A 144,179-nucleotide genomic window follows, 5' to 3' on the forward strand; every position below is an offset into this window, starting at 1 on the left:
AGTAATTTCAGTCCAAATAGATGGAGGGGTGAATTTTGGCCATTGAAACAAATCTTCCAATCACGTGGTATTAATCACTAATTCTCTTGTCCATACTCTCATGAGCAAAATAGTATTATTGAATAGCATCACTGTTATATAGTTGAGACTGGGCTATCATTACTAGCTCATGCCTCTATCCAGCAAAAATATTGAACCGAGGCCTTTCAAACGGCTGTTTATTTAATCAACTGTCTCCCAAATCCAGTTCTAAAAAATTATTCTCCCTTTCAGGCTCTTTTTAATAAATCTCTTGATTATAAATTTTTGCGAACCTTTGGTTATCTTTGTTGGCGCAATCTAAGGCCCTTTAATAGACACAAAATGGACCTTAGATCCAAACCATGCGCCTATATGGGCTACAGCCCGATCATAAAGGATATCTGTGTCTTCACGTTCCCATAAGCCGTGTCTATATTTGTCAGGATGTCCAATTTCGTGAAACAACCTTTCTGTTTGCTTCCATTCCTCTAGATTCTTCTCTTAATTCTAACCTCACAGACCCAATTCGCACTCCTCCGTGTCCAAGCTCACCTCCCTCAACCTGGCCCACTCCTTCTATGATACCCTGATTTTACATGTATTTTTAATAAAAGATTATTTAAATTATTATAAATAATAGTTCTCTGGTTTTAAATTTAATGTGTTAATCGTTGGACTTATTTTATGATTTTTAAGATGTGAAAGTTATTTTTATGTACTTAATTGCTATTAATAATTTCTTTGCATTTAAATTACTCTTTAGCTTAAATTATTTTATTGTTGGGTTTTAAATATTTTATTTCATTAATGTTTAGTTGTAGTGTTTTTATTTGGCTTTTATTTATTTCATTGTGCCTTTTTTCTCTTGTTGGACTTCTATTTCAAACTGGGCTCTTTTTATTGTTTTTTTATTCCCTTCATTTTAGACCCAAGCCCATTCAATTTCAGGCCCAGCCTGTTACACTTGAACCTAGCCTTTTCTTTCCCCAAAAACTCTGCCGTTTTGTCCAGCCCTTAGGGCTTTTTCTTCTTCTTTCTTTTCTTCCCAACATTGACTGTGACTTCAACGTATGGACACGTGGAAATCGAGACGTCGGGATGATGAAAACACGGGTCACGCATGTTGAAAATACTGACAGTGCTATATAATATTTTTTGAAAGATCAAGAGGCTGCAAAAGGCAGAGGAAAAGCAACGTAACATAGTAAAAGCATTGTGGCCATGGGTTGTAAAATACCCACTTTTGAATGAGAATAATCTAAGACTTGGGATAGATAAGGAATGACTTAGAGGTGCTAGTGACTCTAGTGGAAGTGGGGGTTGGCCATTGGTGGTGACGAAAACGGCGGTGGAAGTGAAAAAATGCCAAAATAGAGTTGAGCTCGTGGGGGTTGATCCGGCGACGAATCGGAGCTAGAAATGGGTGGGTTAGGCAGGCAAGGGGTCGATGATGAAATGGTGGCTAATGGCGGAGGCACAGCTGTGCGGGGAGCACAAAACTGTGCGGCTTGGGTGGTGCTCATGGTGGTTAACGGCGGCATTTGGGAGGCTGAAAATGGAGGGGTGAGGTCGCTGGCGAGTGGGGAAGAGAATGGAAGCAACGGCGACAACAATGGGCGGCGCACAGCAGAGCTAGAAGGAAAATGGGTCGTGGCTTCTAGCCGTGCGTGGTAGCTAATGGCTGCACAAGGTGGCCTGAAAACGAAGGGAAATGATCATCGGCCGGAGGGGAAGACATTGAGAGGGGTGGTGAGGCACACGGCAGTGCTAGGGGTTGACGAAGGAAACAGGCGGAGAGAGGAAGGTGGACGTTGTGCACGGGAGAGAGAAGCAAGGGAGAAAGAAAAAGAGAAAGAAAAGAAAGAAGAAAAAGAGAAGGAAAATGAGGAGGAAAAGAAAAAGGGAAAAAGAAAAATGAAGGAAAAGAAATGAGGTTCAACCCTCATAATTTGGGTCAAGAAACTGATCCAACGAAAATTATTTCTAAAATAACAAGTTAAATAAAATAATTCAAACACAGTGATTAAATAAAATAAATAATAAAATCTAAAAACACAATAATTCTAAAACTCAAAAATAAACTAATTTAAATTAAAGAACAATTTAAATACAAAATAATAATAAATAACAATAAAGAATATTAAAATAATTTCACAACTTAAAAATTATAAAATAATATTGCAAAAATTACCTTTAATTTAAAATAAGAAAATCACTAATTATAATAATTTAAATAAAATCATTCAATAAAAATACACGTAAAATGGGGATATCACATCCTCCCCTCTTAAAAATAAATTTCGTCCTCAAAATTTGTGAGGTCAAACGTCAGCGCCAAGAATGATATAAAATACAATTAAGAACACATTTGAGAAAAACATACCATCAACTAATCCCATGCAAGCACAAGTAAAGCTCTCTCAAATCTACTCCTATAGGTGATTCCATCATATTCACACTTCTACCCCAATTGCAAATCACGTCTAATACCCGTAAGGTGGCCTTGTAATCTGAAATCACCATTTTCACAAGAACCTTAATACCAAGCTTAAGTAAAATTCCATCAATTACTATCTTTCCACAATAAACTGTGCTACCCCAACTGACTCCTATGCTATAATCTACAAACCTTCATTGTATACTACACCTTGGTAACCTAATAGCCACTTCTCAAGTTAACCATAATTTGCACAATCAAATGATTACTCTTCAATTACAAGCTACCTTTCCAAATTTTCGAGTCACCACTAATTCCTCAAAATCAGTACAAAATTTGAACACTTAATTATTTTCAAGAATCACGCTTTCATGCACACTCTGATAACTCGCCAAAATGCAAAAAAAGACTACATCCTCATAAATTAACATCATTGAGTACAAGCTAGCTCAACACCTAAAAACAAGAAAATCATTTACCACATTTTGATAAGAAATCATGTCTACCAAAATCATGAATTATCACCATCCATTCCTCAGTTGGTTCTCGCTGTCTTAATCAAAATCAATGTTTCACTAAATACATCCATGATCACCACAAGAAAACCAATCTCAAACAACCTCAACATCCCCAAACTAAAAACAAGTAACTTCACCCCAAAATACACCTGTCTCATCTAAGATAAAGAACATCCTTTAAAAAGCTCGAATATATTCCGACCAACCAACAAGAGTGACTATAAACTTCTACCCAACAACCTATACCTAAAAACTCATCACCTAAATTCTGAATACCATCTATTTTGGTGGTGACTAGACCCAAAACAAACCATCATTGAACTCAGCAAAACATTATTGAGACCTTCTTGGTAACTCACCCAACTGCTTGTACTCTCAAAAGCTCTACTATTAAAACTTCTAATTCTTTCAATCGCACATCACAAATAAACCTCAAGGTAGGCCATACTATTTAAATCTTCAATCCACCAAAAACTATTGTATAACACTCATAGATCCTAATTTTTATTACCTCATAAATATGGTTATGCTACCCACTATTGATGCCTAAGTTTCAACTTTCAAGATTTTATCATACACTACACATGGTGACCCAACAATCTCTCTTCAAATTAAATAACAATATCCCTAATTCTCTCAAATGGGCGCTTGATCTCCAAAGAAAAGTATAGCCTCACAAATTTAAATTCTTATATAACTTCAAGTCGCAATTAATTCCTGAAGATAATCATAACAATTATTGCCCACCAACATTCCATTGAGTAACACGTTTCAACTAAACACTCCAATCGACTCACCAATAACTCCAAGTCAAAATCTATTGAATTAAATACTATCATACATAATCCACTTCAACACCTATCAAAGTCATTTCTTCCAAGTCCAAAAATGGGACAAACGCCTATATTCTTCAAATCCATATATACTCACCACTATTACATGTCAATCACATGCATCCTTAGCCAAAACCAATAATCATTCAAACATATAAGTGATCCATTACTACCATTTCTATTATCTGGACTTATATCAATCAACATGAATCATTCATGAATCTACTCATCTTATATCTTTAAAATCAACATACAGCTATTGCTTAAAGTTTTGCACCGAGAATGACCTTAAACCTGCTAAAAATCCATTCCCAAAAGTTTGCGAAACATATAGCCTCAAATCCAATCGCATCCAATACCAAAGTATAGTCTACTATTCCCAACACCTTGATGGACTTATAACCTTTGAATCGATAAAAAATCATTTTCCTAAATATGCACCATCTATTATTCTTAAAATTAACATGGATCAAATTTTAAATCTGCCATTACAACCTCAAGTTAAAATAATAATTTTTCAAAATAGATCGATATTTTCAATCCTCAGAAAAACACACGAACTAGATCAACATTTTCAATCATAAAAAAAATATGCAAACTAGATCATTACCTTTAATCCTCAAAGAAATACTCTCCAAAAAAAATTTTATATCAATAACTCAACTCAGATCAACCTCATCTTAGTTGTTACAAACTAATCACTCTCTAGAGTAGATCAAGCTAGCGCACCAAGTCTGCAAAACTAAGAACTCAAATCTTATTATAAATTAGCCCTTCAAGCCTACAACTCTAAAACCTTAAACTATATAAGGTTCATTTCCCTAAATCCTTAAGATCGATGGCCTCAAATCTAAAACATCACCTTATAAAGCTTGCAAATTCTTAAGCCTCAATTGCTACGAAATTGCTTCTTCGTGTTGGCAAAATCTAAAACCTCCAATTTAATTAATCCCTCAAATGCTTGTTGAACCTACCACCATAAACCCCACAAACTTATTTCATAACATAAATATAGGGCCTCAAACCTTAGATAAAATTCTCATAAACCTATCCTTGAAGTTCGTTGAACCTACACTCTCCTATTCTATAGCCTCATTACATAAATTCTACAGAACCTAAGACCTCAATCATCTTAAGTGACTTAAAGTTAATTTCCCTCCGCATTGCAGCTTGAGTTCATACTTCACAAAGATCGCCTGTGACGCCCCCAAATCCCACGTACGAATACGGGAAAATCGAGACATCGGTATGATGACAACACGGGTCACCACCCTATCGCTAAGTGCCAAGTGTGTGTATAAGCAACAAGTGTGCAAAAGAAAACATGCAGTGGATAAACAGAGTCATATAACTAAGTACCAGAAATTTTTCTTTGTTTAATACAAACCCGTTCAAAACATCCATAATAAAATATTACAAGCTACAAATATTGTTTCAAACCAAACTACAAAGCAAAAACTCCAAATCAATACTCCGATTGAGTCACCTCCTCAAACACAGCCTCCTCCTCTTCCTCGATCTCTGCATCAAAATCTACGGTATCAAAATGGTGCAACAGGTAAGTAAGATCCAAATGCCACTAGATAAAAACATATTAAACTCAAACAATATGCATGAAAGAATGCAAATGCACATAACCCATAAAACCATATTTTTCCACGCACGCCAAAATCCCATTTTGGTCCAAAACGTAACCTTTAAAACCAGTCCTTGATATCATCCCAGATAATGGCCCAAATCAATAAACCACCATTTTTTCCAGAAAATGGATCACATAGCCTCAAACATAACCTCACCATTTTCCCAAAAAATGGCCCGTATCCAAAATCCAAAACAACGATCCAATTATTGCATGCACCATTATCTCCCCTAGGGATCATCCGCACACTCTGGCTCCTGTGTCACACCGCAGGTAACGACTACACGTGTGACACCTAAATGAGCGATGCCTAGTACTCGCACCCGGCGCGTACCTGGACTAGGCCATCCTCTAGTCCCCGCCACTCTAGGGACCACAGAGTCGACACGACAGCGTTACCATATCATGCGATCCGGTCTTTGCCCAGCGACAACTCAGGGGATGCCACTCACTATTATCCACTCTCGAGTGACCAGAGGAGCTCCACCGAGATAATACCCCATCTCAGCTTAGGGTCGTGATACACACACACCCGAAAATCCATTTACGCAAATAAAACATGATTTTCTCAATATAAATAAAATGCACATGAATGCATCATGCAATGCGCGCCTCAAGATGCAAAACATCCAACCAATCACAAAACAACAAAACCAAGCAACTCCGCCCTCAATCCATCCGACTCCTGAACTCCTCAGACTCAGTCCGGAATCAACCAACCAGTCAAATAATTTATTGTAAGAGTAAAAATATATTTAAATCTAAAATAGAGTTTGGAAAATACTTATAGCGCTATAAGATATTTTTTGAAAGATCACGACGTTGCAAACGGTAGAGAAAAAGCAATGTAACAGTATATTTTACATTGTGGCCGTGGGTTGTAAAATACCCACTTTCGAACGAGGACAAACCAAGACACGAAATTGATAGGGAATGGCCTAGAGATGTTTATGAAGCTAATAGAAGTGAGTTTTGGCCGTGGGTGGAGGTGGAAATGGCAGTGGAAGTGAAAAAAAGGGCAGATCAGAGTTGAGCTCGTGGGAGCTGCTCCGGCAACGGATCAGGGCCGAAAATGGGTGGGTTAGGACTACAAGAGGTAGGGAATGAAGTGGTAAAGAGGTGGTGGCAGGAGGTGGAGCGACGGCGCCGAAAATGGCCAAAAGTTATGTAGCTTAGATGGGATGTAGGGGGTTAACGGCGGCACGGATGAGACTGATTTTTGGTGGGGTGGTGCGCCGGCCGGAGGAGAGTTGACCGGTGGGAGCGGGAGAGAGGGAGAGAGAGCAAGTCGCGCACGGGAGAAAGGAGGAAGAAGAAAGAAAAGAAGAAAAAAAAAGAAAAGAAGGAAAAGAAAATGAAAAGAGAAAAAGAAAAAGAGAAAAGAAAATATAAGATAAGAGAAAAGAAATGAGGTCCAATCCTCACCTCTGGAGTCCAAAAACTGATCCGACGAAAACAATTTTAAAAACCATAAAACGACTAAAATAAATTAAACATCACATCAAACTAAAATAAAACCAATTAAAATACAATAATTTAAAATAAAAGAACTATTATATTAATTAAATTAAAATACTCCTTCAGTGAAAATACATGTAAAAACGGGGTATCACATCGCCTAAACCATGACATTCCCTTCAGACCTCGATATCATAAAAGCAAACCACATCGCTAAGAATTCAAGCCTACTACACTAAATACTCATGCCTATTAATGGTATTCTTGACTATACTGCCTTCCTGCCATAACGTATCCTTTAACCCCACTTTCAAGTCTGAACAAAACAAAGCAAAATAAATTAAAACAAAATAACTAAAATTAGAAATAAACCAATTAAATAAAAATAACATACATTGAAATAAATAAAACAACATACGTTCAATTCAAATAAGATCAAATCAAACCAAACCAAACCAAACCAAATCAAATCAAATGGAATTAAATAAAATAAATTCAAATTTAATAAAATAATTTCAAATCAAATAAAATCGAATCAAGTCAAATAAAAACAATTCAAATTAAATAATAATAATAATTTCAACTCAAGCTTTTAAAATTTTCTGGCACTACACCTATGGTACATGTGATTTTGCCCATAGCCGAACTGCTCTAATACCATATGTGATGCCCCCAACTCTCACGTACGGACACTTGAAAATTGAGACATCGAGATGATGACAATACGGGTTTGCATCACATCTCTAAGTACCAAGTGTATGCACAAGCAAGATGTGTAAACAAAAGTCGCAACGGTTAAATTAAAGTCAACCAACTAAGTACCAGAAATTTTAAATACAATTTCACTTCAATAGAAGCATTTCAAAAGTATTACAATTTTCGGTAACATTATAAAATCTAAATATATAATTTAAAGGCATGGAAATAATTTCTGAATAAAACAAGCAAAACTTCATTCAATCCTCTGGCGGAGCTGCCTCCTCCTCCTCATCTGCATCAAAGTCTACGGTACCAAAAATGATACCATAGGTAAGTAATAATCCAAACACCCACAAGATAAAAATACATTAAAGCTCAAAAATATATATGAATAGGATGCCATATGCATGAGATCCAAAAATGATCTTTTCCCAAAATAAACCTAAAATCCCATTTTTGGCCCACAATAAATTTCTTCAAAACAATTCCTCCTCATTATCCCAAATAATGGCCCAAAACAAGAAATTCATCATTTTCACAGAAAATGATTCACGAAAATCCACTTATAAAACCTCGTCATTCTCCCAGAAAATGGCTCACAAATATCCTTTAATCAAATTCGCCATTTTTCCAGAAAATGGCCCATATCCAATATCAAAACCAGTTTCCATTTTATTGTATGCACCATGATCTCCCATAGGGATAATCCGCACACTCTGGCTCCTATGTCACACCGTAGGTAACGGATACGCTTATGACATCTACACAAACGATACCCAACTCTGCGCCCAGCATGTACCATAACTAGGCATCCTTTAGTCCCCGCCAGCCAAGGGACCACGTAGTTGGCCGACAGCGTTACCGTATCATCCAATCCGACTATCACCCAGCGACAACTCAGGGGATATCACTCAGTATTATCCACTCCCGAGTGACCAGAAGAGCTCTACCGAGATAATGTCCCATCTCGACTTGGGGTCATGATACACACACACCCAAAAATCTATTTACGCATGAAAACCCAGTTTTCAATATCCAACACATGTACATGCATGCAACATGTAATGAAAATGACAAGACACAAAGATAACCAACAATCCAACTCATCCAAAAATAAATAATTCCATCCTCAAATCCACCCAACCCCCGACTCCTCGGACTCAGTACAACATAATCAACCAGTCACAATTTATTGTAAAAGTAATAATATATTTAAATCTAAAAGAAAGTTTGAAAATACTTACAGTTCAATATAATATTTTTTAAATGATCAATGGGCTACAAAAGGTGGAGGGAAAGCAACGTAACAGTGTAAAAGCATTGTGGTCGTGGGTTGTAAAATATCCACTTTTGAATGGGGACAAACTAAGACTTGAGATTGATATGGAATAGCTTAGAGGTGCTAATGAAGCTAGTGGAAGTGAGGGTTGGCCATGGGTGGCAGCAAAAATAGCGGTGGAAGTGAAAAAAAGCCAAAACAGAGTTGAGCTCGTGGGGGTTGCTCCTGCGACGGATCGGAGCTAGAAATTGATGGGTTAGGTCGACAAGGGGTCGATGACAAGGTGATGAAGAATGGTGGCCAACGGTGGAGGCACGGCTGCGCGGGGAGTACAAAACCATGCGGTTTGGGTGGTACACATGGCGGTTAACGGCGGCATTTGGGGGGGCTGAAAACAGAGGGGTGAGATCGCCAGTGAGTGGGGAAGAGAATGAAAATAACGGTGACGACAATGGGAAGCGCACGACAGAGCTAAAAGGAAAATGGGTCGTGGCTTCCAACCATGCATGGCAGCTAACAACTGCAAGGGATGGCCTAAAAACGGAGGGGAATGATCACCGGCTGGAGGGGAAGAGAATGGGAGGGGTGGTGAGGCACACAGAGGCACAACGGCGGTGCTTAGGGTTGACAAAGGAAACTGGCAGGGAGAGAAAGGTGGACGTCACGCACAGGAGAGAGAAGCAGGAGAGAAAGAAAAAGAAAAAAATAAGAAAGAAGAAAAAGAGAAGGAAAATGAGGAGAAAAAGAAAAAGGAAGGAAAAGAAATAAGATCCAACCCTCACAACTTGGTTCAAGAAACTGATCCAACGAAAATTATTTCCAAAATAACAAGTTAAATAAAATAATTCAAACACAGTGATTAAATAAAATAAAATAATAAAATCTAAAAACAAAATAATTTTAAAGCCTAAAAATAAACTAATTTAAATTAAAGAACAATTTAAATACAAAATAATAATAAATAACAAGAAAGCATATTAAAATAATTTCACATCTTAAAAATCATAAAATAATATTGCAAAAATTTCCTTTAATTTAAAATAAGAAAATCACTAATTATAATAATTTAAATAAAATCATTCAATAAAAATACACGTAAAATGGGGATATCACACTGACCACTACCCCTTCTTCTCTTTTCCAGTTTCTTTTCCTTCTTTCTCTTCTCTTCATTTTTGTCTTCTCCATTTATTTCTTCTTCTTCTGCCATGCATCATCTCCTTCTTCCTCCATTTTATCTTCTTCGATTCCTCTTCACTTGGCAGTTTATGGTTGTGCCGAAATCATTGGTCTTTTCTTTCAACTAGTAACATCTTCATTTTATCTTCTTTGTCGTAGTTTCTATATTTTTCTACTGAACCGAACTGAGTTTCTTCTCTCTTTGCATTTTATTTCATCTGTTTTTCTCCCTATTTTTGTAGGTGAATCAGTGAGTCATGTTCTGTTTCCTTGGCCATTTTTGTGTTCGGTTTTCCTCCATTTCCTCTAATATTTTCATGGGTTCATGCTTGTGTTTAACCCTTGCATTTTTGGTTGTTTTGGCCTTAACCGTGCCCCTATTTTTGACCCCACACTATGTGCTTTCAACTAGGTTTTTGTGTTGGTTTTTACTCTACCGTAAGTCTTATTTTCCAGCCTTAATCTCCTAACTTTATCCTAGTAAATCAGGCCCTTTGTTTCCCAAAAATACCACTCAAAACCCATTTCTGTCCCAAGAATTGTAAATTAGCTTTTGGCATTAAATCGGGTGTCTGTGCGCTTCTACTTTCAGATTTTACTACCTTTAAAGAGCTGTAAATATTTTTCAAATAAATTTTAAGATTTAAATATATTTTTACATTAGCAAATATTTTGTGAATCGGTTGGTTGTGCGGGACTGAGTCGAGAGTCGGTTGGATTGGAGAACGGAGTTATTTGTGTGATTGGATGATATTAAGATTTATTGGTTATTTTTGTGTTTTATCGTATGCATTGCATGCAGGTGCATGCATGTTCATGTTTGTAAAATGAATACTAGGTTTTTGCATATTGCATGCATGTTCATGTGTTGGAAATGAAAACTGGCTTTCATGTGATAATAAATTTTTTGGTGCGTGTGTACCACGACCCCAAGCCGAGGATGTGATATTATCTCGGTGGAGTTCCTCTGGTAATTCGGAAGGGTAATATACTAAGTGACATTACCTGAGTTGTTGCTGGGTGACAATGGGATCGGATGGGATGGTAATGCTCTCGTGTCGGCTCCGTGGGCCCTATGCTAGCGAGGACTAGAGCATGCTTGGCTACGAATGCGTTGGGCATGAAACTGTACATCGCTTGTTACAAAGTTACACGCATGGTCGTTACCCATAGTATGGCGAAGGGAGCTAGAGTGTGCGGATGATCCCTAGGATAGATCATGGTGCATACGGTAAAATGGATAATAGGTCATTTTCTGAAAAAATGACAATATTTGATTAAAGGATATATGTGGGTCATTTTATGGGAAGATGACGGGATTTGATTAATAGAAATATGTTGGGCCATTTTTTAGAAAAATGACAGATGTTTTAATGGATTGGATTTTTTGGGCCAAATGGGATTTTTGGCATACGTGGAACATTATTCATTTTCAGGGAAATGATGATTTTCGAATCTCATGCATTTGTCGTCATGTTCATGCATATTGTTGTTACTTGAATGTATTTTTATTTTGTGGGCTGTTTGGATTATTACTTACATGCGGTACCGTTTCTTGATACTGTAGATTTTGATGCAGATAATGAGAAGGCTGAGCTGGAGGATGCGGCTCCGCCAAATGAGTGATTTAGTGCCATTTGCTTACTTATTGGGAATTATTTCCCTACTTTGAATTATGTATTTTGGATTATGTTGTTACTAGATAATTGTAATATTTTTTTATATGCTTGTGTTTAAGTAAATTTATATTTAAACAATTCTAGTACATAGTTGACTGATTTTAATTATCCGTTGTGTTGTTTTTTTTCTTACACGTATTACATGTGCACACACTTAGCACTTGTCACGAGGGTGTGTGACCCGTGTTGTCATCATCCCGACGCCTCGATTTCCACTTGTTCATATGTGGGAGTTAGGGGCATCACACCTTCCTCAGACTCTCACACTTAGCCCAACCCCCTTAACCCAGCTCGTAATGCATCTCACGCAATTCTCCTTACTCAGTCTACTAGGTCATCTCCTTCATCTTCCGAAATCGCATTCTCCCCTGAGCCGTTCACGTCTCCTTCATCTTCCTCCTCATCCCCACTTCCTCCACCCCAACCCCACCACTCCATGGTAACTCACTCGAAAGATGATATTCACTGTCCTTTCCAACGTACTGATGGCACAATCACAGAGCCTCCTCCCAAATCATCCTTGCACCTCACTATCATTGAATCTCATTGTGTTCCCAAAGAGCCCTCTTCCTTCACCAAGGCTTCTAAGCATCATCAATGGCGTGAAGCCATGTCCTCCAAATTCCAAGGTTTTCTTTCCAATCACACATGGGATTTGGTTCTGTTTTCTTCCTCCCTCAATGTTCTCGGCTCCAAGTGGGTGTTAAAAACTATAAATAGGGCCAATGGAACCCTTGAGCGTGGCAAGGCATTACTTGTGGCCAAGGGGTTCCATCAACAACCCGGTGTTGATTTCTCTTAAACATATAGTCCAGTGGTCAAGCCAATTATGATTTGTCTCCTTCTCTCCATTGTCATGTCATCTGGATGGCCCCTACATCAGCTGGATGTCCAAAATGTCTTCCTTCAGAGTGATCTAGAAGAAGATGTCTTCACGCAACAACCACCAGGCTTTGTCAATCCTAGTTTTCCACATCACATCTATAAGTTGCAAAAATCTCTCTATGGTCTTAAACAAGCCCCTAGGGCTTGGTTCTCTAAGTTCAGGAATAATCTCCTATCATTAGGGTTTCTCAGTTCCAAGTCAGATTTGTCTTTATTTACTTTTTCAAATGCTAGTGATTTGATTTATTTGTTGATTTACGTCGATGATATTATTGTGACTGGCTCCAATAGTGATCTTATTTATGAATTTATTTCTGAATTACATATCTTGTTTCCAATTAAGGATTTAGGATCTTTTGCATTATTTTTTAGGTATAGAAATTACTAGAACATCTCATGGTTTGTTCATGTTCTAGTCCAAGTTATTTCTGACCTCCTTACCAAATCTAATATGCACAACTCCAAACCTGTGTCCACTCTTATGTCATCCTCTTTGAAACTCATGGCCCTTGATGGATCTTCCTTTGAGGATCCTCAGTTATACCGTAGCATTGTAGGAAGCTTTGCCTTCACACATCCTGACATCTCATTTGTAGTAAATAGTATGTCAATATATGCACTGCCCTCGACTTCCTCACTGGCAAGCTGTTAAACCCATTCTGCATTACTTACGTCTCACCTCACATTTTGGTCTTCATTTATTTAACAAATCTTCCTTTGATTTGTCTGCCTTCTCTAATGCTGACTGGGATGGCTACCCTGATAATCGCAAATCCACCGGAGGTTACTGTGTGTATTTTGGGTCTCATCTTGTTTCTTGGGGTTCCAAAAGGTAACCTACCATTGCATGTTCATCAACCAAAAAAGAGTACAAGTCAGTTGCCAATACCACTTGTGAGATTCTGTAGCTTCAATCGCTTCTTAGTGAGCTGAGTATTTTTCTTCTCGAACCACCCACTCTCTGGTGTGACAACCTAGGGGCTACCTATTTATCTGTGAACCCAGTTCTATACTCTCGCACGAAGCAAGTTGCTCTTGACTATCACTTTGTACGAGACCGAGTTGCTACTAAGACACTTAAAGTTTTGTTTGTATCAAGCAAAGACCAACTTCTTGATATCTGTATAAAGCCACTATCTACAGCCTGGTTCAACTTTCTTCGATTAAGCCTCACCATCTCTCAGATGCCGCTTGAATCAAGAGAGGCTATTGAGGTAAGCATTTCACCAAGGTTGTTAGAGGATGGCTCAATAGAAAAAGATTCTTCTGCAACAGGAGTACATCACGCACAAGAGCAAAAATCAGTCTAGAATATTCCTCCATAACAGAATGTTGTGTTTGTTAATTTCTGATGTACTATTCTCTCTCTCTCTCTTAAAACCTCATATGTGCATATATACGGCAGTAAACAGAGGCTACAAATATGTAATGGAAAATATGAGTTTTGCTACGTATAAACAAAATCGCATACCAATCTGCTACTAATACTGATTCATTCATATTCAAAATTTAAATTAACACTTTTTTTCATAAAAATTACTTTTTAATAAATCACATTAGATTAATGTACATATTAGTGCGCAATTGTGTTTGTAACTAGATTTTTCCGAAAATATTCATATAAAGGAGAATTTTCTAAAGTCAATAGGACTCTCTATGGCATTTTGTCAAATACGGTCTCTGCACTCGTAGGTTGAGACTCTGTTAGTTTTGTTTATCCCCCAACATATTCTGAAAGCTTGTCAGATACTCCTTTATCTTGAAGATCATAGACTTTATGCATGTCACCATTTGTAAAAATGAGCAAACGGCCATTTGCAAAGCACAGTTGTGAGATCTTTCTCTTGCTTGCATATATATATATATGTCCAATGGTGGCCCTATTTGAATATGCCCTTAGCCAACGTATTATTCAGTAATTCTGAGAGAGCTTCCATAGCCAAGAGAAAGCGGTAGGATGATAAGGGATCTCACTCTAGCCTCTTCCCTAGCTGGAAATGGCCATTGAGTTCCTCATGATTGCCATTGATGGATCAGAGCTTTATTGTGGATATACACTCCTCAATCCACTCGATCGCCTTCTTAGGGAAGCAATATACGTACTGTTCTCAGCACTGCAAATAGGAAATGTCAATTCACTGGCAACCTTTATTTCTGCGTTGGAATTCAATCAGTTTTTTTTTTTTTTTTTTGGAAACAGGAATTCAATCAGTTAATTAAAGTATTATTATTGTAAGAAAAACTAATATTTTGTGTACGTAGTGGCGACATGTGCTTAATGATATATTTCATTAGATGGATACTAATTATCTTATTACTCTCATTGCAAGCGAAATTGAGAGTATATTTATCTTTCTTCATGATCATGTCAGTGGTTGCCCGATAAAAAAAATATTATTTATCAAAACAAAACAAAATCTGTATCATTGATCAAAACTTCACCCCTGTCGCTAACCTCTCTCTTGCCGCCGCCGCGTTTGGCCATTTGTGTGCTGCACTTCAAAGAGACCCACAGAATTGCAATTTGGAGAAGCCAGGACCAACTCGTAAACCAAAGTCCATGGTTAATTGCAGCGATCGATCTTCTTCTCCAAAGAAATTTTCTTGAGTTGTACATGGACATGGACACAGCTTCACGTCCTGATAACAAGCTGCCCAAAATTGAGCAAGTGCACTATTTCAAAGTAGTAGGTTTTTATCACCCCACCTTGTCCGTCTCTTAATATATCTGCCTCTATTTTGTTCAGATCCCGGCCAGTTTCGCTTCTCAACCCCTTTTCCTAATTCCTAATATATTCCACTAGTATATATATATATATATATACACACACACATATATATATATGTATGATTTTGCTAATTAAATAGATTCAATCTCCGGCCACCATCATTACCATGGGATTCATACCAATCATTTTGGCTTGGATTCATTTTCAAACTGATGGGTTGGTAGAGAAGTACATGAAAATATATACTTCGGCACAGCCGACGGATTCAATAAACTGATCTCTCAGCTTCCTCCTTGCAGTCATGAAGAACACAAACGGCCAAACGAATGAAACGGCGGCAGCGGACGTGGGATAATGGGGTGAAGTTTTGGTCAATGATCTAGTTTTTGCACATTAATTGGATTCTGGTAAATAATAATTGTTAGTGCATGCATGGATTAATGTTTTTCATGTTTTAATAATAACTTATTAAGGTTAGGTTTGAGTTTTGAGAAATGTTGAGGTATGGTGTAAATAATAGTAAAAAGTAATAATAAAATATTAAATAATAGTAAAAAGTAATAAATAGTATTAAAAAATAATAATAAAATAATAATAAAATAATAAATAAAAATGAAATATGTTGAGAAGTGTTGAGGCCGTATTCTCAACACCCAAACACACCATAAGTGAATGCATGGTTAATTAGTGAATTATTGATCACATCTCCGTCCTCTTAAGTTAATGGTACAGATTTTCGGAAAACTCGAAGGGATCATATATATCGACACATCTTTTTTATCTCCAATAATGGACTGTATAGTTCTTGTCTGGAGTACTGATCTTGGATACTAAATATATGACCAGAAGTGATCATCCATGCCTGTCTTCGATCTCATGCATTTATTCTTACTGATATATATTAATTTGATTATTATTATTGAGAAAGTAATACTTGATCTGGACCCTGTATACTTTCCTTTTTCTAAAATATTATCGCAAATGCTACTTAATTGTTCGGAGAATGGATTTTGATATAATATTTTTTTTATTTAAGGATTAAAAAAGTATTTTTTTTTACTAATGTTAGCAGTTATTTTTTTCTTAAAAGATATTTAAAATTATAAACAAAATTAAAAACAGTAAAAGGCCAATTGACGGACCCGTCCTAGGCCTTCACCGGTAAGACTGTTCAACCGGGTTCCAACCGGGGAACCTGGGTACACCCGGGCCGGGAACCGGGTCTCAAATCCGGGTGTAGCACGACTTAAATTATATTAGGAAGATGTTACGGTCACCGCTTTTAATCAGCTATCATTAGTAGTTTAGTATTTATTTTGTGTTTTTTTTTTTAGATATATTTTTTTACCACTTCTAAATATTTAAAAAAATAATTACAACATCATTAAAAAATAATCCCTTAATCAAAAAATAAAATAAAATTTAAAAAAAATGTCCAGTACTAGCTCCTAACATAATATTTTCTAGGCAAATAATAATTCAGATATAAATTAAGAAGAAAATTAAAGGCCGTGGGAGCTGTGGGTTAATATATAATCCCTTCGGATCGAGTATATGCCCATATATTAATGTTATTTGAGCTCTCCACGTATCGTTGCAAGACGAGTTCGCCACTATGGAATTCTGGAGCTAGAAAAGTGACGAATTAATTAAAAGTGATGGGAATGCAGCTTGCTTTAGATTAATTGAAAGGAGGTGGGCTCGTTGTGCTAGATAAGCATGTGCTGCTTCATTGGCGCCGGTACAGCATGACATATATTGTTGGATTGGATTTGTTGAATGATCGGATCATCAAGCATTTTGTCAATTACAATCGAGAGAGGGAGGTTTTTCCATATTTTACAGATAATCTCCGAGTCGCCATCTATGATTAATTTGTCAAGTCGTGGTTTTTCATGTGCTTGGGATCGAGGTTGCTTATAAATCATAATTAGATGAGGGTTGAAAGCCCTGAAATTCAAAGTTAGTGGGATCGATGGATGCTGTGTAGACTGAGACCATCGATCGGTTGAGAATGGTAGTACCTGCGATCATAGATCGAGCTACAACATATATTATATAGACTAGCTTGATCTTTTCTAATAGAAGTGTCGAAGTGGTGGCCATCTTCAGGTGGTGGGGTTCAGCTAGCTATGCTCAATTATAGGTATGGAGGGATGCCAGGTGGGTTGGTGTTCATCATATCTATTAACTTTAACCATAACCAATATTAGAATATCAGCTCATATCTATTCAGGTCAACTAATCAACGAGTACTTTTAATTATTTAGCGATAAACAAAATGTGCTCATAATTACTCATAATTATACGTATACATGATCATGATACGTATCACACAATGAAAGCATGATCCATCACGAATTATTAAACCATGGAATACTGACAATAAAATGTTAAATTATTAATTTTAACCATAATTACTTCTTTGGTGGCCACAGCAACTCCCCCAAATTGTGTCGCTATTGTGATACCCCCACTGCACCCTAATTTGCTTTTTTAGTGCATGCTTCGATCGATATTTTTCTATCACACAATTATCATCTGGGGCATCGATCAGTTGCCTATATATAACCTTTTCCAGCCCGCAACTCATTCATTACTCCCAAACATCTTCTACCAAGCCAAAAAGCTGCAGGTATGCATGTAAAATTGTAAATATATGTATTTCCGTTCTAATTAGGTTCATGATCATAATTTAGTTTTGTGAGACAATAATGATCTTATTAGAACATGCGCCTGCTTAATTCTTTTTCAGGCGGGTTTGAAAGAGAGATAGATCGATCATGAAGACCAGCTTACTCGTTCTGATCTTTGTTGCATTCCTCTTGATCTTACCAACTCTGCAAGAAGCCAGTGCAGAAAGCAGGATCCCATTGGTGGATAAAAAGCGTACGTCGAAGGCCAACCCTCAGTTCCTAACAAATCGAAAGGCCGGTAAGGCTGGTTCTAGTGGCACGAAATTACCGCAAGCTGCCTTCAAGGAAGGCGCGGCAAGCTTTGAAACTAAGGCAGTCGTGGACAGTACTACTGACGATAATGAAGACGATGAACCAAACACAGCAGGGCATTCAGTTCCATCATCAAATGGCCAGAATCACCATCTCTTTCTTTGTGATATTAAAAGAAACTGCTGAAATACTAGATCATACTGATCAGTACGTACTCTTTTAAGGCCGGCAAACCAAGAATTATATACGAAATACAGTACCGAATATGGTGTAGTACTATATATGGCTTGCAATAAAGTGAAACTAAACATGGTAGTAGCCAAATTAAGCATATATATATATATATGCATGGCATGCACATGTTTAATTATTACTTTAAGTATGCATCATGTATATCCGTTTTGTGCGACAGGCTCGATCTGGCTTGTACACAGACTAAATATGTTGTGAATTATAGCTGTTTTCAAAATAAAAGGAGTTAAAGGGCCTTGCATGCATGGCATGATTATGCATTTGCTGCTTATATATCTAACTGTTTTGGACCTAAATTGAATAGTGATCTATATCATTATTATTTGGAAGCCATGAGTGAAGAAAATTTATATATCGGTCATTATAATTAAATTACTAAAAACTAGCTCTAGCTAGGTTTCCATCTCAAAGAGATCTAAATTGCCGTACTTTTTTCGCTGAGGATCGATGTGTGTGTGTGTCAGTGTGTGTGTGTGTTTCTGGTAATAAACAGAGGGGTTTGCTGAATAGAAAGTAACATTATTAATTCATCATAGAAACGGGTTGGCGAGCCCGGGGAGGGGAAGGGAGGGTGCCCGAGCGGAATTCATGAGAACTATAAACAAAGTAATGAGTATAAATGAATCCAAGAGGATGAAAGCTATTGCCCAAAAAAGGAAGAAAACAAAGAACTATTATAATCTGAAAAATAGTTTAATAAATATCTGAACTCGAGCTCAGAATTAATTAATGTTGGTTCAGACCGTTAATCTGGAACTGAATGCTTAATTTGGTAATTTAGCCGAATATGCATGAGGTTCATAATTAACATGCTAGCTAGTTATAATAGCATGGACTATAGTCTCCGTGGCACTGCTCCAGTTACAGCTCCCAACACAAGATCCAAGATTATATATAATATATTGTAATGAAAATTTGCCATAGACATCGGCAATATTACGTATCACTACAGTAGCCAGCTCAGAACTTAGCAGTAACGAGAAAAGAAAGCAAGACGATATCTGTAAAGAATAATGCTACTCCCAGATAGTCATGCTCACCAAGAATGACTGCCAATTTTTCTTTAATGGTTAAGAAAATAGTTTTTAATGAATTTTTAGTTTTTTAAATGTTTAAAAGGATTTAAAAAATATTTTTCAAAAACTTAAAAAAAAAAAATACTAAGAACCTGGCCACTCTCGCTTGATGTAGTAGAATAATCGTCCTTACGTAAAATTGCTTAGCAATACGAGAGCAGCTAAACTGTAAAAATGGAATTGTGGGAGAGCAATATTATACATGATGAAGCCGCGTGTGCTGCTAGGCAAATCATGAAGTGCTGCATGCACTGGCCAGAAAGACCCGTGCCACCGAAAAAGAAAATAACAAAAAGTAAAAAACACATAAATTTAAGGAAAACTCTTAACTCGACGAATAACCTGGAATTAAAGATAATTAACTAATATTTGGGGAGAAAAAAAAAACAACTAATATTTGAAAAAGACACTTCAAAATTCTTTTAAAAAACGAAACCTTAAAAATGTAAAGTTAAAATAATAATTTTAAAAAATAAACTAAAATAAGAATTTTGAAAAAGAAACCTTCTCCGCCATTTGTGAAGAAAGTTAGTTAGAAAAGCATATTCTCCTCACACCACTTCTTAGGGTTGTAAATGAATCAGTCTGTTTGATAACCCGCTCAGTATTCGCTCAGTTAAACTCGAATCGAACTCGACTCGTGAAAAAGAAAAAAAAAAAAAAAACTTGTTCGTGAAAGTAGATACCCACTCGATTTGTAAATAACACATACCTGACAAAACTCGATTCGACTCGGCTAAAGCTCGTTTATGCTCGAATCGACTCGTTAGCTCAACTCGATTAAAACTCATTTATATATTAATAAATATATACATACACATATGCATATATATATATATGTATTAGCTAATAATATAAATATACCACTTTTATAATTAAATATATAATATGTATTCTAATTACTTATGTCTATATAGTGAATATACTTCATAGGTATATTTTATAATTTATATAATAAGTAGTCAATAAAATTTAATAATTTCATATACTAATACGTGGGGATCATATATGAAATAGATATATGCTATCATATTAAGTGAATATATTAATAATATATGTAAGCATATAATTTATTATTATTTTGGATAAATATCAATTAGTTAGATATTAATTATTTAATTTTTTTAAAATTTTATAATTTAATAGAGGTTATACTTGTTAGTTGTATAAATTCAATATTAGTTCTTTTTTTATTTATTTAATTTATTAATTATTAAATCTTATTCAAAAAAAATTTCAAGCTTGAGCTCGAGCTTGGCTCAGCTCGACCCGAACTCGTTTGTGGGACGAGCTCGAGCTCAAGTTGAGATTTCAACTTATCGAGTCAAGCTTGAACAAAGATTTAAAAAAAATCTCGAACTCGAGCTCAAATATTTTGAATCGAGCCGAGCTCGGCAAGTCAAAAACTGGCTCGGCTCGGCTCGATTACAATCCTACCACCTCTATTTCCTCAGAGAAAAAAAAATAGTGTGGTATATCACTTACCATAGTTAAAGTTGAGAAGAAATTTATCATTCTTGACCATAGTTATGAAATTGAAAATACATGTATAAAGTTGGCTTCTTTAGTTTTATTTTGAGTTATCTTTCAAAAGTTGGCTTATTTAGTTTTATTTTGTATAGAACCACAAATAATAAAAGGCTGTATTTTTTTTTTCCCCATTATGAATCTGATTTTGGCCCCAATTGCTTTAGCCTTTCTCTGTGATGTGGTGGAACATACATCATCCTAATAGCTTATGTTGTGCCCACATTCTATACATCCTAAATCTGTTTAAGATTTCTTGTTTTTACATGCATAACAGCTTATGTTTGATTCTGAGTTGTGAAAATATAATGTATTGAATCATTGATTACCTCTTGTTTTTTTTAGGTAAATCGCTTATGTTTAAGACTTCAAGTGATGGGGACCTGGAGTATGTTGGGATTGTGCAGCTGTGCTCTGCAGTGATGGAGTAGGGCTGCAGACTGCATTGCATTAATAATTTAATATGGCTAATGTTTAACTAATGTTTTTTTATATTTGTATTAATATGACTTTTCGGTTTATATATATTTGTGTTTTGGATTGATATAAATATGAGAGGCTGAGACAGTGAGAGGTGTGTTTTCGTTCACAAGTTGACACTAAGACCTGAGTTAATTAAGAATAATTGTATTGATAATCATGTAAATACGCCTTTAATTTTCTTTTTCTTTTTTATTCAAATTTTGAAATTTGGATAAATAGGATGATTATTTATTATTTATTACTTACTAGAGATTTTGCTGATTAGGGATTTTTTTAAATTTCTTTATCTCTATTTTTTAAAATTTTATTACTATGATCGATAATCTTGTTTCAATTGTTTGGATGGATATACAAAATTTATATTCTTTTATTGTAAATCCTTTTATTCAAATTTATTGTATATAGACAATTTTCTTTTTATAAATATTTTTATTTTCCTTTCAAGTTCTTTTTTAGTATTTTTGGACTTAAAATTGGATAAAATGTTAGTTGGCCGAAAAGTTAAAATGACTGTTCAGCCGAAAATTGTAAGATTAGGATTGGGCTATTAGCCCATTTGGTACTGTTAGGGATTGATCGAGACTGGACCAGACCAGACTGGTCTCAATGTTTGCTCGATCTGGTTTAGGGTGGAAAAATCCTGAACTGAATAGGTCCGGTCCAATCTGTAAAACCTCCTATAGACTGATTGGACTGGACCGAATTCACCCCTAGACAACCTATTTGAGAAGTACCTAAAAGAGCCACATTCATGGTTGGTCTTCTGATCTTAAACTCGTTAGTCCTAATTTCCTCTCCTATAATTTATTTATTTTTACGTTTTTGACCATTTAGCACCTAGATTTGTAAATTTTAAAGTGATTGTAGGGATTCCCAATATACTCTATTTTATTATTATAATAAATCATTTGCTTATTAAAAAAATTGGTTAAGTGGCCCTTAAATGTAAACCTTAACCAGTACTTTTGGTGTGTGCTATTTATGTCGGAGGAGGTAAGTTCATAATCAAGGTAATGCCTAGAGAGTTATATATACATATGTTTGATGCAAAGAATGTTGAATAGGACTATAAATGAACCAATTGGTTTGATAGCCCATTTGTTACATGCTCGGTTAAACTCACATCGAAATCGACTCGTAAAAAAAATAGCTCGCCTATAAAAAAAGATACCTACTCGATTAGTAAATAACACATATTCAACTTGGCTAAAACTCGTTTATACTCGAGTCGACTCATTAGCTCCACTCAATTAAAACTCCTTCATATATTGATAAATATATACATACACTTGTGCATATATACATACATATATATACATAAGCTAATAACATAAGCATAACATTTTTATTATTAAATATATAATATGTAACCTAATTACTTATTTCTATGTATTGAATATATTTCATAACTATATTTTATAATTTGTACAATAATTAGTCGATAAGATTTAATAATTTTCATATACCTGTATGTGGAACAATATATGAAATAGATATATGCTATCATATTATGTGTATATATTAATATATATGTAGGCATATAATATATTATTATTATGGATAAATATCAACTAGTTAGATATTAATTATTTATAAATTCTTAAAATTTTATAATTCAATATAGGTTCGACATATTAGTTGTACAAATTCATTATTAGATTATTTTATTTTATTTATTTATTTTATTAATTATTGAATCTTATTCAAAAAATAAACAATTCGAGTCGAGCTCGTTTGTGGGACAAGTTTAAGCTTGAGCTCAAGTTGAAAATTTAACTTACTAAATTGAGCTCAAACAAAGAATAAATAAAAATTTTAAATTCGAATTCGAGTATTTTGAATCGAGCCAAACTCTGTAAATCAAAAACCGGCTTGACTTAACTCGACTGCAGGGAAAATTAAAGGAATAGTTGGGTGAAATTTGAGTGAACAAAACATCTTAATTTATTCGCACTGAAATATAGAATATTCTCAACTTGATTTAAATCAATGATGATGATCCATGGCACATATGATGCTCACAGGTGTTCCACATATGGAGTCCACTTGTTCCACCAACAAAAAGCTTTGCAGACCTCCCACCCAAAACATTAAATCATAATTGAATTTTATATAAATAAAATAATAATAATTGAAATACTAAAATTAGTTTGTAATGTGGGATGGTTTGAACTCCAAGAAATATAATAAATGGACGGGGTAATTGGCCGGTCTATTCTACTCCCTCTCTATAAAACGCAAATCCACCCAAAAGCCATTCATATCCTGAAGCCTTGCCTTTCCTGCATCTCTCTCTCTCTCTCAACTTTTATTTTAATTTTTTAAAGTTTGTTTTGGGTTTGATGATGGGACATATTCCAAGTTTGTGCGTGAATCGGACCCTATAGGAACCATCGATTTTTCTTAATCGTCCGCATCCGACGGTGTTAGATTCACGCACAAACTCGGGATCTGTCTCCTCCGTAGCGCTTCTCTGTTCTCTTCGCTGAAGGTTTTGATTTTTTTTGGCGCCAATTCAAATTCTATTTCTCTTGTTTATTTTTTAAAGTAAAGAAAAATACGGAACCCATGAAAAAATAAGTAATCAGATCGGATGGTTTCGGCTTCGGCTTCGGCTTCGGAGTCTGTTGATGGATCAACGGCTGGGATCTACGGAGATTACGTGGCTTTGATTTCGACGACCGACCGATGTGGAGCTCCTCAAGAGAGCGCAGAAGACCGCCCCGGAGATTCTTCACTTCGAGACCGGTCTCGTTCAGTGTATCGGAGGGCAGATCCAGCTCGTGGTTTATTCCTCGACCCTAACACTCGCCCCCCCCCCCCCCCCCTCTCACCCGCCCTTTGTTCGGATCCATAAGAAATTGAGTTTCGATCCTTTTTGTTTTATAAGAATTTCTGACTATCGATTTTGTTTTTATTTCTAATGTTTCGATTGCTTTAGTTCTTCCTTTTGTTATTTTCTTAATTGGTCTAAGCTTGAAGTTTGATTGGCTAGCTTTACTTGTACGTTTCTTTTTATTTATGGCTAATTATTCTGATTTATGCTTCATTCATCTGTTTAGTTAGGTCCGTTTATGAGAATTCCTGAATTTCCTAAAAGGCTATTTGAATCATTGATGCAGTAACGGGTTATGAAAGTGTTGTTTCTTCTGTTTAATCAATGCTTCGTATGAACTTTTGCGGTAAATATCTGCGATTACATATTGTTTTCTTCCATTGAGGGTTTAATTTCTGAAACATGTCTTAATTCTCTCGATGCATCCCATTTTGGGCTTCATGATCCATGGTTGAATCAATAATGACGAAGAATTATAGTTTCTAAGTAGCCTGGATACTTTTGAGGGTTCTTTTATTGAAAAATAGAACGCTATTTTATATGTAGCCGTTGCTCTGGGAGCTACTTTCGATGCTCTGTTTATCTTATTTGTGGAATTTTTGCAAAATTAGGCATACACACTGCCATGACGTAATTATGGCACTTCTGCATTCCTGTACAGTGTTCGTAGCATCCTTTCAAATATGACGAAATGCTTATTCCATGTGGACTCGGTGCTACTTTTTTTTTAAATCTTGTTGGGACCAAACTTTCGTTGCGTATTTACAGGAAGAAACCATTGAAGACCTTTCAAGTAGTCTCATTGATCCTCTCACGGTATCACTCTACCAGATGGACTTGGAAAGGATTTGGTATTTATGTAGATCGTATCTTCGGATTCTCCTCCAAAAGGTGGTCATTAATTAGCCCTTCTGTTATATCTGTATTAGCTCGAGTCAGGATGTTCCATGGAAATTGAATCAGTTTTCTGTTTCATTTTCTAGGATTATGGTATAAATGTAGCTGCAACCGAATAAAGATCTCACCAACCAGTAAAAAATGATAAATTTATTTTAGACATCACTAATATGAGTTTGGGGGGGAGAAAAATCAGTCTGTATTGACTTAAGATTCCACGACGTTCTGTCCCTTGATTCCTAAGTTCATTTCTATTGTGCTGATATGAGCTTAGACATCACTAATATCAGTTACAGGTGTGCTGATAATATGAAGAGATATCTTAAAGAGAGTGTTCTGTCAAAATTGACCGATAATTATCGGGACATACAAAAGCAGTCCATAATAAATAAGTGAAGAAAATAATATGGGTAATCAATCATCCTTATTTCTTTCTTAAAATTTTCATTTTAATTCTCTCCCATTCTCCCTCTCTCCCTTCTCCATCCTCCCTCTTTTGTGTCTGCATGTTGAATTTGTGCATGCCTTAATATGACATCAGTAGAACATGGACCTGAAATTTGCTTGAACTTTGTGGTTCGATGAAGCATGCTTAGAATAACTTGGGCACTAGTTTCTGTAGTTTCAGATTGAAATTTGCATGCCTAAATTATATGGTTAAGAAGCATGCATTTTGTAAGTTGTTATATATGGTAATACTACAAACTCTACTCACGTATCATTATATTAAATGTGGCACTTTTATCACTTTTAGATTGTCCTTTATTTATTTAAAAAAAGAATTCAAAAAGTAGTAGGATAAGATGATACGTAGAATTTTTCTATTATCTAGGATGTTCAAATTGTTCATTGTGTCTTGTTGGGGAACATTTGTTATCGTAATGATCCATTTAAACTCCGAATATATTGTTAGGAGAATTTGTAGTGATAAGAACTCTGAATATGTTGCACCTTTCCTTTGGATGCCCAATAGGCAATAGGATTCTGTTATGGCTTTAGTCCATGACTAAAGATGCCGATATTAAGCAAGTGGTTACAAAATGCTTGCTTACGATGTTACTAGTGGCTGCCAATTTTGTCTGATGACCAATCAAATACCGGAAGGCTCAACTCACTTACGCTGACTGTGCATTCAAGAAGTATCTACCTTTGGTGTGCATGACGATCGAAAGGGAGGTACAAATAGGCAACACGATTGGGGAGGTGGAGTAGAGGTACAAGAAGATGGCAACGGTTGGGGGATGTATCTAAGGGTGCAGATCCAGCTGGATCTCACGAAGCCAGTGGCCAGAGGGAGGACTATCACATTCCAAGGAAAGGAACAATGGGTGCCATGTAGGTATGAAAAATTACCCCGCATTTGTTTTTCGTGTGGGAGAATCGTACATAACTCCCAGGGATGTGAAGGGAAGGGGGACAACATGGAGTTTGGAGGGGATGATAATGAGCAATTTGGATCGTGGCTTATGTGATATCCCGTATTTATTTATATTTTAATTAAATAATTATTTTATTTATTAAAATTATGTGTTTTCTTGTTTTAAATTTTATATGATTTACGTGGTATTATTTTACGATTTCTAACTGTGAATTTAATTCAACGTATTTTATTGTTATTAATTATTGTTCATTATTTAAAATGCTCTTTATTTTAAATTATTTTATTGTTGGATTTTATTATTTTATTTTACTTAATCACTGTGTTTAAATTATTTTTAATTAAATTGCCGTTTTAAAATCCTTTTTATTTGATCAATTTTGAGATCTAAGATGACAAGACTATTTCTCATTTCTTTCCATTTTTTTTTCTTTTTTCCCTTTTCTCTTTTTCCTTTTCATTCTTCTCTTTTCCTCCCCTGCTTCCTTCTGCTCGACCCCCCCTCTCCCTTTCTTCCTTTGTGTGTCTCTCCCTCAGCCCAGCGCTGCCGCCACGTGACCAATCCAGCCCTGTCAACCACCTCACCGCCACCCCTTCATGCAGGCGACCACCCTGGTAGGACCCCATGAAGAGAAGGGCCAACCTAGCCCACCCATGGCTCATGCATGACATGGGTCAACTTGACCCATGCCAACTATGTTATTACTTATTGTTTATTTTAATTTAATTAGTTATTTTCTAAGGACCTATTGGGGGGTTTGCAAGTTGTACTTCTTATAAATAGGACTTGCATTTACATTTCTTGACAAATTACCTAGAGGTGGATTATTTTATTTAGGAGATCAACAATCGGTGTTAGGCACTTGGATTTTTTGGGTGCAATTTGTGAATCCCAAAGAGAGGATCACACTTTGTAATTCGTGAATAGGTGTGATTCATTTATCTTAATCTTGCAACTTGGTGCAATTCGTGAATCCAAGTTGTTGTTATCCTTGTTTTTATCAAGTTATCAATTCATGAGATTTATTTCAACTATTGTGCAATCCATGAATCATTAGTTGATTTGTTACATTGTGTTCATTCAAGTTCTTAAGTATTTTACTTTGTTTTTTAGTGTTTATCATTTTGTTCTTGGTGTTCATTCTTTCATTGCTCATTTGATCCTTCCATACCCTCATTCTCAACCACTAAAGTGTTTGCCACTTTCCATAAATTCTTCCCATCATTCCATACACATCTCTTACCTTTGTTGGCAACTCTAGCCACTCTACATCTAGTCTCACAAACCCTAGTCAAAACCACCTAGATTCCGATTCCAACAAGGTAATTCTTACATTTTATGAATCATCATCTCATCTTCCAAATTCCATCATATCCCTTCATCTCCATCTTTGGCCAACCACTTTCCCAAATTCAAACTCAAATTCCAATCCCAACATTTCAGAAAATCCAATCTCTAAACTCACTCAATTCCTAGAATTACTCAAGTCAACCAAGACCCTATTCACTTGCTAAAACCGAAACCCTATCTTTCCTTAATAGATTCCTACAACCTAGGAATTCTCCCTCAATCATCTCCATCTTTTTAAATCCTACCAAAGACCCCCATCCGCTTGCTATATTCAAATCCTATCATCTCCAAATCCCTAAACTCTAGGAATAACCCTAGACTCTTTCAAATACCATCCAATCTCATCCTCTTACCATATCTAAATCCTACCTTCCTTATCTTACCTTAGTCAATCCCTAAAGTCAATGAGCAATCTATCCTACACTCCAACTCTAATCCATCGCTTCCCAATTTCGTAATCCCCCTTAGCCACTATTCAAAACCCTAACTACACTTCACCATACTCACCCTAAGCATCATCCAAGTGGTGCCAACATCAAAGACAACCATCAAGTCATTCCACATTGCAGCAAACGCACCAAATCATCACTTAGATTACCCTACTACTAGATCATCATCATCTTCGTCATTTCATCACCCAAAAACCAATCCTTTGTGGAAGATCAAGCAAGTTGGCAAGATTACTCGGTCATCATCCTCACCAAGGCAAGCTCTAGTCCTTAGTGTTAGGGACAAGATCGGGGTCCCTAACCCTTCCACATCGAGCCCAACCCCATTCAGCTCTCTCTCTCTCTCTCTCTCTCTCTCTCTCTCTCTAGAACCCACAAGTTCTTCTTCATGCGCTGTCGTGGTGTAGTCCAACGCCATCACTCCACCACCAGCAACACCCCTTCCCTCCGACGACTACCCCCTTGGACCCCAGCCACCCCTAGCTTCTCCACCTTCCTCTATGCACTAACCCATCTCCCATGGGTTTCTCCCTCTCACACAGCCTAGCACCACTGTGAGCTAGCCCTACTGCCACATTGGACCACCACGACCTCCCCTAACCTCCTAGCACCTCTCCCTTCTCTAGCGCAGCCCATAGTGGCCTGGAACAACCATCCCAAATCCTTCCTCTACAAGCATGGGATCTTTAGATCCACCACCGTGTGCTGCCATCCACAGCCTCCAGTCGCCACCACCAACTCCCCAACACTCCCTTAATTCATCCATGCCCAGCCTTGACCTCCCGTAGCTTTCCCTCCATTTTCTGTGCTTTGAGACTCACAGCCCACACTTGGAAAACCAATGCCCGCCGCTACTCTGCCACTTTTGGTGTAATCCTTGATATTCCAAAATTTCTTTCCACCATTGTAAATAATTTTCTAAAGAATTTCTTAATATTTAAATATATTTTTACACTAACGTATTTTCTGCAATCTGTTTGGTTTTGTCAGGCCTTGGGTCTGAGGAGTTTGAATTTATGGATTTTTGGTGGTTGTTAGATGTGGGCCTTGAGCCAGTTTGGAGAATGGGCTATTGTGGAGTTAGTTTGTGGATTTGTGCACTTGGGTCTGTGACTAGATATTTTTATCTGTTGTGCATTGTATCATGACATCAAACATATTATTTGCATGCATTTTCATGTATCATATTTGAAAACTAGATTTTTATGTTAAGAAATGATTTTGGGTATGTTGTAATGAATGGATTGTGGTAATAAATAAGAGGAAAAAAACTATAGGGACAGTAGTAGAGTCCCGTATGTGATTCATGCCTACAGTGTACGTGATAGAAATGGTGGTAGTCTTGCCTGCAATTCCCACCTATAGTGCAAGCTATAGATATGGTGGTAAGCAGGGATAATGGTAGTTCCACCTATGATTTTCACCTATAGTGCATGTAGTAGGGATGGTGGTAGTCTCACCAATGATTCTTGCCTACAGTGATTGATATGTTGGGTCATTTTCTGAAAAAATTGTGGTTATTGATTTAATGGATACAATAACTATTTTATGGAAAAATGATGGGATTATGTTTAGGTTATTTTTCTAGAAAATGGCAGATGGTATTTAATGTCGTGTTTTGGATTCAAATGGGATTTTTGGTATGCGTTGAGATAATAGTCATTGTCAAGAAAAATGATGATTTTTGGTCTCATGCATGTTTCAGCATGGGCACACATATATGTTGGTTGTATTAATGTGTTTTTATTATGTGGGTTGTTTGACTAGTTACTTACTAAGATTCACAATCTCATGTGGTATTCAAACCCTACGGTTCCGTTTTATGGAATCGTAAATTTTGATGCATATGAGAATGTTTAGCTTGAGGGATCGGCTCCACAGGACGAGTGACCTAGGGTCACTTTTCGTGTTTTGGTATTTATTTCCCACTTTTGTTATGTATTTTGGGTTTGTATTATATTTTTATCAGATTATTGTATACTTTTATTTTTCTAGAGGAATTTGGTCCTTCTTTTCTCTCTAGAGAAAAAGTAAGGTTGAGTCTTCTTGCTTATGCAAGAATGTAAGTCTCTCATTAACTGAGAGTTTTTGAGAGAGAGTGGAGGTTGATAATGGAGGTGGATGAGTTGACAAAGCGTTGGGAAAAGCTGAACCTGTCTAAGGAAGAGAGTAAGGTGTTCCATGTCCAGAATGAAGGTGCTAATGAGGGGAGTATTCGTGGGAAGCACTGTATCATTGGCAAAGTCTTGTCTGAAAAAGGAGTAAACAATGAAGCCTTCAGGTCCACTATGTCACAAGTATGGAGGTTAGAGGGTTGGGTGAGGTTTAAGGACTTGGGTGATCAAAGCTTTTTAATTGAATTTCAGTGGTTGACTGATAAGGAAAAAGTTCTGAGTGGTCGACTGTGGTTTTTTTATAGACATCTCTTGACTTTGTTAGAAGTTAATGAATCTGTCTCCATAGTAGGTTTACATTTTAAGTTTGAACCTTTTGGGGTTCAACTCCATAACCTACCGTTGGTAGCTATGACAGAAGCAGTGGGAGAGGCTTTTGGGTCCTCAATTGGTCCTGTCATTCGTGTGGAGTCTGAGTCTGATGGCTTGGCATGGGGGAGATGCCTTCGAGTTAGAGTTGCAGTGGACCTACATAAGCCCCTGTTGAGAGGAAAATGGCTGCAATTTGAGGAACATCAATATTGGATTTCCTTCAAATATGAAAGGCTTCAGAACTTTTGTTTCAATTGTGGGGTTTTGTTTCATAAGGGTAGGAGTTGCTCAAGGCAGAGGATGGAACATCAAGGAGATAGTGTAACCTCTCAGCAATATGGTCCCTGGCTTCGTGCACAACCCATGATCACCAACATTTTTTATGGCTGAAAGTATGGGGGGAGAGCTAGTCAGAACCACCACCCAAGGTGGCAGCAAGCTGATGCACAGGGAGGAGTTGGTGGTGCAGCCACATTTGGCAAGGAGGAAAACAAGGAGAATGTTAAGGCTGAGGAGAAGGATTTACCTTATGGTAAGAAGGTGCATAAGGTAGTTGAGCCTGGAATGGAAAGTGACCAACATGAGGGTGCTGAATTTCAGGACATGCTTTTCTGCGACTCTGATACAGCTATGCAGAATAATTGCCTTTTTGGTACTTCTAAGGAGAAGGTCTTGGATAGTAATTCAGATGAGATGGAGGTGCTGACAGTTCAGAATGAGGGCTCTCTTTCTTTTTATGAACCCAAGGCTACAATTAAGGGGGAATTTGATTGCCTAATGAAAGTTGTTAAAGCCAAGCCTGATATGGTAAGTGTCTCTCAACCTGAAGTCTTTTCCAATTCAATCGAGGGTCATAGGAATCCTACTCCTACAACTGATTCTTTGCCACGTGGCTCTACCTCCAGGACCAAGCCAAAAGGAGCCATGTGGAAGAGAAGGGCAAGAGGTGTTAATAGGGACCTGGTAATTGCTGAGGTGGAGCCTAAGTTAGGTCTAAAGAGAAGCAAAGCTGTCTTAACTTCAGAGTCAGGCAGTGTCTTGAAGAAAATCAAGGGTGAAGAAGAAGTGATACTTAATAGCAATGAAGCTAAGTTGGTGGAGGCTGCAATGCAACTCCACCAACAGCAATGATAGGTCTTAGCTGGAACTTTAAAGGGCTTGGGAACCCTCGTATAGTTAGGGAGCTTCACATGTGGGTGAAGACAAAGTGGCCCAAGTTAGTTTTCTTGATGGAAACTAAGTGTGGAAGGGAGAGAGTGGAAGCTGTCAGGAATTCTTTGGATTTTGATTCTAGTTTTGTGGTGGGTAGTAGAGGTCTAAGTGGGGGGCTGGCTCTCTTATGGCATAGCTCTGATGATTTTCTTTTGGAGTCCTTCTCCCAGCATCACATCTCAGCAACTTTGAAGAGGGCAGAAGATAATGAGGTTTTATTATTCACAGGTTTTTATGGGAACCCTTTAACTGCTCAAAGAGAAGGAAGCTGGCAACTGATAAGGATGTTAAAGCCTCCAGAAAATAGAGCATGGCTGTGTTTTGGGGACTTTAATGAGCTTCTGTTTCAACATGAGAAGCAAGGGTCTAATATCAGGCCATACCAACAAATGGAAAAATTTAGAACAGCGGTGGATGATTGTGGGTTGAGTGATCTGGGCTATGAAGGGTCTAAGTTCACATGGTGTAACAATAGAGAGAGGGGCATCATTTTACGAAAGAGAGGCTAGACCGTGCCTTTGGAAACATGGCTTGGACTAGGAAATTCAGTGAGTCTAAGGTCCTTGTATTGACAACACAGTCCTCTGACCATTGCCCTCTTTTATTTTCCATGAGTAGTAGGGCTGAGAGGAAGTTTTTTGAAGGAGGAGGGAGAAGAACACTGTTCAGATATGAAGCTAGCTGGGACCAAAGGGAAGATTGCAAGGGTATCATTCAAAATAGCTGGTTTCACCAGCATAATAGGTAGGGTTCTTACTTGCACAAGATTCAACAGAATTTAAACAGATGTAAGGGTTCTTTGCTGTCATGGAAGAAGAACACGGTCTGCAAGCATAGAAAAGAAGTGAATTCCAAGCTAAAGCAACTTTCTAAGCTCCAAAACCACAATGTTGGAGATCATACAGTGGCTGTGAAGCAAGTTCAAGTAGAGGTTGACAAGTTATTAGAGGAGGAAAACTTGAAGTGGAAGCAAAGGGATAAACAGATATGGCTCAAAGATGGGGATAAAAATACCAAGTTTTTTCATCACAGTGCAAACCAGATGAGAAAAGTCAATGAGATAAGGAGTATTACAAAGGAGGATGGTGGAGTGGTGTGTAGGGATGAAGACATTGCTGAAACTTTCTGCTTGCACTATCAGAAACTATTTTCCTCTTCTAACCCTGTTAATATTGCAGCTTGCTTGAATAAGGTGGAGAACAAGGTAGATGAAGACATGAACTGCATGCTATCGAAAGAGTTTACAAAAGAAGAAGTATATACAGCTTTATTCCAAATGAACCCTCTGGGGTCTCCTGGCCCAGATGGTTTCTCAGTAGTGTTTTACCAGAAACATTGGGATACAGTGGGAGAGGACCTGACCAAAGCAGTGCTTGAGGTCCTTAATTTTTCAAGAGAGGTGGGGAGTATCAATGAGACATATATTGTGCTCATTCCTAAAATAAAAAAGCCACAAACTGTCTCTGATTTCAGACCTATTTCTTTATGCAATGTTCTTTACAAAGTAATCTCAAAGGTTCTTGCCAACAGACTCAAACTTATTCTGTCTCAAATCATCTCCCCTACTCAAAGTGCTTTTGTAACTGGGCAATTGATTATTGATAATGTTATTGTGGCTTTTGAAACCTTGCATTCTATGAACATGAAGGGGAAGGACAATCAGGGATATATGGCTTTGAAATTGGACATGAGCAAGGCCTATGATAGAGTGGAATGGAGGTTCTTGGCTGAAGCTATGAGCAAGTTGGGATTCAATTCAAGATGGATAAGATTGGTGATGCAGTGTGTGGAATCTGTTTCTTACTCTCTCCTTATCAATGGTTCTCCCCAAGGCTGGTTCAATCCTTCAAGGGGCATAAGACAAGGGGACCCTTTATCCCCTTATCTATTCATTATTGTGGCCGAGGTACTTAGCTCTCTTTTGCACCATGCCGAGGCAGTCAAACAGATTCATGGCTTTCCTATAGGCAGGGGTAGTTTTAGCATCAATCATCTCTTTTTTGTTGATGACAGCTTGCTGTTTTGTCGAGCTAATGTCATGGAGTGGGCTAAAATCCTTGAAATACTCAATATTTATGAAAGGGCTTCAAGTTAGAAACTCAACACAGATAAAACCTCTATTTTCTTCAGCAAAAACACTAAGAGGTTGACCAAGGAGTATATTTTAGGGATGGCTGGTCTTAAATCCACCTCTTGTTATGAAAAATATTTAGGTTTGCCTGCCCTTGTTGGCAAGTCAAGGTTCCAAGCTTTTAAAGGGTTATTGGACAGAATAAGGTCTCGGGTTAGTCAATGGAAAACCAAGTTGTTGTCCTTGGCAGGGAAGGAGATCCTATTAAAAGCTGTGATACAAGCTCTTCCTACCTACTGCATAGGGGTTTTTAATATGCCAAAAGTCCTTCTTAAAGAGATCAACAGAGTCATGCATAGGTTTTGGTGGGGCCAACAACAGCAGGAGCATAGAATTCACTGGATTTCTTGGCAACAAATGGGAAAAGCTAAGGCTATTGGAGGCTTAGGTTTCAGGGATCTAGAAAGCTTTAATTTGGCTTTATTGGCCAAACAAGGATGGAGGATCCTACAACACCCTGATTCTCTGGCATCTCAGGTTTTGAAAAGGAAGTATTTTCCATCTTTGGGTTTTCTTGATGCTAAGGTGGGATCGAGGCCTTCTTTCCTATCGAGGAGTATATGTGCTGCTAGGAATTTAGTGGAAAAAGGGTCTTTTTGGAGGATTGATAATGGTGCAGACACATTGATCTGGAAGCATAGGTGGTTTCCAACCCCTACTAGCCATAGGGTTCAGTCTCCTATAAGATGCTTATCAGAATCTGTTAAGGTGGCTGACCTTATAGATGCTGAATCCAAATAATGGAAGAAGGAGCTGGTAGCTGCAGTTTTTAATGAAGATGAAGCTACTGTTGTATCTAAAATTCCTATAAGCTCTGTTGGCTCGAGAGACAGAATGATCTGGTTGGGTACTAAGGATGGAACTTTTTCAGTTAAGAGTGCTTATCACCTACAAATGGAGCTTAATGACAGGCCTAAGGGACAAACTTCCTCAGGGCTCTCTCTGCCTCTAGAGTGGACTTCATGCTGGAAGCTCAGTATTCCCAATGCAACAAAAGTCTTTCTTTGGAGAGCATGCCTCGAATCTTTACCAACCAATCTTAACCTTTTCAAGAAAAAGATCACTGAATCTCCTCTATGTCCTATCTGTTTAAGGGAAGAAGAAACAGTTACTCATGCCCTGTGGGATTGTTCTTCTGCGAGGGATGTATGGAGCCAAGGTCCTAGTGTGATCAGTAAATGTTCTTTTAGGCCTGGTATTTTCAGAGAGTTGTTTCAGTGGGTGGCTTCAACTTGTGACCAGACCACAATGGATCTTTTTGCAGTTACAGCAAGGAATATATGGTACAGGAGAAACAAGTTTATCTTTGAGGGAGGATTTGAGCATCCTTCTGTAATTATAAGCAAGGCTAGGGAATTGATCAATCAGTTCCATTCTATTATTCTTGGCTCTAAATCTTCATCCAGTGATTCAGTTCCACCTAAGGTGAGTTGGATCCCTCCTACTCCTGGTCAAGTCAAGATAAATTGGGATGCTGCATTATCTGAATCTAAGGGAAGAGCAGGTTATGGTCTTGTTGCTAGAAATCATGAGGGTCGGGTTTTAGCCACCAAGAAGTTCTCAAAGCCTAGCTTGTTTGATCCTTTTCTAGCAGAATCTCAGGGAGCTTTATTTGCAGCAGTTTTGGCAATTGAATTGGGAGTGAATTCAGTCATCCTGGAGGGTGATTCACAACAAGTTGTTCTTGGGCTTCAACAGCAAGGGTACAGAGTTGATCGAGTTGGTATGTTACTTAATGATACTAAGACTCTACTGTCAAACATTGGTAATTGGCGGGTTGATTTTGTTAAAAGAGGTGGCAATGTTTTTGCTCATGATCTTGCTAAGGCTTCTTTAGAGTTAGAACCTGATGTGGTGGAATTTTTTATTCATCCTCATTGTAAGTCGTTTTATTTGACAAGTTAATGAAATTTATTCTTTTCTTTCAAAAAAAAAAAAAGATTATTGTATACTTTTAAAGGCATTTTATTTTGAAAAATATGTATTTACTGGTATTTAGTTGACTAACTTTTAATTATCCCCTGCAATTTTTGTTATACACTTTTTGTATGTAAACACACTTAACACTCGTCGTTGGGGTGCATGGCCCATGTTGTCATCATCCTGATGTCACGATTCTCACGTTTCCGTACGTGGGAGTCGAGGGCATCGCAACTTAGAGCCAATGTCACAAAGAGAAGGATTAGAGGGGGGGACATGAAGTGAAGAATAAAAATAATGAGTATAATCTAGTTGAGGAGAGTGAAGGCAGTGTGGGAAAGGAGGTCAACTCAGATCTGGCGAGTGAGAAAGACCATAGGAATATTGTAAAAGGAAAGGGAAATGAATACATAGGAGAAGAAGCAGGGGATGGGGTGAAAGGAATAGAGGGACAGGGTGAAGAAGAGGAGGTGGGAATGGTATTGACAATTGAGATTGTGGAAACAAAAATAAATGAGGATGGGAGAAGGAAGGGAATATAGGAGGGAAAGATTACAAAAGATGAGAAGAGTGTTGAAGTAGGTATGTATAAAAAGGAAGAAAGGAATATAATGGGGCAGAAGAAGGTAGGGGCACATGGAAAATGAGGGAGAGTAGGGAAATGGGTGCAGAAAAGAGAGAGGGGCAATTAGCAAAAGGAAAACTAATAGATGAAGATGAAGGTGAGCCGTTGGTTGGGGAGATGAAAGTTAAAACAAATATTGAGGGAATTGAAGAGAGTGCAACAAAGGATTTGGTGGAGGATGTTAATCAACCCCGCCAATTATAATAAAAATCCTTAGTTGGAACTGTCAAGGGTTTGGGAACCCTCAAACAGTTCGAGACCTTTGCCTCATGGTGAAGGAAAAGTGTTCCAATTTAGTTTTTGTGATGGAAACTAAGCTAAAAACAGGAAAGTTTGAAAGTATAAAAAGAAAAGTTAGTCTGGAGAATTGTTTGGTGGTGGATTCAATAAAAAGGGGAGGAGGTTTAGCCTTGTTTTGGAAAATGGAGTTAAAAGTGGAGCTAATGAATTATTCAAGAAGTCATATAAATGTGGGGATAACTGATGAGGAAATAAAGGGCAAATGGTTGTTAACTTGCTTTTATGGCCAGCCTAATGCCAATAAAAGGAAGGAAGTATGGGACATGCTCTTATCATTCAAAACTGAAAATGCAGTGGGTTGGTGTGTTTTGGGGGATTTCAACTAGATTGTTTCTAACTCAGAAAAAAATGGGAGAAGACTAAGACAAGAGAAACTTATGGCAAATTTCTGAGAGGTACTGGAGAAGGGGGAGTTGTATGATTTAGGATGGAGGGGAGACAAGTTTACTATGCGTAACAGGCATTGTGATGAAAGCTTTACAAAAGAGCACTTGGACAAGGCAGTGGCTAACTCACACTGGCCTGAGTTGTATAGAGACATATGCCTGGAAGTGTTGACAGCAAGGAGCTCAGACGATAGACCAATTTTGTTATCTATGGTTAACCAAAAGAGGGGAAATCAGGCAAGCAAAAAAGAGTTTCAATATGAAGCTGCATGGGATGTTGAGGAGGATTATAAGGGGGTGATAGAGGAAGCATGGAATAAAGGAAGAGGCAGGGGAAGCCAATGTTAGATGTGCAAGACAAGCTCAGTTTGTGCAGTGGGACACTATCAAGGTGAAGCAAAAAACAAAAGGGAAACAAGGAAAAAGAGTTTAGAGAGAAAACTAAACACTTGACCAGGCTACAAATAGAAGAAGTGAGCCATAATATTGAGATGATCAAGAGTTTTCAAAGAGAATTGGGGCAACTGATGGAGATGGAAGATTTGGAGGCAAAGAGCTAAAAAGAACTAGTACCAGGAGGGAGATAGAAATACAAAGTATTTCCATGCATGTGCCAATCAAAAAAGGAGAAGGAACACTATCTTGTAGATATGGAACTTGGAAAAAAGGTGTTGGAGAAGCATGAGGAGATTGAAGTTGCCTTTAAAGATTATTTCAAAGAGCTATTTGCATCAACTGAACCGACAAATGGAGACATAGAACAAGGATTGTTGTACATGGAAGGCAAGATAACAACAGACATGAATGAGAAGATTTCAAAACCTTTTACAAAGTCAGAAGTGGATGAGGCTTTGAAGCACATGGAGCCTCTTAAATCACCAGGACCAGATGGTTTTGGTGCTATGTTTTACCAAAATCATTGAGAGTATAGTGGGAGGGAAGGTATGTCAAGTAGTTCCGAGCTTTATTAATAGTGGTGCAATTTCTAAGAACCTAAATCATACTCATATTTTTTTGATTCCTAAGATAAAGGAGCCTGTTCTTTTTAGTAATTATAGAACAATAAGTCTATGAAACGTCTTGTATAAAATTGTGTCTAAAGTGATTGCTAACAAGATGAAGAAAGTGTTAGATGCTATTATTTCACTAAACCAGAGTGCATTCATTCTCGGGAGGCTGATTTCAGACAACATAATGGTGGCATATGAAGCTCTGCACACCAAGAAGACTAGGCAAAAGGGGAGAATAGGGAACATGGCATTAAAGTTAAACATGTCCAAGGTGTATGATCGATTAGAGTGGGTTTATTTAGAAACTATAATAAAGAGGATTGGATTTACTAAGAAGTGGACAGATCTGGTAATGGGGTGTGTCAAGTCAATCACTTACTCAATTCTAATCAATGGAGGACCTTGTTGCCCAGATGACTAACACAAGAGGGGGGGTGAATTGAGTTGTATTAAAAAAATAACAATTATAAATCAAATATATAATATAAAATATAAACAAAATATGAAATAACAATAAATATAAAGAGTAAGGGTAAGAGAGAAGCAAACTCAGTATGTTAACGAGGTTCGGCCCCACTGCCTACGTCCTCGCCTCAAGCTACCAATTGAGGATTCTCAAATTCACTATTCAACCTCCTTCAGGTGGAGATAGAAACCTATTACACCTTTGAACAACACTGCTACAAAGGATCCATGTAGAACACCCTCTACACTTGCAATTACTTTACACGTGGTAATTCAACTATTCCCCGTGTAGAATACTTTCTACACGTACAAGGGTTATACACACCCTTTTTCTGATACAAGAGCTGATAGTGGGTAGGTTATCAGAAAACACTCATCAATGAGTGAAATAAGAACAATACAGCGCAAACTATATCTCTCAAAATGAACAAGGATTAAGGCTCAATGCTTAGAAAAGAGAGAATAAAAGCTTTGAATGAATGTTGTATGCTCTTGGTGTTGTGAATGTGAAACTCTCAAATGATCTATTTATAGGCATATGAGACTTCATATTCAAATTTAAAAAGATTCACATGTCAAAGACAATATCATTCACTTTTTCAAAAAAATCAAACCTAATCTTTTACTTTTGGCATATGACAAAAGGAGCACACTTTCCTTTTCAAAAAATTCAAACCTAATCTTTTACTTTTTGTATATAACAAAAGGAGCACACTTTACTTTTCAAATTTTTCAAACAAAATCATCTACCTTTTGTATAAGTCTAAAAAAGTATCAATCACTTTTGAAAATATTCAAATAAAACATGCATATGTGAAAGATGACAATCAATCATCTTTAATATTTTCAAAGTTCAACCCTTTAATCAAGGTATGCACATGTGAAAGATGACAATCAATCATCTTTCAAAATTTTCAATTTTAATTTTCAAAAATATTCATGCACATGTAGAAAATGTATTTCAATGCTTTATGATAAAATATTAATTTTGAGCATTAATCCTAATCTCAAATTTTGAAGAGATTTACAACATTACTCTATAATTTTAATGTGAACTTGTTCCCTTCTTGCTCATGCTTGTTTCCTTGATGTGCTTGACTCCATTGTGTAAACAACTTGAACTTGAGACTTCTTTATTCTTTGAATTCATTTATTATCATCAAAATTCATGTGTAGATATATAATTACACAAATCTTGAAATCTTGGGTTCAACAGACCTGGTAATTGTTTTTCACCCACAAGGGGCTTGAGGCAAGGGGACCCATTGTCCCCTTATCTGTTGTGTGCAGAAGGGCTTAATATAATGTTCAACAAAGCTAAAGATAGAGGGGAAATAAGGGGAGTGGCCATGGCTAGCAGAGGGATTAGAATTAATCATATGTTGTTTGCATATAATTGTGTTCTATTTGGAAGAGCAATAAGGGATGAGTGAGATAGATTAAAGGGCATCTTGCATGTTTATGAGAAAGCATCAAGGCAGGTCCTAAATAAGGATGAAACCTCCATCTTTTTCAGCTCAAACACGGGGGAGAACATTAAGAGGGACATACTATGGGAGGCTGGGACAAGAGTATGTGGCAGCTATGAAAAGTATCTAGACCTACCAGCAGTGGTGGGGAAGTCAAGGGTGAATACATTCAGGAACATCAAGGAGAGGATTTGGCAAAAAATCAACAATTGGAAGAAGAAGTTCCTTACACAGGTTGGGAGAGAGGTCTTAATAAAGACAGTATAGCAGTCCATTCCAAGTTACACAAAAGATGGAAATTTCACTGTCAGAAGTTCATATTATGTGGACTTGTTTAGAAAGATGAGAGCTAAGGGAGAACTCTCAACAGAATTGGTACAAGATGAGAGCTGGAAACACATATGGGGAATGAAAGTGCTAAGGGTGATGAAAATGTTTCGACGGAAGGCAGGGAATAACATTTTGCCTACCAAGAAAAACCTCTCAAACAAGGGAATCGTAGATAACCCATGCTATCCTATATGTCTGTCTAAAGAGGAAACAGTTACTCATTTGCTTTGGAATTGCCCTGCTTCAAATGATGTGTTGTTTGTGGACCAAAGCCTAGTGCAAAAATGGAACTCAGAAGAAGCATATTTCATGGAACTTTGGAAGAAGTTGCAGAGTAGACTTGGTCAAGTAGACCAGTAATGGGTGGCAACAATCATGCGTAGCCTTTGGTTAAGAAGGAATAGACTCATATATGAAGAGGTTTTCCAAAGTCTAGGGAAAGTTGCTAAACTAGCTAGAATCAGCATAGAAGAATTTCATGCAGCTAATGATTTGGGAAGAATTTCATGCAGTCCTAAAACTGGTGTGAGGAAGCCAAAGAAATGGAGGAAACCACCAGATGACTATCATGTGAAGATAAATTGGGATGCAGCTTTAAACAAAAATTCAAAGACTTTTGGGATTGGCATCATTCTGAGAGATGGAAGAGGTGAAGTTTTACTCTCTACTTATGAGAATAAAGAAATGGTGGTGGAACTAGTATTGGCAGAATGCTATGCTCTTTGAAAGGCAATAGAAGTTTGTAATGATTTAAACATCAGAAATGTTGTAATGGAAGGGATGCTCTTACAGTTGTTAATGCTGTAAATAGAAACAATGAGGATTTGTCTTGTTTCAAACACATCATACACGATATTAGATAACTATACATAAGGTAGGGAGGAGTGGAAGATAAAACACACCCTCAGAGAGGGGAATACAACGGCACATTCTTTAGCTAAATTGGCTCTAGAGTTAGAAGGGGAGGGACCTAATGTTATTTAGAAAATTGTGTTGAGAGAGAAATGTAATTGAGATATTGTCAAGAATAAAGGAGATGGTTGAATTCAAAAAAAAAAAAAAAAGTATGCGAACTGGAGTGTGTAGTATTAAGAGATAAAATAAATAAAAGATTTTATCTTTTCTCGTGTTTAAATTTTTAGAATAAATGATAATTTCACACGGCATTAGAATAGAGGTCTTGAATTTGAATTATGATTTTGCATTTTATCATATTTAATTAAATATTTTATATGTTGGGTTCACTTATTAAGGAACTTGATCTACAAGTGGGGAAGAGTACTAAATATAAAATAAATAATAAAATCTATCTCTTTCTATCAGTTTAAACTTTTGAGACAAGTGTTAATTTCACAAAGGCACATCGCCTCCTTCACATCAACAAGAGTTCTATGGGATCTCTTTATAGTCTATGGTATATACTTTGCTATATGTATTTGTCATGCATAACTGCATTATAGCCAATTGGTCTGTTAATCTGCACCCTTTTTTTGGTTTGATTTAGGTACAGTTTGGATAGTGAGATGAAATAAAATGATTTTATATGAAAATTAAAATATTGTTTAGAATATTAGTTTTTAATATTATTATTGTTTTGAAATTTGAAAAAATTGAATTGTTTATTATATTTTGTGTAAAAATTTATGATAGTTGTAATGATGAAATGAGATAAAACACTTTCACTATCTAAATGAGACCTTAGAGGCTTTAATAATTCTCATTTTAAAGTCTTGAAGATTCAGCAATATATGTGTTTCTAGGCATAGATGAGTTTTATCTCGTCCAAATTAGTACTGCCCTGGCTATACGCAACTTCTCTGTTCTCTTTTTGTTTCTGTGATCATTACTCTCAAATTTTTCCAAAAATGGAACTGGGTTTTGTTGGGACTGTTTGGATAATGTATATATGGCCAGAAGTAATCCACTTCTGACTTCTCACGTAGTTCGGATTGTAATATTTGATGATGAAGAAACAAGTACATCTAGAGGCTTTTTCCTTTTCCCAAACTTTTCTCCCTTTGCTCTGTGATCTTCTTGATAAAGTTTATGGGCTATTGACTCGGGTTGACTTGGATGGATTCGGCTGGCTTTGGTTGTAACCACTGGGAAGACTAACTACATATTGCACCTGGAATACTTAACGGTTGCTTTATTGCCATTTTTCAGTGCCGGAGCCGCATTTGGACACCTTCGTTGTTTGCAAAAGCAGGAGGTTTTTGGGGCCTTTCCAACTTGACGGCAGGTAATCTGTTATACTTGCAATTTTTATGTAGTGATCTGTTCACTTACCGTAGTAGATCTACTTTTTGGCAGTAATGAACTCCTGGAGATGAACCCCGACGATCTATGTATAATACATTACCGGTCAATAAGGGAGCGAGTACAGGAAGGTAGGAGAGATTGATTTGGTCTGACAATTCAGGTCAAACAAGTGACTGTTCATAAATATCATAATCTTGGCTAATGTATTTTTGGAGCATTTTCGTCGGTGTAACTACGTATATGTGATATACTTTGATTTCGAATTACTTGTGTGGTTAATACCAATAATCGTGTTGTGGTACTTAACAAAACTTGCTAATTTTATTCGGCAAATTCGTAATTAAATTAAATTAAAGAGTAGTACAAATTACGAACAGCAAGAAATCACAACGAACAGTTCAGACAAGTTGCTCAAAAACAACATATGGGAAATAGCTACAAAATAAATTACATTGCCATTAGAATCTCCGTCGGTCGTAGAAGGCTGCACGAATATCTTTCTCTGTCGTTTTTCTAATATTGCCATTATTTTTATTTTTTATAATATTTTATTTTATTTCTACTAAATTAATTTACTTCTTCTACACAACTTTCTTACATAATATACTTACAAAATCAAAAATCAAAATAAGTGTGTAGAGGATGATAGGAGAATTGTTCTTTTTCAAATCTTATGCCTCGTGACGTTCGAATGATAAAAACCCAACCCCACGGTAATGAAGGGGAGAGGAGAGAAGAGATCGAATATAATACGAGAGTTTAAAAATTCAGGAAACACGCTGAAAAATTCAACGACAGCTAGGAAGCTTAGGTGGCACTTGGCAGCGGTGCCTAACCGACAAAATCAATGGCCAATATCTTGAGCAAACCATCGTAGGAAACGCCGTCCTTTTCATCACCGCCACCGCCCAACGCGATCATAGCTCTGATATCTGCGTCGCTGGCAGAGAACCCAGCCCACTGCATATAGCTCTTCAGATCTTCGTGGCTCAGCTTCCCATCCCCATCCTTGTCCATCATCCTAAACACGTCCTCCATAACCCCACCGCCGCGACGACCCGCCGTTGATGACCCTCTCCGAGCCCCCAAAACGCGTTCGAACTCTTCGTACTCCACGAACCCGTCTCTGTTCGAGTCCGCCACCGATATCATCGACTTTATAGCCTCTTCGTCGGCAATTCCGCTCGTAAACCCCGCGTAGAACGTGCGAAGGTCGTCACGGCTGATCTTCCCGTCGCAGTCGGCGTCGAGCACGTCGAAAGCCGACCGCAAGTCCGTGCTCAAACTGGCCACGGCAACGGCGCGTTGGGCCGTACCAGAAGGACACATTGTTTGGTCGCACCGCTCAGAACGAGGAGGAATATGGAATGCAAATGAGAATGGAGAAGCGGCTTCTGAGAATGAGAAAGTAAGAGGTTTTAGGGATCGCGTTGTATATATAATAATGAATATAGAGGAGGTTGTTTCACTTTTGAAGCAGGAAGTTTCAGGGTAAATCATCCAGCGCACACGAACCAAACAAGTCCACAAAAAAAATGAATAAAAAATAGCGGAGAAAAAACGAAGAAAGAGTTGAGGGTGGGGGCCCATGTGTTTGGAAGCATAAATGACTTGGGCTACAAGAGTTGAGGGGAACAGAGTCACTGCCCACGTGGGATTTGCATGACTTTTCACGTATGTGCTGACATCATCATATGTCTTAGCAGTCGGTCTTGGTTTTTTTTGTGCGCTTGTGGACTGTTTGGTTTAGACCACAAGGTTTTATCAACAATGCTACGGACAGTCGGGCAACGCAGTCGCCCTGCAGTTACCAACTCAGCAATCACGTGTTTAGATTGCTCCGAAATTGAAAATCCTATATTGCCCCCAAAATAGAAGCAATATCCCGAATTAGACAACACCACCTGAAATAGAAAGAAAAGCTTAAAAAAAAAAGGTTCCCGCTTCGCCTTTTCATTCTGCAACTGAGCTCGTCACGTTCACAGAAATTATGCTACGGACATGTGCGCTGGAGACGATCTATGTGAGAAAGATTTCGTGTAATTTGGTCTGATAGTTGGAAGTGGTCTGAGATCTGAAAAATTCGTGCTCGTGGTCTGAAGCTTGGGTTTCGTGGTGCTCTGGTGTGGGTGTCGTGTGGGTCATCTTTTGAAAAGGTAAGTTTTGGTCTGTGATTGTTATACTCGGTCACTAAATATAAACATGCATTTTTTATAAGTTTGTGATTTTTATAAACATGCATTTTTTATAAGTTTGTGATTTTTATTACGGCCTTTTAGACAAAGCATTGTTGCGGCCTTTTAGACAAAGCATTGTTGCGGTCTGTGATTGTTATACTCGTTTACTAAATATAAACATGCATTTTTTATAAGTTTGTGATTTTTATTACCACCACTATACACAATAAAGTCACCATTCACCAAGATCCCAGAAAGAATACAATATCGCTTGGGTTTCGTGGTGTTCTGGTGTGGGTGTCGTGTGGGTCATCTTCTGAAAATGTAAGTTTTGGTCTATTTGTTGGTCTGTTTGTGATTGTTATACTCGTTCACTAAATATAAACATGCATTTTTTATTACCACCAGAAAGAATACAATATAACTGCAGCTAAAAAAAAAAAAATTAAAAATGGATCTAATTATAAGTAACAAAAAAGTAACATTTCAATCATACATACTCGATTATTGAATCTAGCATTCATTCTGAGCCATGTATTATGATTTTTGGCATAAAAAATTAATCTAGCATTGATCCTCTTCAGGAAAAGAAGATGCTATTTTGCTTTTTTATTTAAATGTCTTGATTTTCAAAATATAATTTAGGTGGACAGGAGTTCTTCTAGAAGTTATAAAGGTATTAATGTAGCCCCAATAGAAGTTACAAAGACATTGATAGTTACCTGTATGATATTAACAGCTTGCTTGATTGGCCATCCAAATAAACTCAAAGCGAGTAGAAAAGAAAGAATTGGACTCTATCTTGCAGAAGTCATCACTGGTCAGTAATTCAGATTAAATACTGCATATTTGTTATATTAAAATGTTCTGCCCATCCTATGTAATTATTTCAGATCAAATACATCTCAATCCAATGGGGAATAAGACCCTGTCAAGAGAGCAATAACAACAGACCCAAAATGCATAATCTGAAAATTGGATAGGTAATAACAGAAAATTAGCAGCCCCTGCTGCAATCTCTTACATTAACCCCATAGCTTTTACAAGAACAAGATCTTGCATGAAACAAGACCATTTACATGTTTTCTGGAGCTTCCCCAGGTTTCATAATAAAGTTCCACAAGGGGCAGTTTCCCTAGAACTAAAAAAAAAAAAAAAATACAAGAAAGGGGCAGTTTCCCCAAATTTTAAACATCAAATCCAGGCCAAGTTCATATTTACATTGCATTTACATTACAATCTAAACAAACTTCTAATACTTAAACTAGTTACACCAACTACATTTTTACTAAGTCACCAAGAAAAAAAAAACACCAATTACAAAAGCCCAATACACTCGGAGCAGCGTGCGTGACCGTCTTATTCTAGCTTCTTGCTCAAGAAGCACCAACTCCTTCTTCAAAAGTGCCTCATCTCTAGTCGATTGCACCATCTCTTTCTTCTCAATCTCCGTCGCTCTCTTACGGAGCTCAATCTCCATCTTCTCGATATCGCTAAGTCTCTTCTCCACCTCTTTCTCCTTCCTTTCCACTTCATTTAGTCTTGCTTGTAGATCCAACTCCCTGCATTGATCACCATCTGCCCACTTGAAATACTTGCAGTAAGGTAATCCCTATTTATTTTATACATAAGAGTAAAGAATGTTAGATCTACACATATTAATCAATTTAATAAAGTTCTGCCCATAAACAAATGTATTTACCTTTGTATTGTATTTTGGACAGCCAAAAAATGGTCGGTTTGGATTTCTCTTTGTACTTGAGTATCTCAATGTCGCATCAAGCTTGCAGAAGCACAATAGTTGACCCAAATTACATATATCAAATGATGAAGAACACAGTGATGATGACGACGACGACATTCTAACATATGATATAGTCATAATGGAAAGGCAGGCATATCAAAACACACACGTGCTAAAATTCCACATGATAGGGATTTCAAGAGTTCCATCTTTGGTATTTGTTATGTTGCTCAAATTCATTGTTTTTATTTTTTATTTTTGATAAGTGATTCCAAAACTATATAAGTTGAAAGTGACAAATTAAGAGCTACAAGAGATAGAACATGCTAAACTTCCATCTTCAAGGTTATCAACAAGGAGACATTAGGGCATATGAAATCCAATGGCATATACTTAATGGCGACAGAGTGTGATTTTTTCCCAACACAGTGGCATATCATTAGATTTACATATAAGAAAATAACTTCAGTCACACTAAAATTCTCATGAAACTAAGGGAAGGACAAAAAAAAATTTTAATCTAACAAACATATCAGAGACTGAGATATTGTAAAAAAAAAGTTTAGGGCATCATCACAGAAACGGGGTTTGGAAAAATACAAGGGTTTGGAAAAATACAGATTAGCACAAATATGCACCTTGCCAAATTAGGGCATCATCACAGAAACGGGAATGGATATCAACACAGATTTCGTCAAATACCAGATTTCAAACAATATCTATGAAATCAAATAAGTGCTATTATATGTAAAATAACATAGAATGTTTAGAGAAGTGAAACGGTGTAAAACTCCTAAAAATTTTACCTTAAATTAGGGCATCATCACAGTTGAGGGAATGGATATCAACACAGATTTCGTCAAATACCAGATTTCAAAAAATATCTATGAAATCAAATAAGTGCTATGATATGTAAAATAACATAGAATGTTTAGAGAAGTGAAATGGTGTAAAACCCCTAAAAATTTTACCTTGCCAAATTAGGGCATCATCACAGAACCAGAAATTAGGATATCAACACAGATTTCGTCAAATACCAGATTTCAAACAATATCTATGAAATCAAATAAGTGCTATGATATGTAAAATAACATAGAATATTTAGAGAAGTGAGACGGTGTAAAACCCCTAAAAATTTTACCTTCATGCGTTAATATTTTACATATCCCGAAATGGGAGAGATGGTTACGGCTGAGAGACAACCACGAGAGGAAGTGCTGAAAGAAACCAAATAAGGGAGTGCTGAAAGAAACCAAGGCTTCGGGCTGCTGAGGAGATTCAGTCTCCAATGGAGATGGATGGACAGAGGCACGAGAGAATGCGAAGAGATATGGGTGGGAAGTCTGTAACCTAAGGATATGCGAAGGGATATGGGTGGGAGCTCTGTAACGTTTCTCCTATTAATGAAACGATGCCGTGTTGTTTAAAGGGTGCCATTTCAGCGACTTGACTGAGCCGACTGTGCGCCGTTTGAGATCCCCGACTGCATTCAGACTTATTCAGGTTTTATTTTGTTTCCCCTTCTCAAAGGTTCTTCGGATCTCGTGTATACATTCATGGAACCGGACAAAATGAACCCTTTTTTTTTTCTTTTTTCTTTTTTCTTTTTTTTTTTTATGAAAAATGCTTGGCCAACGAGACGTACTCTGAGATATTTTTTCCATTTAATTTTTTTATTTAATAATTAAGAAAATATTTTTGTTTATTATGTTTTTTTTTATTAAATGTCCACTTTCTTTAATGAGTCATGTGTATAATCGGGTATAATGTTTTATAGTTTCTTTGTTCATTTAAGCTTTAGACATTAGTTGAGTTAATCACGAGGTTAATAGCTTTTAATCGTTAAAGAATTAATAAAATACACGATCGGAGTTTGATTTTTCAGTTAAAACAGATAGTTAAAAAATACAAGATCGGAGTTTGATTTTTCAGTTAAAACAGATAGTTAAAAAATAATTATACTCAGAAGTTTTTTAGGGTTATTAACTGAGAGTTTCACTACATATAAATAAATTTGTATACTACCAATATTGTTGCCTTCATATTCAAAATTCAAATTAGTATAATTTTTATTAAAATCTGACTTTCTGATCAATCATATTGGATGAGTATGCATATTGATACGCAAAATCACTTACAAATAAATTTTTCTATTAATAATTATAAATATCCCTCATATCCTTACCAACACACCCACTATCTTCAAGTACCGCTTCACTTTGAGCTATGTGACCTACCAATTTGTTTGGGCATTGGTGTCTCAGTCTATTTGTTTGTTTCTTCTTTAATTTTCGTATGGTTTGGAATCGATAAAATAACTCCGTGGAAGGGAGGGAGGGTCCTAATGGACCACGCATGCATCATGCATGAGAAGCAATTCAATTTGCTGACATCGTGTTTCGTATGTTTTTTGGGCCAATCATTTAGCAGCTTGGGTCTTCAATTTTAAGCCTACAAACATTGAGAAAACACCAAGAGACGACAGCCATGGTGGTATGGTCGAGAGAGCCTCCGATACCAAAATCAGTAAAATACTTTGTAAGAAATATACAAGAGAGCAATAAAAATGCATGTGAGTCATTTTTATACTTAGGTTCTGGTGTGGCTCCATAGGTTTTCCAGCCATACTTATTTAACGCGGCGTGGCCCATTAGGAGGTGCATTTAATACGGCGTGGCCTCTGTCCCGTTTATCTGGCACGAGTGTGATACATTAAATTGCGCCTCCCTCCTTGCTTGTTGTCAGATGATCTCGAGTCTTCCACTTGGAGGGCTACTTGTTGATTCTACCCCCTCGAGGTCTGGTGCCACAGGAGGAGACCCGAGCATCCACTGTTCCTCTTTCTTTGAGACTAAAGTCCCTCCACTGCCCAGGGTTCATCTGGCTAGCTCAAGCCTCTCTGTTTGGGCCAGCCGGGGGGACCTCTTAACAAAATTATTATAAAGAAATTTTATAAAAATAAATTTATAAATTAATATAGTTTTATGTGATATATTTAAATATATTTTTATAATAAAAATAATTTTACAATCTAATATATCACATCTAATTACGTCGATAATTTATAGAATTATTTTTATAAAATTCTTTGATAGCCAAAGTATTTTAAGACTAATATTTATGTAACATAATAACGCCAATATAACATGCATCACATTAATAGTTGAATAAATAAATAAATAAATAAATAAATAAAAAGAGCAGATGTGACTACTATGTATCACGATGTCATGTATCACATTAGCTGAATTGTTCTGTTTTCTGAATATATCTTTATTTTGACAAGCTGGAACTTAATTATATTTTTGTCTAAGATTCATTTAATTTCAATGACGACAAGGAGGGTCTATTAATTAATAGAAATGAAAAAGACTATGGATCGATGAGCAGAGGAGTATCGCTTTCGACCGTGGAATTGGCATAACACAGACCGTGGAATTGTGGTCCATGGCTCATGAGGCTGATATTATGGGCCACTTTTCTAGGAATATGCTTAGGCAATAGGCGCTGTTGACTTGATGACTGGTGTGGTACGTGGTGTGTCTTTGTCCACGTCCACTATTACCTATGCCATGACTTAATAAATTAAAACGACCATCGAATATAAATAGTTCTTTCAATTTTATCCGCTTATTAAAATAAATTAAAGATAGAAACATAAAACTGGTATAGAAAATTTAAGTTTTCAGTTTTAGTTGCTGTTTGATCACATGAAATTCTTATTTTAAATATAAAATTTTCATCTCATCATTATAATTTTTTTAAATCTTCATATAAAATATAATAAACAATTAAACTTTATCCTTATTTTTTCAAATTTTAAAATAATAATAACATTAAAATATAATATTTTAATATTTAATCTTAAAACTCAAAATTCTCATATGAGAATTCTTAGTGGTCAAGCATAACTTTTTTATTCTTTTTGTGTGTTTTGAACACTATTTTATACTGAATATATTTTTTATTTTTTTAATAAATCTCGTGAGTGTCATAGTAATAAGACAGTGAACTGTTTAACTAAAATATTGCTTTCTCTATATGCAAATGCATAATCATATATTTTAAAGATTCTCTTTGCCATTTAAGAAAATCTCTCACATTGAGAGTTTTGTCATGTTTCTTTGTCATGTAAAGATGGAGGTTCTATTGTGTTGTTGAGGGAAAGAGAAGTGGAAAGGATTGCGAGAGAGAAGGAGAGAAGAGAGAAAAAATTTATAAAATAACATTTGATGGGTGAATGGTATATCTCTAAATATGTATTGACAATATTCATAACTATAAAAATATTTTTATATCTATAATTCAATATAATCAATTTAATGATCTAATTATATAAATATTTATTTATATTTATATATAAATAAACCAATACCAATGTTATAAGACGGCATAATAGCAATACTCGTATCAATATTGGGCTAATTGATATTTAAGTTAACAGTTTTGATCGAATTTTGTATTTTTTGCATTCAGTACGAAAAAAAAAAATTGTTTGATAGATTCGGTCAAAAATTAAATAGACGAGATTTGAAAAATAGGACAAATTATAAAAATTTTATTGGATGTAAGTTAAAGTTCGTAAGTTAAACAACCATCATCATGATTAATCATTTGGCCAGTCGCTTTTTGTACAATCTACTTGACTCTTAAAAAAGGAGAATTAATTTAAGTGATCACTGACAGCAATAAGCAACAAGATGTCAGCAATTTACAACTCAGCAATATACAACATTACTTTTCTTGTATATATTTTCTTTACATGTAAATTCAATTATAACTTGTCTATATAATTGAATTATTATCTCCCTCTGTCATCATTGTGTGAGACAAATTCTATCAAAAGATTTCATGTTATCAAGAGTCATAGAGTGACACTCGGAGTGAAATTTTTTTGTCCCTCCTCACCATCTTTCCTTTTCTTTACTTCACCCACTAAATATCCATACCCCGTGACACAAAATGTTATAAACTTTGTCTCTCTTCACCTCACACCCACGAATTTCCTTTTATGAAAAATGCAAATGCTCAACATTCTAGAGAGTTATGATCTCTAGAGTTTTGTAAATGTTGAAATTCAACAACCACCTTCCTCCATTGAAGATGACTCGGTTGAATCCATTCCAAACCTTATCTTTCTATAGTGGCAAAAGACTATTCTGCTTGTTAAAGGCTAGATCACTGCCACCCTTTCAAAAGAAGTTCTTAGCATTGTTGTCGACCTCAACACTGCAATTGAAGTATGGCATGCTCTGTTGCATTCTTTTGCGTGCAACTCCTCTGATCACATCCTAGCTCTCAAGCAACGGCTCACCTGTATTTCTCATGGTACTAATTCTTTATTGGTATAACTACGACATTTTAAGACCATTTGCAATGATCTCTCAGCTATTGGAAAGCTCGTCTCAAATCACAAAAAATCATGATGGCTCCTCAATAGCCTCAGCAAAGAATACCAGGTGGTTACAACTACTATGATGCGTCCACATATGCCCTCTTACTCAGATCGCATTACTATGTTAGAAAGCTACACCAAACGTAACAAGATGGATGCACCTTCTCCTCCCCAAGTGGCATACTTCACTCAAAATACAAAAAGAATGCATAATCATTCAACTTCTTTCATCCTTCTCAGATTGAGAATATCATCTGAGTACTGCATCTCCTTTAATAACTGTACCTCTGTCAGCATATGCTCCACCAACGATGGCTCCTCCAAGCACTTCTGCACCAGCAAATGACTTCATATTTCAGAACCTGCTGTAACTCCAAATGAATCCCATGTCACAGCTCCTGAGTTGAATACTTCACCATAGGCGGTACAATCTCATCCTCGCCAAATGATGACTCAAGCCAAAGCTAGGATTCATAAAACAAATCCAAAAGATCTCAATCTTCATGTTGCACTATCTTTCTCAATTCCAATTGTGCCTTGCACGATTATAGTTGCTCAAGAACACCCTATTGGCTACCAGCTATGCATGAAGAACTTAATGCCCTTGCCAAGAATAAGACTTCGACTCTAGTCTCTCATCAACCCAATATGAATATCGTCAGCTGCAAATGGATTTACAAAGTAAAACTCCAACCAGACAACTCTGCAGAGCTCTTCAAGGCACGGTTAGTTGCCAAAGGTTTCCACCAAGTGGATGGACTTGACTTCCACGAAACCTTTTCCCTTGTGATTAAACCAGCATGCATACATATTGTCCTCACCCTTGTCGTGATCATAGGATGGGTAATCCTTTAGCTTGGCGTCAGAAATGCATTCATGCATGGGTATCTTACAACTCCGGTATACATGCAACAACCATTAGGCTTCGTCAACCCTGATCGCCCCTCACATGTCTACAATTAAAGCACATGCTTGCAAATAAGTGGCCCCCCCCCCCCCCCCCCACCACAATTATATAGCCTCAAACAATCACCTCACGCATGGTTTGATGGTCTTAATACTTTCCTCCTTCAACTTTGATTCCAATGTAGTACCATCAACCCCAGCCTATTTATTTGCCACTCTGATCATGGTCTTCTTGTGTTCATGTTATATGTTGATGACATCATTACTGGTGACAATCTCACTCAGATTTAATGGCTTATTTCCCAACTTGCTATGGAATTTTTTCTTAAAGACTTGGGGTTCACTTCATCATTTCCTCAGCATTAAAGTACATCGCACTACTCAAGGACTCACTCTTTCTCAAGCTTGTTACACTCGAGAGCTACAAGACCATGCTTCTATGGGTGAATGAAAACCCACAGCCACTCCAAATCCAATGCCATCTAAGGGTTGAACAACCTCCTCTACTGAACCATATTGTGATCCAACTCACTACCGACGACTTGTTGGAGGACTTCATTATCTGACTTTCACAAAATGAAATCTCTCATATAGCGTGAACTTTGTGTATCAGTTCATGCATGCACTAACTGTTGCTCATTTCCAACTTGTTAAAAGGATTTTATGTTACGTGCATGGTACTCTCAATTTTAGCTTCCGCACCATTGCCTCAAGCACACTTGATCTCTATGCATTTTTTATGTCGATTGGGCTGGATGTCCGCTTACTCGCCATTCAACCACTGGCTTCTGCACATTTCTAGGCGTGAACTATATCCTGTGGAGTGCCAAAAAGCAGTCCACTATTGCTTGATCTAGTGCTGAAACTGAGTATAGATCCATGGCTTCAACCGCTACCGAACTCACCTAGTTTGTATTTCTTCTATAGGACCTTCACATACCTTTTTCCAACCCACCAATACTTCATTGTGATAACTTGAGCGCACTTCAACTGTCCGTTAACCCAGTACTACACGCTCGAACAAAGCACATTGAACTTGATATTCATTATGTGCCTGAACAAGTTGCAATTGGTGCTCTAGAAACTTGGTTTGTTCCATCTTCACTTCAGCTTGCAAATATTTTCACCAAACCACTTGCAAAAATTCTTTACAACTCATCAACCCATGAATATTTTATATTCCCTTTCTGATATTCTCTATTTTAGACATGTACAATATTACATTTCCTTGTATATATTTTCTTTACATGTACAGAAATGCTAAATCCACCGAAATTGGGTCCTAATAGTTTGTCCAGATGTAATTTTTTTTTTTTTTTTTACTTGGTGATTAAAAAAAGAGATCCGAATTTAGATCTTGACTTGGTGGTTATAACTTTACTCTTACATATAAAGTCAATTGTAACTTTCTATATAATAGAACCATCTCCCTCTGTCATTATTGTGTGAGATAGATTTTATCAAAAAGTCTTGAGCCACAGCATGCATGCAATAAAGTGATCAACGTATTTTTGGGGTTGTGGGAAATTGACTTCCAATGACATTTCCTAAATATTCCTTCAATCCCTATATATTCCTGCAACTATACATATATATATATATATATATATATATATAGATGCCAAAGGCATCTTGTTCCCGGAAACAACATGGATGATTTTTTTTAGTTCGCTAACGAATATAGAATCCTACACGCTACACACACTAATTGAAGCATCATGTAATAATTCGAGGGTTACGAACTAATTAACCCCCACCAATAACGTAAGGAGTAAATTTACCTATCGAGACGTCCCTTAAGATTGATTAAATAACATTCTTAAAATTAGAAAAAGTGAAACCTGCTAAATGATCGATAAATGAAATAAAAACACGCACACGCACACAGAAAACAGTGTCATATATATAAAGACCATGCCTGCCTACCACGCAAAAGATCAGTCGGTTTCTCTAATATATATATATGTAATAAAAAAGCAGATGATTTATTGGATATTATCTAAGAGTTAAAAGAAAAGGAGAGATAGATCAGTTCCTTACAGTCACTTGAAGACAGTCATAATTAACAAAATGTTAAGGTAAAAACTAAAAAACAAAAGGAGAACTCGAAACGTCCCTGATTCACAAATTTATATTTTAACAACTTGTCGGTTTTCAATTTCGAATAGGTTGATAATTTGGTTCATCTGTCCACGAACTTCATAGAAATCTCTCAACACGTATCCTAACAATCAAAACATCATAAAAAGAGACAAAAGACGCCCAATTAAAAAATTATGGAAAATGGTGGACACATAGGGATGAGAGCCTGAGGGAACGATGTACTTGTACAGGAGGAGGAACCTCTACCCCATCATTCGGATCCACCACTGCCCATTCTTGTCATGGCAAATATTTGTTAATGGTTTTTTTATTTTTTATTTTGTATAGATTTCAATTTTCAGATACACACTACAAGAAAAATGGCCTTTTGCGACTAATTTATAACGGCGAAAAGACTATTAGCAACTAAAATTAGTTGCTAATAGTCTTTTCGCCGCTATAAATTAGTCGCAAAAGGCCATTTTTCTTGTAGTGACAGGACATCATTTGAAATCATCTGACTAGTTTGTTGGGACACGTGGCGAGATTTGTATCATGCAAAAAAGTAGGACTAGTTTGATTAAAAAAAAAAAATTGAAAACAAGTGGTTTATATTATTGATATTAATAAAATCTAGAAAGTAAGGAAGAAAGAAAGATAAAAATTTATGAGAAATGATATAGGCACAATATTTTGACAACAATTTACACAATACATATTGTAAAATAAGGGTATTTTTGTAAAATTATGTTAATTTTATAATGTAATTTATAAAAATGCCCATCCTTTAAAATATTTTTGTGTAAAATGTTGCTAAATGTGATGTGTTTGTCATTTTTTAAAATTTATTTACTATTTCAGAGTGGGGCGGTGGGGGGAACAAACAGGCTTGAATTACCTTTGATCAGTATTGTGCTTTGCAATTAAGCCTATAAACTTGTTCAAAGTTACGGATGAGTCCAAAGTCTTTCATAGCGGATGGGGGTGATGCCATGTAATCTTTGAGAGCTGATTGTCCAATCTGATGACAAAAATAAGCATATTTTCTGAGGACGCCTTGATAACCTTCCAATTTGAAGCTGTGAGGGGGGATTTTGCAGCCTAGAAAGCAAAGGTATGTCTGATTTTTCACTTTGGTTTCTCCGAATTTGGTTTTCTTTTTCTTAAAGAGGGAGTACTTGTGTACAACTAACGGTTTACCCATCTTCTGCCGGCAGCTTAATTTTATAAGAGCATTCGTATTAGTTTCCCATAAAATTTTCTATAATTTAATTATAAATGACATTTCCTAAAAATTTTTCCTAAATTCTACTTATCTTTCAAAAACTTCCTACATCTCATTTACTATCATTTCTGTATTCTATTAAAACAATATTTATCTATTTTATTATTTTTTTCTTTCACTTCTATTTACAAATTCAACTATTCAATACTTTTTCTTATGTTTTGAATTATTACTCTAGTGAATATTTTAAACAAAAAATTTAAATTATTTTTTGTGGGTATGATAATATTTTTATAAATAATTTTTTTTTTTCGTAATTATTTAAATTATTTTTAAAATAATTATTTAAAACTATAATAAATATGAGTATGATAAAAAGTGTAAATGATTGGAAGTAAATAAATATAATAGAAAGTGTAAATAATTAAAATAAAATATTGATAAAAAATAATTTAGAGATGTACAGTAGCTCTCCAAATATGAAGAATCACTGTACATCTCACAAACACTTTCTCCAAATAGGAATCCGAATGTAGAGATAATTTTAAACATATCCCTAAAATTTTCATCAAATTATAGGGAAAAGTACCGGTTGGAGATACTCTAAGATGACTATTACAGATCATGAGATACACGAAAGCAATTTTACGTACCTTTATCAATTACAATTGGAGAGACTCTGGCTGGCTGGGTCCCAAGCTCAAACCTTTTTATGTGGCGATTACGATTGATTGAGCAACTCGAGAGTTTGGAAGATAGTGCAAGTCAACATTTTCTTCCTCCTGAATTTTGTCGTTCAATTTATAATCTCCGTGAGATATAATTACTCCACAAAAGGTTATTGGAGAAGATCTCTATTGTAAAATTGTATCCTTCTTTTCCATGGTCAATATATATGACCACGTGAACAAGTTCTGTTCTACAACTTTTAACAGCATAAAGACGGTATGCCTAAGGTTTCTAACAGTCATAAAGATTCTGTCATGTAATGCGTGCCAGTAACTTTTCAAGTCTACATAAAGATTTTCTGTAATTTTCTACCCAAGACACAGTTAATTCAAGGATCCCCCCCAATCTGCCCACAGACAACATAAAACACCCAGAAAGTATTTTGTTTTCTCGATTACTACATTGGCACAAAGCAGAGTCAATTCCACAAACACCCCAAACGACCAAGAACATAATGCCCAATGCAGATCATAAATGCACCAAAAAGAGCACCATCTAGAGTCAGTGCGGACAGCCTTGTTATGACCTGACCTATCTGCTGTAACCCGCCTTTGGATGACTACATATATATAGAATATAAGGTATTGATTCAGAGATACCAAAACTACATAAAGATGGTATGATCAAAATTCTTTTCCAACTTGTTTTGAGTCTAAATATGCGTTTCTTCTACACGAGCATCCGAGCTTTGAAACATGAGTGGTGTATTCCCTATATAGGGCTCAAGGTTTAAAGTTAGCGCACAGGAGATGAAAAGAATATGACAAGAAAGTAAACAAAGAATCCGGCAATAAGAATGCCCCCGTAGATGTAAGTTTGGGAGGATTGCACAGGGTATTTGAACTCAATTTGGCAGCATCTCATCTTTTCCCTTTCACTGACCAACACGTGCTCAACATACCTGCATCTCAAACATGCCCCCAGGAAAATCCAAAGAATTAAAATAAAAATAAAAATAATAAAAAAAGAAGAACCTACACTGCTGGGTATTCTGGATATGTAAACGACTCTAATATTTGTTCAGAAAAGAAAAAAAATAAAAAGAACACTAAAACTGAATGGCAACAGAAACTGATGCCGGATAACTTACTGCTGGGTGAACAAGGAACTCTGTAGCATCTCTGAACTGTTCAAATGAGCATCTTGTAACCGGTGATCATATAACAAGGAAGACAAATCAACAAGCTGTTCCTCAAGGCTCTGTGTATTTAATCATCAAGAAACATTATTTATTTTGAAGCTGTTAGATGAGAACTTGAATTTAGCTCATGAATTACTTACGTCCAAGTATTTCTCTAAATGTTCAACTAATTCATGAGGGAAAGGTTCTGGCAGGTTTGTTGTTTTTCTGTAAAATTTCTCGACCCACAGCTCAGTGGTGGACTTGTTTTTCTTGCCTTTGACTGGTTCTCCAAGAGGGGTTTTGAGATATTCTGAGGCAAAATCTTGGACAGCCTGTGCAGGATAGAGAGGACTCTACATAAGCATCTAATTTATTCAAACAAAAAATGGTTGAATGAAGATTGAATCACCTCTGATGTTTCACGAATTTTGCGAAGTGCAGAATCTACACGTGCATATATTGTGTTCCTCTGCCAACAAGAACATTATAAGTTGAATTCAGAGAGTTATCCCATACAATACGCATTAAGTAAAAGACATCAAATGCCCAGTAATTTTGAGAAAAATGACCAAACTTTCTATTCACAACACCGACAAAGATGACAACAATAATAATCTGAATACCAACTGTGAACCTATGATTATGATGCATGTTAAGTGAAATTCTCATGTTTGATAGTTAGGTATTTTGGAGTAACGAGATGGAACTTACCAATGCAACATCTTGAAGCATTTGACTGATTTGAGAAGTATTTGAGAATGGTCCAAATGGATGACAACCAGTAGCCCAAAGCCAATTCACAACAGGCCTCTCATGTACATGTGAAGCCTTCTCATATGGAGCACTCAGCCCACCCACAACAGAAGCAAGTCCAGCCAATATATGGCGCTGTGCCTGTGATGGGATAGCATGCCTTCTCTGTGTTTCTGAAACATAACTGTCCAACAAGACAGGTAAATATCGTGAAAACACTACTTCTCAAAGGAAAGCCAGACAACAGCTTAGTCAATCTGAGCTCATAATGCAATGCTGACAAGTTGACAAGTTCATTGTAAGGAATGAAAGCCTGCACGTTTTACATTCTTGTGGCCGTGCACCGTCCAATGCACATGTAGAAAGAAAACCTGCAACTTTGATAGTATAGTAGGCACATGGATGATGACGAGTAGCCAAATGTAGCCATTATTCCAATATTAGTTCAGTGACCCATCAAGATGGTGAGATTCATAAGTTGAGACTAAGAGCTTGGGGTGCCGGGTGGGGTACCAGCCCACCTGGCACATCTGACCGCCCTAGGTACTCTGCAGATTTGCGGGCAGGTGAGTGAACTAAAGCTTAAGAAATAAGAAAGCGGGGTACCCCACCTGCATTATTTTACCCTCCCCCCCCCCCCCCCCCCCCTCTTTACCCCTCCTCCTCCTCCCTTCTTCTTCTTCTTCTCCTCCTCCTCCTCCTTTCTTAATCTAATTCTCCTTTCTTCTTACTTGTTTCTCTTCTTCATCTCTCTCACTCTCATCTCCATCGCATCTATGGTGATGATTTGAGACTCTCAGCTGCCAGCTATGATGAGTGCAGCCGTGGGTCATAGAAAAGATGGTTTTGAAGCAGTTTTTTGTTTGATGGATCTGAGAAGATGGATAGGTTGATTGATGCTGATAGATCGAACATGTTGTGGTTTATTGTTTATGATTTCTTGCAAATTTGTGCATTCTTTGTGGTTTTTCTGTCATTGGAAGGTGTGAGCAAGTGGAGGTGGTGCCAATCCGCCTGCCCAGCCAGCGGGTGAAGACGGTAAGTATGGGCAGGGACAAGGTGCTGGGGGCAATATAACCAACTCTCCAAGGAGGGATGGGGTGCAGGAAGGGTGCTACTCGCCCAATGTCACTAAGAGCTAAGGGTGCATAAACAAAAGTAGAACATCTACAAAGTTGGTAAAAGGAGAAAGTATATATAAGCAAATGGCTTGAAAGTCTGCTCATTAAAAAATGAGTTAAAAGTCACTGAAAAAAAGGGGGGTGGGGTTAAAAGTCAAACATGTTTATAGTCCAAGTTTTCAACAACAAATTCGAAGTAAAAAAAGGAAAATGACACTTGGCATACCATTTGACAATATAACTTGACCAAATTGAATTTTTTTTTTTTTTTTTTTTTTTGAACTTTTTTTCAAATTTGTGCATTTTATTAAATAAAATGACTTTTCTATCTCACTTGTCTTCTAAAAGAATTCAAAAACTTGAAAAAAAAATGTTTTTATTGATACAGTCAAGTTGGGTTGTCAAATGGTTGTGCCCCACTAGAGGATACTAAAAAAAGGTTTTCAGCAGCAAATTAGCAAATACTATACCACAAGAAGCGTAGGTCAACTGAGATCTTGAGATTAGTTAGAGGCAAGAAAAAATTGAGGATAGTTAAAATTGGGTGCCCATGTGTATGGTAAACAACAGACTACAGTTACCACCAAAGATGAGGTGAGAGAAACTTGGACTAAAATGGCTTTGCAAAGGCAGCTTTAGGGCTCCTTTGGATACTTGGAGTATCTCATAATTCTGTTAATAGTAATGAAATGGTTTGAATTAAAATGTTTTATTGGGTTTTGGGAAATGAGAGAGAAAGTTGAATAAAATATTATAATGTTAAAAGTTGTTTGAATATTATTTTTTAATATTATTTTTGTTCTAAAGTTTGAAAGTATTGATTTTTGTTTTTTGTTTTGAAGTTTGTAAAGGTTGTAATGATTAAATGAAAAAATTGAAGACTTGAAAATTTTTTTCAATAATTAATAAGAGATTTTATTATAAAAAATAGGCACAACCCAAGTACTAGGGGTGAAAATCGAAGGTCTCAATGCGGTTTTGGTCCAAAACCAAAACCACACCAATTTGCTGAAAATACCAATATCTCGACCAAAACCAACAGGTGAAGGGGAAGAAAACCATCGACATCGGTCTCGGTTTTCTTCCGGTTGGTTCGCTGGCGTCGTCGGTGGCACAATGAGAGAGAGGAATGAGAAACACTAAAAGCTTTAGTGTCTGAAACATAGATTCACATCTCACAAATTCTTGAATGCAATCATCAGTGCATCACATAAAAAACTAGAAAATCTTACAACAAATATCACAAGATTGATTCACAACAAAATCAATCGGCACAGAGAATCTGAGAGAGAGAGAGAGAGAGAGAGAGAGAACGGCATAGAGAATGAGAGAATAAGAGGAAGAGAGAACAACGCCGTTTGCCAGAACTAGGAACAGTGGAGAGGGATGGCTGGAGGCTGGGCTTGCTGCCGTTGGAGGCTAGACTTGGAGAAGATGCGCCGCTGCCATCGCAGAGACAGAGAGAGAGAGAGAGGAAAAAAACTAAAATGAAGAAGAAGAAGAAAATACACCAAACGACGTTGTTTCTTCTTGTTTTTTTTTTTTTTTGACAAGTAAATATATTATATTAATCAAAGAATAGGCAAAAGCCTGGTACAATGTATAGTTGCCCTAACTAAGTAGGAGCAATGGATATGAGAAAATCGTGAAAATCTAAGCCATTGAAGTCAATAGCAAAGAACAAAGAGTTCAAGTAAAGAAAACTTTCAATTCCTCCATCAATAGGTTCTAGTAAAGAAGTCAACAGCAATAGGTTAAATTCTTTTCTAAACGGTTTCTATAAAACGCCGTTTCACTTAGAAACGGCATCGTTTTACTTAAAATATATAAAAATATATATATAAATATTATATTGGTTGGTTCATTGGTTTGAACCAGCTTCAAACCATGACTGAACTGGACCGGTGTCGGTTTCTTCAAATTCCCACTGCATCTTGACCGGTTCTCCACTGGTTCCGGCCACTTCGGCGGCCGGTTCCGGACGGTTCTATTGGTTCCTATTCACCCCTACCAAGTACACAAGAAGTATACCAAGGAAATACCTACTACACTCTAGAAGCAGGAAAAAGACAAAAACAAATTTAGTACATTATCATCATCCCTTATAAAAATCCTAGCCCACAAACACAACGTACAAAAGAAAAAATTCCAAAGTTCTTTGAGAGAACATTCTGTCTTCAAAACATCTCACATTCCTTTCCAACCAAATACCACATTAAACACAAAGGAATCATATTCCATCTGGCAACTACACATTTCCTTCCCTCAAAACCTCTCCAACAAGCAAGAAGATCAACAACTTCCTTTGGCATCACCCAATATAAACCTGTCCGACTCAAAACCTCATACCATAAAGACTTTGCCACCTCACAATGAAGAAAGAGATGATTTACAAATTCACCATCCTTCTCACACATGACACACCAACCGGCAATGCACATACCATGTTTCTAAGGTTATATGTGGTCAAAACTTTCCCTAAAGCAACCACCCAACTGAAAAATGCCACCTTAGAGGAACCTTCACTCTGCAAATGGTTTCCAAGGGAAAGCACAACCAGAATAACAAGTCAGCACCTGATAAAAAGAAATAACAGAAAACCTTGACTTTCTAGCATGGTCCCACAGTAAACTGTCCTCTCTTCCCTGCATCACTCTTGAATTATAAATTCTTCCCAAAAAATCAGAAACATCATTCACTTCCCAGTCAACATTCCACATAATATTATTATCCGAAATAATATCCCACAGCAGCATTTTGATCCCAAAAAGGGATGGAAAATCAGATTTGAGAGCTGATTCCCCACACCAAATATCATGCCAAAAAAGAATCCTCTTCCCTTTCCCCACCTTAAAAGTAACATGTTGTGAAAACTCCCCCCAACCTTTCCTAATGAACTTCCATAAACTCACCCCATATGCTCCTCTAACTTCATTAGCACACCAATCCCCCCACCCACTCTCATATTTTACAGCAACAATATTCTTCCATAAAGCATCTCTCTCTAAATGATATCTCCAAAGCCATTTCCCAAGAAGTGCTTTGTTAAACATCCTCAAATTTCTCACCCCTAATCCTTCACAAGATATTGGTTGACAAACCTTGTTCCAACAAACCAAACGAAACTTTTTCTCCTCTCCTATACCTCCCCATAAGAAATTGCAATAAATTTTCTCAATTCTTTTTGCAACCCCCGCTGGCAAAGGGAAAAGAGAGAGAAAATACGTGGGAAGATTAGACAGCGTACTCTTTATCAAAGTAATTCGTCCCCCTTTTGACAAGTAAAGCTTTTTCCATCCAGCCAACCTTCTCTCAATCTTCTCAATCACCCCTTCCCATATGGAAACAGATTTGTGAGAGGCACCCAACGGAAGACCAAGATACTTCAACAGCAACGAAGAAATCTTACACTCCAAAATATTAGCCAAATCTGAAATATTGACTACTACACCCCCCATTGGAACAATTTCAGACTTGTTAAGATTAATCCTCAGATCCGAGACAGCTTCAAAACATAACAACAATGCTCTCAAAGATCGAAGATGTTCTTGATTAGGCTCACTGAAAATCAAAGTGTCATCGGCAAAGAGAAGATGAGATAATTTAATGCTATTCCGATCCTCATTTCCCACCTCAAAACCTGACAAGAACCTTCCTTCAACTGCCACTTCAATCATTCTACTCAACACATCCATAACAAGAACAAAAAGAAAGAAAGAGGGAAAGCAGATCTCCTTATCTCAAACCATGAGAGCTATTAAAAAATCCAGCACGGGAACCATTCACCGAAATAGAAAATGGCGCCATCAAAATGCAATGCTTGATCCACGAACACCATTTCTCTCCAAACCATACCTCCCAAGTAAGTACAGCAAGAAATCCCAACAAAAATGGTCATATACGTCCCAAGTAAGTACAGCTATTAAAAAGTATTTTGTGTTTGAGTGATATTTGGGAAGGAAATTGTGAGAAGTTTTGAGAATTTCTCATCTCATCTCATTATCCAAAAGTGATGTTTGGGTGATTAGGTAATAGGAAATGATGTTGGGGATTAGGATTCAGCACGAACTGGCAATGCCTATATTATAGGTCCAACAACTAAAGACCATCAAGGACATGGTCGAGCCCCACCAGTAATGGCTTATACCTTCCAGGATACGGTAATTGAGAGTATACAACCAAAAACAAATTCATAATGAATTGGGGTTGACTCCCCATTACCATGTACTGATCCACATGGACCCAAGATGAGATAGAGGCAAAAGTTTAACAAGATAGTTTTTCTCAATGTGCACACTTCATTGAACCTAACACAAACAGGGTATATTCAACAACACAGTAAAGTTTGTAGCCAGAAACAATCTGTAGTCACTTACCTCAGAGGTATCTTTTCACTCTGATGTTCAAGTACAATGACCACATCATTGCTTGTCCATACAAGACTCTCATCTTCCATCATAAGGTGAGCATCCACATCGGCCAGTGATAGTACAAAGCTACAAAAAATATAAAAGAAAAACAAAAATAAAAAAGAGCTCACTGCATTTTAAAATCTCATCAATCTCATACAAAATAAAACAATCTACATCCTTGAAAAGAATTCAAAAATAGCATTGTTTTTATGATTTTAAGCTGATGCACACGTGCTTAGTGCATGAAATCCCAAATCCAAAACATCCATCATCAATTAACAAAACTATCACAGCAATGGATAGTGCCACAGAAAATATATAAAATTCAAAATTAGCGTTCAACACAAATGTTTACTGCAATCACTGCAGATTAGTTCAAAGCAGTCTGATTTATTTTACGTTCTAATATAATTGCAATTGAAAAGGTATCATGAACACCTAGCCTTCACCTTCAAATAATTGAGCTAAATTTCGTTAGTGCTTAGGGATGAGCCTTCAGAAGTCCACAGCAGTAGTAACCATTACTAGAGTTTCAGGTTTTCGGATTTTGTAAATACAATAATTAAAGAGAAACACATGCATTCAGAATTTAACTAAACATCAATAGCCTCTATGGTGTCGGCTCAAAAATAAAAGAAAACACTTCTGATGGCTATGGTACTTGTAAAAAAGCATAGAAATTTTCATTCCAGAAAGAAATAAATATATTGTTGAATTCATAGTCAACAGATAAATTGCAGCAATTAAAAATAAAATTTCCTCAACAAAATTAGGATATGCATAGACAAATGATCTACTATTATGAAAATGGTTAAAAACTATATGACACATTGCAAGTTGAGATGGCATGCTCACACAGGAATTACTCTTGTTCCATAAGTCCGGTAGAGATCCCCCTGTTTCTTTTCTGTTTTCTTTTTCTTCTTGCCATGTTTTGAGTCATAGGTAGCCCAGAGAGGTTTATGCTTTAATATGGAATCACTTGACCCCTCAGATTCATCCATCCAGTTCTGCAGATATAAATTTTAGCACAATCAAGATAAGAAGGAACAAAGGCTCAGCATGTGTAATGGGCTTTTATATAAAGAACGTTGATATAAATGGCCAAAAGTATTTTGCTTCCGACATTCTGTACGGTAATGAAAAATGTAGCAGCTTCCAACTAACCTGACGAAGAAAAAATTTACTTGAAAGAGATGGATCAGCCACCTCAAGCAAACCTGCAGCAAGCACATCAGCTGATCGTTCCATCTCCTGTAATGATAATTCCAAGTAAAAATATGAAATAACGCTTACAATTAATTGTACACTTAATAAAAAAAATGTGAAATAGAATCCATAGAAAAAATAATAATAATAACTCATTCAGAAACATGGCCAAAAGCATCATCACTTGTCAACAGGATAAAATATACTTATAAGTTCATTTTTAATATATATTTTTTCAAAGTATGATATTTTTTGAACTATTAACAAAAGGAAGTAGATCAACAAACAAGATCCAGTTACAGAAAAAGAGGAGAGCAAGAACAGCCTGGAATCTGGGTTCTCTTTTAAGCCATTGGTGACCATCAAACCTTCAAAAAAAAAAACATAGAAATGATATTTGTAGTCCTAGGGTGTGCAAACCCCCTTGCGCTCCCTTTGAAAAAGGTGGGTAAATCTGGGATCCACATTAAAAAATCATATTTTTAGGGAGGTGGCTTTGGAGATATCAATTAGAGAGGAATGTATTATGGAAAAATATTATCGACGCTAAATATGGGAGGGCTTGGGGGAGTTGGTGTTCTAACGAAGATAGAAGTGTGTATGGTGTGGGTTTGTGGAAATACATCTGGAATGGCTGGGGGGAATTTCTTAATCATGTTTCATTTAAGGTTGGAGGAGGAGATAGGATTCATTTTCGGCATGATCTTTGGTGTGGGGACTTGGCTCTTGAATGCTTTTCCTTCCCTTTTTAGGATGGTAAGGGACAAAGACATCACTGTGGCTGATTCTGTAACTTTTTCTAATAATATCCCTCAATGGAATGCGAGATTTATTAGAGATGCTCAATGATTGGGAAGTACCAGTTGTTACTGTTTTTTTTCAGTAGGCTGTATGACATGAAAATGGTGCAGGGAAGAGAGGACAGAATGTTGTGACAACATGCTGGAAATTTTATTTTCTCTGTTAGGTTTATTATAAAGTGCTGGCGTTCCATTGTGTCAACCAATTCCCTTAGAAGTGTATTTGGAGATCCAAGGTACCCAGTAAAGTTTTTTTTCTGCTGGTTGGTGTCCTTTGGGAAGATTCTGACAACGGATAACTTGAGGAAGCATGGTATAATTTGCTTGGACTGGTGTTATTTGTGCAAAAAGGATGGGGAATTGGTTGATCATTTGTTTCTGCATTGTGAGGTGGCAAAGACTTTTTGGGATGAGATTTACAGCAGGTCAGGATATTGCTTTGGAGATGCCCACGACGGTGGTGGATCTCTTGGCTTGTTGGAAAGGATTTATGGGCAGTCATTGCATTGCTGATATTTGGAAGATGATTCCTCTATGCTTAATGTAGTGTCTATGGCTGGAAAGGAATGGGCGCTGTTTTGATGACAGAGAACGCTCGTTGGGAGAACTTAGAGAGTTTTTCTTTCGAACTCTGTCTTTGGGCGAAAGTTCTTGTATTGAATGGGGATAATTTAAATGTTTTTATTTAAGACTTTACTAGTTCCTAATCCCTAGCTTGTATTTAGGTGTTTCCGCTTGTATACTTCCTGTGTACTTGGGCTATGCCTATTTACTTGCATTAATAAAATCTCTCATTACTTATAACAAAAAAATCATATTTTTAACAGTGGACCCCACTTTTTTCGAAGGAAGTGCACGGAACTTGCACACCCTAGGACTGTATCTAGCATTACTCTATAAAGAAAATGGGGGTGTGTTCTAATGAATAAAACTAAAGAAGAAGAAGAATGATATCCCCATCACCCCACAAGTAATAGATAACCACACTAATCAATACTTGGTTATTAAAGAATACGGAGATATATTTAATGACAAAGAAAATACCCACTTCTTTAAGGATTGCACCATCCAGATATGTCTTGGTATGAACACGAAAACGGCCATCAGTCTTTGTTTCTTGCAGGGAATGGCCTCGCATTGCTTTTGAAACAGCAATAGCCAACTTTTCATGGCGATGTAACGAATGCGAACCCCCAACTATAACCACTTCATGTCCATCATGAACAATCTTCTTAACCTAAAAAGAAGAGAATAACAGATAACAAATTTGAGAAATATTTCTCGGTTTACCATCGGTAGTTGTGAATTGCAACATATTAAGGAAAGTGTGAGTTGGAATCATTAAACCTCAACAATCATAAGAGTCAAAGAATTTCTATCATTTTACAGAACATCATCCAAGTTAAAAAAGAATATAGAAAGCTCTACTTTGAAAGGGTGGTGTTGGATCTTATTATGTAGAGGCCAACTTAAAAATGGGGAAAGATCGCTGAATTTGCAACATACCAACTCAAAAAAGGAAAAGAAAAAAAGAAAAAAAAAAAAAAAACACTCTTAATTTGTAATTGTTCATTGGAGCATGACCAGAGGCATTGTCCTACTGAAACCATTTTCGAAATTTCTAGATCAGCCTGCCAAAAAACACGTACCTAGACACAAGCATAGCCAATTATTTGATAATTTTCCCATAAAACTACATTATTGTGCAACACATAACTCATGCGAAAGCATAAAGAAAAGCTAACCTCTGCCTCAATTGCTTCAATATTAATACTGTAATTATGACCTTTCTCCATAATATTGTATCGATTATGGTTATGCAGGACGATGATAGGTATAAGCAACCTCGATGTTATATCGACAGTTTCAAACCTGAATCCACAAGAGGATGAACACATTATCAGATTAGGAAAATGACACTTCACAAAGTACTTAAATATAGTATCAAGGTACTTAATCAACTGAATGCTAGACATTCATAAGTCTGGGTTGGCTGTAATATTCAAATTGATGTGGTGCATGTGTTACATAGCTCATGTGAAAAAATAGAGAAATTTCAGTAAAAGAGTGGCATAATGCAATGCATCAAGATATAGAATAAGTACCTAACATCAGGAGCTATAACTTGTTCAATTGTAGTCGATATCAAAGAGGCAAGTTGTCCAATAAAAAATTCATGGGTAGAATGAGCACTAGCAGGACCAAAACCTCTTGGAAACATCATATGTTGTAACCGTGGCAGTGTTCGAGGACTGACACTTCCCTCTTCTGTCTCAATCTTTCCATACGTGCATGGGCCAGCTGAGAGGTCAATCACAACAAATCTGAACGGGATGGCAAATAGTTAGACCAGAATACACTAGCAGAACCACACACAAACACAGTGTGAGAGAGAAATGGAACTAATTGTCCTTGAATATAGTATTAATTAGAAGATTCGGTGGGCATTACCATAGAATCATGGGATGGTTTCAACTATCAATTACTAAATTTCTCAGGTTATGTGCATAAAGATATAACTATAAGAGGAAAGAAAGTTTCAACAGTATCAGCTATGATGAGTAATCATCCATGGAAACAACTATTGGACATCTCAATAGCATAGGAGATGAATAGTGCCAAAAATAAGTTTATGACTCAACATGATTATGCCATTGCTCTGTACAGCTTGAATTCCTCTGCCTGTCAGGCAAAATAATAACCAACATGTAAACAATAGAAGTTTATAACTCAATATGAAATATGGAGTTGCTTTATGCGCTTGAATTCCTGTGCCTGCCAGACTTGAGCAAAATAATAACCAATATGTCTCTGTAGGTGTTTTTTTTAAGGAATACATCAACATTCTCCAGCATTAAATGTCAGCAGACAGAAGGCATGAAACCTAAATACATTAATTTCAAAGGAAGTGTTTCTTCTGTGCATTTATTCTATGTCATTCTATGTCAACTATACCTGCCAGAACCAAGCCAAACTTGAGATGCTCCTCCTCCGTTATATCGATAACGATATATATATTGACCCTCCTGGTTTTTTATATCTTCCTCTGTTAGTGGGGTAAGCTTTCCATCCATAAAACTATCAAGGTCGAGTTCCTTATTCCTAGGATCCATTCTCACCTGAAAAAAGTATCAGAGACAGCCACAGGGGAGACTACTAAACCATTAGGAAGAATGACCTCATTATCAATTAAAAGACAATAAAATTAATGAATAACAAAAGACTGAACACTGTACCTTATCAAAGTTGACAAGGAATATTGCAATCGGCACAGGTCTGTCCATCTCTGCAGCAGAATATCGAACATTTTCCGTGTCAAATATGTAGGAGTATAGCATCTGGAATACTGGTTCAACAGCTGTTGCATCTACCTCAAACAAAGGGACCTCCCTTCCATAATCACTCTAAAAGTTGAAATACATTTTATAATGTTAAGTTTTTCACAGACAATCAAAACACAAATAACAAATAAAGACACTCGTGGCCACCTCTCTTGCAGTTCCAGAAGGGACCATGGCCTCTTTCAGTGCCTTCTCAAGTGCTATAAGTTCCGGCTGTCCAGCCTGTAGTGCAAAACTCAGAAACAACACAATTAGAAATCTCGAGCCAATGCAAAAGATGATAAAGCATTGACCATGTCAAAGTTTCAAGAAGCTTACAGGAAACACGTTATAAACAAGGAGATGCTCGATATCAAGAGGCTCGCCTGTCTCCATGCACAAGGGCCTGTGGGACGGGAAGCTAGCCCTCAGAAACTCTTCCAATTTGTGCACCTCTACTGTGTACCTGTAACCTCCATCACCATTGAAGCCAACGAGGACTACATTTACTTCAAGCGGAACATGGAGAGGAACCTGCTTGACATTTGATATACGTAAGCACAACATTCAAAAAGCACTGCTGCACTCGCAGTCTCGCACACAATTTTAACTTTCAAACCAAGCACTTTCGTTAAAGCAACAACAATCTCAACTGAACCTTGAGTAAATTGAGCAAGATTACTTTATACGTACATGCATACCGAGACTAAATTTGTGAAAATGTAAGCCTCGGGATGAATTAATTAATTAATTATTCTAATTTTTTGTTGTAAACCTAGAAAAGGAAGCCAAAATCGAAGGCGTGGTGATGAAAATGAGTACCTCGGCTCGAGAATGGAGCATGCTGCGGACATCGGATCGGACGGTATCTCGGACGTCGTGGAAGGCTCCGTGGTGCCACTGAGGGTGTCCAGGATCTCTCCGAAAAGCTTTCTGTGCGGCCGACACGAATTGACTTGCGAGTAGATTCAACGTGAGGAACGAAGCATAGCATAATAATAACAACAGGCTTTTCAGAGCCATTCTTGCTTCGAAGAGAAACAGCTGAAACTAAATTTTTTTTACGCAAACGGATTTATTGAACAGAAATCATGAGTCGGTCGCACTCATCGACATGGCCGAACCGAAGAAAGCGATCGCCCCGTCGAGCACGGTGCTGTCCGTGAAAGGGCTATGTGTATCGAGTTCCAGTAGAGTGATTAATGTCGAAATTGAGGATGCAGTTAACTCCGAAAAGTGCCCCAGCTTTGGTTCATAATTACGGAATCAGATGTTGGGCCATTTTTCTATTCGGCTCAAGATTACCTATTGGGCCGACTCCGATAGAACAATGTAAAAATATAAATAAATAAATAATAAAATTCCTACTTTTAAGTGAAGCCCTCCCATATCTTTTGAAATAAGTTGAAGGGATTTAATATAATACATTAAATTATAAAATTATTTTTATTATAAAAAAAATTTAACAAATTACATAAAAAATTATGTTATTGAAGAATGCATTTTGTTCTGCAGATCTTTAAAACCAACCAAGACATTATTTGTTCTTGAATTAAGTACAAATTTTAAATAGATAAATTTCATATAAAACTATTATATAAAAGTTAAATCCCACTAATAACAAATAGTTATATATATATATATATATATATATTTGAGTATAGTTCATTTTTTTACAAGAACTTGTATCACACTTTCCTATTTAGAGTTGAAAAAATATAATTACAAACACAATTGTGTACTAATCTATGCACCAATATGATGTGATTGGTTAAAAAGTAAATTTTATTAAAAACAATGTTAATTTAAATTTTAAGTATGAATAAATCAATATTGATACACAGATTAATATACAACTGTATTTATATATAGTAAAATTCTTTATAGGATTTGTCCAAATCATTTCTCATACTGTCATTCACTGAATCCTCAGATGATGCCATTCAAACCCTTCGACGGGACAAGACTCTCACTGGCTGACGCAGATGATAGGCGGCACAGAGCCGGACTCAAGGAAGCTCCACATGATTTTTTGGGCCTTTTTTACACCTAATACACCCCTATATATCTTCAGCACATGCAGATATACTTCAACATGTAACGTGATTGGAAATCTAAAAGAAACTAAGTTTAACAAATATATCAGGGTATACCGTGGAATTTGTAGAAATCAAAGTCATTTCTCACAACAACATTATACAAATTATAAGCCTCTTCAGATATATATATATATTAATCTCTATCGGTATCCATGCAGTGCGCCTGCTTAGTCTGTTCTGAAGCCATGCACCATAACATGCCTTGCGGGGCTACTGTGGCTTCATGGATGCGGGCCAAAATCAGAGTACTCGAGGAAACATGCTTGCTTTCCTCAATTATCAGTGTTCAAGAGCACTTCGGATTGAGATCGGCGGTGCTTGCACCATGCCGCTGGATATAAGGTCATGGTTTAAGAACAAAACAATAACTGTTATATCGTCATGAAAATGGCGCCGAACCTTCTTGTCTATTTTACGAAGATCTGAATATCTCATTTCACGTTTCCTTGCTGCTTCTTGTAGGGCAGCATTGACAAGCCTTTTGGCACTTCCCTGCATTTAAGAAGCTGGTTAGCACTATAGGATCCCACACAAGCCTAATGACCACCGCTATATCATAAGAATAAAACAAAAGCAAATCTTTTGACAAGTTAGATAGGGATTTTATTAATGATTAAAGATGATAATACTCCAGCACATAGGATGTACACATGAATAAATTTAACCTGAATTGTGTCACATACAGCTATTTTTATGTACTTTTTGCGCACTCCACTAATGTAATTGGGCAAAGTAATTATTTTAAATTAAAAAAAGGTGACGCAAACCAATCACATTAGTGGAGTGTGCAAAGAATACGCATAAATGACTGCACATAGAATTTTTTTTTAACCCCCTTTAAGACGTGAAAGTAAAAATATACCAATTCAGCTCTGCCCCATATTTTATTTATATGATCTAAGATTCTACTTCTGAGAATGTAAAATTCAACAGCTGCACAGGGCAGCAATTCCACGGCTATTATCAAAGTGCTAAAGCCTACCTGAACCCTCTAAACCAAAAACCCCTTAATAGGCTCTAATGGTGCAAATTGAAAGCTAACTTCAAATAATTATATAAGTGAGGACTAATAACACGATGTAATAACTGCCAAAAGCAGATAACAGCTATAAAAACCAGTTCAACCACCAATGCTCGAGTTATTTAGAAGAAGATTTTTTTATAGTTTTTTTTTTTTTATCGGAGTTATTTAGAAGAAGATAAAAAAACAAAAAACAAAAGAATATTGGTAAAATAACTCTGATGGCATGTAACAATATTTCCAACATCAAATCCAGTACGTGGCTTAATATCATGGAATGTGCTACTCACAATGAGCCTGATTAAGTGAATCGAGATCATAAACAAGCTGACTAGCACCCAATAAAGAATGCAGCAATAAAAAAAGATTATAGAGGACAGAATCTTACTGCTCGTGGATGACTATGAACAATATCCACAGCCTCCTCATTACTCAAGTGTTCCCATAGACCATCAGATGCAAATATAAGGAAAGAATCATTTGGATGAAGATGATGAGAAATAATAGTTGGAACAGCACTCAAGATTGGCATATTCATTGGTTCAGGAAGTCTGAATTTTGCATCAATAGGTTCCCTGTTAAACCGTGCATCTTTCATATATACGTCACCTATGGATCTAGAAACCTGCATCAAATATAATAATGAAATCAATGACAAGATATCCTTTTCCCATGCATTTCATCCAAAAAAATGGGTAGAAATTTATGAAGAAACAGTTATTCATATTTTCCTTTATTTAAAAAAAAAAAAAAAAAACACTTTTCTATAACTGTATCATTTGCGTGCCTGGAAATTTCACCTACTATGGAAAAACGGGATATTACATGGTCACCCAATTCAGTGCAACTCCATATATTTACTCAATGCCCCTATCAAAAAAAAATATTTTTTACTCAATGCTTGCTTATTAACAAGATTGTTGAAAGTTAAAAGGAAAAGCTTAGTTTTGCTATTTACTGATGAATAAGGACGCTCACTGAATTTTTTTAGCTTTGCCCATCATGTTTTTTTATAGGTGACTTCAAACACTTACTAAAGGATCAAGTGTCGTCGCTATGAAACATACAGATGAAAGTTTCACACACACACACACACACTTCAAACACAGCCACCAAAAGGTGTCTTTGCACCATCTTGACAAATGGACTTCTCTCTTTTCTGGATCAAATGTACCATCATACATTACGTAATCACAAGGGTAGAACTAAAGCTCTCTAATTTAACTTGTTTCTGGAATGTAAAACATTAAAGAAACCATATTATATCTGATAAAAGATACGCTGGAGATTTAGCAACAGTAATGAAATATTTTTTTTTTGGTAAGTAGCAACAGTAATGAAATATAAAGCAATAAGTTTCCACACCGAGTAGTCAATACGAAAGATTTTGAAGTAACCTGGATAATGCCTTTAACTCTCCAAACTTCACGCCTGAGAATAACGATTTGAGGATCATTAGGGTGCAACTCCTTAAGCTCCTGCCTGACAGCCTCAAAATTTGCGTTATGTTCTGTCGATAACTGTATGGCGGCTATTCCTCCAGTGTTACCCACTTTCTTACCTAAAACAACACGTGAATCTCCCAGGTTTGCAATGAAGAGAGTCCGCTGAAATATAACTCCAACTAGACAGCATGAACCAACTGTTGCTATGCTGGGCCGAGTACTCCATAACTGGGAAACAAGAGCACTAAACCCTTCCTCTGTTTCACGGAAAGCCCTTTGAATGGTATCAGTTGTCACAACTCCCCCCGCCTCAGCCGATATTGCTGCATAAACACAAAGCCTAAGATAGCCAACATAAGAGACTCTCCTCTATACAACTAAATAAACAAAAAGTACAATAAAAAGAAAGGTAAATTACCGCAGAAGTACTTAATGTCACAGAAGTCATTCGGAATCTGAAGCACTTTTCTTGCCTTTGAAAGCGAAAATTACATTTCTTTAACCTATTAAAAAGCAAGAAAAGTACTAGCAAAACAGATCCACACATTTGTAAAGACTCTTTCAACCGTTCATGATACTTAGCAATCCGAAATCTCAAAACGCCCAATCAAAAACACAACTTTCAAAATGCTCACGAAAAGCACATTTGATCTAAAAAAATCACGGGTATTTATAAACGGTTGCGATCCATGAAACCGGCGCACATCAAAATCGTACGTATTGGTTTGAGGCGTATTTAAGTCATAACACCAACCCAAAAATTACTGAATATAAGAGAGGGGGTTTCGGAATCACGAACCTTGGAAATGCCTGAACAAGTTGTCACAAACGTAGCGAGCTGCGTCGGGGCCACCGTGGCCGTCGTAGATGCCGACGAAGGTCCCGAAGGGTCCAGACTCGATCTGGCTCTGGTCCTCGAGTACCTGGTTGGCCTGGACCACGGCCATGGAGAAATCCCCGGCCGCGAACTTGCCCATGTCGCGGAACCAAAGCAACCCATCCCTGCCTTCTCTTCCTCCGCCGTTACAATGGCTACCGACCACAGCGAAGGAATCGAATTTCTCACCGCCGTCCTGACCGCCGAATGGCTTCCAGCACAGAGAGATAAGATTCATCAATGCCTGAAGCATCCCACATCTCTCAAAAACCCTAACCCTATTACGGACCTTCAAACCCTCCTCTTCTTGGAAGTTTTTTTTTTCCTTTTGTCAAAGTCTTCGCCTGGAAAATGGCCCTCCAAGTTTAAAGGGTGGGAAGAGATAGAAAACCCTAGTCTTATAGATGGGGTGGAGGCGGGGCCAGGGTCGGGGGTGGGAGTCCAGGTTAAAAGGGGGAGGGAGCGTAGGTTAGGGGTGTATGTTGGGTGGTAGAGGAACAGGGAAGGCTCAGTCTATTGTTGGGTGTTATTTTCAACGACCGTTGCCCGTTTTATTCTCTTTTAGATTCTGTTGCCTGTTTTATTCGGAAATCAACCCCCTTTTTTTTTTTTTCCTTTTATAATTTTGTTCCGATGCTAATGTACAATGAATATATTCTATGAAATCATAAAAAAGAGAGAGCCATAACGTATTATAAAACTTTTAAAAGAAGAGAAAAAGAGATAGAGCTCAGAAAGGTTATGAAACTTATGAATTTCTTAAAGAATTCAACGATATATATAGGCGTACAAAGGGAACCATGCTAACTTACTATGCAGTACTATGCTAGCACTATGCACTGTGCATATGTCGACCATTCACTATGCTAGTTACTATGCAGTACTATGCTGGCACTATGCACTGTGCATATGTCGACCATTCACTATGTCAGTTACTATACAGTACTATGCTGGCACTATACACTATGCATTTGACGACTAGATAAATGTGATCATACAATTCAAGATAGTTTATAACACTTCCCCTTTGGATGACCATATTTAAAGAATATGACTCGTTAAAACCTTGCCAAGGAAAAACCCTGTGGGAAAAAACCAATGGCAAAAGAAAAAGAATACAGTATTCATATGTATCGCCGAGTGCTTTAGGATTGCCTCATTAAAACCTTGCAAAGGAAAATCCAGTGGGATAAAACCTTAGCGAAGGAAAAAGAGTACAATCAGCACAAGTCTTCAAGACATTACTTCCCCTGAAAATTACATGATAACAGGTCTTCAAACCTCCGCATTCCAATATTCTGCATAATCTTATTAAATGTTGCAGTTGGTAGTGCATGATAACAGGTCTTCAAACCTTCGCATTCCAATGTTCTGCATAATCTTCTTAAATGTTGCAGTTGGTAGTGCATGATAACAGGTCTTCAAACCTCCGCATTCCAATGTTTTACATAATCTTCTTAAATGTTGCAATTAGTAATGCTTTAGTGAATAAATCTGCCAGATTTTTACTTGATCGCACCTTCTTGATATCAATTTCAACTTTCTTCTCGTGAATTGCAATGATCTTCTTGTGTGTATCTGAAAGATAACTCGCATCTATACATCCAACTAACTGTGGACTTGATCCATATTGATAAAATAATCACAACTGGATCTTTCTACTCATCACTACTCTTCTAGAGTTGTACTCTTCTGGAGTTCTTGTAAATAACACAGTTAGTGGAAAATTCATCAACATTAAACCGCTAACCTCATTTTTTAATAAAAAAACGGTGGCCAGCCTTTTAAGATCAGACAAGCACCGCGGATTTTCAACTCCTCTGTAGGTGTCAGGCGTGCTGTCAGGCACCGCAGCTGTCAGGCACTGCAGAGCTATGAAGCTATATTCCATCTCTTTTCTCTTGCTTCACGAGAGATGCTGTATCATAATTTTCTCTATAAAAGAGATATTCAGTTCATCTTCATTCGCATCTCATCTTCTTCACTTTTCTGTAATCATACTGCATTTTTACTCTATAATCTCTTTCTGCATTCTTATCCTGCAATCTCTCTCTGCAATGGCTCAGCAATCTTCTCAGGGTCAATATATGAGGTATTCTGCACCTCGTTCATCAGCTGTTCCTGCTTCTACCACAGGTGCTATCATGTAATATAATGATCTGACTTGTAGGTCAGATAATGAAGCTATCTATGAGCTTGTGAGTCTCGGTACCCGATACTCATCATCCATTGTCGCATTTTCTCAGCGACTGCAATTCAGAACTTGTGGAGTTGACAATCTCCACGAGAATATTGCTATACTTCAGCGACTTCTTCTGAAATCCAACATGAAGATAGAATCAATAAAGAAAGAGAATAGTAATTTAAAATCCTTGCTTAAATCTTCTTTTCGATTGCCCACCCATTTAGATAGGGATGCTATGCAGATTCTTGAAGAATAAGAGCGTTTGAAGAAAGATGCAAAGTGTCTCAAATTTTTATAATTCTTGCTTCAAGATAATAAAATAATATTTCACAAATATTCATATTTGTGTTTCTATATTTTGGTAGATGTTCTGTGTGTTTCCTTTTATTTCTTCTTTAATAATTCATACTTCATATCAAACCCATAATATGAATCTGAAATACTAATTGTATTAAAAGATGGTATTTCATGACTAATAACATCATCCATCTTCCCATTGAAGCCGCAAGGGTTTCAGATTTATATTTCAAATATGTGCAGTTTTTATAAGCTCTTCTTGAGCCTCAATGACATTTAAATCATATATATAAACTGCAATAATAGCTTGTTTTCATTTGCGTTTGGATTGCTTTAGATCATATAAGAATCTTTGAAACTTGATAGAATACATATTTCCAGATGTATTCATATTAGAAGCTTCAGACATTTTCTATCCTTCAGGGATTTTCATATATATATCATGATCCAATGATCAATATAAATTTGCAGTTAATCATGCATATCCAAACTCTTGGTAACTTTCAAGCTAATAAAAATCTTAATATGATTTCAACCACTTTAAAATCATATCAATATTGTTTGTTCGAGAAACTAACTTGTGATTTCTATATCATATTTTTATATTAAAAGTTTCAGGCTTTTTATATCATATATATAAATATCCACTGATATTTAACAAAAATCACCTTTTTAGGTGTTTGGACTTCAAGTCCATATTTATCACATTTTACTTAGTGATATCAATTCTGCAGGAATTGAGAAACTGACTCGTGATTTATATATCACATTTTTATTTCCTTTACATAAATACCCACTGACATTCAACAAGCATCACCTCTTTAGGTGTTTGGACTTCAAGTCCCGATGCATCATATTTTACTAATGAATCAATTCTGCAGGAATTGTTTCTTTCAAATTTGGCCAATATTTTACGTCGTATTTTTTGATAATTCTTGATTCACTTTCATCATTACTTCTGGTAATGTCAATTGCCATCTCATATGGAAATATATTGTCGACAACAATTTTATTTCTATCCATAATTTCTCAATTATTCATGAAATGTAACGAGATCTCGTTATTTTCAGGTACCTGTCCCTCTTCAAGGGAAGACATTTTCATGAAAAACCTCTTCAAGATGTACTCTTCAAGAGTTTATATAGGAGAATTTTATACAAAGAAATTGGATGAACTTTATTACTTGTTTTGTGGGTATGGCCTCTTCAGGAGTACCAAATTATTTGTGCATTTCTCTTTTGAGATACTCTATCTTTTGTATCGATAAGTCTCACATGCCTTTATACATGTCTTTAGACTGCTGAATTTCTTAATTGTCCTACAGGGACTTCAATCCTCGCTGGGATTTTAGCAGCTAGAATATGAGACATTTTTATCTTATTGTATCCAAAATTTAATTATCATCTGAACTTCTGGTTCACATATGATAATCAAGATAACGTCGAATAATTTCATCTTATTTGCTCCAAGCAAATTTTTTTTTTCATTTCTGGTGGTAAAACTTTATAGTAGAAGAATCTTCTGGTTCTTTTATGGATATCCATATGAAAATCATTCGACTTATCGTAATTGATTTTGGATAATCAAGATAACCATGAAAAGATACAAATATTTTGAATCATATCACCTTTTGATGCATCATAATATTTGATTCAATAATTTGTATAATATCATCTCAAAGAGAAAGCTTACAGTTTTTCCAATATGAGCTTCTGGCCCAAAAAGATATTCATTATTACGTTCAATCTCTTAGTTTTTTTGAATGAAATGTATCATTCTTTTCACTTCAGGGAATAGAATGATATAAATTCATTATCATTCAATTCAGGGAATGATGTAGATCTAGTAAGACGTGAATAATGATTCTTCTCAAAAACTCATTATTTTGCTCAGTCACTGATACAGATTTAGAATATATGGTGAACGTTTGCATTTCATATTGCTACTTCAGGAGCACATTCGAGACATTCATTCAAATATATATTCTTTCCACAATTTCAATTATGCAACTTCAGGTGCATAAATCATAATGAGTTTTTGGTACAAGTATCACTCATATGAGATACTCAATAAAATTATTGATTTAGGGCGATCATTCAGGGATGCTCCATTTCCATTCTCAGATAAATCATATCATCAATAATTTATAATAAGTATAAAAGAATAAATAAAACTTTCATTACTACAAAATATTGCAGAATATAAAAATATTTTATAATAAGATAAAGGAAATACATTAATTAAAAAGGAACACTTTCATGATCAACTCTACCACTAAAATCCTCAAAGAAATCAGAAACATCAAGACTTGTAATATCTTCTCCATCTATAGAATCTAAAGCATATGATGGTTCAGTAAAATTTGTTTCAAATTTCTTTATTTTTTCTTTTATAGAAGATTGATATAAGTCAACCAAGTGCTTATCTGTACGACAGATACGAGCCCAATGTCCAGTCATACCACATCTATGACATCCATCTTCATTTTTCTTTAAAAATTTGTTTTGGGGACCTTTGCCCTTTTCTAAGTTGAACCACTTCTGGTGGTACGGTGTATATCTATTATTATCCTTTTTAGTGTGGTCACTTCTAGAACCTCCACTTTCATAGTTTTTCCTACCACGTCCACGCCCTTGTTTTCTTTGAAAAGATGCACCATTCGCTTCTGAGAATGATGTAAATCTAGTACCATTCACTTCAATGAATGATATAGAACCAGTAGGACGTGACTGATGATTTATTAACAAAAGCTCATTATTTTGCTCAGCTAATAGAAGACAAGATATAAGTTCAGAATATTTTTTGAACTTTCGCTCTCGATACTGCTGCTGCAGGAGCACATTCGAGGTATGAAAAGTAGTATATGTCTTCTCTAACAAGTCATCATCAGTGACTTTTTCACCACATAATTTCAATAGCGAGCTAATTTTAAAGAGTGTAGAGTTATACTCACTAACACTCTTGAAGTCTTGCAACCTCAGGTGCATCCAATCATGACGAGCTTTTGGGAGAATTACAGTTTTCTGGTGTTCATATCTCTCCCTTAAATCATTCCACAAAATAAGTGGATCTTTCGCCGTTAGATACTCAATTTTTAATTCTTCATGAAGATGGTGCCGAAGGAAAATCATTACCTTAGCACGGTCCTGCAGGGACCCTTGATTTCCTTCTTTAATTGTATCTCCCAGGTTCATCGCATCTAGATGGATCTCAGCATCAAGGATCCAAGATAAATAATTTTTTCCAGAAATGTCAAGAGCAACGAATTCCAATTTTATAAGATTTGACATTTTTTACATATATAAATCAGGAATATAAAAATATATTGAAAAACTTACTTGAAGTTGAGAACTACTAGCTTCAAAATCGTCAAAGCTTTCGTGCTGATAACGTGTTATGAAATTATAGAAAAGAGAGAGCCATAACGTATTATAAAACTTTTAAAAGAAGAGAGAAAGAGATAGAGCTCAGAAAGGTTATGAAACTTATGAATTTCTTAAAGAATTCAACGATCGATATATATAGGCGTACAAAGGGAACTATGCTAGCTTACTATGCTGGCACTATGCACTGTGCATATGTCGACCATTCACTATGCCAGTTACTATGCAATACTATGCTGGTACTATGCACTGTGCATATGTCGACCATTCACTATGCTAGTTACTATGCAGTACTATGCTGGCACTATGCACTATGTATTTGACGACTAGATAAATGTGGTCATACAATTCAAGATAGTTTATAACAATTTATGATTTATCTTCAATTATCATATTTATTCAACTTATTTTATAATTATATAAAAAAATGTATTTTCTTCATCGTTTAAAATGTGTTTGGATACTAAGAGTACCTCAACTCTCCTCAATATTTCTCACTACTATTCATTACTTTATTATTAATTTTTACCTACTTTTATTACTATTTATTATTTTTTACCTACTTTTTATTATTATTCACAACTTTCCTCAACATTTCTCAATACCTAAACTCACTCTTAATCGTCATCTTTGTATATGATGGGCGGAAGTGAACGCATTAACTAGGTTTGATCATTGATGGGCCGGCTGGGTTTGGGTTAACTTTGTTTGCTAGCTGCACCATGCACATTGGATGTACAGTTTGCATAAATTAGCTTCATGGGCCAGGCTGCTTAAGATGGATGTTCAACCTGACCTGTCTCTTATGGGATATATTTTTGAAAAATACTTTAAAAATATTTGATATGATATATTAAATTATAAAATTTTATTTATATAAAATAAATCCGACTTATGAAATTAAATCACATTAATTTTTAATTTTTTTAAGATTTATTTATATATCTAATATTTCTATATCGTATTTAAAACTATTTTTGACAAACAAAAGGGCAGGCAAATATCGAGAGCTTGCCATACTCTCATATAAAGCGTGGCTACACTTATCATTTTATTCCCACTTGTTAGGAGGGGCCTCTATGACAGAAGAATAATTTTATGTACATTGCTTCTTTCTTGACATATCAATTAACACATTACTTGCTTGAGTGAAATGATCTTATGGTAAACAGTGTATATGTACACCGGTTTATGAGTGGCGGAACTCTAAGAGATGGATCAGGACTATGCAATTGTTAATGATTAACACTAAATATAATCATGAGTTGTGCAAGTATTATGCACTCATTTTAAAAAAGAGTGAGGTTCACCATTAAAAAAAAAAAAAAATTCATGTGAATCTCATATTTATTCATTTTTTTTCAAAATGATACATACGTTTGCGTACTCTATAACTGTAAATATCATTTCTCATTATTAAAAACTTGAAACATGATATCATAGAATCCTTATCAAAATACTTGTTTAAAGGAAGAGAGAAAATTGGAAAAAAAAAAAATCAATAGAATCCTGAACTAATCCAATCCATAGTCGTTTAGAAATTAACTTATAAGTATGAACCAAAGCAATACAAGTGCACAATCAAAGAGCAATGCAGGTGCACAGCCAAAGAAAATTCACTAAGCCACATCCACCTCAGCTATAGAAGATTTAGGAAATATTCCTTGGTTTGTATTCCGTTAGTAGTGCAACACTACTGTAACCGTTTATTTCTTTTTATATTTTTTTCTCATACTTGTACTGATATCTATATAAAGAGACACACACACTGTTAATGATATGTAGTGGAAATGCACAGTATTACAGAAAAACATTGCCTCTTTCTTTTCTTCATTCTATTATGGTATCAAACCTAATGACTAGCAGTCTCTTGATCCTACTTCTCACCATGGCCATCGAACCAGCCAACGTCAGCACACCTCCTCCCTCCCTTTCATCTTCATTTTCTCATACAGCCACCATCAAACTCAACCCAAATAATTACCTCCTGTGGCGAGTTCAAATCTTTGCATATTTTAGAGGCCAAGATCTGTTTTCTTATGTTGATGTTACTCAAACCACTCCTTCTCCCACTCTCTTAATTACACATAATGCTTCTTCTTCCTCTAATTCCGATTTTGACACTCAACCCAAATCCCTCTTATCTTTCTTGGAGATGGACTAATCAGTTAATTCTCAGTATCCTCTTTTCTTCCCTCACTGAATCAGTCATTGGTCATATTGCCTCTGCCACTACATCTCGTGAGCTTTGGCTAGCTCTTGAATCCATGTTTAGCTCCCACTCGCAAGCTAAAGATTTCCAAATTTGTTTTCAACTTACCAACTTGTCTCGTGGTGAACAAACCATCTCAGACTATTTCAGCAAGGTTTGCATGTTGGCTAACACCCTCTCAGCCACTGGAAATCCATTCCCTGATAAAGATTTCGTGACCTATCTCTTGAATGGTCTTGGACCCTCTTATGAATCTTTTATCACCTCTATAACCACTCGAATCAAGCTCATCACCTCTCATGAATTATATCATCTGCTCTTGATTCAAGAAAGCAGAATGTCTCATTTCTCTCACAGGAACGCTTCTAATCCTTTTGAGTCCTCTGCAAACGTACTGGACACTCTCATGACCAACGTGGAAGACCACTTTACCTAGGTGGTGGATTTAATAGAGGATGAAGCAGGTTATATAATCACCAAGGCCGTAACTCACCTTCTTCCCACCCTACCTCTAATCATCCACCTTAAAACCAACAAAGACCCACTTGTCAGGTTTGGTAATAAACCTGGCCATATTTCCTTTCAATGCCATTACCGATTCAATCATGCCTACCCGTTCGCATCTCCAAACTCCTCTACCCATTACACCTCTCCCCGGCCATACCTAGTCCCTTTTATTTCAACGAATGGATTTCGTTATTATCTTTTTATTGTGGACCATTTTACTAGATTTTCATAGTTTTTAGTTTTTTCTTCTTAAATGTAAATCTGATGTATTGACAGTTTTTATGTATTTCATTGTCTTCCAAAGATTTTTCAATACCAAAGTTATTTCCATACAAACAAATGTTGTAACTGTATTTATCGTGTCATGTTGTTTTCGTGTTAGATTAACGGATCGTGTCATATATTGTCACCCCTAAACAAAACCAAGAAACTAGAGTCTAGAAAATATTTGGTCCATAATATTTTCTCCTCTTATTTTTATTTTTCTTTTAATTGCTGCAAACACAGTAATAAAGTGCTTGCTTGGGACACCCTACCCCCTTCTTTTGTGACTTTGTTTTTAATTTATTTTAATTTGCTAATAAAAAAATAACTTAACCTTTGCCTATGGTGCATATTTATATTAAATCACAGCTCTATGCTTAATTTCTCATTTGGAAAGGGGAGAAAGGACAGGGCCTGGAATCCAGCCGAGAAACGTTAACAAAAGTAACAATAAAATATTGGCTGGAAAAAACAGACCATCCTAATTGGACATAATTATAAAGCTGGTTGACCCAAAACATGATAGTTAACAAACAAATAAACATTCTTAAGTAGAGACAGCTAGAAATGAAATTTCTTCCCAAATAAAGACCGTAGGAACAAAGACCAAATCTTTTTCTACGAAGGAAACAATGATCAATGAAAAGGATCATATAATAAACATTATCTTAATGGAATGGATAATAACGTCATCGACCGACCATCGATCAAACCGACCAAGCCTTGGGAATAACCGCGTTAACCGACATAACTAACTCGACCTTTTGAAGCTTTGACCCAATAGGATAATGCTTTTTAAAGTTAAGCCTTGGACCTTCGTTTTGGGTTTTTTCCCCTCTTGTATATGGTATATTTCTATGCTAAAAGTGATGCAAATAAATACGAATTGAAGTGCCGAAAAAACGGTGAGTATTGAAATCTATTGATATTTCTCCTAATTTATAGTAGATAAAATTAATTGCCAGCTAATTTGATTTAAACTGGTCTCTTTTTAGAGTTACATATGCAACCTGTTAATGTATGAATAATTCGCACAAGAAGAGAAAAAAAAACATTCCTAACCTTTAATGGTGATTCAGACATCGATACAATACTCTTGACGTATATTCATCCATAACAATAAATTATAGTATATAGGCAAATAAAAAATAAAACGATAGAGAAACAGATATTTACATAGTTCAGCATTAAACCTACATTAACAAATTGTTTAGGAGCGAAATACACTATTAAGTAATTTTACAATATCTTATGACCTCACATATATCTCAATACAATAAAAAAATTTAAGATTTCAAAAGGTTGAAGACAATGCTTCCTTTTAGAGAATATCATTTGGAATTACTACGTGTAGTGGAGGTCGTGCCTAGAGAATTCATAGAGAATTTTCCTTTTATAAAGGTTCATTTTTTTCTTTGAAATAGTTTTATCCTACTTGTTTATGTAGCTTTTACGTTTTTATATGTGAGTCAACCTCTTCTGCTTATCTTTTTCTTACATTATTTTTTTACTTATATCTTCTTTTATTATTAGTGATAGGTTTACACGGCTAGACACAATCAACTTTACCATTAATACATTAATCCTTCAAGTCCAATCACAAAACTTGATTCTTCAAGATAATCAAGGCTAGTGATGAGAATTTTATACATATAGCATTTTGTAAAATGAAATATGTAAGAGTGTGGTCACTACAACAAAACTGCCCTGTTTCAGCAATAGCTTCCTTCGGAATAAATCCTATAAAACGCAGCAGTTGGCCTATACCAACTATTCTGGGTTGGTCGCACGTTGGATGCCTTAGTTTCGTTGCAACTAAGGGAACTCAGCTATGGACGTTCTTCGTTGGGAAAACACCTGGTTTTCCATCGTTTTCTACTGATGCAAAAAACAGAGCATGTCCGCTGCAACTGCCGTAAGGTATAGAACTTGTAATCGCTGCAGCAACTTTATCGGGTCGATTTATATCGTTGCTGAAACTGCAAATAGGCCGCTGCAATTTTTCTGGTGCATCCTCGACTGATATTTTTCTGGTGCATCCTCGACTGATAGATGTAATACACTCTGATTGAGCAGCTCAAAGCCAAGAGACGGAACAACAACATTAAACCGCAAAACAGATTACCAAACTGTAAGTTTTAATTTCTGGAAATCAACAAAGTACTAGCCTTCAAAAAGGCACCAAAAATATTGTGTAATGCAACGAATTCATGAAGGGGGGGAAGATAAATGCAATGGCAACCAGATTTACCTCAACAGAGCCTCGGTTTGCCATACTATTCTGGCCAAAATCTTAGAAATTTTCCGAAATGGAGGGACAGAGCTTCAATTTGTAAGGGAAGCTGGAAATGGAGGGTCCCGATTGTGGAGATTTCAAGCGGAGATAAGGCCGTGTGTGTGACGCCCCCAAAATCCCCACGCCCGAACACGGGGAAATTGAGACGTCCGGATGGTGACAACCCGGGTCACCATCCCATCGTCGGGTGCCGAGTGTGTGCAAGGCAACAGATGTGTACAGAGAAACTCGCAGCGGATAAAGAAAGTCATAACTAAGTACCAGAATTTTTCTTAACGTAATACAAGCTGTTTAAAACGTACATAGATAAATATTACAAAACACGACTATAGTTTTAAACAAATATAAAGATAGCATCAGCAACCCGGTGGAGCCGCATCCTCGGGCTCAGCCTCCTCCTCTTCGTCCTCTAACTCTGCACTAAAAGCTACGGAACCACGAATGGTACCGCAGGTAAGTAAAACCCAAACACTACCAGATAAAAACACATAAAACTCATACAAGATGCATGAAACATGCCCAATGCACAAAGCCCACAAAAACCCGAGTTTTCCACACACGCCAAAAAACCCATTTGGCCCAAAAGCATATCCTTTCTGAAAAACACGCCAAAAGTCACATTCGGCCGCCAAAAGTCCATTTGGCCCAATATCTCGCCGGAAGTCCATCCGGCCCAATATCTCGCCAGAAGTCCATCTGGCCCACGCCAAAAGTCCCATTTGGCCTCATAAACCATTATCCAATTTTAACCGTATGCACCATGACCTCCCCTAGGGGTCATCCGCACACCCTGGCTCCAGTGTCACACCGTAGAGTACCACCACGCATGTGACACCTAACGAGCGATGCCCAGTTCCGCGCCTCCCGCGCGTGCGTAGCCAAGCATCCTCTAGCCCTCGCCAGCGAAGGGCCACGGAGTCGGTGAGTAGGGCGATGCCCGGTTCCGCGCCCGGCGCGTTCGTAGCCAAGCATCCCCTAGCCCCGCTCCTGTCGTCTCTCTCGACAACTCAGGGGACATCACTCAGTTTATTCCGCTCCCGAGTGACCAGAGGAGCTCCACCGAGATAATAACCCATCCCGGCTTGGGCTCGTGATACACACGCACCCGTAAAACCACTCACGCCAATACACAGACTTTTCACACGTGAACAAAAACACGCATGCATGCACCATGAAATGCCAAATCAATGCATGATAAAATAACCAACCAACATAAACAATTAAACAGACAACTCCGTCCTCCATTCATCCGACCCCCGAAACTCCTCGGACTCAGTCCGGAATCAACAACCAACAACAGTAAAATATTTGAATGAGCAATATATATTAAAATCTGAAAATAGGGTTTGGAAAATACTTACAGCGCTATACGGCAATTTTAGAAAACAAGCGGCGTTGCAAGCGGCGGAAAAACAGCAACGTCACAGTGAAAATTCACTGTGGCCGTGGGTCTGAAAAACCCACTTTTGAACGGGGACAAACTAGGACACGAGATTGATGGAGGATGGTCAAGGGATGGTTGTGAAGCTAAAGGAAGTGACGGACGGCCGTGGGTGGCGGCGGAATGGCCGGAAATGGCCAAAAAGAGCAAATCGGAAAACAAGCTCGTGGGAGCTGCTCCGGTGGTCGTTGGAGGCCGGAAATGGGTGGGTTAGGACGGCAAGAGGCCGGTGATGAAGTGGTGAAGAAATGGTGGCCGGAGGTGGAGCGACGGCGGCGGATCGGAGTGAAATCCGTGGGTGCTTGTTGGGCTTTTTCCGGCCAAATGGCCAGCCGGTTGGGGGTGGCTTTCGGAGGGGTGGTGCGCCGGAGGGAGGGGGAACTTTTGGGACCGGTGGGGGTCCGATTGGTGGCCGGACGGCGCTGGGCTGGAGGAGAGAGAGAGACGACGCGGGGGAGAGGGAGGAGAGAGAGAGAGAGAGAGCACGTGGGGGTTCGGTCGAGCGGGAGAGGAGAGAAAGAAAAGAAAAAAAAAAAGAAAAAGAAGGAAAAAGGAAAAGAAGGGAAAAGAAAAAGGAAAAAGAGGAAAAAGGAAAAAGATGTAGGGAAAAGATGAGGTCCAATCCTCTTTTCGGGAAGCAAAACTAACCCGCCAAAAAGATTAAAAACCACAAAACAACAAAAAAAAAACACAACATCAAATAAACTAAATTAAATTAAAAACCCAATTTTTAAAACGCAAATAAATTAAAATAAATAGCTAATATATTAATTAAAATAAAAACAAATATTTCAGCGAAAAAAACACTCAAAACGGGTCATCACATCCTCCCCTCCTTAAAAACAATTTCGTCCTCGCAATTGCAAGATCACCACCAACTTAAACCAAGCCACACAAACGTACATAAGCCAACTGTGATAAAAAAAAAACAAGATACATACCTTCTTCATTCAAACAAATACGGGTACTGCTCCCTCATATCCGCTGCTCGCTCCCAAGAGAAGTCTTGAGCTAACGGATCTCCCCAAGCCACTTTAACTAAAGGTATCGCCTTGGACCTCAACTGTTGCTCCTTCCAATCCAAAATCTGCGACGGAACAACTTCGTAAGTGAGATCCGGTTGCAACTGAATACCTGCTGGGTCGATGAAGCAAGGCTCTTGCTGCCCAAAGCTCTTCTTCAGGGATGATACATGGAAGACATCATGAACATCCCCGAAATAATCTGGCAAGGCAACTCTATAGGCGACGGACCCTACTCTCTCCAGAATCTGAAAATGGCCGACATACCTCGGATCTAGTTTCCTTTTCTTACCAAAACGCTTAACACCTCTCATGGGAGAGACTTTAAGATAAACCCAATCACCAACTTCAAATGACAATTCTCTCCTCCTGGTATCAGCGTAGCTTTTCTGGCGACTCTGAGCTGCCGCCATTTTATCTCTAATGATCCGGACTTGGCTTTGCATTTCCTGGATTATTTCGGGTCCAATTACCCTACTCTCCCCAACTTCATCCCAACACAAGGGCGACCTACACTTTCTCCCATAAAGAGCTTCATAGGGAGCCATCTGAATGGTCGCATGGTAGCTGTTATTGTAGGCAAACTCAATGAGCGGCAAGTGATTTTCCCAACTTCCTTGGAATTCCAGGACACATGCTCGCAGCATGTCTTCCAGAGTTTGAATGGTGCGTTCTGACTGGCCGTCTGTCTGCGGGTGATAAGCAGTGCTGAACTTCAACTTAGTACCCAAAGCTGCCTGCAAACTCTTCCAGAACTGCGATGTGAACCTCGGGTCTCGATCCGACACTATAGTCTTTGGTATGCCATGTAGCCGCACTATCTCCTTGACATACAAACGGGTCAACTTACCCAAAGAGTCGGTGTTGTTAACAGGCAGAAAATGAGCACTCTTCGTTAACCGGTCCACGATCACCCAAACAGAGTTCTTCCCACTAGGCGTTCTCGGCAAACCCACTACGAAGTCCATCGTGATGTCATCCCACTTCCACTCAGGTATAGGGAGGGGTTGAAGCATGCCTGCAGGTCTCTGATGCTCAGCCTTTACCTGACGACACGTGTGGCATTTCTCCACATATAAGGCAACGTCCTTCTTCATTCCATCCCACCAGTAATTTTTCTTCAAGTCACGATACATCTTTGTACTGCCGGGATGAACTGAATACGGGGCCGCATGAGCTTCCGCCATGATTCGTTCTTTGAAATCTGAGTCCTTCGGGACCACTCTGCGATCTCGGAACCGAAGTACCCCATCACTATCCATGCTATAATGCAACGGCCCTCGAGATTTTCGGACTCTTTTCCTGATGTTCAGTAGCTTCTGATCCTTTCTTTAACTCTCTATAAGGAGCCTTCTCATCCCATAAAGTAACGAATCCATTTCTGACGGTTCGGCTTCATCCTCCAAATGAGACTTCCGGCTCAAAGCATCAGCAACTATGTTAGCCTTCCCCGGGTGGTACTTGATCTCACACTGATAGTCACTGATTAGCTCTAGCCAACGCCTCTGCCTCATATTCAAATTTTTCTGGGAAAACAAATGCTTCAAGCTCTTATGATCAGTAAATACCTCACAAGCTTCCCCATACAAGAAATGCCGCCAGATCTTGAGTGCAAAAACAATCGCAGCCAACTCTAGATCATGCGTCGGATAATTCTTCTCATGGTCCTTAAGCTGACGAGATGCATAGGCTACAACCCGTCCTTCCTGCATAAGGACACAACCCAAACCGAACTTAGACGCATCACTGAAGACTACAAACGGCTTATGCGGTTCTGGGAGTGCTAACACTGGTGCCGTCGTCAACCTGTTCTTCAATTCCTGGAAGCTTCTCTCACATTTCTCTGACCAAACAAATTCTGTATTCTTCCGAGTCAAAGCTGTGAGAGGTCCGGATAAGCGAGCAAAACCCTCTACAAACCTTTGGTAGTAACCGGCGAGCCCCAAGAAACTCCTGATCTCGCGTACTGTAGTTGGGCGTGGCCATGACAAAATGGCTTCTACCTTACTAGGATCAACTGCCACTCCACCCTGGGAAATTACATGCCCAAGAAATTTAACTTCTTCCAACCAGAACTCACACTTGCTGAGCTTGGCGTACAACTGGTGCTCTCTCAATTTCTCAAGTACCAGACTAAGATGATACACATGCTCTTCAACATCTCGGGAATAAATCAGTATATCATCGATAAATACTACCACAAAGGAATCCAGGTAAGGTTGAAACACCCTATTCATCAAATCCATGAACGCTGCAGGGGCATTAGCTAACCCAAACGGCATCACCTTAAATTCATAATGCCCATACCTCGACCTGAAAGCAGTTTTAGGCACATCCTGGTCTCTGATTCTCAGCTGGTAGTATCCCGACCTCAGATCAATCTTAGAGAACACGGCTGCTCCTTGAAGTTGGTCAAATAAATCATCTATCCGCGGGAGATGATATTTATTTTTGATGGTCACCTTGTTCAACTCCCGATAGTCAATGCACATACGAAGGGTTCCATCTTTCTTTTTAACAAATAGAACTGGTGCACCCCACGGCGACGTACTAGGCTGAATAAATCCCTTCTCTACCAGTTCTTGCAACTGAGTCTTCAACTCTTCCAATTCAGCCAGTGCCATGCGATAAGGAGCTTTATGCACAGGAGCCGCTCCAGGTTCCAAATCTATGACAAACTCCATCTCTCGAACAGGGGGTAGTCCGGGCAAGTCATCCACAAACACATCGGGGAACTCTTCCACAACTGGAATGTCTGCCAAGGACTTCTTCTCAGACGGCGTGGACACCATCTGAACCAAGAATGCATCCGCTCCCCATGCAATCTCTCTTCTTGCCTGTATCGCCGATATAATCATCGGCTTTTCTTTTAATCTACTCCCCGCGAATTCCAGACAATCACCATCCGGAAGCTGAAAGCTAATTGTCCGACTTCTGCAATTAATAGTCGCAGAATATCGGTATAGCCAATCCATCCCGAGGATGATATCAAAACCCAACAGCTTGAATACCACCAGATCAGCATCCAAAAACCTTCCCTCAAAATTTAACGGGCATCCCAAAGCAACCTTGGAACACCACACCATCTCGCCATCGGGTAGCGCCACTACCATAGCCTTCGGCAACGGTTCCGTGACCAAGTTACACACCCGAGCAAACGTGGAAGACACAAACGATCGTGAAGCACCGGAATCAAACAAAGTACAAGCATAAAACTCATACAAACGGACTCTTCCTGAACCAAACACACAACCCATGAAATCCAAAAAAAACAACGAAGAAACCAAATGCACTAAAAATTAAATCCAACTTAAAAAAAAATTAAATTAATCCATACCTATGATTACTCCAGCATCATGGGTCGCTGGTGCCTCATCGTCCACCTCTCCGGGCGTGACAGCATAAACCCGGGCTTGCACTGCTTGTCTCGGGTTGGTTCTTCCACCGTGTCTACCTCCACGGCTTCCTTGAGCTCTAACGGGGCAATCCCGAGCAATATGCCCCACTTGGCCGCACCGATAACACTGGGGTCCGCTACTCGTCCGACACTCGCCCTCATGAGCTCTATTACAAACTCCACAAACAGGCATACGTCCTCCCATGCGAACACTGGAGGATGCTTGAGATCGGGTTCCAGTCCGCTGAACAAACTTCTGAGGCGAACCCGAGCTGCTTCCTTCACCAGAAAAACTTCGCCTCTTTTGCCCTGAAGGGGAGCCCAAACTCAGATTATTTTCCCTCTCTATAAGGGTGGCCACATCCACTAACTCCTGAAAAGTGGTTATCCGATGGCTGACCACCATGCGGCGTATGTCCTGACGCAGCCCCTCCTGGAAACGATCTGCTCGCATCTCCTCAGTGGCGACAAGATGAGGAGCAAACCGCTCAAGTTCTATGAACCTCCGGGCGTACAGCTCCACTGTCGCGCCCCCTTGGACCAGATTAGAGAACTCTCTTGCCTTTTGCTTCCTTACCGATGCGGGAAAGAAGCGGTCGTTGAACTCTTTCTTGAAACGCTGCCAGGTCACCGCAGCGAAAGATCCCAATTCAGATTCCAACAGCACCCTCTTGGTATCCCACCAATCAGAAGCAGTGCCCTGCAAGAGGTAGCTGGCGTAAAGTACTTGTTGTGCCTCAGTGCACCCACACACCTCAAAAGTCTTCTCCAGATCTTTAATCCATTTTCCAGCCTGAACTGGATCCTCATTTCCCGCGAAGTGTGGAGTCCGATGCGCTAGGAAGCACTCATAGGTGCATCCGGCCTGCACCATGCTGCTGGACCCTCCTGGATACATCCAAGGCCCTCCCTGATATGGCCAAGGACCTCCTGGTTGTGGCCAATACCCTCCTTGTTGCGGACAAGGTTCTCCTGACGGAGGATAAGGTCCTCCTGATGGTGGACAAGGCCCTCCTGATGGTGGCCAAGGACCCCCTTGTGGTGGCCAAGGTCCTTGTGGTGGCCAAGGCCCTGCCTGTTGGGACCTCGCACTCTGTTGCATAAACTCCGTCATCTGCCGAATTACTTCGGCTATGGAGTCATCTCTGGAGGTATTTTCTTGCGGTTCCTGAGTATTTTTCCTTGGTCTCCCTGGTCTCCCCATATTCCCGTCACAACACTACTCTTGACCCTCCTTTAAGAAAACAAATAAAACCATCATAAAACCAACAAAAACAAAAACAGCACAACACAGCAAGAAACAAAAGAAACCAGCATGCCAAAACATAACTAAATAAATAAAAACAAACAAACAAGCTCACACAAATAAAACAAATAAGATAACTATACTTAACATAATTTTCAAAACACAACTTTAAACACATTCTGGTACTACCTACGGGACATGTGGTTTTACCCAGAGCCAAACCGCTCTGATACCACCTGTGACGCCCCCAAAATCCCCACGCCCGAACACGGGGAAATTGAGACGTCCGGATGGTGACAACCCGGGTCACCATCCCATCGTCGGGTGCCGAGTGTGTGCAAGGCAACAGATGTGTACAGAGAAACTCGCAGCGGATAAAGAAAGTCATAACTAAGTACCATAATTTTTCTTAACGTAATACAAGCTGTTTAAAACGTACATAGATAAATATTACAAAACACGACTACAGTTTTAAACAAATATAAAGATAGCATCAGCAACCCGGCGGAGCCGCATCCTCGGGCTCAGCCTCCTCCTCTTCGTCCTCTAACTCTGCACCAAAAGCTACGGAACCACGAATGGTACCGCAGGTAAGTAAAACCCAAACACTACCAGATAAAAACACATAAAACTCATACAAGATGCATGAAACATGCCCAATGCACAAAGCCCACAAAAACCCGAGTTTTCCACACACGCCAAAAAACCCATTTGGCCCAAAAGCATATCCTTTCTGAAAAACACGCCAAAAGTCACATTCGGCCGCCAAAAGTCCATTTGGCCCAATATCTCGCCGGAAGTCCATCCGGCCCAATATCTCGCCAGAAGTCCATCTGGCCCACGCCAAAAGTCCCATTTGGCCTCATAAACCATTATCCAATTTTAACCGTATGCACCATGACCTCCCCTAGGGGTCATCCGCACACCCTGACTCCAGTGTCACACCGTAGAGTACCACCACGCATGTGACACCTAACGAGCGATGCCCAGTTCCGCGCCTCCCGCGCGTGCGTAGCCAAGCATCCTCTAGCCCTCGCCAGCGAAGGGCCACGGAGTCGGTGAGTAGGGCGATGCCCGGTTCCGCGCCCGGCGCGTTCGTAGCCAAGCATCCCCTAGCCCCGCTCCTGTCGTCTCTCTCGACAACTCAGGGGACATCACTCAGTTTATTCCGCTCCCGAGTGACCAGAGGAGCTCCACCGAGATAATAACCCATCCCGGCTTGGGCTCGTGATACACACGCACCCGTAAAACCACTCACGCCAATACACAGACTTTTCACACGTGAACAAAAACACGCATGCATGCACCATGAAATGCCAAATCAATGCTTGATAAAATAACCAACCAACATAAATAATTAAACAGACAACTCCGTCCTCCATCCATCCGACCCCCGAAACTCCTCGGACTCAGTCCGGAATCAACAACCAACAACAGTAAAATATTTGAATGAGCAATATATATTAAAATTTGAAAATAGGGTTTGGAAAATACTTACAGCGCTATACGGCAATTTTAGAAAACAAGCGGCGTTGCAAGCGGCGGAAAAACAGCAACGTCACAGTGAAAATTCACTGTGGCCGTGGGTCTGAAAAACACACTTTTGAACGGGGACAAACTAGGACACGAGATTGATGGGGGATGGTCAAGGGATGGTTGTGAAGCTAAAGGAAGTGACGGACGGCCGTGGGTGGCGGCGGCGGAATGGCCGGAAATGGCCAAAAAGAGCAAATCGGAAAACAAGCTCGTGGGAGCTGCTCCGGTGGTCGTTGGAGGCCGGAAATGGGTGGGTTAGGACGGCAAGAGGCCGGTGATGAAGTGGTGAAGAAATGGTGGCCGGAGGTGGAGCGACGGCGGCGGATCGGAGTGAAATCCGTGGGTGCTTGTTGGGCTTTTTCCGGCCAAATGGCCGGCCGGTTGGGGGTGGCTTTCGGAGGGGTGGTGCGTCGGAGGGAGGGGGAACTTTTGGGACCGGTGGGGGTCCGGTTGGTGGCCGGACGGCGCTGGGCTGGAGGAGAGAGAGAGAGACGACGCGGGGGAGAGGGAGAGAGAGAGAGAGAGAGAGAGAGAGAGAGAGAGAGAGAGAGAGAGAGAGAGAGAGAGAGAGAGAGAGAGAGAGAGAGAGAGAGAGAGAGAGAGAGAGAGAGAGAGAGAGAGAGAGAGAGAGAGAGCACGGGGGGGGGTTCGGTCGAGCGGGAGAGGAGAGAAAGAAAAGAAAAAAAAAAAAAAAAGAAGGAAAAAGGAAAAGAAGGGAAAAGAAAAAGGAAAAAGAGGAAAAAGGAAAAAGATGTAGGGAAAAGATGAGGTCCAATCCTCTTTTCGGGAAGCAAAACTAACCCGCCAAAAAGATTAAAAACCACAAAACAACCAAAAAAAACACAACATCAAATAAACTAAATTAAATTAAAAACCCAATTTTTAAAACGCAAATAAATTAAAATAAATAGCTAATATATTAATTAAAATAAAAACAAATATTTCAGCGAAAAAAACACTCAAAACGGGTCATCACAGTGTGACCGCTAGGGTTGCCGCGAGAGAAGGCCGAATGTCTATGACTCGAAAAATGGGGCGGTTGCAAGGACGAAGGAGTTGGCGCCGTGCGAGAACACTGGGAACGGTGGCGCTTGCATGCAATCTTCAGTGGCCGGAGTTTGTTGGTGAAATGGGTTTACTTGCAGATGGGTCCTCGCGCGTCCAAACATTTTCAAAATGACAGTCAGTGTACTTGTTTGCGCCCTTATGCTAGATCCTGACGGAAATCACTTGCGTAGCAATATTTTTGTTATCTTGCGTCTTACAAAGTCGTGATAAAAATGACAATATTTCGACGCAACACATTTCCTTCTAAAGTTGGTTGGTATGGGATTTAGAGGACCGCAGCGAGTTCTAAATCGATGTAATAAATGCCATATTGCGTCAATTTCTTTTGTATCGATTTTATGGTAGCTGGTAAAGGGCAGTTTTGTTGTAGTGGGTACTTAGCATTAATTAATCGAAATAATTTTTAGATCTTAATTATATTTCTCGCGTTTTCTCTGCCCGAGTTTCCTTTCAAACAAACAATGTGATCATGATTTTCGTTATTTACGATTGGGCAAGATATTCTAATTCATTTCTTTTCCATTTTAGTATATATATATATATATATATTATGCATTGGGTAAAATGCTATAATCACCGATATAGTGTCACGAGGATTCCCATCGATTTGCATTTTTATTATTTATTATTTATTATTTTTACTTAATCATTAAGTAAGAGAATTTTAATAATTTTGTGATTTTTATTTATTTTTTAAAAATGTTTGAATGCTGTAAAAAGAATTTTGAAAAAAAAAAAGCAAAATAAAAGAAAAGCCTTCACGGTAAGCATCCTCGGTGAGGATGTCGGTAGCTGTAGCACGTCGCATTGCATTGGATAAACGTGGATGATGATAATTGGCCTTATCGGACGGTGTACGATCGAGCCACTCTTCCACCAAAGAATTGCAATTACACTGATACTGACAATTTGCATGAGATTTATCAGTTGGTACAAAAACTTTCCGAAAGTACGTGAGATTTGATATCGTCATTTTTAAGTTTAAAAAAAAAAAAAAACTGTAAAGCTGACCGGTTGGTTTCTCGGTCGTCAAGCACGCATGCATGATCTTATGGGAATGAGCGATTATAAACTGGAGATCAGACTCAGTACAGTAATCTAGCTACTAGTCTCGCCATTTTTTCTATAAATATTCAGTACTCTGGTTCCCATTGTTTGCTCCAAAGAACACTTGCTTGTCGCCGGCCTACTTCACAATTGAGTTTCGTAGTTATAGTTGTTCTCTGCATATTATTCAAGTTTGGTTCGTTTTCTTTGCTTAAAACTTCTTGTCCATGGCTCTTCCCAATCTATTCCCTCAGACACGTCTTAGCGCTGCTGCTGATCCCCTCAGATCAAACTAATTCCACCTCTAAATTTTCCTTGTCTCCAGACCGAAATCTCTGTCTAAATGGAAATATAACCATTCTCTCTGATGTTCCCAAGAATGTGACACTCTCAGCTTTCTCTTCATTACCCCGTGCAACGGATACAGACTCTCCTCCCCCTCATAATATTCTTGAATCCGTTGAAAGCAAGTCTCAAAACGGGGCCTTCCTTGGTTTATCCGTTGAGGAACCCCATGATCGGATTCTAAACCCTATCGGGAAGCTCCTTGACCGGAAATATTTGAGTATTTTTCGGTTCAAGACCTGGTGGTCGACGATGTGGGTGGTTCTAATGGATCCGATTTACAGATGGAGACCCAACTGATCCTTTTACAAGTCCCCGAGATAAACTCCTACGCACTCGTTGTTCCTTTGATAGAAGGAAGCTTTCGCTCAGCAATTCACCCCGGCGCTAATGGAGACGTGGTGTTATGCGTTGAAAGCGGCTCGATGAAAGTGAAGGGCAAGACCTTCTCGTCTTGTGCATATCTGCACGTCGGGGACAACCCTTATGACCTCATGCGGGATGCCTTTGCCGCTGTGCGTGTCCACTTGGGCACGTTCAGGCTTTTGGTGGAGAAAACCCTGCCAAAAATCGTTGATAAATTCGGATGGTGCTCTTGGGATGCGTTTTATCTGACGGTGGAGCCTGTGGGATTGTGGCATGGCGTTAAGAGCTTTGTGGAGAACGGGTTTCCACCCCGGTTTTTGATTATAGATGATGGGTGGCAAAGCATATAAACATGGACCATGAGTCCCCCTTAGTGGACTCCAAGGATCTATCGGGACTTGGGTCTCAAATGCTTTGCAGGCTCTACAGAGTCGAGGAGAATGACAAGTTCGCAAAGTACCAGGCGGGTGCTATGCTAAAACCCGATGCACCAACATTTGATCAGGAAAAACATGACAAAATGTTCAGAGAAATGGTTGCCTCAGCAGAGAAAAAATCGAAACTGAAGATAGAGACTAATATTGGTGATCATGACCCTGATCATGACGATCACTCGAGCCATGCAGATCAAGGAACCATGTTCATAGAGTATTTAAACGAAGAAGACGGGGTAGAGAGGGGGGTTTTGAAGGCTTTGGTGAGTGATCTGAGGACAAAATTCCCTAGCTTGGATGATGTGTATGTGTGGCACGCTCTGTGTGGGCACTGTGGGGCTTGGGGTGTTGTTAGGCCTGGGACAATGACTGGGTTGGATGCCAAAGTGACTTGTGCAAAATTGGCTGCAGGGCTCGAGAAGAGCATGTATGATTTAGCAGTGGTTATGATTGTTAAAGGTGGAATTGGGCTTGTGAATCCAGACCAAGCTGCAGACCTGTACGAGTCCATGCACTCATATTTGGCTGATGCTGGTATTTCTGGCGTTAAAGTGGATGTCATCCATGTAAGTGTTTATTATTATAATTTCCTGTACTCATTTGATCATTTGGGGTACAAATCATATTTGATCAACTTCTTCAACATCACCACCTCTTTTTTTTTTCTTTTTTTCTTTTTTTTCCATCATCATCATCTACTACATGTATTTATGTTATCATTATGTCACGATCTTGACCTCTTTTAGATCTATTTCACAAACTTCTCCCAAAACAGTCATTAGTACTGTACTGTATGTATGGTAATACATACTAATTTTAGCAGTTATATATATATATATATAATATTTATGTGGCATCTTTCATATAATAAAAGAAGGTTATGGTATTTTTGGTATTCTCTATTAGGAAACAATGTGTTAGGTCTGTATAATATATGTACGTCCACTCAATTTTCAACTTTACATGCACGTCATTGACACTACATCAGCATCAGCATCATAATCATAATCATAATCATCGTAGATACCATTATCCTTTTGAAATCACCAATACCATGTCAATTGACAGAGGATGGGATGCATATTTTTCTTGATTACTGCAGAGTATCTTATCAGGTGAGCACCCTTAATTTCTTATTATTCTTAATGGTATACATAATTTCTAGGTTAAAGATTGAGCTAATTCAAAAAATGGGGGGGCTCTGTATAGGGTAAGAGCATTCATTCAGTTTATTTTCTTTGCATAAGGAGGGTGGTAATTTCAGATTAAAAAAAAAAAAATTAAGGAGAATATTTCTTAGTTTTTGTTTTCTTATAATCTTAATATTCTAAACAAGCAAACACATACCTATGAATAATAATGCAACCTACGCATTGCTTTTCTGCAATTTTTCGTGCCAAACAGAAGTAATGGGCGTTCAAGTTTATCAGATTGAAGGGGTGCCCAAATCCAAATGTTGTGACTTGAAATTACTATCAGACTGGAAGGCAAAACTACATATCTTAGTTATAATTACGTATATACGAACCCCAGATCCATGCGTTTTCCCCCTTGTGATCCCTGCTTTTCTTTTTCAACAGACTCTGGAGTATGTGTCTGAGGACCATGGTGGCCGAGTTCAGCTTGCCAAGAGATACTATGACGGCTTGAGCCAGTCCCTGAAGAAGAATTTTGGGGGAAGTGGGCTTATTGCCAGCATGGAACAGTGCAATGATTTCTTCTTCCTGGCCACAAAGCAGATCTCTATTGGCAGAGTTGGTATATTCCTAGCAGAAAAAAGCTATTGTATCATAAAATTGGATTCCAGAGGCATTTTGGCCATTAGAAGAAGTCTGCATTTTAAGTGACTAGCCGCTAGAGAAAAGTATATAGAAAGCCATAATTTTCTTCCAAGCCCATTAATTCAGGTGTCTTTTGATGTGAGTGCAGGGGATTACTTCTGGTTTGAGGATCTAAATGGGGATCCCATGGGAGTGTGCTGGTTACAAGGAGTACACATGATACATTGCAGCTACAACAGTCTTTGGCAGGGGCAATTCATACAGCCTGATTGGGACATGTTCCAATCTGATCATTTATGTGCTGAATTCCACGCCGGTTCAAAACCAATTTGCGGTGGACCAGTCTATGCTAGTGACAAAGTTGGACGCCACAATTTCCATCTCCTGAGGAAGCTGGTTTTACCTGATGGAACCATACTCAAGTGCCAGCATTATGCCCTCCCCACCAGAGATTGCCTCTTTCAGAACCCGTTATTCGATGGCAAGACCCTGCTAAAACTCTGGAACCTAAACAAGGTAATTCAAATGCCCACAATTAACAAGTAACTAGTACTCATCTAGTGTAAAACTTACCAGCATAATGTGAAATGATCAAAATACCTCATGTTCTAAACTAAATGGATACCACCCATTTCAAATTTGGAGTAAAAGGTTCAATTTTGTAACCTAGGCGTGCAGCCAAGTGTGATAAATGCTAATCCTAATCTTGAAAACGACAATGCTCATTGAACCATATCTCAAACGTTGGATGCAGTATGCTGGGGTGGTTGGAGTATTCAACTGCCAAGGTGCTGGATGGTACCCAAAAGAGCACAAGTGCAAGGCATACCCACAATTCTACAAGTCCATGACTGGGGTGGTGTCTCCAGATAATGTTGAATGGGAGCAGAAAGACTTCACAGCTCAGCTCCGGAGCACCGACCAATTTGCTGTCTACCTTCACAAAGCTGATAATGTTCAACTGCTGAGATCCAAAGACCAAATTAGCATCACCGTGCAACCTACTTCTTTTGAGATATTCACTTTCTGTCCTGTACAAAAACTAAATGAAAGAGCTAAATTTGCACCCATCGGCCTTGAAAACATGTTTAACAGTGGAGGGGCAATAGAGTTCTTGGAATATGGAAGCAAAACAGACATCTCTACCGTGACAATCAAGGTTAAAGGATCAGGAACATTGTTGGCTTACTCAAGTGAGAAGCCTAAAAAGATCATTCTGAATGGAGAAAAGGTTGAATTTGAGTGGTCAACCAATGGAATACTGCGGTTTGCAGTCCCTTGGATTGATGGGGGCTTATCTGATGCCTTCATTTCCATAAGCTGAATTCATAGCGACGTCTGCAAAATAAGCTGACAAGGGTTTGGAGTCTGGTGTCTTTGCTTTAGGAATATCTTAATTCTTTCCTCTACACTTGGGTAAATGTTAAGCGATTGACTGATAAATGAACTCTCTCTGTCTCTCTCTCTCTCTCTCTGTGATCCTATAAAGTTGACATCCCGTTGAGAAGAGAGAGAATTATTTACAGGTGGGGAAGATTTATCATTAATATACATAATAATCATTAACATGTAACGAGTCAACAGACCAAAAGCAAAATAAAGCGGCCACAATTCGGACCATAGGCAGCAATAATTCATGGAAAAAAGCTTTCAGTACAACAATTTCTTTATTTATGTACCTAAGTGTTTTTAGCCTTTATATAAAGTTGCCATGTCCTGTCTGGGTTAGTAAATTATGTACCTTAATCATCTCCACCCCAAAACCTTCCCCTAGAAAAACATAATGGGTTGGGTCCTAATTCTTCATGGATCAATATTTTTCTATAATTTCTTATTTCAGATATTTTTTATAATTCAGGGAGACAGAACGTAAATATGGTATTAAATACAGTATGATTCATGAAGTACGTTCTGTCTCTTTCCAAAATATAAAAAATATTTAGAGGATAAAAATCATAGAGTATATTGATCCAATTCTCCCCTTGTTTAAGGTGATGCTGCACAGAGGTCAAATCCCAATTATGTCGCCCACCTCGCCCCTCTCTCTCTCACAGTGCATTGCGAATGAGCACCCCTTTCGAGAAAACTTCTTTTCGGTCGCATCCGCTTTGATTTTTCCACTCTTCTTCAATCCCAAGATCTTCGTTATTCCCCGGAGGACTTTCTTTGCAATCCCAACACCGCGCTGCCTTTTCGCAACTGCTCGAGCTTTCGACGACGGCGGCGTTTGGATTTCCACCTTCAACCGTTCGACGAAATTCCCCACTGAAGCCCCGACCCTATGAAAAGCTGTAACGAGCTCGGGGTAAAGCTTCTGCACTGACGCTTTGAATCTGTCCGACACATCGATGCTCGTTGATGACGATGACGATGACCCATAATCTCCATAGTAGCCAACTCTCACGGTACCAGTTCTATAAGCATTACAAGCCCTTACTATCCTATCCCCAAGCTCCCTAAAATGCCTGGCCACAAATTCCTCGAAATTCTTCGGCGGCCTTCGCAGCAAAAAGAGCATTGTCTTGCACGATAAGATGAACACGTCCTCGTTATACGCCTGCGACTTCTTTTCCCAGATGGATCGACCCAGCATCCCGTTACCCGGTTCGTTAAAGTATGGTTTCTCGTTGAGAACCAGCGCTTGTATTGAGAGCAAGACCTGGAGCACAGTGGACTCAGACGGGTTCCACTTCTCGCTTTTCTTACCGGCCCAGGTGTTGAGCAGGGACAAGCACACCCGCCCGTTGGCGTACAGATTCGGATTGAGCCGCATCCCGTACGAACGGTAATGGACCTGGGGCGGTCGAGCCGGGTAATCGGGTGGGAAGGCGAGGTCAAAGAAGAAGAGCCCATCGTGGTACGGTGTGCCGGAGGCGCCGACGATCACGGCTCTGAGCAAATCGATGCGCTTCTCGTAGACCCGCACGAAGATCGACTCCGGGAGGTTCTTCTCTAGAATCCTCCACTCCTGCATGATCTTCTTGTGCGTCTTACTGTTATCATTAACAAAGCAATCTCCGGAGTCCTTTTTGGGCCGGTTCAGGAGGAAGTAGGAGTGATCGGACTGATCCGAGACGACGTCGAATCGGCTGAAAGATGCGCCCGTCACTTCAATCTCGCCGTTCTCAGACAGGGCCATTGGGTATGGGTTTCGAGTGTTTTTCTTGTTTGGATAATGGATGGTTTAGTTAGGAGATTTTAAAGAAAACACACTTATAAACTCGGGCCAAGTAGGCAAGTACAGGGACGAGTTCTGCTGTTAAACCGACGCCTGATTACACCGTTTAGATTAAATGAAATTAGATATTTTGTTAAGGATTTTCTATTCATTATTTTCACATACTATATACTATACATATTTTTTAAAATTTTTAATTTTTATAAAAGATTTTTAGTTTTATTATTTCTAAATTAATTAAATTCGTCTATTCATCTACTCATCAACACTATATATTTAATAAGAGAAAAAAATTAAAAATTAAAAAATTATGTGTAGTGTGTGGTGTGTGAAGATGATAAGTAAAATTTTTTTTGTGAAAAGTTAAATAAAATATTATTATAATAAAATATTTTAATATTAATTTTATTTAAAAATTTAAAAAAAATTGAATTATTTATTATATTTTGTATGAAAATTTTAAAAAATTATAATAATTAGATAAAATGAAATAGTTTGATATTTGATAACCAAACCATACCTAAGAGATGAACGCTAGATAGAATTATGAATTGTAAATTGTGGTATATATATTTAAAAAAATTAGAGTTTATTATTAAACAATTAATTTTTTTATATATAAATCTCATATTTATTAATTTTAAAAAAAATACATGATGCTTGCTATTTTATGATTGCAAATATCGTTTCTCTAAATTGAAACATATTATTTTTTAAATAATAGAACTTTCATTAAAAAAAAAGTTTAAAACTATTTATTTTTATATTAACCAACATGATCAACTTTCTTATTGTGTTTGATATTTCATATTTTGTCTTCACACTATAAAATTGCAACGAATCATAAATTTATAGGCATGGGTCTCAAAAAATTATATTCTTGAGTCGGTGTATAGAGCACACTTAGTAAAATACTTAAATGGTATAATTTGATTTAAAAAATAAATTTTAAATTATAAATTAAATCTTCTTATTTAAATGACGTAAATGATATATTTTATATATTAAATCGAGAATAGAATAAGTGAAGATCCTCCTAATGATGAGAAAATTAACGATCACTAGCTCGAAGGCCTTATGTGTGAGCGGATGTTTTGAAGGGCATGTGCTATGGTTCCGTATAATTGATTTCCAAGTTGGAATATTTTCATATTGATTCAAAGAGTATGAGTCTAATTATAATAAGAGAATAAAAGAACACCTTCATTTGGTAGCCACATTATTTGGATTTAGGGTAAAAACGAGAATTGCTTGGATATTAATTTGGGAGATCAAGCGCGTTGATAGATAATATCACCTCAACTCATTTAAATAAGAGTACGGTAAAGATGCAGTAAATAACATTTGAATAATAATAATAATAATAATAATATATATAGGGCCTATTTAAACTGAAGAGTAATGCTATATGCAGTTGTGGAGATAGTAAATATTGTACAATCATTTTGAAAAGGATTGAGGTTCACGATTAAAAAATTAATTTTTTGTTCATGTGTATTCTGTATTAATTCACTTTTTTAAAAAAGATTGCATACCGCTTGTGTAACAGCTCGCTAGAAATTCAATTGTGAAATTTCTATTAACTTTAGGAATCTCGTGAAGACCCCATAAGTTTTCACGAATCCATTAATCGTATAAGTTTTTGTCTAACTACATAGTTAGTATTATTATTTACTATGGTATCAGAAGTGTGTTTTTAATTATTGGAGATAGTTAGAAGTGTCAAATGTATTATGGTTTGTGCCATTAGACTCGGAGGGTTATTTAAGGTCTTATGGCGCAATAACATTTTTTCATATTTTCGGACAAAACGTCTGTTCAAAACTGTAGATATTATTGGATAAAAATATCTTAAACTAATTTTATGGATATTATTAGATAAAAATATTTTAAGCTAATTTCGTGGATATTATTGGGTAAAAATATCTTAAATTGATTTTTGTAGATATTATTAGGTAAGAGAGTCCTACACTCCACTCTCACTCCGGGTAAGAGAGTCCTACACTTAACTCTCACTTTAGGTAAGAGAGTCTTACACTTAACTCTCACTCCAGCCTCATCTCTTCCATATCTCATCCATAAGTATCTCCAGCCACCTCTCCCCACGAAATTATTTTCATTTATACTTTCAATTAAAAGAATATCAAACACTCTCTCTCGGACAGCTTTTAGAAGTTTTTTTGCACGCCCATTTCAAAGTTTTTTTAAGTGTTTTATCATAAAATCTCATTCATATAAGTTGTTCCTTTTTTAGTCTAGTTTACATGGATATTTTATTTGCCTCATTTGAAGATCATTTGGTCAGTCAAATATTATATAAACTATAGAAAGGTCATTTTGGGAGATAAACTGGAGAATATGTTATAGTTTGGAGTTTTTGACCAAGCTAATGGATAGATATTGGTCCGAAATTTTTATGGAGTATTGTTAACATGTATATGTGACTATTGGTTAAGGATTTTTGCATGATTAAAGGTTTTGATGAAAGATTTTCTTAGATTTACAAACTTAGAAATTGGAAGAAGAAAAACAGTTTCTATTTTGAGAAAGTTTAACTCTTTGGTGGTCTAAACCTATTCCAATGACTTTGATAATTTTATTGGAGGATTCTAAGCATCTTATATACATGTTATATTATTATTTTGAAGATATTTGATGTTAGTTTCAAAGATATGAAATTTTATGCAAAGAGATATTCAGATAAGTCAAAGTGTGGATATTCTTGGCTAAATTTATGTTTTGGTTAATTTCTAACTATGTGATCTTGAATTAGAAGCTTATATATGTTTTAGGACATATTTTTAAACCATGTGATGGTTTGGTTTGAAGATCATATATTTATAAGTCATAGATCAAGAGATTTATCAAAACTAGTTGAGGAAAAAGTTTTTGTTTTTGGACTAAGTGTAAAACCAAAAACTCCAAATGTTATTTTGTGATTTTGGTGACTTTAGTTTGATGATTTAAAGCATAGTTGATGTTAGGATGATATTATGAATATATTAGAAGTAAGATTTGATTTTTGAAATTCTTGGAGATGTTTTGATTTAAAGTCAAAACTTGTGATTCAAGTGCTTGGATCTTTTTACAAAAAAAGTTTGGTGTTGATTATTAGCTTTTTCTAAATGGATGTTTTAAGTATGGTTTTGAACTTAGGATTGGAAGATGTTTGTTGCAAAATTTTGGTTTAAGTATGAGTTTTGAAGTTGAAAGGAATTGCAACAAAAATCAAGGGAAATGGCCTATGGATGTTTCGGTCATAGTGTGCTTTCCATAGTTGTGTTTTGTTTTAAATTTTTCTGAATTGATATTTAAGTTTAGGACAAAATTTACATGAGAAATGTAAATTTTGAAAACTTTTGGAGTTAGTATGCAAAATCCTTAAGTTATGGGTAAAACGGTCATTTTTCCACATGTAGAGAGTAAAATGAAAATTTTACTCTTTAAGTTAGTATTTTTCATATTTCAAATTATTAGTGATTTAGTTCTAACTTTTAGAATCACTAATTACAGTTCCTCATGATCGCACTTGAAGTTTTATAAGAAACGCGGAGATCGAGGTAAGTTAGCTTTTAACTTACTAGCAGTCTACTATGTATGTGTGCTAAGTAAAGGAAAACTACAGTGTATGTATGTGTGTTATCATATATGTTATGCTATGCCAAGTTATCACGTAATTGTCTATTATACAGAATTTATTCTGTCATTAATTTTTATCTGTTACATAATATATTCTGTCATGTATTACTGTACCTTACAAGTACGTCATGCTAAGTATGACATCTATTACATGTATGTTAAGTCATGTAATATTCACTGTTGCAAGTATGTCATGTTAAATATGTTGTCTATTATATGTTATGCCATGTTACGAAATATTTCTATCTCAAGTTGGTCATGTATTTCAAGTTATGTTTAAGTCACGTTATGTTACGTCAGGGCTTCAGTCCTTTCGTATTTCAGTCATATTTCATCTTGATTACTTATGTATGGGGTCACAGCAATTGTGATGCATACACTACGTGAGACACAGCAATTGTGACACGTAGAAGACATGAGGCCACAACAATTGTGGAGTGTGTATTTAAGCAGTTAAAGAATAAGTTCTGTAGAATACATGGGACCACAACAACTGTGGAGTATGTATTTACACCTAGAATACATGGGGCCACAACAACTGTGGAGTATGTATTTACACGCAGAATACATGGGGCCACAACAATTGTGGAGTATGTATTTACACGTAGAATACATGGGGCCACAACAACTGTGGAGTATGTATTTTTCATGTTAAGTCAAGTTTCAGAACAAGTTCATGATAAGTCAAGTTTCATATCACGTTCATGTTAAGTCAAGTTTCAGAATAAGTTCATGATAAGTTAAGTTTCATATCATGTTCATGTTAATTCAAGTTTCAGAGCAAGTTCATGCTAAGTCAAGTTTCAGATCAAGTTCATGTCAAATCAAGTTCAGTTCATGTTTCAACTTAAGTTATGTCAATTATGTTATGTTGTACGCCAAGTTATGCTTTAATTACTTATGAATTTGAATATGCATTTATGCTTTTACTGTCATCCATGCATCATTAGCTTGTGTGGAAGTTTTTTTGTTAACTTACTGAGATTTGTAATCAAATCTCACTTTGGTAGTTCCAACTACCATTCCCCCCGAATGGTAGATCTTATTACAGGACATGAAGGATAATCAGGAGCTGATCAACTAGACACAGTTGACTAAGCGACTGTGCGACATCAATGTTAATATAGTAATTAACGTAAATTACTACTTGTACGATTGAGTTGCATCTCTAGTACTTTTTGGATCATAACCATTTTGAACTAGTTTTGTGATCTTAGTTGTTCAATGGGTTTTTATGTATGAAGTATGTTTTAAGTATTTGAGATATTTCCAATTTGGTGCATAGTATTGCTAAAGAAAAAATTTATCCGCTGCGAATATTGCATATTGTTAGATGCATGTTAGGAACATTACATCTTATATGTCATGAACGGGGGCAGGTAACCTTGTGTTGCATGTCTCGACGCTTCAAATGTCCGTCCAATCCCAAACAGAATTTGGAGACGTCACAGCTTGCACAACCATGATTACAAATATCATTTATCTAAACGGAAAGCCTATTCTATCATAAAAGTCCAAAGAAAGAAAAGTACATAGGAGAAATTATTGGCCGATTGAAGGGAATAAGGGAGTCCAAAGTGAATTGAAATTATACGTGCACTATGCCATCTTTTAGGGAAGGATAGAGACCTCATGCAGTTGCATGATCATTCAAAGTATTGAGTGATGATCTGCACTGATAAATTTTGAATAAGATAAATATTATGCATGTGTCTATATATATTAGGTAACTCTTGATAATAAGAGAGGAAACTCTCTTCTTGATTTCTAAATTATTTGGTTATATTTGCTGACTTAAACATCAGAGTTTTCTTAGATGGATCACATCGGAGTCTCTTAATAGTACGTGATTGAACGGTTGCAGAGGAGAAATGGAACACGTCCTTAACAATATAAGTTCGATTTAAATATACAAATTTTTTAGAAAAAAAGTCAATATATATTACCATAAAATATGTGAAAAACTGTTAATAAAATAAATATTTTATTGAACTTTAATAGATATTCACAAATGGGTATCTAATCACGCACAAAGCAGCTTTAGAGAGACGAGAAGATCTCCAACTAATTAATTAGTTGGTAGAGTAGGATTGAAGAAGCGGTTAGATCATTAGGCATATGATTAGTGACTTCTAATTGTATAAATATATTTAGAATTTAATCTCATTTAATATTTTCAATAACAATATGATACGAGTTCAATATGAATGGGAATTCATGTATCTATTGTCATGTACACTTATTCTTTTGTCTTAAATATTATTTTTAAAAACTCTATGTGCAATCATAACGATACTCCATCAACTCATGTACAATTTAATGAATATGTAAGAATAAATAAATAAATAAGAATGACAAAACAATACTATAAAAATCATTTTATAATTCTAAAATGTATTTTTTATTGGTAAGTAGCAAACTGAAGGTAAATCTCATTTTCCTTACTTTATAATCTATCTTTACTCATCTTCTGCATGAAAAATAATTAAATTCTGTTATATACAATCACTTTTATATATTTTTTTCATAAAAATAACTGTACATAAATTTTTTATATATTATTCATAAAGTAATGCACGGTAACGGTAGTTTTTAGTATTTTTTCATAATTGTAGTACAAAATTGCTCATTTCTCTAACAATGTTTTATCTTTCCAACCAAATAAAGTAAAGAATTTATATTTTATCGCTTTTAATTTTTCTATCATTCTTACTAAACGCAATGATAGAGAGAGAGAGAAAGAAAAGAGAAAAAAAAAGAAGCTCTTTCATATTCATTCATATCCAATTCTTTCATATTTTCATTAATTGATATATGCAACATATGTCCAAAAAAATTATACAGTTTTGAATTGTCTCAAAATGCTATAATCTTAATTACTTTGATTAAACTGGTTTTGTTTACCTACTTTTTTTCAAAATGAGTACGTTAGACTTGCACATTCTAGAACTGTAAATATTATTTCTCATCTTTTACAAAGAAATCAAATTTCTCATATCACCAGGGGATTGTATGCTACTCCATTTTATTTTTCATGTAACTAACCATAAGTGAAAAATGATGATGGAGTTACTATTTATATATGATGATACAGGGGTAATTACTTAATTAATTAATAAGTCATTAATTAGAAGATTAAACCTAACTGAAAACCTAATTTGAGCTATTTTAATAAATTATCTTATGATTTTCACAAATAAGCATTAATTTATTGAATACCATCACTTTTACGTATTTTTTGTATATTCTACTAATATGATTGACTGTATTAATTTTTTTTATACACAACTAATCATAATAATAGAATGCACAAAAAAATACGTAAAAGTAATTATTACACATAAAAATTTTATAATCATGGGGCTGCTCAGATGGGCTAGCTTATCTTGTTTGATATTTAAATCATTTTTTAATATAATTTTTTGTGTTGTAGAGATTTTAATTTTATTTATTAAGGTTTAATTTCATGTTTTTTGAATTTTTCAATGTTTTCTAAGTTTTTTTTTGTTGATCTTCTAAGATTTATAAATTTATTTTATTTTTTAAATAATTTTCTATTTAATTTTTTTTAATTTAGTTTTAATTTTTTACTATTCATGTTGACGTGGCATATTGCTATTTATGCATTTTTAGAATTTTTAAAGGTTGATTATAGGTACTATGATATGTGTCATATTCTAATTAGTCATGACATGGAAGTCAATTGCCAAGTCAATATTTTCTGTCAAGAGAGTAACGCCCTAACAGCGAGACCATTGATATCATAGGTGCTAATTCTAAACTTTCTAAACCACAGTTACCATTTTGAAAAAGTGACAACACCAGAACCTGAACAGTAATTTTATTATAATATATACATATAAAAAGAATGAACCCAATTAGTTTTACAAAATATTTCATAAAAATAAATTTACAAATTAATATGACTATATAAAATATATTATATTTACTTTATAATAAAAATACTTTTATAATATAATACATCACAATATGAATTGATATGACTATATGAAATATATTAGATTTATTTTAAAATAAAAATAATTTTATAATATAATACATCACAACGAATCAGTCAGTTTGTGAATTTATTATCTAAAAAAAATATGAACCAACAATTCCTCAAAATGAATTATGTATGCACAGTTATTTTACCATTTTACACAAGTCTTAAGCAAATTATTATCTTTTTTATTTTTGAGTTTTTTTAATTTGATAGGTTATAATTTAAAAATTAATAATATTTTCTTAAAGAGTTAGTAAAAATTATAAAATAATTGTGTGTAAAAATTAAACATATTACTACTCGATGTCTCTATGCTGTTTTTGCTCTTCAAATGTCTACTTTGATGTCCTTTTCGACAAGGCATCCAAATGAGGAGACAGCAAAATGTCATCTTACTCATGTATTCCACCAGCACAAGTGTGTTTATATATATATATATATATATATATTTATAATTATAAATTATGTTACTGTCGTGTAATTGTTTTGAAAAAAAAAAAAATAAAATATTATATTCACATAAAAAATTTAATTTTTAATAATAGATCTCACTATTTTTTAAAACAATTACGCTATATTTACGGATTTCATAATTGTATATAAAATATATATAAATATTAAAAAAAAAGAGTTGACCAAAAATTTAGCGTGATCCATTCTTATAACCTATAGGTCACAACGCATTATACCATATGGTCTCCAATTTGCTCAAATTTTATTTTCATCATCCATGAAGATTTTCGCAAGCTTAATTAATTGGATAATATCATGTCATGTGGCGATAGAACAAATATACCTGCTTAAAAACACCTTTTTTATCTAACAGCCAATTTGGGAAGTGAGATGGAAAATTTTATAATAGTAATAAAATAATTTATGAATAATAGTGAGATAGTTTAAATTAAATATTTTTTAGATTTTGAAAAAGAAAAGAAAAAAAAATTGAATAAAGAATATTATAAAGTTGAAATATTATAGGTTTATAGTTTTATAATTTTATTTTATTTTTTTTAAATTTAAAAAAGTTGGAATTATTTTTTATTTTTTATTTAAATATTTGAAAAAGTTGTAATGATTAGTTTGAAAAAATTATAACATTAGTTTAAAAAATTTTATATTTAAATTATATTTAAAAATAAAATAAAATAAAAATTTTGTGTCTCAACTCCAAGCATGTCCTAAGAGGGCAAAATTGTTGACCCAAGTTTCGCATGCTCGCGAAAGTGTTTATTCAAAGGATTGCTACATCCATTGCTTCTACCATTAGTTATGTTAGTGTTTTTTATTTTTATTTTCTTTTATATGAATATTTTTTAACAATTTTAAATATTTTTTTAAAAAATTTGTAATATCATTAAAAAAAAATATTTCTTTAATCACAATTCACAAAGACAAAAAAATAAAAAAAATTGATCAGCAATAGCTCCCAGGCTCCCAGCGTGATTGATGGAACTATCATTTTCCTGATTCAAACCCCCAAAACCGTCAAATGCGTTCCGTCAATTACGGGCATTGGATGCATTAGTGATGGATGTAGGTTAGAGATGAGAGCTTTGGATTCTATCGATTAAAATAGGTGCAGCATGCGGCCATATTTCCAGGGGTTGGTTGGAACAATTGGAGCTGGGCAGCGTACAAATACCATATTTATTAAATATCCAGTAATGGACAAATGTCTTGTAAAAACTCCAAACAGTCAAATCCTGTGCAAGGCTACGTGGGAAAGTAGGCATCACTTAAAATATATATATATATATATATATAAATATTATTTTTTTATTAATAAGATTCAATATTATTATATTTATCCTTTTAAAAATATATATATATATATTATTATATTTATACCACTTACTTTGTACTTTTGAAGTGGAATATGACTTATTAAAAAAATTAAAAATATAAATATAAAAGTGTAAAAAGAATTAAAATTTTAATTCTAACTTTTTCATATCCCAAACAAAAGTTATATTAAAAACTAATATTATAATAATATTTTAACATTATAATATTTTAATTCAATTTTTTTCTCTCATTTTCTATAATATCTTAACTTCAATCATTTTATTATTATTTACACTTCACTAATAATCTCATCTTATCTCATCTATCTATTACGACATTAATATATATGGAAAAGTTGGATTATGTCATTAATATTCTTTGATGAAAAATTCCATTTCCAAGTTTGTGGGTAGAATATACTTAGTAAAGTACTTGTGTGACATAATTAAATTTAAAAGATAAATATTAAGATTTGAATGTAACAACTCAAATTTTAGGGTTTAAATGATTTATACAAAGATCAAAATGCGTTTGTGTGTAATTAATATTGAATAGCATCTGAAACCATCAATATCATGTGTCTAGGTACTACTCTAACAGACATTACAAATATTATAACTAAATACAAATAAGAAATCTTCGCTAGTCAGTGATCAATCATCAACAGATGGAACCGAAAGATATTCATTGATCATTGAGCCAAGGAAGTTTAATAACTCATGCTCAAGTATTCTCTGCTCTGCGAAAAAGGTCTTTCCCTACTTCGTAATTACATAAAAACAAGAAAATTCTCTCTCCTCATTCCTTCATTCTTCCTAATTGAATAGACCAGTAGCAGCTACTTGCAGATGATCTGTCAAGAGGTGTTCATTTTGATCCCATTTGCGTTATTTTTTAGTTTCTTACCGCCCTTATTCAGTCCCAAAATGCTCTTCAAATACACAATAATCTCGCAAGATTCTCCAAGTTTCTTCTTCTCATGAGTGACCCTTTTTTGTTTTAAATCGATATTTTCAATCTCATCCCCAAACTCTTCGATAAGATCATTCTGCAGATTAGAAGCTCCATTCTTCGCGAAGCCCACTAAAAGATCCTTGTAAAGCTTGTCCATCGACTTCTTAAATTTGTCTGATGCTTGGATCTCACTCATACAAATTGGCCTGTTTTCATCACGGTAGAGACCGACCCTGACATGACCATTCTGGTAAGCCTTACAAGCACTTAAAATGGATTTTGCCCGCTCACAGAAATGCCCAACAACGAAAGCCTCAAAATTTCTGGGTGGGTTTTGAAGCAAGGACAGCATTGTCTTGCACGACAACAAGAAAGCATCTTCATTGTAAGTTTCCCAAGACCCAGAAAGCTTGAATCCGGGCTCATTGTAGTAAGGTTTGTCATTTAGCACAATCCCTTGGAGTGAAACCAGAACCTGAAGAACCGTAGAGACAGAAGGGTTCCACTTCTCATTCTCGGTGCCAAACCAGGTGTTCAACAAGCTCAGACAAACAGCACCACCACTGTACAAATTTGGATTCAATCTGAGACCGTGAGAGTGGTAATATACGAGAGGAGGCCGATTTGGATAATCGCAAGGGAATGCAAAATCGAAGAAGAAAAGGCCGTCGTGGTAGGGAGTTTCTCGAGCACCGATGATGGCCGCCCGGAGGAGGTCAATCCTTCCAGCGTAGGCACGTACGTAGATAGATTCCGGGAGATCCTTCTCAAGAATCCTCCAATCTTGCATAATCTTCTTGTATAGAGCCCCATTTCCTGTGCTGGTGAAGCAAGCTCTCTTGTACGCTGCATGCTTTGAATTGGCGAAGTAATGGTCGGAGCAATCATTGACGACATCAAATTGTCTGAACTTAGCGGCCTCTTCATCATGAATCGCGTGATCATTTTCCTGCAATGCTGAAATATTCCACTGTCCAAAATCAGATCAGAGAGAGATAAAAAGAATTTTCCCCTTTGTTGAGGTAGATAAAAACAAAAAGATCGATGGCTTAGAAGTTTTGAGGCAAATTATGGGATCTGTCATGCATGGGAATTAGAAGTCCTCAATCTCACCGTAGGTAGATTTGATGTTGCTTGCAATGAAACAAGCACAGTACTTGATCCAGACCAAGAAGCCATTCTTGACCACGTACGCAAGGAAAATAACCATGTGACCACGTCAAAAAGCATGGCCATGATGGGGGGAGCACCAACGTTTCGGTTGGAGTGCAATAGTGACTCTAGCAAATATTAACTATGAAGGACTAAGGTTGGGCAAAACAGCTCCGACTCTGACTTTGTTCCAAAATTTAGAATTTGTAGTTAAGAGTTTGTCGAAAAAAGGATTGTCCGAACTTCGAACTCCGATTCTGATATTTATATTTAATATATTTGATAATGAATTATGAGAAATGATATTTGTAATCGTGATTGTGCAAGCGGCGTGCAGTCGTTTTGAAAAAAATGAATGAATATGGAACCTACATGAAAAAAAAACTAACTTTTTAATTATGAACTCCACTCTTTTTCAAAACGATTGCGCGGCGTTTGCAATTCCAACGTAGCATTACTCATGTAAGATAAATAAAAAGTAATTGAGTGACCTAACGGTTGAAACACTGTTTTGCAACGCTTTTGACCCACATTTGAGCCCCCTCTTCCCGCAAGTGCGTACAAGATAGTCATGTTTTGCAAACTTTTTTGAAGAAAAGGAGGAAACGATGCCACTTTCCTATTCTATATATTTCCAACTTAAAATCCTAATTCTTCCTCCTACGCATTTCCTCAACTGATATTGTTTTTTCCCTTCTTCTGTTTTCTCACTTCTCCGCAGTCGATAATCGGGGTCCAAAACTGGGGAATCCCCTTTCTTCATTCATGAGACAATGAGTCCCGCCATTCAAGTTTCGGATAGTTATTCGAGTCCTCGCACTAGCTTGGAATCCGAAATCCTAGAATGCGAAAATCCTCAATAGCAAGACAGTTACAAGAATGCCGAAGCAGGGCGCTTGGGTGTTGGCGATTTAGAAGAAGCAATGGTCGTTGATGATTCTAGCACTGTTTTCATTTTCAACTGCAATGGTTTTCTTCGTGAGAACATCATTCGATTCTTACACCACCAATACTACTAGTCTTCGTTGCAGTCTTGAAATTCTTTAGTGGATTTCTTTGTATGTAAAAAGTAATGGAGAATTTTAAGGAAATGAAAGGAACAAGTTGTTCTTTGTTATAATTTTTGTGAAATGTTTTGTTTTTGCTGCTGTATCATGTTGAAAGATGCTAAAATTTTTGTTTATGAATGTGTGTATACCATTTCAAATGCAGTACACGGTTAAAGATGCTATTTTCTTTTTTTTTCTTATTTTTTTTATTTTTCTTCTTTCCTTCAACTATGGAGTTTCGACTTTTAACTTTGACTCTAGCAACTAAAATTGGAGTCGGAATCTGCTCTTATTTGGAATCGGAGCCCAACCCTAGTAATCAACATGATCGCCATGCGAATGTTTCAACAACAAAGCTAGACACGCCATATATGGAATAGTAAGCCTAATTATTAACACTAAACTATCATTGAGGTGACAAATTACTGTACAATTTCCATAAAAAAGTACTCTGGGATTTGGACTCTTTTTGTGGATTTAACGATGAATGAGTCTTTCAATAATTAGTGCGGTATATACCGGATTTATAAATAACATAACTCTCGTTGTCTATTGAATGTGATCATGAGACAAAGATATTAATAATGAAATGTTCTAGCTAGGCCTCATCCATGGACCATGACCCACCTAATTTAATTGCTTTAATTCGGGTATATATCATGATGCATCCAGTTGAAGTACTTAATTCACCCTTTCCTTCTATTGTGCTACATGTGAAATACAAGAATCTCAAAAAATTTTAATCAATTTTTAAATAAAAAATAAATCTTATTTTATAAATAAGTAATACTAGATACAGTAAACCTCGGACACTCTTTTTCACAAAATTGGTAGGGTTCATTATTTAAAAAAAAAATTAATATTTTCATATGAATCCCAGTTATATTCATTTTTTTTTTAAAGAGAGTATACAATACTTACATATTATAGGGTTGCAAATATATATCATTATTCTTTATAAGATTTGGCTTACATTTTCAAAGAAATCTAAAGGAAATATACTTTATATGCTTGATTTTTTCTTTAAAATTATGATTTTCCTAGAATTATAGGTATTCAAGGGATTGTCTTGAATTCTTTTGGGCTCAACAGAAATATTTTTATAAAAGAATTAAGGGTAAGGATTTTTTCTTTTTTAAAGAAAATATCTCTAGATCGATCATCCTTGCATATATATCTGCTAATTCATTTTGTAGGACACAAGAACAAGTTAATGGGTAGCTGTTTTCCTTGTAGGCCAATCAAGCAAACAGCACCTTAGAACAAGAACGGACCCTTACAAAAAATTAAAAAAAAAAAAGGAACAAGAAAGGAGAAAACGATTTTGCAGAGAACAGCCGTACCAAGCTCGTACCAACATACTTGCCACGAAGAAAGTAGTTTAAAGATATTGTTCATGACTTTCATCCACCATCACACTATTCCAAGTATAAAGCTCCAAACTTCCCAAAGTTTTCGAACACGACAATAATACACAGCAATATTTCAGCAGATTTCATGGTGCCTGAAATGATGGGATGAAAGAGACGTACCTGAAGCCATTTTTGTTCTCCGACTTGTTGCTGTCTAGTAGGCGGCCGGTGAGATTACCGGAGGAGCATTTTATACAGGGATGAAGTGAAACCTTTCCGCAACGATTTTAACGAAATACTTGTAAAGGTTCCGGGATTCTTGCTCTCAAAGACAAAGTCCTACCGATCCATCAACATTCAAGGCCACCTTTTCTTTTGGTGTGGGTTCATATATAATTTGTTTGGTATATTGGACAGATATTTATATCTTTATAGCCGTATTGAACGAACCTCGTACCCCACCCCAGAATTTAAGATCTATATCTTTCTTGTTGGTCGTTGGGCGTTTTCAGCTTCTTTATCAATTTAAGGGCGCTCAACGCTCTTAAGGACGAATCTTTTGGATGCTAGGTGTTGATATTTTACTGTCATTTTTACGTATTTTTTATATATATTATTGATATAATTAATCAAAATAATTATTTTAAAATATATAAAAAATAAATAAAAATAGCTAAACATAAAATTTTTACAATCTTTATTATTATTATTATTATTATTATTATTATTATTATTATTATTATTATTAATTTATACGTGGAATGGGATCACTACCAACACCTTACCTACTAAAATATGTAATACAGCACCCGGCGTATCTACCATTTCCCAACTACTAACAAAGTACGTGGCTCTCATTAAAATAAAAAAATTAAAAAAATAGGTGGGAAAATCTCTTCGTGATGCTGAACAAGACAATCTATGCAAAACTACAACATCGGCCTATTACTCGTTTGGATACACAATTTAAATAAAATAAAATGAGATATTTTAAATAATAATTAAAATTTTAAATTAAAATAAAATAAAATAATTTGTAAAAAAAATATATTTATATAATAAGATAAAATAAGATAAGATAATTTTTAATTTTTAAAATTTGATAAATATATAATCCTACTATTTAACGAGAGTAACCGGATGGTTTACTATTTATATACTGTTCATGTCAGATTATATTATGCATGCATTGTTTGTCAGATTATACTGTTTATATACTGTTTATACACTATTCACATATTATTCATGTCAAATTTTTATTATTTATTACTGTTTATTTAAGAAGATATTTTTAAAATTTAAAGATAAAATATAATATTTTTAGATAGAAAAAATTAGTGTAAGATAAGAGATGAAAACATCTATCCGTGTTGGCCATCCAAACAGGATTGTTTTGCTGCTTCCTCTATAATTACAATGTCACAGCCAAAAAGTCACAAATTAAGGTATAAAATTGTAACCAACATTAATTGATATAAAAACACGTTGTTTAGAATTTCGAGGAAGAGGGAGGAAAATTGCCATTAGCCATTAGAGCTGGGCTTTACCATTATTACCCTGATAGCAATCTACAGCTTAGGGCATCCGCATTAACTTGGCCGAATGAGATGTTTGACCAAATTTTATATAATTTAACTCAAAAATCTTTTATATTAAATTAGACAAATCTAAAATAATTTAAACTTTTACTACAATAATTAACTAAAGATAAAAGATTACTATTCATTTATCAAATATTAAAATATTAATTTCTCATTTAAAACAAATAAATTAAATTAATTAAAATATAATTAACATTTAACATTTAGAATATAATTATTATTAACATTTAATAATATTTTTTAACTTTAATTGAATATAATATAATTATTATTATTATTAACATTTAATAATACTTCTTTTAATATTAATTTAATTAGAATATAATTATTATTAACATTTAATAATACTTTTTTTTTTAATATTAATCTAATTAGAATATAATTATTACTAACATTTAATTGGTAGAATTACAAAATGTGAGAAAATAAATTAAATAAAAAATTTATTAATTTATTAATATTTTATTATTATATAAAGAATGAATGACTAATCCAATATGGAGATTGAATTTTGATGAAATAGGCAAATATAAAAAAATTATTGATATTAGTCAAATTTAAAGATGAATTTGACCAAACCAATACCAATGCTCTTATATGCAGAATTTCTGCCTAAAAGAGAGGCAGTGGGTGTTATTTTGGCAACAGAGGTCCGGTACTTCGGCAATTCTACATCTTTGAAGAAGGTTTCTTTGAACTCCGGCCTGCTATGAATTCCTGCATCTTCTTGAACTGTTCTTTGGTCATTCCATCGTAATACTCATGAGCCCTCTCCTGAAAATAGCATTAACAATGCACATGCTTAAGTAAATTATGGTGGGAGAAACAAGAAAATTGGAAGCCTAATTCTTAACGGATTCTACATTCTAACCAGTCATCAAACAAAGAAGACGGCAACATATTGTAAATATTATTCAAAGAACTCGTACAATCTATCACAGAAAGCAGTACTTTGTAGACGCGTGTACGACTTGTTTACAGCTCTGAGTTTTATGAGATGTGTAATTTAATTCTTACCTGCTCTCTGAGATCCAGGCAGAGAATGGTCACATACTGCAATCAAATACTTCTAGCTTAGCTAAAAACGAATTCCAAGCTCAATAAGCTTTTGTTTAATTCGTATAATGGTTGTTCAAACCATTTAAAATAATGCAAATTCGTGATGCTCTCAAAGATCATAGACAGAGAAAGTGAGGTTACAAGAAATCTGAAGATCACAGGCATAAAATGTGATGTCACAAGAAACTTGAGCTCTGTACATTCCATCTCTAAGTTTGATATACTAAAATTACAACAATCACAGGAAAACACAAGCCATATTTACGTTTATGTTCTGAAAGGATTATTCAATGTTACAATTGACCTCATGGAATCATTATAAACTGCAGAAGTTTTCCCTCCCATACAATGTGTAATCTCATTCACCATTGTCCTATACCTAATTCTGAGTGTTACAAAAACCAACTCAAATTTAATTTCAGACCCCACAACAACAATAAAGTGATGACACAAAAAAGATGAGCCATGCAATTCATTTATAGTTAGTTTGGCATAGCTAAACAATGCAATTTAATTTTAGAACCCATAAAGCGATCTTACAAGAAACGTGAGCTTTTAAAATACATGTACAGAAATTAGGTAAGTAATTAAGTACATGCTTCAAAAGACAGTAAATGAAGACAGCAGTCCATCTGGAAATTCATGTAAAAGTCTCCTACTACGGACAAAAAAAAAAAAAAAAAAGAAGCAAAAGATCTTTAACTGCAAAAACAGATTGACAGGATGGAAGAAAAAAGGTAACAAGGAACAAAATGGAAGAAAAATCCATAAACACACCAAGAGGCTAGGTCGAAGTAGACTGCCAGTAACCACAGTCAAATTGAATTGTTAATTTTATTCCATTAAAAAATTAACTCACCTTTTCTAGCGCAAGGGCGTGACCCAAGTCCAGCTTGAGGCCATCATTTATGACTGACTTATACCTCAACACCAAGTCCTGATTATTTTTCACAATGGCTTCAGCAATTTCTCTGGCTTTTTTCAACAATTCACCTTCGTCAACAACATGGTTGACGAAGCCCAACTTCTCAGCTATTTCGGCAGTTAGTGGCATGGCTGCCAAAGAAACTTCACGCGCTTTGTTGGGACCAATTATACGTGAAAGCTTCTGAGAGAGACCCCAGGAAGGAAATATTCCAAACCTGTGAGGAAAAAAAATTGTGCACACCAAAATTTATTTGAAACACGTGTTAAAGTCCTAAAAACAGGCATCATCATTCTGCCGCCTAACCAAAATCAACCGAAGTCCAGGGGAAAAGTATCAACTCTATGAAGCAGCCAATAAACAATATCCTCTAAACTGCAAATCCAATGCAAAATCATGGATGTTTTTCACTTAGGTCATGTTGAAATAAGTTGAGTTCTTTATGAATAGTATTGAGTTGAGACGGTAGAGTGAGTTTTGTGAAATCATCTAAAATGAGTTTAAATATATTTAGATGTTAAGATAAATTTATATATATTTATATAAAATTAAAAAAAATTATAAATCTCATGTATAAAGAGGTGTTAAGTTAAAAAAAATTATAAAATTAAATGAGTTCAATAATTTAAAAATTGAATATAGATATTAAACTCAATTTAAAATTACACTACAACATTAAGTTGATGTTGAGTTTAAATTTTAAAGGTGGCCTTAAACGACTCGTGTAGGAAGATGAATGGAGTAAACTAAACCCAAAAACATTTGGCCAAATGGTTGTGCCCAACAATTATAACAGTCATCATGCCAGCTGCTACTGTCTGAAGTGTATTTAACTCCTCACAGAGAATTGCGACAGCTCTTCCGCCACCCAGCATGCAACTTCATGACATATAAATATCTTCTAAAATTGATATATACGCATGAAAATATTGTTTAGACACTATAATCGAGTCCAACAGATTAAAAAAAGTAAATTTCATTCAGAAATGAAACAAAAACCGGATAGGGATGAAAAAACTGAGCTACAAACCTAGCGTGAGTGTCCATAAACTTGGCTCCCTTAGCAGCGACCAGAATATCACAAGCGAGCGCGATCTCGAACCCGGCGGTGACCGCGAACCCTCCGATGGCTCCGATTATAGGCTTTCGGCAACGCTCCATCTGGGCCACCGGGTCGGACTCCGAGTCCTTCACGTCGCCCTTGAACACGTCCTCCGCCGCGGTCAGGTCCACACCCGAGCAGAAAGCCCGACCGGACCCGGACAGGACTATCACTCGGATCGACTCGTCCCGGTCCAGGGCCTTGAAAGCCTGGGCCAGGTCCGTCATCATAGACTTGGTCAACGAGTTCAGCGACTTCGGCCGGTTGATGGTTACGAACGCAATCCCTCCCGGCTCCCGGCTCACAAGGATCAGTTTTTCCGGTGCAGAACGGTCCATTTTTTTCTCTTCCGATTTGGGGGAGAACTGAGATGGGTTTGTTTCGGTTTGGATTTTGGATTAGCGTTGCGGTTAAAGGGATGTGATCCAGTGTGCGTGTAACCTTATCGATGACGTGTGACTCAGTTACGTGGGGACTACCTCATCGACGTTTATTGACACGGCAGGGTTCGTGTCAGTCATCACAGCCTAGAACACACAAACGTTTTGTCGTTTCAGCAGTTACAGTAGATCTCATTTTATATCGCATTATTCTTATAGGTTTTTTTAATTTTTATATAAAATATAATAAATAATTAAAATTTTAAAATAATAATAATATTAAAAAATAATATTCTAATAATATTTTATTTAATTTTTAACTTTTATTTAAAATCATTTTATTTCATTTTACTATCTAAATAATCTTTTACAGTAACAAACTAATTAAAACAGCAAAAGGTCACACAAAGAAATGGTTAGGGGTGTACAAAAATTGTAAAGACTGACCGTAGCCGCCTCAAACCGGTTGCCGAAATACGAAATCTATCGAAACTAACGAAGAACCAATCGGACAGCAGTAGAAAAATGTCAAAACCACCATCAGCAAGTTTGGTCTCGATTTAAGTCTGGATTGAACTGATTACATATTATATTATATATATTTTAGATAAAACGACATTGTTTCAGTAAACAACGTTGTTTTATACGTATTAGTTAGATTTAAAAAAAATTAAGAATGAAATGAGACGCTGTTTGGTTTAATACACCAAACATCATTGTTACAAATTAGGTTTAATCTTCCATTCTCTTCTTCTTCTTCATTTCTCTTGATTCTCCCTTTCGCGCTCATTTCGTTACACAGCGTTGCAATAAGCTAACGGTACATCTCCTCTCTCACACATCAACGCATCTCTCTCTCTCTCTCTCTCTCTCTCTCTCTCTCACACACACACACACACACACATTGTGATGCCGAGCCATCTCTCTCTCATCGCACCGAAATGGCAAAATTGAGCTGCACCTCCATTTATGTGTTTCCCATCATTCATGTTGTCGAAGGGACACCAACGACTAACCGGGATCACGCCAAAACCAAAGTCGCCTATTTCTTTCCCATTTACCGGTCGATTTTGGCCCATTCTTTCCATTTGTAATGGTTGTTGGTGCGATTTTGGTTTCGAACCGAAACTGAATGGAACCCATCGGGTTTCACTCCTAGAAATTGTTGCTCATTTCAAAGGGAGGGCCTCTAGAGAGAAAATAGGCTAAGGACATATACAATTTTTGATATTTGATTTCAAATATCCTTACAAGTTGTTTCCTCGGTACAATACAGCTACTACTCTTGCCTATTCCAATCCTGTCGAGGCTAACTAAAGACCTACTTGATGAAATTAAAAGAAGCAAATAAATCATGGCTTGGTTACCAACAAACCAACCCATTACCAAACCAACTTAAATAAAATAAACCTAGATGATGGCCCACGCTAAACCCATCTGCGTACTAAGTACAAGTTAAAGTAAAAGACTAAAACTATTTAACTAAAAAGTAAAGTACACGGGTGAGAGCTTCGTATCTCCTTTCCAATTCTCATGTCTTCCTTTTTGTTACAATAGAAACCCTAGATTTCTCCATATTCAGTCAAAAACTCAGTTGCTTACATGGCCCCCTTCTTCAAAACACCTTGCCCACAAGGTGGGGAAAGGTATCCTTCAACCTCGAATAGAGTTCCCACATTACTTCAGCCTTCACCATGCGGTGATTCAACAATTCTAGTTCAGAGCGAAGGATACCTTGTAGCCCTACCTCCAAAAACAACTTGAATGTCCCCCCCCCCCACGCGGGTTCTTCTGGATAAACTCTAAGACCCTGATCTTGAAATCCCCATCATTAGGAATGTATAGTCTTCCTTTATACAACAACAATCAATTTCTCACAGTGTAATTAGAATTTAGCCCTTCCTCCAAAAACAACTTGATAACCTTTTGTAGCTTTTCATCCTTAGTGTAGGCAGCTTTCTAGTTGTTTACCCATTCTATAGATGGAAATGCAATTAGCATTAGGGTTCCCTTCTCCTTCCTTGATAGTGCATCCATCACCTTATTCTCAAGCCCCTTTTTGTACTCCACCTCAAAGTCATAACCAAGCAACTTAGAGTTTTTGTTGCATGAGAGTCCCTATCTTTTGGTCCAATAAATGTTTTAAGCTTTGTTGGTCTGTTTTGACCACAAAAAGGCTTGTCCCAAGAGATATAGTCTCCATCTATTGATGGTTGAAACCAAAGAGTACAGTTCCTTCTCGCAGGTGAATAAAACTAGTGATTTTTCTTTCAAGGCTTGACTGTAAAAGGCTATGTATCTACCTTGTTGCATCAATACAACCACAATAGTGTTTCCTGATGCATCACACTCAATGGTGAAAGGCATCGAAAAGTTAGGGAGTGCCAACATCGGGGGTTGAGTAACAGCCTTCTTCAATCGATGGAAAGCCACATTGGCCTCCTCGCTTCACACAAAGTTATCATTTTTTAACATTCTGGTTAATGTTGTTGTAATGCCTTCGTAACCTTTAATAAATCTGCGATAGTACCATGTTAGGCCTAAAAATCCCCTTAAGGCCTTTAGGGAACTAGGAAATGGCCACTCCTTCATAGCTCTAAGTTTTTTAGGATCTGCCCTGACTCCTCCAGCTAAGATTAAATGCCCCAAATAAGCTATCTCATTGCATCCAAAACAACACTTGGACTGCTTTGCATACAACGTGTGCTATCTCAAAATCTTTAGGGTCTTTTTCAAATGATTTTCATGCTCCAAAGCTGTCTTACTGTAAATCAAAATATCATCATAGAAAACTAAAATGAACTTTCTTAAGTTAGGGCGAAATACCTCATTCATTATGTTTTGGAACATGGAGGGGCATTAGTCAATCCAAACGGCAACACTAGGAACTCATAGTGCCACTCATGAGTCCTAAATGCTGTCTTGTGCATGTCTCATACTTAACTCAAATTTGGTGGTAGTCAGACCTTAAATCTAGCTTAGAGAATATGGTGGCCCCATGCAACTCATCCATAAACTCTTCCACCACGAGTATGGGGAACTTGTCCTTAATTGTGAGATTATTTAGCCCCCTGTAGTCCACACATAACCACCAAATATCATTCTTCTTTCTAACCAACTGCACGGGTGAGGAGTACGGACTTTGTTATATCACACCAAAAGATAGGAGTTCCTGCACAATCCTCTCTATTTTGTCTTTTTGACAATAAGGGTACCGGTAAGGCCTCATGGATATTGGTTTTGTGTTAGGGATTAGGTTAATGGCATGATCATGGTTTCTTGGTGGTGGTAGTCCTTTTGGTTATTAAAAGACATCACTAAATTGGTGTAAAAGGGGTTGTAGGGATAATGCATCTTCATTTATAGCTTGGTATACACAATCTGGTTCCCCTTGTAGCTTTTGTAGAATGATTCCTTTTTTTTTTTTTTTTCCACCCATGAAACTTATTTACAGATCCTTCTTCAATCAATTGAGCTGCAACCAAACCTTTTAGCAAGGTCTCAAACCTTGCTTTATATTCTTTCACTGTATTAGTTTGTCTCAACCTAGTAAAAGCCTCTATTGGGTCGTCATATGCATTGGAGCCGAACCTAACTAACAAGGCTTTAACAAAAGAATCTCAGTTAAGGATTTGTCCACTCTTCTTTAGGTTTTGGAACCAAATGAGGGTTTTACCTTTCATGTGAAAAGAGACTAGCCTCAATTTGTTCTGTAGTAAGGTATTATGAAAACTGAAAAACTGATGGACTTTGTAAACCCCACCTACAGGGTCTTCACCATGGAAAAGCTGAAAGTCCAATCTCACAATCTTGGCATGCACTTCACCCATGTTATGTTGCTGTTGCTGGGGGTAGACAACAACATCTCTGTTCTGCACATCATTCGAGGACTCACCATTGCTGCCATCTTGGTTCTTTTTCTGTGGCTCCACTATTAAAGCTGCGAGTTGCTTGACTATTGACTCATTTTGCCTTTCTAATGCTAGCATCTCAATTTCAAGGTTCCGATACTACGATTCTAGCTTTTGATATTGTGAATCAGTAAACTTTTTTAAGGCATTGAGCCCATCCTATAATTGATTTAATCTTATACCATATGCTGTTACTTATATCTAGATAACATAGAGACTAGTGTCTCTCTGATACCACTTTGTAACAAACCAATTAAAACAGGGAAAGATCACATAAAGAAATGGTTGCTCACTTCGAGGGGAGTGCCTCTTGAGAGAAAATAGGTCAAGGAAATATAGGGTTTTTGATATTTGATTTCAGATGCCCTTACAAGTTGTTTCCTCGATACAATATAGCTACTACTGTTGCCTATACCAGGCTTGGGCCGAACATAAGTTAACTAAGGATCCACTTGATGAAATTAAAAGAAGTAAATAAAACATGGCTTTGTTAATAAAACATGGCTTTGTTACTAATAGATTAGTCCATTATATGACCCAAACCAACTTAAATAAAATAAACCCAAATGATGGCCCACACTAAACCTACCTGCATACTAAGTACAACTTAAAGTAAAAGACTCAAACTATTTGACTAAAAAGTAAAGTACTTCACATGTGAGAGCTTTGTATCTCCTTCCCGATTCTCATGTCTTCTTACTTGTGACAGTAGAAACCCTAGATCTCTTTGTACTCAATCCCAAACTCAGCTAGTTACATACTTATGATGTGAGTTGAAAATTATTTCCCAGTCTTTGCATCCAACAAGAGTAATTTGAAAAACTAATTCACATTGTTTGCAACCAACAAGAGCAAGTTGAAAATTATCAAAAGTTATTCCTAGCATAAAAAATATATGTGTCTGCAAAACAAACAAATAATAACTTCAGTCAACACAATCAAAATTCAGTCACAAACTCTACTGTGGTGTATACTCTTGCCGATCAAGTCTAAGGACCATTTGAGCAAGCCTAATTTCTCTTATACCTAGTCCAGTGATGACATATAAGTTAGGGCAATTTGAATGTGTGACAAAGAGAGAAACCTGGCATCGACAAGGGCTTTTGTTATATTTGTCAGCAGAAGTCTGAGAAGGGAAAGGTTCTGCCTAGGTAAGAGAAAGAAAGGAAAAGGAATTTAACTGACGTGGCACACTATATCAGTTTGTGGGATTCTTTTGTATCTCTAATACTTCTAATAAAATAAACTTATAAGAGTTTTGCTATATACAAGCAACGTTGCGTACTAATCTGCGTATCAATACTAATTCCTTCATATTTAAAATTTAAATTAGCACTATTTTCAATAAAATCTATTTTTTGACCAATCACATTAGATTGGTGCACATATTAGTACACAATTATGCTTGCAACTAGATTTTTCCAACTTATAATCCTACTCCTTCTGCACCCACATACAGGCAAAATGCCCACCCATCTCCTAACCCATTCTAATTAGCCGAGTTGGTTGGATTGTGGAAGCCTACCGCCTAGTCCTAATGGTGGTATTATCAAAATCCCTCAAACACCTTGATGTTGTTATAAACAACTAATTTAGCAAAATTATCTTACAAATTGGTTTTCAAAATTAATAAGTCTTCAAAATTAAAGTATATGCTTACTCGTTAAACTTCCCACATTACATGTAATTTCTCTCATATTCCTAGTAGCCATTGCTACAAGTGTAATGCTAAAATCACTTAAAGACTCCACCAAATAAAAGCATGGTTTATGCCCTCCATATTATTATTTCGTGAATTCTCTCCATGTTTAAATCATTAGCCTTGCGCGGATTTATTGGGCTCCCCACAATAAAATATTTTGGAAGAAAGGAAAGGATTAAGTTGTCGTTGGCTATACATGAGATGCAACTTGTTCATCCCCCTTAAGCATCAGCTCTAGCTCGAAACTACACAACCATGGCAAACATGTACTTCCACTTGAAACAGAGAAAGATGTGTGTTGGATATAATAAGCTTGGTAATGACTATTCTTGGGGGTACTTTGACTATATTTAAGTGATAAATTTCTATAAAGCATGGTCCTTTTATTGTCATTCAAACAGTACAAAATCTCCTACTAAATCTTGCTCAATTATCCTCTGAATCTGTCCCAATAAGTCATTAGATCACAATTCTGCCAGTTGCCTAATATTCATCGGAGTTATGTCATTAGAATCACCATCCATGAGACGCGTGACAATGATGACATTGGCAGCATCAGTAGGATGGTATGGATCCGAAAACACATACTTTGATCTATCCATACAAACTTGTGATGAGGGACCACATGGGACCATGCCCCCAAATCTCCCAATAAAATAGCAGCATGAGAAATTGGCATTCTTAAAATTTGTTAAACAAAATAGAAGTGTCAATTTAGGATAACAAAAGTGCATATTCAAGGTAATCTAATGTGAACTTGCAATAAAATCTACAACATTCCCACCATATGATATGAAGTTTTGCAGGATATCAGCTACAATGTGGTAGACATCTGCATAGACAAATTTGGATCCCTGAAGATTTGTGCTGAGGTTTGTGATAAGGCTTTTCAGCTGTGCATTGAATGATTGAGCTAAATGGTTTGGAAAATCAACACAATTGTCTCCTGTAGTTGGATTTAGATCTCTCTGATATGGTATACACCCAATAGGTCCTACATTTGCCACAACAAGCTTTCTAGCTCCCAAATCATAGAGTCTCTAAATCATAATTAGACATGTTAAGAGTATATTTCATGTGAGCTATTTTTTTGGAGAAACTTGACTTGATTGAACATGCTAGATTCCTCAATATTTACTGTTAGTTGTAGTCTGTATCTGGAAATCATGGTGCCAACAAACACTTGTGGAGAAACTAGCTTTTGTTCAGCAATTGAAATGACTGGTGTTAGGTAGTTATTGATGAAATCATTCGAGCCAATTGTGACTGAGAAGAGAGCTGTTCCAAACAAGTTTAGGGCTGCAAGAGCACCAATGCTCCCTATTATATCTTGCCTGGTATTTGCAAATTATCTAGCTGTGCGTCCAGGTTGATTCTACCTCCCTATTCATCACATGCAAATTTACACAATAATGTAAAAGTAAAGCTATAGATAGTTGTACATCCAAAACACTGGAGACACTAGCAGGGCAGTTCAAAGTCTTGATTTTGAATTATGTTTTCAACAAAGATATGACAATTAATTTCGACATTTGAATGGTGCAATCAATTAGTTTTACTTGGAAGTTTATCGCTTTAGCTTCTTCAATGATCATTGAACTGCTTAGGGGGAATAGTAGTATGAACATCCAGGGAGAAAGAAAAGAAGTCTTCAAACTCCAAGAAACTTAAAATGTTATAAAGTCATTCATAGTTAAAACCCATTATCAACTTCAGTAGAAATGAAAACACAGATGAAATTACTGAAAAGAAAAGAAAAAAAAAAAGAAGAAGAAGAAAGAAACCTTACAAAGATCTTTCCAGTCTGATTAAGAATACGACCCCGGCCTGAAGCATAATTGACACCCTGGAGAACCACAGATCTTGTTGTAGTGGGAGCCAAGTAGGGAGGAGTGAAGTCTTTGAAACCCAATTCTTGACCTGGTGAGAAAATTTTGAAGAATGATAAAAAAAAAAAAAAAACTAGAAAACACGCCACGAACAATTTACATGGTATTGCTACAACTAGTAGTTTATGGGAAGTTGCACTAAGAAAATAAAAGGAGTACCAATACTTGCCCACGATGTCGAAAATTGTTCTTCCATTTGTGAATCTTCCTGTAGGCATTCCAAAATCAATCCCATTGGGAATAATATTAGCCCTGGAGAGTGTTGGAATGTAGTTATAGTTCCCAGCCTCAACCAAGGAATCCCCAAAAACAAAATTAGCAAGAACAGTCTTTGCAAAGCAGATCTGAACCAGGATAGAGACTGTCAATATGCCCGGCATGACCTGAGCAATGATTTGGTTATCCAACACGAAACCCATTACAAGCAATACAGATACCATAAATCCATTTATAGATGCTCTTTCAGTTGTAAACTTGTTGGGCAATTTGAGCGCGGCCTTATCCTCTAATGCAACTAACAACCTATAAGAGGCAAGAGAAACTATTGAAGAATGTAGTGACTAAAACAGTGTTGAATCAACCCAAGTGTGAATGCAAATGATGTATAGCTGCTGCACATGCACCGTTTGGTATTTTGTTGTATTAGGCACCAACTGCTGCCACCAAATCACCCACATGATTTCTGCAGCAAATTTGTGCACCGAAATAAGCCTCCCTCTTGGTCAATAAGTGTGGGAGTTTGTCCCCCATGGCTCCTCCTATAAAAGAAGGTTGTGTGCTGAACATTAAAATTATCCTCACTGCGGTGAGAGATCAAGGCAGAGGGCTGGGCGAAATTTGGATTCTGGGGAAACCCAGAACATAGGGCTTTTGAGAGATAGAGAGTTGTTTATGAGTGTTTGTAATTTTGTACAAACATATTGAAAATACTGAGTTTCCGCTTCAGTATTGTCTCTCTATCGTTTTGTGTGATTTTTGGACAGGCCGGAGGGCGCAACAATTGGTATTAGAGCTTTGGTTCGTGCTGTCCAAAAAAATCAAGTTGATCGAAATCAAATTTTGACCCCACTATGATGTTCCTCGCGTCAAGAAGAATCCATTGCCGCAAACGGCATCAAAAACGGATGCCGGAGAAACCCGTACGCGCCCCTGGAAGTTGGAGAGTGCACAGACGTGCCTCAGTCGCATTAGAGGAAGAAGACAAGTGGGAACATGCGCCCACATGCCCCACTCGCGGTTGGAGGAAGAAGACATGTGAGGGACACGCGTCCACGCGCCCCCATGCGCACCGGGGGTTAAGACGCATGCAAGGCATGCGCCCTAGAGGCCTCTGGCGCGTGTTGGACACGTGCCACATGCGCCTCAGACGCCTACTGCAGCGCAAGACACGCGCCAGATGATCTGCACCGTCTGTTTTTCAGATCTTTGTTGGGCTAGATCTAAGCCATTCGGAGTCTGATTTCAATGATCAAATAGTGTTGAAAAACTATTTGGATCATTCTGAACTCATCTGTATAGTGGGAATGTTGAGATTCACCATCAGCACTCTTGATCTGAACCGTCCATGAGTTATAGATTATTTTGGGCTAGATCTACGCCAGTTGGAGTTCAATTGCGATGATCAAATAGTGGTGACAAACTATTTGGATCATTCCAGACTCATCCGTATGGTGGGAATGTTGAGATTCACCATCAGTACATTCCATCTGAACCGTCCACAAGTTGCAGATCAGTTAGGCTAGATCTACGCCAGTTGGAGTTCCATTGCGATAATCAAATGGTGCTAATAAACTATTTGTATCATTCCGAACTCATCTGTACGGTGGGAATGTTGAGATTCGCCATCGGTACATTCGATCTGAACCGTCCACATATTGCAGATCATTTTGGGCTAGATCTACGCCAGTTGGAGTTTAATTGTGATGATCAAATAGTGATGAAAAACTATTTGGATCATTCCGGACTCATTCGTACGGTGGGAATGTTGAGATTCACCATCGGTACATTCAATCTGAACCGTCCAGAGTTGCAGATCAGTTGGGCTAGATCTACGCCAGTTGAAATTCCATTGCGATGATCAAATAGTGATGACAAACTATTTGGATCATTCTGGACTCATCGGTACGGTGGAAATGTTGAGATTCACCATTGGTACTTTCGATTTGAACCGTCCATAGTTGCAGATCAGTTGTGAGCTTGATCGTAGCCAGTCGTAATCATGACGGACTCATTTTTTTGGGCTTGATCGCAGCCAGTTGAAGTCGTGACGAATTCATTTGTTTTGGGCTTGATTGTAGCAGTTGGAGTCGTGCCAGTTGGAGTCGTGTCAAACTCATTTGTTTTGGGCTTGATCTCAGCCAGTTGGAGTCGTGCCAAACTCATTGGTTTTGGGGCTTGATATCAGCTAGTTGGAGTTCAATGTTGACGGACTCAGTTCGTTTGGGCTTGTGTGATGACCCGTTTTTACGTGTATTTTCACTGAAGGAGTGTTTTTAATTTAATTAATATATTGCTCTTTTATTTTAAATTATTGTATTTTAATTGGTTTTATTTTATTTGATGTGGTGTTTAATTTATTTTAGTCGTTTTATGTTTTTAAAAACATTTTCGGCGGATCAGTTTTTGGTTTCCGGAGTGAGGACTTGACCTCATTTCTTTTCCCTCATCTTTTCTTTTTCTTTTCTCTTTTTTCCTTTTTCTTTTTCCTTTTTCTTTCTTTTTCTTTCTTTTCTTCTTCTTTCTTCTTCCTTCTCTTCCTGCGTGCCCGAGCTGCTCCATTTCTCCTTCCCGTCGCCGACCCTTTGAATGCCCAGACCTGTCGCCGCCGGCCGGTGTGGTCAACACCACCCCCACCATTCGAACCCCCTCCAACCAGTGATCACCCCCACCAATTTTCAGGGCCATCCGTCCAGCCGTTAGCCGCCATGCACGGCGGGAAGTCACCAGTTGTTTTCTTAGCCCAGAACCACCGCTCGCCGGTGACGTGGCAGACACCACCCACCCAGTTTTGTTCCCCTCCCACCGGTGAACATCCATACCAAGTTTCACCTCCATCCGAACCACCGTTAGTCGCGACGAGCTCTTCCAAGCCACACGATTTTTGAGCTTTTCCGGCGCCGTCGTTCCACCTCCGGCCACCACCTCTTCACAACTTCTTCCCCTACCTCTTGCCGACTTAACCCACCTAATTTCGGCCCCAATCCATTGCTGGAGCAGCTCCCACGAGCTCATCTCCGTTCAGCCCATTTTTGGCCTTCCACCGCCATTTCCACTGCCACCCACGGCCAAAGCTCACTTCCTTTAACTTCATAAACATCTCAAGACCCTTCCCTATCAATTTCGTATCTTGGTTTTTCCCCGTTCGAAAGTGGGTAATTTATTACCCATGACCACAGTGTAAAATACACTGTTACATTGCTTTTCCTCCGCTGTTTGCAACGCCGCGAGCTTTCAAAAAATATCTTATAGCGCTGTAAGTATTTTTCAAACTCTACTTTTAGATTTAAATATATTATGCTCTTACAATAATTATTTATCTGGTTGGTTGGTTGATTCCAGACTGAGTTCGAGGAGTTCGGGGGTCGGATGGTTTGAGGACGGAGTTGCTTATTTTGTTGATTTGTGATTGGTTGGTTGTTTTGTGCATTGAGGTTGCATTTACATGGTGCATGCACGTGCATTTTATTTAATTGAGAAAAATCATGTTTTGTTGGCGTAAATGGATTTTCGGGTGGGTGTGTCTCACGAGCCCAAGCCAGGATGGGTTATTATCTCGGTGGAGCTCCTTTGATCACTCGGGAGCGGATAATACTGAGTGACATCCCCTGGGTTGTTGCAGGGCGACGACCGGAACGCAAGATACGGTAACGCTGTCGTGTCGACTCCGTGGTCCCTAGAGTGGCAGGGACTAGAGGATGATTTGGCCACGGACGCGCTAGGTGCGAGTATTGGGCATCACTCGTTTAGGTGTCACACGCGTAGACGTTACCTGCGGTGTGGCACAGAACCAGAGTGTGCGGATGATCCCTAGGGGAGATCATGGTGCATGCAAAATTGGATCAGTTTTTATGGTTTTGGTTACGAGCCATTTTCTGGAAAAATGAGGAGATTTGGTTTGAGGCTATGTGATCCATTTTTCTGGAAAAATGGTGGTTTTGATTTGGGCCATTATTTAGGATAATGGCGAGGACTGGTTTTTAAGGGTTATGTTTTTGGGCCAAATGGGCTTTTGGCGTGCGTGAAAAAAATATGGTTTTTCGGGTCATGTGCATTGGCTTTTCTTTCATGCATGTTGTTTGAGTTAATATGTTTTTATCTAGTAGCGTTTGGATCTTACTTACTTGCGGTACCATTTTTGGTACAAATGAGTATGTTAATTTGAGTGTTGGCATTTTAGTATTTTTGGGTTTGGGGCTGTATGTTCGGCCGAATTTTAAGAATGGATTTTGCCATATTTAAAGATATAAGTTGAGCAGATTCATGAATGATTTTTGTTGATTTGAGGATATAAGTCTAGATAATGGAAATGGTAGCAATGGATCACTTGTATGTCGGATGATTATTGGTTTTGGCTGTGAGTTTTGGTAAGATGATCGAAGTGTACGGTCGAAGTGGGTTACACAATAGAATGATGGTAGGCGATAATTGTTGTGATTATTCGCAGGAATTAATCGTGACTTGAGTTCACTTAGGAATTTAAATTCGGGAGCTATATTGTGTCTTAGAGACTAAGCGTCCAGTCGGAAGAATTATAGACATTATTATTTAGTTTGAAGAGTGTTTGTTGGGTCACCATGTGTGGTGTATGATGAAATCTTGGAGGTCGGAACTTAGGCATCAACGGTGGATAACATAAATAGACTTAGAAGGTAATATGGATTTAGGATCCAAGAGTGTTGTGGAATAATTTTGGAGGATTGAAGATTTGAGAAGTATGGCCTGCCTTGAGATTTAATGGGGATGTGCAGTTAAAGAAACTAGTCGTGTAGATACTGGCTTATGGAAGTAGATATAAGTGGACGAGTTACCAAAAAGGTTTCAATAAGGTTTTGGTGAGTTTTATGGTGGTTCGTATTAAGATTAGTCATTGTCAGGTTATATGATATTCAAAATTTAGGTGATGAGCTTTTAAATATAGATTGTCAGGTAAAAGTTTATAGTCGCTCTTGTGGGTTGGTCGATATAGATTCGAGCCTGTTAGGTTATATTCCTTACCTGAGATGTGGTAGTTTTATTTTGAAAGGATGATGCTTGTTTTCATTTTGGGATGTTGAGGTTGATGGGTATTGATTTCTGTCAATAATTATGGATGTATTTTTGCGGAGTGTTGATTGTTGATTAGAGCAGCGATGGCCAACTAAGGAATGAGTGGAGATTTGTGGTTTTTGGAGGTATATTATTTTCTATAGAAATGTGGTAAAGGTTTTCTTGTGATTAGGTGTGGATTGAGCTTATACTTGATGATGTTAATTTATGAGGATATAACCTTTAGGTACTTTGGCGAGTTATCAGAGTGCGCGCAAAAGCATGATTTTTGGAGATGGTTAGGTATTCAAATTTTGTTTTGATTTTGAGGAATTAGTAGTGATTCAGAGTTTTAATGGGAGATTAATCTTTTGGTCGTGAAAATTTTGTTTATTGATGGTTAATTTTGGAAGTGGCTATTAGGTTACCAAGGTTGGAATAGGATGAAAATTCGGAAGGTAAAGCAGAGGCGTCGTCGATATTAGCAATTTATGGTGTAAAGATAATAACTATTGGAATTTGTTGGAAGTTGTTGATGATATGTATCTCAATTATGTTCAGAGTTGTATCTTGTATCTTTTTGGTGCTGATGGTTGATCTTGCAAATTTCGAGGATAAAATTTGTTTAAGAGGGAGGATGTGATGACCCGTTTTTACGTGTATTTTCACTAAATGAGTGTTTTTAATTTAATTAATATATTAGCTCTTTTATTTTAAATTATTGTATTTTAATTGGTTTTATTTTATTTGATGTGGTGTTTAATTTATTTTAGTTGTTTTATGTTTTTAAAATCGTTTTCGGCAAATCAGTTTTTAGTTTCCGGAGTGAGAACTGGACCTCATTTCTTTTCCCTCATCTTTTCTTTTTCTTTTCTCTGTTTTTTTTTCTTTTTCTTTTTCCTTTTCTTTCTTTTTCTTTTTCCTTTTCTTTCTTTTCTTCTTCTTTCTTATTCCTTCTCTTCCCGTGTGCCCGAGCTGCTCCATTTCTCCTTCCCGTCGCCTACCCTTTGACCGCCCAGACCTACCACCGCCGGCCGACGTGGTCAACACCACGCCTACCATTCGAATCCCCTTTGGCCGGTGATCACCCCCACCAATTTTCAGGGCCATCCGTCCAGCCGTTAGCTGCCACGCACGGCTGGAAGTCACGGCACTAGCTCTCCCTTCTCTCTCTGTCGCCGGTTGCTTTCTCAGCCCAGAACCGTCGCTCGCAGGCCACGTGGCTGACACCACCCACCCAGTTTTCTTCCCCTCCCACCGGTGAACATTCCCACCAAGTTTCACCTCCATCCGAGCTACCGTTAGCCGCCACGAGCTCCTCTAAGCCACACTATTTTTGAGCTTTTCCGGCGCCGTCGTTCCACCTCCAGCCACCACCTCTTCACAGCTTCTTCCCCTACCTCTTGCCAACCTAACCTACCTAATTTCGGCCCCAATCCATTGCCGGAGCAGCTCCCACGAGCTCATCTTTATTCAGCCCATTTTTGGCCTTCCACCGCCATTTCCACCGCCACCAACGGCCAAAACTCACTTCCTTTAGCTTCATAAACATCTCAAGACCTTTCCCTATCAATTTCGTGTCTTGGTTTGTCCCCGTTTGAAAGTTCGGGGGTCGAATGGTTTGAGGACGGAATTGCTTGTTTTGTGCATTGAGGTTGCATTTATATGGTGCATGCACGTGCATTTTCTTTAATTGAGAAAAATCATGTTTCGTTGGTGTAAATGGATTTTTGGGTGCGTGTGTCTCACGAGCTCAAGCCGGGATGGGTTATTATCTCGATAGAGCTCCTTTGGTCACTCGGGAGTGGATAATACTGAGTGACATCCCCTGGATTGTCACAGGGCGACGACCGGATCGCACGATACGGTAATGCTGTCGTGTCGACTCCGTGGTCTCTAAAGTGGCGAGGACTAGAGAATGGCCTGACCAGAGACGCGCTGGGTGCGAGTACTGGGCATCACTCATTTAGGTGTCACACGCGTAGACGTTACCTGCGGTGTGGCACAGAGCCAGAGTGTGCGGATGATCCCTAGGGGAGATCATGGTGCATGCATAATTGGATCAGTTTTTATGGTTTTGGTTACGAGTCATTTTCTGGGAAAATGGCGATGTTTGGTTTGAGGCTATGTGATCCATTTTTTTGAAAAAATGGTTGTTTTGATTTGGGCCATTATCTGGAATAATGGCGAGGACTGGTTTTTAAGGGTTATGTTTTTGGCCCAAATGGGCTTTTGGCGTGCGTGAAAAAAATATGGTTTTTCGGGTCATGTGCATTGGCTTTTCTTTCATGCATGTTGTTTGAGTTAATATGTTTTTATCTAGTGGCGTTTGGATCTTACTTACCTGTGCCACCATTTTTGGTACTGTAGATTTTTGGTACAGAGTTCGAGGAGGAGGAGGAGGCTGAGCCCAAGGATGCGGCTCTGCTGGAGTTTTGAGTTGGACTATGCTTTGTATTTGGCTTTGAAACTATATTTGTAGTTTGTAATATTTTATTATGTATGTTTTGAACCGCTTTGTATTAAACTAAGAAAAATTCTGGTACTTAGTTTATGACTTTGCTATCCGCTGCGTGTTTCTTCGTGCACATTTGTTGCTTATACACACACTTGGCACTCGTCGACAGGGTGGTGACCCATGTTGTCACCATTCAGACGTCTCGATTTTTCCGTGTCCGTACGTGAGGATTTGGGGGCGTCACAGCTTGATTTAAGCTAGTTGAGATTGTGAAGTTTGAGGAGCAAACTTCAGATCATTGGACGATGCTAATTAATTTGTTATATCAGCAGGTTTTTGCAGTCATACAACTCATGGAGCATAATGTTATTAAGAGGAGAACCGCAACGGATCTCATTGTGGCTTTATTTGAAAAGCAAGTTGCAAATAACAAAGTGCAGATGAAGAAACAGTTCAATTTCAGAAAAGGCAGAAAGTACTATTGTTGCCCAATAATATTTGACGTTGTGGTTAAAAAGTTGGGAGGTCATGAGAATGGCTATGAGTAATTCTGCAAAGAAGACGACGTTGAAGTTTCTTAATATAAGAGATCTTATCCTAGATGAAGAGGTGTGCAGAAGAAATTCTAACAAGATCTAGAGTTGTTGGCCCTGAATGTTGATAGTAAGGACAAAGGCAAGTCAAGATCTGGATAACAGATGACTCACTAGAAATTGTGGCAAGACAGGCCACAAGAGACTGCTAAAATCAAGAGAAAATTGAGAATGATGCTGTAAATATGGTAACTGAAGAAATACATGGTGTTGCATTTTTTACAGTGCACAATGCTGTTAAAGACAGCTTGAATATATCAGTCATTCAGTAGTGTTTTCTCAAAAGACGTGGAAGGTCACGAATGATTCATTGGTCTTAGCTCATGGTAATGGTTGTGTGAATTAGATGAGGAAGTAAAAGGAACTCAGATTTACTTTTCATCATCTAAACCTGAAGTAATATCCCTAGACCATGACATGAAGCAAAGGTGTGAGAGATGGAAACAAAACGTCAGATGTTCCAAGGATATCTACACCTAAAGTTGATGATCACTGCCAAGACGATCAGACCTCCATGGTGGTTACTACCTTAAACTATATCCTGCTGAATGAAGGTAGTGAACTATGGTATAAAGAAAATCTTGCAAGAGTGGAGATTATGCAAGTCGAAGTTAGCAGAGATTGCACACAAGATGGGCACATTGACTAAAGATAGGATATGTTAGCAGCAGGGTGTGGAGTTAGTCACCCAGATCAGAGATGGAGACCTCAGCAACAGGTTCTCTGATATGTGTCAAGGTCCGTACGGGACCATTAATTCCCAGTGCAGTGGGAGATGTGTTGCCCTATATAGATGTGTTGATTAAGAGTATTGTACGTGATGAACTAAAGTTATGCATCACTTTAGTTAGTCTTCTGATTTGAAGACATGAGCTGTAAAATTGTAAAGATGATAAGGGATCATGCTGGAGATAGAGGCTAGCATGTTGAAGAACTAGTCTCCAAGTTGGAGATTGGTGTGATCGTAGGATTATGGAGCCTAGTTTGAAAGCTGCAAAGGCACCAGGTAGATTGTTTGCTTGACTATGGTTCGAGCAAAACTCAGTTTACTCAAGGTGTACATGAGTGCGGACTCATGGACTCGAGCAAAAGAAGAATCCTAGAGAGTTGAGATTGTGCAGTTGAGCACTTGTAAATCTCCTCTAAAGAAAATCCCTTGCAAGCTCCATGGATGTAGACGATGCAAATGCATTTGAAGATGCATTTGGAAAGAAATTTGGACATCCATTTGAGGACGTACCTGTAGATGCATTTGATAGTGGAAATCTCTCATGTCTAACAAGCATTCCAATGAGGGATTGCAAATCTCCTCTGAAGAAAATCTCTTGCAAGTTCCGTGGATGTAGACGATGCAAATGCATTTGAAGATGCATTTGGAGAGACATTTGGACATCCATTTGAAGATTTACCTGCAGATGCATTTGATAGCGGAAATCTCTCATGGCTAACAAGCATTCCAATTAGGGAGTGCAATCGTTTAAAGGATGCAACCATTTGTAGCATCCTAGTATGACACACTTGGGTGGAGGGAGTGATTGTTGAATCAACCCAAGTGTGAATGCAAATGATGTATAGCTGCTGCACATGCACCGTTTGGTGTTTTGTTGTATTAGGCACCAACTGCAGCCACCAAATCACCCACACGATTTCTGCAGCAAATTTGTGCACTGAAAGAAGCCTCCCTCTTGGTCAATAAGTGTGGGAGTTTGTCCCCCATGGCTCCTCCTATAAAAGGAGGTTATTTGCTGAACATTAAAATTATCCTCACTACAGTAAGAGATCAAGGCAGAGGGTTGGGCGAAATTTGGATTCTGGAAAAACCCAGAACAGAGGGCTTTTGAGAGATAGAGAGTTGTTTATGAGTGTTTGTAATTTTGTACAAATATATTGAAAATACTGAGTTTCTGCTTTAATGGATGTAGGTAAGTTATCGAACTACTTAAATATTATCTCTCTATCATTTGGTATGATTTTTAGACAGGTTGGAGGGTGCAACAAACAGGTCATGAAAACTCAGTTGGAAACCCAATAAAAAAGGATATGTAAATTGGGAGCTTTCATGCAAATACAGTAAACATTCTGAATGAATATGACTGCAGAATAAAAATGGTCAACATCAACCATTAAAACAACTAAGTATGAGGAAGATCGAACAAAACTCTTGACCTTTCCCAAAATTCACTCAAGATATATATACTAGACTACAAACTACGAAGAGAAGCTATATGGGATTTTATTAAACCGTTGAGGAACGGAATCTCAAACAAGATGACAGCATACCAATGTATATTCATAGAGAGACACGTTAAAACATAGCCTTATTTTAGGTGATCAATAATGTGTGAAAAAATTAAAGGGATGGGGTGTGCGTATTAAATAAACTGCACATTCAGCCCCAACCCGTGATAAAGCTGTTGTTAAAATTCTGCGCGCGCGCATACACATACATACGTATATATATATATAGTATGCATGCATTATATCGAGGCCAAGTTAAAAAGAACTAAACTTTCAGGCTCGTAGGTGTGAGTCTGCATTGGGGTATGGTTATCCAGCAGCAAACGTTTATGAATTTTCCCGGCTGCCTAACCTAACCACTGCTTGGATTTCAAAGCAACGGGGGGAATTCAATGCACCTGATTCAACTTAGAAATAGTGCCTTGGACCAAAAAAAAAACAAACACCCATATCATTACTGTTTTGGTGCTGCAGTACAGGGAAGTGGAAAGGATGGCATATCATGCAGCATTTATGGCTATTCACTACATGTTAATGGCATTGGTGAGAGTTGTTGACAACCAAACTCAGGCCAATTCTCATGATCATAACGGCACCCCATTCATCTTTGGGATGCCAAATTAAAAAAAAATGTTGAAAGATGAGACTTGAGCTAGATTAATTGCAGGCTTCCTAACGCGTAGACGTTTTGTATAATGGGTGGCCGAACCTAGGTGTCGGTTACTTCACTCTGTATGTTCCAGAAAAACAATACAAAAACAAAAATCCTGTGCAGTTTGTCCAAAATATACATAAAAACAAAAACAAAAAAGAAATGAACACTAAAATACAACCAAGTATAAGGCCAAACATCTTAGAATTTGATTTATAAGATTTGAAGTTTGAATTATTAGGTTTCCCCAAGCTTATCCGGCACTGTTTATGGTTGAAATGAGACGTGTCAAGACAAAAAAAAAAGAAAAAAAAAAAAAGAAAAATAGAAAATAAAACAATATTGGTTGAAAGGAGCACACAAGCATCCATGGAGTTCAGGTTTCCATTGACTTATATAGCGAGGTCCCACATTTAATAACGCCTCATGACAAGACAGCGAATATAATGGCGTTGTAGGCAACATTTATTAGCACGGTGTAGAATGTAGATCGCCTGTTGGAAACATGATGGGGGCCAGTATGCAAAATCCATAACCCAAAATTACGGTTTTGACAAACGCATGGACGCGAGCGAAGTCGACCAAAGCAGGGCGGCAGCTAAGGGTATTGGCATTAGTTTGATTAAAAATCAAGTCAAATATATAAAATAATGAATATATAAAAATTAAAATTGCATTAAATTCATCAAATGAAAAGTAAAAAATTTTAAACTACAATAAATTTATAATTTTCTTCAAATTTAAAAAGTTATTATATACTCATCAACCAATTATTTTGCTATATTTTAATTTCCAACTGTTGTACTTTATTTTTTTCTCTTATTTTTTTCTCTGCAACCTTAATTTCATTTCACTTTTAGATTTATGGTCAGCCTTAAGTATAAAATTAAATTATTAATGTACCTATAGTTAGTTTAATTGCTAAAAATGAAAAAAAAATATTATTATTAAAAAAATAATATTATATTATTATTTTGATGAATTCAATAGCTAATCCAATGTGGGATTATGGATAGGAAGGTTTTAAATTTATGGAAAACTTATACTTTTCATCAAATTTTGAAGATAACTTTGATAAAGCCAATGTGAATGATCTAATACTTCAAGTTAGCCCAGTCTGAAACCTTCTTAAGAGATAGCTGATCTGAGTTTATACCAAATTTCAGAAACCCAAAAAATTTGCCAGCTTCCTTGCATATTCCAGACGAACTGATGTTAGCCTCATCACACTACAATGGAAGTCATTTTTACCAGCGACTTTAAATCGCCGGCAAAAGCACTAAAATCCCTGCAAAATAAATATCCCAACGATTTTCAACTCGCTGCCAAATCGCTGGTATTATAAAGCCATTTTGATATACTGCCGTGAAAGTAAAATATCGCCGCCTTAAACAACCTATTTGGCGGCGATTTTTCCATCGCCGGAATATAATTCCAAAACGTCATAATCTTTTACCAGCGATGTAGAAATCGCTGCCAAATGATATGGCAGTGATTTCGTAATCGCTGGTCCACGATTTTGTTGCTTGTATATTCTTTCACCAGCGATTAGGAAATCGCTGCCATATCATTTTTACATCGCTGGTAAAAGATTATGACGTATTCTGGCAATGAAAAAATCGCTTCTATATCATTTCCCAGCGATATTTTGGTCACCGACATATAATTCCAAAAAAGCCAACCCTATTTACCAGTGATTTTAAAATCGCTGCTAATTGATTTAGTTGCGATTTCCTAATCGCTGGTGACAAATTTTGTTGTTTTAATATTCTTTCTCTAGCGATTAGGAAATCGCAGGGATATAATTTGGCAGCGATTTTTACATCGCTAGGAAGCATATGCCGGCGACATGGAAATCGCTGCTAAATTAATTGGCAGTACTTTTTCCATCGCTGGTAAATGCGTTTGGCGTTTGGGAAGTATATGCCGGCGATGTGTAAATCGCTGCTAAATTAATTGGCAACGATTTTTCCGTCACCGGAAAATGATCTTGGCGTTTGGGAAGTATGTGCCAGCGACGTAAAAATCGCTGGAAAATAATATCCCCGCGATTTTTCATCGCCGACATTTAGCTTTCGGTTTTGCACTTCCTTTTTGCAGTGTTGAGAAAATTGCTGCCATTTGAATAACAACGATTTTTGCCATGCCATTTTATTTTTTGGTTATTTGAACTTATTAATGACGATTCAAAAATCGCTGAAAAAACCTAAAAATCAAATTTTTGTTAACCCAGTATTCTTATTGTGACACCTAGTAAGAATACTGGGTTAATATTTTTCTTGATTCATCCAAATGTACCTAATTGACATGTTCAACATAGATTTCCATATATGCACAACAATATATCCATACATCAACTAATATATCTGCAACCATTCTATCCGATTTAACAATTTTGGTCAAACGTCAATTCAACCAAGTTAATATAAATTTTTACACTGGGTGGTACATTGTGGAAGTTAATACAAGCTGAGCTACTAATTATATAATTAGACAAACATAACCAGCTAATAATTTCGACTACTCTATTATCACTAAATCAGAAAACTACCAATTTTTCTCATTATGTTTAATTTGGACTTTTCATTCACACTGGCATTTCATTCAACAATCTGTTGATCCTTATCATCATACTCCTGTCATTCATGTTGGAGAGCCACAACACACTTGAGAATGGTATTCTCCCGCGTAAGTCCTTCAATTTGTTCCTTTAGCATTTAGCATTTTCCTGGCAATTGAAAACATTGGATTTTGAGCAACAAAAATTGAAAAGGAAGGCACAAGGAATGTAATGACTACTTGGAAGTGTGGGGACTCTTACTGAACTTGAATCAATTGTTATATCAAGCCATCAAATTAATTGATAAATAATCCCTTTTTATCCCACCAATTTCCT

General features: G+C 37.1%; 7 protein-coding genes, 1 long non-coding RNA gene, 1 other non-coding gene and 1 pseudogene across 10 annotated transcripts; 3 read left to right on the forward strand and 7 right to left on the reverse strand.

The window, feature by feature from the left end:
• The first annotated feature begins 17,918 nt into the window (after positions 1–17,918).
• On the forward strand, positions 17,919–18,810 carry LOC122317843. The gene is made up of 2 exons (XR_006244671.1): positions 17,919–17,991; positions 18,112–18,810. It is a non-coding gene; the product is annotated as an uncharacterized LOC122317843 (long non-coding RNA).
• A 24,982-nt stretch (positions 18,811–43,792) lies between these two features.
• Positions 43,793–44,664, reverse strand: LOC122317849 (calcium-binding protein CP1). Its single transcript, XM_043134895.1, has one exon. It carries the CDS (start codon positions 44,647–44,649, stop codon positions 43,981–43,983), a length of 669 nt encoding a protein of 222 aa, XP_042990829.1. The 5' UTR covers positions 44,650–44,664; the 3' UTR covers positions 43,793–43,980.
• Positions 44,665–56,436: 11,772 nt separating this feature from the next.
• Positions 56,437–56,507, forward strand: LOC122293868. Its single transcript, XR_006237377.1, has one exon. It is a non-coding gene; the product is annotated as a small nucleolar RNA R66 (small nucleolar RNA).
• Positions 56,508–58,027: 1,520 nt separating this feature from the next.
• On the reverse strand, positions 58,028–71,364 carry LOC122317872. The gene is made up of 16 exons (XM_043134923.1): positions 70,968–71,364; positions 70,485–70,679; positions 70,314–70,388; positions 70,062–70,229; positions 69,781–69,944; positions 68,931–69,149; positions 68,571–68,697; positions 67,874–68,062; positions 65,984–66,070; positions 65,672–65,826; positions 64,781–64,900; positions 59,242–59,467; positions 58,940–58,999; positions 58,689–58,862; positions 58,498–58,607; positions 58,028–58,308 (listed from the first exon to the last, which is right to left on the reverse strand). Exons 1-16 carry the CDS (start codon positions 71,166–71,168, stop codon positions 58,143–58,145), a joined length of 2,436 nt encoding a protein of 811 aa, XP_042990857.1. The 5' UTR covers positions 71,169–71,364; the 3' UTR covers positions 58,028–58,142.
• A 910-nt stretch (positions 71,365–72,274) lies between these two features.
• On the reverse strand, positions 72,275–76,103 carry LOC122317880 (probable protein phosphatase 2C 42). Its single transcript, XM_043134933.1, has 4 exons — positions 75,510–76,103; positions 74,663–75,033; positions 73,654–73,890; positions 72,275–72,736 (listed from the first exon to the last, which is right to left on the reverse strand). The coding sequence occupies exons 1-4, from the start codon at positions 75,838–75,840 to the stop codon at positions 72,524–72,526; spliced, it is 1,152 nt and encodes a 383-aa protein (XP_042990867.1). The 5' UTR covers positions 75,841–76,103; the 3' UTR covers positions 72,275–72,523.
• A 20,300-nt stretch (positions 76,104–96,403) lies between these two features.
• Positions 96,404–101,928, forward strand: LOC122296990 (annotated as a pseudogene).
• A 2-nt stretch (positions 101,929–101,930) lies between these two features.
• LOC122317890 (putative ubiquitin-conjugating enzyme E2 38) lies at positions 101,931–103,673 on the reverse strand. The gene has a single exon (XM_043134944.1). The coding sequence runs from the start codon at positions 103,551–103,553 to the stop codon at positions 102,423–102,425; it is 1,131 nt and encodes a 376-aa protein (XP_042990878.1). The 5' UTR covers positions 103,554–103,673; the 3' UTR covers positions 101,931–102,422.
• Positions 103,674–113,610: 9,937 nt separating this feature from the next.
• LOC122317896 (probable ubiquitin-conjugating enzyme E2 25) lies at positions 113,611–117,994 on the reverse strand. Of its 2 annotated transcripts, none has more exons than XM_043134968.1 (2): positions 117,710–117,994; positions 113,611–114,946 (listed from the first exon to the last, which is right to left on the reverse strand). In XM_043134968.1, exon 2 carries the CDS (start codon positions 114,764–114,766, stop codon positions 113,879–113,881), a length of 888 nt encoding a protein of 295 aa, XP_042990902.1. In that variant the 5' UTR covers positions 114,767–114,946; positions 117,710–117,994; the 3' UTR covers positions 113,611–113,878. The 2 variants fall into 2 exon arrangements, with proteins under 2 accessions (XP_042990902.1, XP_042990891.1); XM_043134957.1 differs by having other exon boundaries at positions 113,611–114,933; positions 117,710–117,982.
• Positions 117,995–119,628: 1,634 nt separating this feature from the next.
• On the reverse strand, positions 119,629–122,710 carry LOC122317903 (probable enoyl-CoA hydratase 1, peroxisomal). Its single transcript, XM_043134980.1, has 3 exons — positions 122,145–122,710; positions 121,049–121,331; positions 119,629–119,904 (listed from the first exon to the last, which is right to left on the reverse strand). The coding sequence occupies exons 1-3, from the start codon at positions 122,552–122,554 to the stop codon at positions 119,800–119,802; spliced, it is 798 nt and encodes a 265-aa protein (XP_042990914.1). The 5' UTR covers positions 122,555–122,710; the 3' UTR covers positions 119,629–119,799.
• Positions 122,711–128,673: 5,963 nt separating this feature from the next.
• LOC122302604 (GDSL esterase/lipase At4g16230-like) lies at positions 128,674–130,517 on the reverse strand. The gene is given in 6 exon segments (XM_043113938.1): positions 128,674–128,889; positions 128,986–129,249; positions 129,348–129,559; positions 129,562–129,592; positions 129,999–130,129; positions 130,268–130,517. Coding segments are annotated over 6 exon segments (1,104 nt in total).
• Positions 130,518–144,179: the final 13,662 nt, after the last annotated feature.

Source organism: Carya illinoinensis, chromosome 1, assembly GCF_018687715.1.
Source record: "Carya illinoinensis cultivar Pawnee chromosome 1, C.illinoinensisPawnee_v1, whole genome shotgun sequence".
Lineage (NCBI taxonomy): Eukaryota > Viridiplantae > Streptophyta > Magnoliopsida > Fagales > Juglandaceae > Carya > Carya illinoinensis.

Coding starts and splice junctions, on each gene's coding strand:
- LOC122317849 (XM_043134895.1), bottom strand. CDS start 44,649: ATGATTTACCCTGAAACTTCCTGCTTCAAAAGTGAAACAACCTCCTCT.
- LOC122317872 (XM_043134923.1), bottom strand. CDS start 71,168: ATGGCTCTGAAAAGCCTGTTGTTATTATTATGCTATGCTTCGTTCCTC. Junction 69,150..69,780: donor GTTTGGCTTGGTTCTGGCAG/GTATAGTTGACA, acceptor CATCCCGTTCAG/ATTTGTTGTGATTGACCTCT. Junction 59,468..64,780: donor AGTGAAAAGATACCTCTGAG/GTAAGTGACTAC, acceptor CTTGTTGGACAG/TTATGTTTCAGAAACACAGA.
- LOC122317880 (XM_043134933.1), bottom strand. CDS start 75,840: ATGCTTCAGGCATTGATGAATCTTATCTCTCTGTGCTGGAAGCCATTC. Junction 73,891..74,662: donor GAGTTAAAGGCATTATCCAG/GTTACTTCAAAA, acceptor TATTTGATGCAG/GTTTCTAGATCCATAGGTGA. Junction 72,737..73,653: donor TTCATAGTCATCCACGAGCA/GTAAGATTCTGT, acceptor TCTTAAATGCAG/GGAAGTGCCAAAAGGCTTGT.
- LOC122317890 (XM_043134944.1), bottom strand. CDS start 103,553: ATGGCCCTGTCTGAGAACGGCGAGATTGAAGTGACGGGCGCATCTTTC.
- LOC122317903 (XM_043134980.1), bottom strand. CDS start 122,554: ATGGACCGTTCTGCACCGGAAAAACTGATCCTTGTGAGCCGGGAGCCG. Junction 121,332..122,144: donor TTTATGGACACTCACGCTAG/GTTTGTAGCTCA, acceptor TTTTCCTCACAG/GTTTGGAATATTTCCTTCCT. Junction 119,905..121,048: donor ACGCCCTTGCGCTAGAAAAG/GTGAGTTAATTT, acceptor TGCTATTTTCAG/GAGAGGGCTCATGAGTATTA.